The sequence below is a fragment of the Protomyctophum parallelum genome (assembly GCF_964188405.1).
Source record: "Protomyctophum parallelum genome assembly, chromosome: 11".
In the NCBI taxonomy this organism is placed as follows: Eukaryota; Metazoa; Chordata; class Actinopteri; order Myctophiformes; family Myctophidae; genus Protomyctophum; species Protomyctophum parallelum.
In genome coordinates, this window is record NC_139707.1 from 12709167 (window position 1) to 12853345 (window position 144179).

The window sequence follows — 144179 nt, forward strand, 5'->3', positions numbered from 1 at the left end:
AAATAACACCTGGACCTCTTTGGTGGGGACGTACTGTAACAACTACAAATAAAGAAAGCCTTCTAGCATGGAATTTTCCTTTAACTTGTAAACTGAGAATATTCATGTATAGGCTAATATTCAAACATGTATTCACCAAAACCGACTTACATTTAGTTGATTTAAAATGTATTTGTGTGTGCTCGTGCTCCGGACAAGAGACCTGCCGGGACAAGTAAATGGGAAATGTACTGTTATATTATACATGCGATACGCATTGTGGCAAACCAGGGGAAACAGCCAGGCCTATTCCCCACAGAATGAGGCTGGGGGAGGTGATAGAGGGAGTATATCACCCTGTACAGGTATTGCAGCCAATGGGAGCCTGAACATGGACGCACCTGCAGCCAGTAAGGCAATCACCAGAAGCTTTTAAAGAGCCGACGCCCAAGCTGTCTGGGGAGTCAGTTTGAGCTAATGGAGGAGTGAGGAAGGAGGAATCACTCTGTTCATGAGGAGGCTGGTATGAGGGAGATCTCTCAAGCCGACTGAACTCCACAAGGGAGAGCCTACAGCACTCTCCCCCAACTCAAGTAGTCACTTGCTCTCTCTTTGCTCTACCCACAGGACATGTGAATAGAAGCCCAAGCCCCTGACAGGAGGAACCCTACATTGATGTTTTGCCCCGTTTTCCCCTTTCCCTAACACTTTAAATAAAAGACAATTTAAGTTAATGTTGAATCTGACTCTGAGCCTCTTATTTTATTGTGAATCTGTACCTATTCTCCCCTGGGTTGCCACAGCATGTATAATATAACAGTACAGTATGTTTAATGTTTACTACATTTCACATTTTACCACATGTAAACATTTCTTTATTCTATTACAGGTGCATATATGGCTTAATTTGACAATGTTATTTCACAATCGCTTCGACTAGAGAGAGAGAGATAAAGAGAGAGGATTTCACTGATTTATTTTCCATGCATGGGGCAAACTATAGCAGATGGTGGGAGAGGATTGTGTGCGTGTGTGTGTGTGTGTGTGTGTGCGCGAGCGTGCACGTGTGTCACCCTACTGTAAAACCTTCACCATAACAACCACAGGTCTACCGTGACCTATGATTGTCCTCACGCATGCACACACACACACACACGCCCGCACGCACGCGTGCACGCACGCACAGTTTTAGGATTCAGTGCACGGGCAGGCAGGTCAGTGTGAAATCTCTCTCTCTCTCTCACTCACTGCTTATCTGGCTCTATATATCTTTCTCTCTCTCTCTCTCTCACTGCTTATCTTGCTTTCTCTCTCTCTCTTTCACACACACTGCTTATCTTCTCTGTTGTTATGTTGTCTGTCAAGGCTGAGTCATACATGATGTCGCGTATAGCAGACCTAGGCGTGTCTGTCCGGAGGGTCTGCCACGCTGTGAGCTTCTGACATGCTGTGAGCTTGTAGATCTGCCACACTGTGAGCTTGTAGATCTGACACGCTATGAGCTTGTAGATCTGCCACACTGTGAGCTTGTAGATCTGACACGCTGTGAGCTTGCAGATCTGCAACGCTACAGTGAGCTTGTATATCTGCCACGCTGTGAGCATGTAGATCTGCCACGCTACAGTGAGCTTGTAGATCTGCCACACTGTGAGCTTGTAGATCTACCACGCTGTGAGCTTGTAGATCTGATATGACAGCTACAGTGTGTAGATCTGCTGTTTTCAAATGGCCGTTGAAGTGGTCAACGTATGTCTTCTAATAATAATAATCACACTAAAGTTGTCTAATAATTGTAGTAGTGGAGTAAAAGTACAGGCAATATTTTGATCCAAGATGTATTGGGCAGTATAAGTAAAAGTATATTGGAAATACTACTCAGGTAAAAAAATTAAAACTAATACAAAAAAAAACTCAACTTTATACTTTCCATCACCAAGTCTCTCCATCCATTAAGGTCTGGCAGCTGCCCAGTGCAATACAACAGGATGTCACACACACACACACACACACACACACACACACACACACACACACACACACACACACACACACACACACACACACACACACACACACACACACACACACACACACACACACACACACACACACACACACACACACACACGCACACACAAACTTCCACCTGGCCGTCGGCAATAATGACAGCGCCACAACAAGGCATTATAATTATGAACTTTCAGGAAGTCCCGATTTCCTAGTGGCTTCACGAAATATCTGTCTGACTGCCCCCCTGGTTAGAACATTGGCCACATGATCGGGAGATGGTGAGTTCAAGCCCCACTAAAGTATTTACTTTCAAGACCGATTTCAGAAGAATAAAAGTTAAACAAACAATGAAGCAGTGTGAATTGTCTGGAACCAGTGGCTCAGTGTGTTAGAACACTGGCAACATGTTTGGGAGATGGTGAGTTCAAACCCCACTGAACTCTTTACTTTCAAGACCAATTTCAGAAGAATAAAATAAACAAAAAAGCACTGTGAATTGTCTGGAACAAGCGGCTCAGTGTGTTAGAATGCTGCCACATGATCAGGAGATGGTGGGTTCAAACCCCACTCAAGTTCAAACAAAAAGATAAAGGTTCCAATCCCACCCCAGTCTTTACTGACACTTTGCATTCCACACTAACATTAAGTAGCACAGAAAAGCTGTGTTGTAGTAACCAGCAGTTAGCTCAGTGTGATGAGTGTCTGTGCATGTGATCCACAGGTCCAGGGTTCAAATCCCACATTAGTAATGTGGCTTTGTGACACTTTGCTTTGCACAAATTTGAAAGCACTATATTTCTAAAACTATGACACATTTCAAAGACTCCTTTTCAGGCAAACATGTCCACCGTAAGATGAACCTAAGTAGTCTAGCATGGGGTTGCTAGGTTTAAGTATGTAGGACTATTAGCATGCCAGAGTTTGTGCTATTGCCATAGAGAATGCATTGGGCGTTTAAGTTAAATAACTCAGAAACTACAAAACATTTCAAAGTAAAACGTTCCAGCATGTGTCTCCACAGTAAGCTGAATAATAAAAAGTGTGAATGGAGTTTCTAGGTGAAAGTGATTTTTTTACGTGCAAAAATCTGGCATTGAGCCCCATGTTAAAAGTCTCAAATTTGAAAGCACTATGGCCCTCATTTATCAACCGTGCGTTGAGTAAATTAGGTGTTTTACAATAATTTAACTCTTGAGAGCGTGTGCGGGGCTTCCCTTTATTTTTTCTCATGTTCCCTTTGTGGCTCCAGCACCTCTCTTAAGTTTTTTCAGCAGATGAGCGGTGGTTCTTTTTCTATGTTTAACTCTTGAGAGCATTCCTCTCAAGAGTTAAAGATCTATAAGGGTCCACCGTGGACAAAATGGACCCTTTATTGTATAAACGAACACCAGACGACTGGCCCCTTTACCAACTCGCCCCCACGAAAAGTGTTAATGTAGTTAACAGTTAATTTTGTATTTCCCTCCCTCCGTGACATTTGAAATGATCTTGTATACAGATTTATTTGATTGTAGCCTACAGTAGTCGATCTCTGTACTCTGTAAAATCAATTAAAGAAGAACATGAGACAGAGACGGTGACTGCTTAATTAAGTTAATTTAGGACCTTATAGCAGTTGTAAAGATGATTTTAAAATGGCAATGGTAACAACTGAGGAGGTACTTAAAAAACTGAGTGCTCTCCAACCCCACAAGGCCACTGGCCATGACAATATTCCCTCCAAATTTCTCAGAGACTCAGCCATTTCCATAGCTCCCGTCATCACCCACATAGTAAACCTCTCCATCAAACAGGGACAGGTCCCCCAAGATTTTAAACTGGCCAAAGTACCCCCCTGTACAAAAAAGTGAGTAAATTAGAACCCGGCAACTACCGCCCTATTTCTATTCTAAGCTCCATCTCAAAAGTGATGGAAAAAATAGTCTATGAACAGGTTGAAAAGTATCTTGCCACTAATAAATTGCTGTACGAGTTCCAATCTGGTTTCAGAACATCCCACTCCACTGACACATGCCTCCTCTATTTGAGCGACCACATCAAACACGAGGTGGACGCTGGAAAATATTGCGGCATGGTCATGCTGGACCTCCAAAAGGCTTTTGACACCGTGAACCACTCCATACTGGTTAACAAGCTTAAAGCTATTGGTTTTGATAGCACATCAGTGAGCTGGATGCAATCCTACCTGGAGGGGAGAGAACAGATGGTGGAGGTGAACGGAACACTGTCCCCTCCCCTCCCAGTGAGCTGTGGCGTCCCACAAGGAAGCATACTAGGGCCTTTACTGTTCCTAATATATGTTAACGACATGACATCAGCTTGTGACTGCAACTTGTTCCTGTTCGCAGATGACTCGGCACTGCTGGTCTCGGACAGGAACAAACTGCAGGTTGAAAAGACCCTCAGCTCTGAACTCGGTAGAATCTGCACCTGGCTCGCTGATAACAAACTATCCTTACACCTGGGAAAAACGGAATCCATTCTCTTCGGATCAAATAGTAATCTCAGCAAGGGTGACAATATTATCACACGAAAAGATCAAATTACCTACCTAGGTTCCATCCTGGAGGCCAATCTTTCCGGTGATAAAATGGCCACCAACGTAATCAAAAAAGTCAATCAAAGAACAAGATTCCTTTACAGGATCTCCTCACTGGTCAGCAAAAACACCTTGAAGACCTTAACAGGAGCCATTGTACAAGGTTTCTTTGACTATGCATCCACCTCTTGGTACCACAGCACCTCAAAGGCCCTTAAAACAAGGCTCCAGACCTCCCAAAACAAACTGGTCAGGCTCCTACTTGGCCTCACCCCCCGAACCCACCTCACCCCTGCCCACTTTGACAGGCTGGGATGGCTTAGGGTCGACGACAGAGTACAGCATCTTGCAATGGGTCTGGTCCACAAGATTCGATACACCACCAAGATACCCATGTACCTGTCTAAATACTTCCTTAATGTAAACGAAGTCCACACCCACAACACCAGAGGGAGTGCAACAAACCATGTACAACCCAGATTCGGCACAAACAAGGGACTAAATTATTTTCGCTCCTATGCCACCAAAATGTGGAACGCCCTACCAACAGTCATTAAGACATGTGAATCCCTTGACTCCTTCAAAACCGCTCTCAAAGGGCACCTACGGATGCCTGCAATTCGAAACTGGCCTCTGTAAATCATGAATCCCCCCACCCCCCCCCCCCCATCTCCCCTCACTGTATATGTATCTTTTCCATTTTTGCTTCCTATATGATGAATTCCTGTTCTGTTCTTTAGCTACATAGAAATGTCTATTTGTATGTCTCTAAATGTTTTGATGAATTGAACAATGTGGACCCTGTTGTAAACAAGTGTAATGCTTAATTGGGTCGTCCACTCACAGTTAACAGTCTTTGTATTGAGTTTGTGCTTGAAATGTACTGTAATTCTACAAACTGTTAATAAATATTTCAATCAATCAATCAATCAAGTTACATTTTGTTTTATTAAACACATTTCTTCCATTATGTAGCCCATGTTTTGTAATGGCATCATGATGCTAGTATATATGCCCATGCAGGGCATACATGATACAGAGTAAACTTAACAATTATAAATGAATACAATACCTTTTATATAATCACCAACATGAATTTATGTTTGTTATTTACAGCTATAGGTAGAGTAGTGGGGCGAGGTGGAAAAGCTATAGGCCTACCGTTACCTTAAAACAAGTGTAGCTTTATGGCGTCGTCCAGTTAACAGTGTTTGTATTGAGTTGCGCTTGAAATGTACCTATTATGCATACTACATACTTCAATCAATCAATTAATGTTGTATACAAAATGAGTTAATAGCACATGGGCAGACTCTTCACATACTAGACTCAGAGCATGTCTGAAATAAATGTCAGAGCTGAAATCGACATGTAAATATCAAATAAATGCTTAAACAGAGTAGCTAGGTGTAATGTTAGAGACCACAGAAGTGAACCTTTTAAGCCTGTTTTTCTCTGCAAGACATTAGGCTACTCTATAAGCCATATCTCCAAAACTGGTGGGTTAAACTGAACAACCAATTTGTCAATTTGAAGATGATTCCTGAATTCATTCATATGGCATGAAAATAAATATCCAATGACTTACTGTGTGTCAAGTTTGGTCACAGCTGTCACATCCATTATCCATAATGTCATTATTATATTACGTCCATCAGTCCATGTGTTCATATCCATCCATGTGGGTCTGCAGCTATAGGTCCATGATCTTCACATGATCATCATCCTCTTCTGGTCCAATAAGTCCTCCATGACTTCATTCAAACTATGCTTTGTTAAAATTAAAAACGCCCAAACTTTAACTTAAATGAAGCATCCATGATGCATCCTCATAGATAGCAGCACGCACGTACCGTGCACGGCAGCAGGCCAGACACACACAGTCACACACACACACACACACACACACACACACACACACACACACACACACACACACACACACACACACACCTCGCCTTCCTCTCCGGCTGGGTCAGGGTGGGACGTGCGTGCATGCGTTCCGCGTGCGCGCCAGTCAGTCTACTATATATATACTTAATGATATCAATTCCGGTATTGTTTCTGTTCCAAACGACGCGTCGCATTTACATGCATGCAGAGGCTATGCTGAGAATGCTCCGTAAAATTACATTATATTATTTATTGTTTCAACATGATCTGATAGTCAGTCTCGACTCTCGACTGAATGGAACCGAGGAAAGGCGTTCTGTCTGCCAGCCGATCACACACACACACACACACACACACACACACACACACACACACACACACACACACACACACACACACACACACACACACACACACACACACACACACACACGCGCGCGCGCGCGCACGCACACAATATGCCTACACACTGCCCCGCCGTCCCGTGCGCGTCACACTGACTGACTGCTGTGCGCGTGCGTGACGTCACGCTGGACGATAATAATAGACGCGAACGGAGTTTTACCTTACACCGAGATTGATGACCTGTGGGATTGTGAGACGCGAGAGGGCGCTATAGTGCTACTGCTTTATTTATTTATTATTATTATTATTATTTACAAAATACTAGATCAGATGCCATATGTTAAAACATGAAGAATTAGAAAGTCCTGACTCCTGTCACCTTTTTTATGACCGGCACCTGCCCAAGTTTGGGTTGGATGTGCATGTCTTTGTACTTTTTTCGTGTCACCTGTTCACATGTACCCATTTCTCCAGAATAAATAAACGTTGAGCCATGCATGACAATAACCAGCCTCTGCCTGAGGCACATAATTCGGTAGGTCACTGCTTGTGGCGTAACAGCTGGTTCGCCTCACCGCCACACGCAGGCATGAACAAACAATAGCACCACCTGCTGTCCACAAACGGTACTCGAGGCCATTTGGACAGATTCAGAATCAGATGATTTTGTTTCAGTTGTATTTCTTTCTTTCTTTATTAGCACATGACAAAAAACATTAAAAGAAATGCATAAACATATTGTGCAGGATAATTAGAAAGAAGAAAAAGTGTTTTTTCTTCTTTCTAATTATTTGTTCTGCCCAAAAAGAATTGTTCTATGGAAAGATTAATGGGAAATTGTCTTCCGGTGCCCTCGAAGGGGGCGGGACTGCAACACTCTATTTTGGGCATTTCCAAAAATGCTTGATTCTTTAATTTTTATTAAATGTTAATGTGGATTAGCGGTCCAAGCACCTATAGGCCGCTAATCCAGCCGGACGGTGTGTCGCGGGTTCGAGTCCCATTACTGTACCCTATCGATAAAGGCAAAAAAAACACCCAATCCACAAGCTCACGTGTCGCACTGCGTGCACTTGTAGATCTGCTATTTTAGTTTTCTTTTTAAATGGATCTTAACTGGTCAACCTTGGAACATAGGTTTTATTTATTGATGAATTTGTCACTATATATTTAGTTTTTGTCACCGTAGCTTAGTTTTCATGTAGGTTCCATTTAGTTTTCATCAGTGTCGACGAACACTTTTTGTCATAGTTTTAGTCGACGAAATCAACACTGCTTCGTGTCTCTTAGTCTTCACACAGAGTGAGTAGACGGACATGGGGACCATCTTATGAGCATTTAGTGAGGGCGACGTGGTCCTTTTTAAATGTTCCTAAAATGTGTTGGACTGGCGGAACGGAGCCAGTACGTGGCTCGCTGGCGTGGATGAAGAGCTCCTGGTCTTAATTTGCATGGTTTCCTTGCTATGTGTATTATTTCTCAATCCAATAGTTCAGTGGTTTTCAACACGTTTCACATCAAGGCCCATTATTTATTCGACATTTGAGCCGAATAAATCAATATTTGATGATATTTAGCCTCTCGGACCCAAAACAGAATATTTCCACGCTGTATTGATGTCTGTATACCATTAGGAGAGATAACAGGCAAAAACAACAATTCTTCTACATTCTCTAATTGTGTAGACTTCTTGTAAAGTAAGTAAATGCAGATGTTTTTTAACAATAATGTAACTCTCGAGAGTGTAAAAGGGTCCATTTGGTTTCATTTTACACTCAAGAGTTAAAGATCTATAAGGGTCCATTTGGTTACCAACTCTCCATCATTTAGCTGGGGACCACCTGGAACCCCCTCCTGGACCACTGGTTGAGAACCACTGACCTAGACTAAAATGTTGGACTACTGGAACAGAGATCCAGTAATACAGTCATTTTACACTTGGTTGCATGCTGAAAATAGCAGATAGAAGCTCACTTGTAGATCTGCTATTTTCAGCAAGTGTAAAATCAGCCATTAGGACTGTTAATGCCCGCCAAAATAATTTCAGTTCGAAACATTTTGATGACTATTAAAATATGACTAAATAATGATTAAACTCAATTTTACTCAAAAGACTAAAACTAAATAAAAAACACCACCGTTATGAAGACAGGTTGAGAGCATGGTGGGCGACAACATGCTCCTTTCATCACGGCAAAAAAACTGACCCCAAACTCAATCCGTGAGTCAGTGTTGTTTTCGTCGACTAAAACTGTGACGAAAAATGTTCGTTGACTACCTTTTTTCACTGACGAAATCTACATGGAAACTAAATGAAAACTAAGCTACGATGACTAAGACTAAATATACTGTCGATTTTGTCAACAAAAACTAGACTGTTTAGGAAGGGACAAGAGATACTGTCGATTTTGTCAACAAAAACTAGACTGTTTAGGAAGGGACAAGAGATCCAGTATAAGTCAGTTTGCACTTGGTTGCATGCTGGAAATAGCAAGTGTAAAATGAGCCATTACGACGGTGTATAGTAAATACAATAGTCGACCTTGTTGGTACTAGTTGACTATATTGATTAAAAAAAAACTGATTCTGTTCCCCCCCCCCCCCCCCCGATTTTTTAGGCCTCAAGATCAGGTAGATTATAGTTATATATTGTTTACATAATAGGTAGTTAAACAACTAGTCGACTAGTAAACTAGGCAACTAGTCAACTAGTAAAAATGACTAGAAGTGAATGCCTATACTATAGGACGTCATAGATCCACAAACCCCCAAATTGACACTAATTAGCCCAGCGGACCCCCATTTTAAAAGACATGCCATGCAGGGACCACCATAAGAGAACATTTTTACGGCTCTAGCAGTGATATCAGGGGGGCTGATTCGGTTTAGCTTTAGTTTTTTTCTACGCTTGCGTTGTCGCACCCCTCTTGAGCAGACCTGGAGGAGACCTGTCGTTGATCCAGGCAACAACGCCTGCGTTCTACTCTCCCCGTTTGCAAGGCCCTTTTAAGCCCGAACCACACCAAAGGGACGAGCTTCGTCCCAGCGGTGTGACGCACGTCGTCCCTATAGTGATTCAACTGGTTGAATTCATTGGCCCAAAAACCACACCAAAGCGTCACCATACAACTCCTCGCAACTGCTTGGAGAACTTTGGACCCAAGGAGCAGTGTTGTTTTTGGCAGATACATTTTGATTTTAGTTTTAGTCAGTCTTTTGAATAGTTTACATTTAGTTTTAGTCACGTGGAATGTTTTTGTGTTGGTCTAGTTTTAGTCGACTGAATGTCATAAGATTTTAGTCGCTTAAATCTACAATTGATTTAGTCGACTAAAATGTATTTTGGCGGGCCTTAATGCCGTCGTAATGGCTGATTTTACACAAATTAGCCGATCTGCAAGCTTGCAGATGGGCTATTTTCAGCATGCAACCAAGTGTAAAATGATTTACTGGATCTCTTGTCCACTAGTCTCTCCCTAACATTTTGTATTTGTTGACGAAATTGTCAATATATTAAATCATATAGCTTAGTTTTCAATTAGTTTCCATTTAGTTTTCGTCAGTGAAAAAAGGTATAGTCGACGAACATTTTTCGTCTTAGTTTTAGTCGACGATAACAACACTGCCTGCATGGTGACCCTTTGGTGACGAACAGGAAAAAAAAAGAAAGAAAGAAAGAAAGAAAGAAAGAAAGGGACAACAAACAAAAACAAAACAACAAAAACTGTATTCGCAAAGAAATCCTTTTATGTAAGCTATATAATAAGCTAAAAATAACACGTTTTAAAACTTAAACATCAGCATCATCGGCCGCCCGACTTCGGCCCCAAACTCAGTCCTTGTGTCACGAGCAATGTGAGGAGGGACGAAAACCCCCCCCAAAAAAAACAAAAAATAACAACAACAAATAAAAGGTTACATCTGACCCCAGGCCAGCCTAGGGGGGGGGAGGGGGGGGGGGTTCTTTTTCAAACCAAAAAACGAACATCATTTAAATATTGACTGTTTTTTTTAAAGTTAGCAATGCATTATTATGGCATTCTCCTGTCAACGGCATCTCTGCATATACTTGTACATCCACAGCTGACAATAATTATCGCTAACAATTACATTTACACGCACTGTACAAAACGGCTTAGCGCACACACACACACACACACACACACACACACACACACACACACACACACACACACACACACACACACACACACACACACACACACACACACACACACACACCGAGTGATATCGTATGTCGTTCATGAATTGCCTATTTTTACACCGGTATTATCTGTACATTTCATGCAGTCTGATTAGTCCCCCATTTTTAACCACTATCAAAAAACAGCGTCACAATTTTGGACACGCAATTACAGGAGGACATCGTTCAATGGGGCTTAATGTATGGTTACACACTGCACTATGGGTACTTGTTTGTTTTCTTTTGCCGTGCATGATAATTATTAGTTATAAACTTGGTTGGTTGTCTCGGACTCTCTGACATCGGTCGGGGGGGCTATAGAGCGTCGCAGTCCCGCCCACTGCCATGGCCCAGGAAATGATTCCCCGTTCATTTTCCTCATAGACATTTCAAAAAGTATTTATTTATAGACCTTTTAAGCGTCGTACAAAGCCAACTGGAGTCGTGACAACAAACAAAACATTTTGGGCCGAACAAATAATTGGAAAGAAGAGAAAAATAACACTTACTTTGTTGTTTTTCTTCTTTGTGATTATTTGTCTGGTTTGTTGTCATGATTTGTCACGACTCGAGTTGGCTTCGTATGACGCTTAAAAGGTCTTTAAATAAATACTTTTTGTCTATGGGAAAAATGCATTTGGAATTATTTCCTGGGCCTGGCGTCGTCATGAAAAGGCGGGACTGCGACGCTCTATATCTTGCCACCCCTTATCCCTTATCCCTAAACTAATTTGCCATTTTTTTTTACTACTATGAAAAAACATTTTAAAATAGATCAAATAGCCGATCTACAAGCTCACAATGTAGATCGGCTAGTTGAACTATTTTAAAATGTTTTTTAAAATAGTAAAAAAATGGCAAAATTAGTTTAGGGATGGAGGGACGGGTGACAAGATGGAGCCCTGAGTCTTCTTACTCAGTGCACGCACGCACGCACACACACACACACACACACACACACACACACACACACACACACACACACACACACACACACACACACACACACACACACACACACACACACACACACACACACACACACACACACACACACACACATTACCGTGGCACAGGATACAGAAAGCATGGTCACATCGTGTTAAATTGGCTAAATTGGCTAACCCCTGTGTAAAAAAATAAGGTCTCAAGTAATGTAGAGAATACATGATGGAACAGGTGCACGGTGCGTCCTTCATTATGAGACTCAAATTGTGGAGACTTGTTCCTAAATTAAGTAATGCAGATGTTTAACAATAATGTGACTCTTGAGAGCGTAAAATGAAACGACAGAATAGCCTCACACTATAGGGTTTATAGCAGTAGCGGTGCGGTTAAACCAACGTCCACATGGGGGTGCTGTTGGCTCAGCTTTTGCACCAGTGGAATGGGTAACTATTTGTACACTATGTTGTAAATATAGAAATATGAATAGACCTATTTTTACACTATGTTGTATCAATGTAGAAATATTAGACCTTAATTGTCGAATATTAAAGCGTGTTCTCATCATGTATTGTTTACATCAGTGGTTCCCAAAGTGCAGGGGTCCGGGGACCCCCAGGGGTCCTTGAGGGAGTTCCAGGGGGTCCCCAGCTAAATGATAGTTTGGAACGAAGTCGACCCTTATGGGTCTGTAAATGTACAGTGTAGAAATGGAACCATTTGTACACACTCAGAGTTCAATTAACATTGATTTTACAATATAAATTGAGGGTCCCAGAGATGGAAATGCCATTAAATGGGGGTCTGTAGACTAATGCATGTCAAACTGGGGGTCCTTGAAATTAAACGGGTTGAGAATCACTGCTAGAGCCGTAAAGATCTTCTCTTATGGCGGTCCCCATGGCATATATTTTCAAATGGGGGTCTGCGGGCTAATTAGTGTCAATTTGGGGGTCCTTGAAGTGAAAAAGTTTGGGAACCACAGCTTTACATTACCTAAGACCATTTTCTGTCTATCTGTCTGTCTGTCTGTATACATACATATATTTTACACTTTGGAACTAAATAGCCAAATAGTCAATTTCCCACCCATCCTCCCAGCGTCGTTCCTCGGTGCCCCACGCAGCCTCTTGGGGGTTGTTTTAATACTTGTTGATGCCAAAGATCCGCACCCGGTGCAGCTGGGGCAGCTTGGGGATGAGGACGCTGAGCAGGGACGCCGTGTTGATCACGAAGTGCGTCGTGTCGTATTTGGTGTAGAAGCTGGCCAGGAAGTATCTGAGGAGGAGACGAAGGAGACGAAACAATCACCTCAGTACTTTGGGGACTATAACTATAATCTACCTGATCTTGAGGCCTACAAAATCGACCCCCCCCTTTCTTTTTTTTCTTATCAACTAGTCAACTAGTACCAACAAGGTCGACTAATTGAATAGTCGACTAGTTGCTTAATGCCCTACCTCAGACGCCACATTCTAAATCCTACATGCAGGGACGTGCAGAGAGTATTAGAGGGCCAGGGGCTGAAATCCCGTAAGAGGGCACTTTTGGACAAAAATAGTGAAAATAGCAGATCTACAAGCTCACAACGCGTTGCGCTGCGACGCGTTGAGAGCTTGTAGATCAGCTATTTTCGGGGCACTACCCAGCACTCTTTTAGCTAGTGGAGATGCAGTTGTACGACATGGATTTAGAAACAAATTCGCTCAAGTTCAGGAGACTTCGGAGGAAAAAAAAGCAATTATCCTGAAATGCTCCCTTCTAAATGGCATGGAAAGGAGTGGCATTTGCATTTCTTTCACCGTAGTGAATGCTGCATTCTACAACGGTTCATGGAAACCACACTTTGCAATTTTTCTAAATTGCAACCTTTCTAGTTATTACTGTACGTACAGGATGATGGGGGAGATGGTGAAGAACTTCCTGGACGAGGTGAACTGAACTCCGTAGTCCAGCTGTTCCCAGTGAGTCAGCAGTCTGGCTTTACCCTGGTCCGGAGTCTGGAAGGGAGTCCCTTTAACCGCATGCATGAACACATACATACCCTACGCACACGCGCACACGCACACACGCACACACACACACACACACACACACACACACACACACACACACACACACACACACACACACAGTGAATCTTCTCTTAGTTGTAGGTAAAAAAAATACCATCAATACTCTACTGTGAGCCAGGACATGGAACAACATTGTCCTCAAAATATCAATTTTTTAAAATTCTACTAGACTTGTGGACACGTTTCGCACGCACACACACACACACACACGCACACGCACACGCACACACACGCACGCACGCACGCACGCAAACAAACACATGCCCGCGGCTTGCCTCTGACAGAGCCACGTGTCACAAACCGCATTCTTGTTCGAATGCAATTAAATGCAAAATCCCGTGAATGTGTAGAAGTGATAAATTGCTCACGCCGATGCTAAAGCGAGCACACAGACGTTGCATTGTGTGTGTGTGTGTGTGTGTGTGTGTGTGTGTGTGTGTGTGGAGGAAAATAAATGAAACAATGGGACTGTTTTCATGCAGGCGTGAGACGTGAGCAGCCTTTTGTCAACAACAACGCTCTCACACCGCGCTAGTAAATCATGTCACGTGTGCAGATTTCTCTATTTAACCCTTTTAGGACTAAGGCCCGTAGCGGATCTACAAGCGTTGTACACGCGTTGTGAGCTTGTAGATCTGCTATTTTCAGCACGCAGCCACGTATAAAATCAGCCATTACGAAGCCACCATGATAGATAGTTCAGTCGGTGATGAAAGCATGACATTGATTTGGCACAGATGACCTTCATTATGATCCTATTTGACAATCAACCTCGGGCAACACAGAACTGCAACATTTTCAAGATGGCCGCCAGTTTTAATTACTTACAGTCTAAATTAGTAGCTTGCTGAGTAGTATTACAAATAATGTTATTGTCTTTTTTTATGTCCAATCTATTTGTATTTAGTTAAAATGAGTTTTCAGGATCCCAATTAAAAATAGCAAAAGAATATTCTGGGTTTCAATTAGAGTATGGCAAAAATAGCCGATCTACAAGCTCAAAACGCGTCGCAGTGCGGCGCGTTTTGAGCTTGTGGATCGGCTATTTTTGCTACGACAGTAATACATGGCCCTAGGGAGTGAGTTATGGAAATATAGTGTCCCTCTCCGTCATCCAAGTTTCGCACCCCTGATCTATATACTACGTACCAGGTTGTGAATTGTGTTGGTTGAGCGTCCATAGCATCTATACTCTACGTACCAGGTTGTGTATTGTGTTGGTTGAGCGTCCATAGCATCTATATACTACGTACCAGGTTGTGTATTGTGTTGGTTGAGCGTCCATAGCATCTATATACTACGTACCAGGTAGTGTATGACGTTGGTGAGCGTCCATAGCATCTATATACTACGTACCAGGTTGTGGATGACGTTGGTGAGCGTCCATAGCATCTATATACTACGTACCAGGTAGTGTATGACGTTGGTGAGCGTCCATAGCATCTATACGCTACGTACCAGGTTGTGTATTGTGTTGGTTGAGCGTCCATAGCATCTATACTCTACGTACCAGGTTGTGGATGACGTTGGTGAGCGTCCAGACGAGCGGCACGCTGCAGAAGGGGATGCTGAGCAGCACCACGTGAAGCACGGCCACGCCCAGGGTGTACGTCAGCCAGATGCCGCGGCCGTTCATCACGCGCGTGTTGGGGTTGACCTCGCTGTGAGCCACGCCCACGTTCATGATGCCGCCCTGCACGCATGCATACGCGCACACACACACACACACACACACACACACACAAATGCTTTTTGAGAATTCAAAGCGTGCCTGTGCACACTGTTAACTAGGGGTGTAACGATACATTTTAACAGCGATAAGATACGTACCACGATACATGGTTGACGATACGATACATGGACGATATTGGTTCATTATGGCGATACGATACAATGATTTGAAATCGATACAGTAACTATTTAAAATACATATTTTAAGCTAAGTAATTAAACCCCTCTCTTTATTTTTTCTTCAAAAAATTGCTAAATACCACGCACAGAAATGTAGTATTGCTACAATCGATTAATTGCATAGCAAAACAACACGATTCAATATAGTCCCATTCTTGGGGCGGGAACCCCTTTTGTTTTTTTAGAGCATTATGTTATGCTTTAGCTATTGAAAAATAGCAGATCTACAAGCTCATAGCGCGGCACCGAGTGCTGCACTATGAACCTTTTGAAAAGTCGTGAAAATGTGGTGCAAATCTTGTGAATATATATTCTTTCGGAGCGTTTTTAACTCATATCTTTTCTTTTCTGGGGGGATCCCTGGAACAACATATTTAGGCGTTTAGCTTATTCCAGAGCGACTTAAGAGTAAGCAAGAACAATACATGGCATCATGAATACATACTCCGCTCCCTCCACTGGCTCCCGGTCGCTGCCCGCACAGAATACAAAACTCTGATGCTGGCATTCAAAGCAACCAAAGGTATGGCTCCCCCATATCTTGCAAGTATGATCGAACCCTACAAACCCTCGCGCGCACTCAGATCAGCCAACGCAGGGAAGCTGGAAGTACCCTCACTAAAAACGGCGGGACAACGCTCCACACGTCCCAAACTCTTCTCCCTTCTGGCTCCAAAACTGTGGAATGCACTTCCCATTGCAGTCAGAATGTCTGAAAACCCACCTTTTCAGACTCCATCATGGCCCATAGCACTTACCCCACCCCCTTAGATAGCATTTCTGTAGACTTAGATAGCATTTGATACAGACTTATAGCATGTTATGTAGACAGCACTATAATTGCATTGTATGTAGTCATAGCACGTCATAGTACATATGTATAGCATAGTAGTATAGATGTATAGTTTATATGTATAGCTTCATTATATAGATATTCCACTGTTACTTTCTTAGCTTACGCATGTTTCTTGATAAATGTTTTTATGTGATCTATTCCCATGCTTTTTTTGTTCTTGCTTAATGTAAGTCGCTCTGGATTAAGAGCGTCTGCTAAATGCCTAAATTGTAAATTGTAATACTTACACATACAATACTTATGTATATACATCACATAAAAATAGCTATCATGAATGATGGGTAAGCTAATCACGTAACAGTGGAATATTTATATAATGAAACTATGCACATATACTACATTATATAGTGCCATGTCTACATAAAATGCTATCCAAGTTACATAAGTTGAGCCTTTGCATATATATATATATATATATATACGCCATAAGGTCGTCGAAGGCTAGGGCAAGTGCTACGGGTTAAGATGGAGTCATGAAGAGGTGGGTTTTCAGACTCCGGTGGAAGATTGGGAGTGAGTCTGCAGTTCTGACTGCAATGGAGAAGTGCATTCCATAGTTTTGGAGCCAGAAGGGAGAAGAGTTTGGGACGTGTGGAGTGTTGTCCCGTGAAGCTACTTCCAGCTTCCCTGCGTTGACTGATCTGAGCTAGTGCACGGGAGGTCTTGTAGGGTCTTGCAAGATATGGGGGAGGCACACCTTTGGTTGCTTTGAATGCCAGCATCAGAGTTTTGTACTCTGTGCGGGCAGCGACCGGGAGCCAATGGAGGGAGCGGAGAAGGGGAGAGACGTGTGAACATTTTGGCTGGTTGAAGACCAAGCGAGCTGCGGCATTTTGGATCAATTTGGTGGTGTAGTGCGGTTGCACCTTAACCCTTACCGCGCCACTCCAGGAATGATAAGCTCAAACACGGCTCCTCTGCTGGGCTGTCCTGTGGTTGACCTTTGCCCTCTGGCACGCCACGCTGTGTGGACACAAAGACACGTTTATAGGCCAGCTCAGGACACTCAGGACAGAAACAGTGTTGTTTTTGGCATCAAATTTTGATTTTAGTTTTAGTCTCTTCAATAGTTTATATTTAGCTTCAGTCACATTTTAGTCACCTGGAATGTTTTAGTATTGTTAGTGTATGCCGTCGTAATTTTGCACTTGCTGAAAATAGCCGATCTACAAGCTCACATGTTGCAGCGTGACGCGTTGTGAGCTTTAGTACTGCGACAATGGCCCCCAGAAGTCGGCATACCCCTCCCGGAGTTAGGACCAAACACAACATAGTTTTTCCTCATCTCTAAGGCCTCCCATACATGAAATGGATTCTTGTATAAAAATATTTTACTGCAAAAGTGGTGAAATTGTTATTTAAAGTTATACACCTCAAACTAAAAATAAAGCCTGTCCGTCTGGTGGTTGAGGCACTTAAAGGCATGTAGATTCACAATGGAAGCTCTGAGAGGTTCAAAACTTGGCATACTTGAAGCCAGAACATACCTCTACATTCTAGAAAAGACTGAATGTCAATATCTGAATGTCAATATGAGATATAGTCATTTGAACACATACTTACAGTAGGCGGAATTGTACATCTATGTAGATGTCTTCTCTACTTTGTAGTGACTCTGGAATGGATTGTCATAGCAACACATATGATGGCTTGTAGGAAAGGTGAGGTTCTACTGAATCCAGCAATACCAATTGTGTAAATGTAGCTTGCATAATCGTGGAGTTATGGCACAAAACATATATGGTGTCCCAAACGGGGGGAAATAAAACTAATGAAATCTACAGTATCACATTAGTTTTATTTTTACTTCACTTATCAAGGGTGGGAAAACATAAACAAATCACTTGAGTAGAAGTCCCTAAAATGTATGAAATGTCTCAAACTTGAGAAATGAGAAATTGTGAACAAATAGATGCCGCTTCAATAGAGAAATATGCAAGCCTAGATTGGAACTACTAACTATTATTATGTTGCAGCACATGACCTGGATGTTCCCTCATCAAGCTCAAATCTCAATATTATCCTCATAAATATAAATAATCAAGTTATTCATTTCTGTTATTTGAGTTTTTTGGTTACAGTCAATTTATACTACAGTATTTGGCTCCACCTATGTGCATCTTATGTGATCTTATAATGTGAAGTGTATCGGAAATCGGGGCCGATCATGACATTTTTAAATGATCAGATCAGGAGCACAAAAATGTGATTGGGACATCCCTAGTATCAATATGATAGCCATATCATGATATTGGACTGTATATTGTCCGTGATTTGGGATATTGTACTATTGTGATATTGGAGGAGTTGCATAAAAATATAATTTTCAGATGGGGAAAAATCGGTATCGGCAGATACTCAAAATTAAAATGATCTTACTAAATGTTGCTCAACAGAGAGATGATGATGTTCATAACACCGTGGCTCTATATACAGACAATATGCTGCAGTAATGAGCAAGTTGCAAATGTTGAGTGAGAGCATGCCTGCACCAGTCTCATCAAGAAGACTGAATAGGGTTGATACATTGTTTAACATACAAAGATATTTTTCATTTGTGTGAAGGCCAGTACAAGACCAGAACATCTGACAGCCATTATGGCTGGTACTGGTATGTGTACCAGAGACTTATGGTCCTTCATGCAGCATCAGAAAGGTTGATGAAGTTGTACATCATCTGCTCCTCTCGTACCCAGATCTCTTTGTGTATGATGACAAATATACAATAATACTGGTAATATGCCGAGGCGGCAGTGCCTCAGGGATAGATTGGCCAATAGAGCGGCTGGATGGAGAACCGTGAGGTTCGCAAGACAAATTTCAGTGTGAACTAACAATATACCGTTAGTACTATATCATACCATATTCTCAGTTCGATCCAGGGCTCCCCCAGAGTTAGACTCTGAACCCCTAATTGATCCCGATGTGCAGGTCGGTGCCTTGTATGGTTTCCTCTGCCATCGGTGTGTGACTGAATGTGTGAATGTAATGCACAATCTATGTAAAGTGCTTTGGATAAAAGCTCTATATACTGTAAATGCACCAATTTCCATTTACGGTATATAAACTCCTTGACTGTTATGATGACATACTGAAGACACTGACTCTGAGGAAGAAGATGATATTGTCTAAATACAAACCCTGGAAACATACAGCATTATAATTTGTAGAACATGGAAAGTCTGATGTTGCATGCTCTAAAAGTGTGCCCATGGGAAATGGGCACAATGAGAGAAGATGCAAATATCCAAGAAAATCCAGAACTACTACATAGACCTGCAGATATATCGATGAAGAAAACCATGGACCAGTGTCTTCAGTATGTCATAACTCTTATTTATTGAAAGTGATGACTTGTCATCACTTTCATTTATTTAAAGAAAGATGTTAACTATTTCAGTGATATTAATAAAAGCTTTGACATAGATACTGGTCTGCTGTTCTAATTCTTTGTTTTATAGCTGCTATATTTCGTTTAGATATTTAGTGTTTTAGGTAGCATTTATGATATTTGTCATTTGAGATCTGGGTACGAGAGCAGCCGATGTACAACTTCATCAATCTTTCTGATGCTGCATGTGAAGGCCCTGTCTCTGGTACTCTGACCAGTGACCATGTGAAGGCCCTGTCTCTGGTACTCTGACCAGTGACCATGTGAAGGCCCTGTCTCTGGTACTCTGACCAGTGACCATGTGAAGGCCCTGTCTCTGGTACTCTGACCAGTGACCATGTGAAGGCCCTGTCTCTGGTACTCTGACCAGTGACCATGTGAAGGCCCTGTCTCTGGTACTCTGACCAGTAGTCCTGGTTTTGTCTATGAACTGATTGCAACAAGACCGCGAGGACTTTTTTGTGCTATCCCTTTTGGACTAATTGTATGACTGTACTCTGTTGCTGTTTTTACATTTATGTCTAATAAACTATTAAATCCATCAATCAATCAATCAATTGTGCTGGCCTTCCCACAAATGAAACAATATATTTGTATGTTAAACAGTGTTGTATCCTATTCAACAATGTTGTACCCTGTTCAGTCTTCTTGACGAGACGGCATGCTCTCACTCTGGTCTTACTGGAGTAGTTTTCTCAACATGATACAGTATATGATGAGGAGAGGAGAGTATATTGAATTTGGGTTTGCCAGGGTTTTATGAACATCATCTCTCTGTTGAACAACAGTTAGTGTTGAAGGTCTTCTGCCGTGGGCTTTATACATTATGGGTCTTGTTTCGTGCCTTTTTCCAACTGTTTAGCAAAGATGATACAAAGATTTGGATCCAATATTCCATTTTGGTAAAAGTTTAAAGATACACTTCAGAATTTGTACAGTATCTATGTTGTGCATTGCGCGCACTATTTTTAGGCTATAGTATGTGCAGTAACCATATTACAAGTGATACTAATTAAGTCTATTTTCCATTCTGGTGAAATAGTGTCAGGGCAGGGTTCTGCTATTGTCAGTGTAGACTACTGGACAGGCAGTAGGCTCTGTTACATTAAAGATAACTAAATACTAGGTCACTCTCCACTCCAGTCAGCTAAATAGCTACTTGATTTGACAAGGTTCATCTCATCTTTTCACATTCCAAAATATGTGAAATGATTTTACCTGTCATTTTATGAAGAAAGCCACATACTGTAGGCAATAAGATGCAGGTGGAGCCAAATACTGTAGTGTAGTATAACTTGACTGTAACCAAATAACTCAAATAACAGAAATGAATAACTTGATTATTTATATTTATGAGGATAATATTGAGATTTGAGCTTGATGAGGGAACATCCAGGTCATGTGCTGCAACATAATAATAGTTAGTAGTTCCAATCTAGGCTTGCATATTTCTCTATTGAAGCGGCATCTATTTGTTCACAATTTCTCATTTCTCAAGTTTGAGACATTTCATACATTTTAGGGACTTCTACTCAAGTGATTTGTTTATGTTTTCCCACCCTTGATAAGTGAAGTAAAAATAAAACTAATGTGATACTGTAGATTTCATTAGTTTTATTTCCCCCCGTTTGGGACACCATATATGTTTTGTGCCATAACTCCACGATTATGCAAGCTACATTTACACAATTGGTATTGCTGGATTCAGTAGAACCTCACCTTTCCTACAAGCCATCATATGTGTTGCTATGACAATCCATTCCAGAGTCACTACAAAGTAGAGAAGACATCTACATAGATGTACAATTCCGCCTACTGTAAGTATGTGTTCAAATGACTATATCTCATATTGACATTCAGATATTGACATTCAGTCTTTTCTAGAATGTAGAGGTATGTTCTGGCTTCAAGTATGCCAAGTTTTGAACCTCTCAGAGCTTCCATTGTGAATCTACATGCCTTTAAGTGCCTCAACCACCAGACGGACAGGCTTTATTTTTAGTTTGAGGTGTATAACTTTAAATAACAATTTCACCACTTTTGCAGTAAAATATTTTTATACAAGAATCCATTTCATGTATGGGAGGCCTTAGAGATGAGGAAAAACTATGTTGTGTTTGGTCCTAACTCCGGGAGGGGTATCTCGAAAACTAAAGCACTTTTTGACTGTTTGTTGCAGGACTACTTGTAGATTGGCTATTTTCAGCATGCAACCAAGTGTAAAATGACTTATAGTGGACCTCTACCTCTTGTCCACTAGTCCCTTCCTAACATTTAGTCTAGTTTTTATTTGTTGACAAATTCGTCAGTGAAAAAAGGTAGTCGACAAACATTTTTCGTCTTGGTTCATCTGAGAATGATTCTGGCAATTAAATAGGAAGAATGATCAACACACACACACACACACACACACACACACACACACACACACACACACACACACACACACACACACACACACACACACACACACACACACACACACACACACACACACACACACACACACACACACACACACACACACACACACACACACACACACACACACACACAGGCTGGAGCATTCCCTACATGTCTGAGCAGATTGTCTGTACGACAATCTGTCCAGATAACAGCTGGCTGCGTGCCAAAGAGTCTGACGACCCACTAAGACCTGAGAGTCCAGATTCTACTGAAATATCTTCTAAATAATCCATGACAAAAAAGCACATCAATGTGGTGGTCAGAACTGTTTCATGTCAAGGACCCCCAAAATTATTTGAAATTGGCCGCCGACCCCCCATATCTGAAAATATGTTCTTCCAGGGACCCCTCCCAGAAGCAAAGATATGAGTTAAAAACGTCCACTGTGAAAGAATACACATTCAAAGATTTATACACATGTGCACACATATACATCAAAGGGGGATTCAAGATTCTCTCAAGACCACGAATGCAGCATTTCCTGCATGGTGAAAAATAAATGCAAAATGCCACTCCTCTCCTTTCCATGCCATGCCGGAAGGCAGCATTCAGGAGAATAGCTTTTTTTCCCCGAAGTCTCCTGAACTTGGAACATTTTGTGTTGAACTTATTTGGGCGCCGATCTAATCTCGTGCACATATAGTTTAGCTGCCGCTGCTCGTATGTATATGTGCACCACCAACCACAGTGCCAACACCGTCTTTGTGTTGAAACCTTTCAGGCCTGACGTTGAAATTTTAAAAATGTCTTCTAAATCATGACAGTTTTCTGAAATACCCATGTTTCTATATCAGTGGTGCTCAATATTTCATGTCAAGGACATCCGAAAAATATATGTAATAGGCTGCCAACCCTAGCCTGGTTAATAAACCAGACCGAATCAGCCGTTGGCAAAAATAAATTGCCTGCCGGCGGATTACGGTCTGGAGAGGCTCAATTGTACGCCCATTTCCTACACCAGAGAAATGGGGCGGCCAATCGGGACACGGTATGCAATATGGGCGGGCTTTGGTACAGTGACTTTCAATGCTTGAGACCTTTGACTGACAGTAGCTCTGACCAATTGCGTCAAAGAGAATATGTTTCAACCCGCCCCCCTGGAAATGAAATCCAAACTGAGCCTCCCCAGACTAATATCCCGCGGTCCGTGCGATATTAGTCTGGTTTATTAACCAGGCTATGCCAACACCCCATCTGAACGAAAATTGTTCCACACGCGCACGCGCACACGCACGCACACGCACACACACACACACACACACACACACACACACACACACACACACACACACACACACACACACACACACACACACACACACACACACACACACACACACACACACACACACACACACACACACGCACACACACACACACACACACACACACACACTTACATAGATTGTGCATTACATTCACCCATTCACACACACATGCACTGATTCACACACAACGATGGCAGAGAATACCATGCAAGGCACCAACCTGTCTTGCACATGGGGAGCAATTAGGGGTTCGGAGTCTTGGACACTAACTCTGGGGAAGCCCGCAGGGATCGAACTTGGAACCTCACACGGTTCCCATCCAGCTGCTCTACCGGCCACCACAGGCATATTTAACATTGGGCTAGGGTGGGCTGCAGCCCGGGGGCCCTTTTTAATATTTTGAAATGGTAACGTATTGCAATCCAATTCAAGTGAGATTTATGTTTAGTTATTGCATATTTAGTATTATGGTTAAAACATTGAGAGCTTCTGCTCTGCTGTCTGCACTGCAGACAGTGACGCTGTGTTGTGGGGTAGCTGTGGAAACCCCTGCCAATGTCGACTAGTTGTCTGTCTGCCTTTCTCTTTTGGGGGGGCTGGGTACCCTGAAATTAAAACAAAATTCAACATTTGTTTTCCGGCCGTGCGGCTTAGGAAAATGCACCGCGCAGCCCAGGGGGGCCCTGACATTTTGTCTAGCCCGGGGGCCCTTGGGAGGGAAAATCCGGCCCTGCCGGCCACCCTACTGCTGCCCCCCCCCCCCCCCACCACCCACCAACTTGAAAATGGCCAGTCGACAAGCTCCACACAACCCTGACTGTGAAATAAGATTGTAATTATTTAAAAGCTTAATAGCACCTAAGCACATTTGCTGCCCGTTCTGTGAACGTGACTATTTGGGATTCAAAGTTCACTGTTGTGTCATCGTGACTTTTGCTGTAAGTCTGTCAGAGATAGACCAGTGGTTTTACTGTAACTCTGTCAGATAGAGTTCATTGGTTCCCAAAACCTTTTCATACTGAAGTACCACCTCAGAAAATGTTTGGCTCTCGACCACAACAATAACGTCATGATGTTAAAATACAGGCATGTATACCTGCCCTTTTTGCCAATAATGACAAAACTCTAAATCAGCACAACATGATTAATCCGTTCTCAAATATCATACACTATTTAACAATAGGCATATCAGCTGTTCTGTGTTCTGCGTGCGTGCATGTGGCGTCATTAACCCATTTTGGGCGGGAAGTAACCCCTTTTGGTGTTAGCACTATGTTATGCTTTAGCTATTGAAAAATAGAAGATCTACAAGCTCATAGCGCGCCACTGAGTGGCGCGCTACGAGCTCGACTGACATAGAAACATAGTTTTTCAGAAAACTGTCAGGATGTAGAAGACATTTTTTTAATCTGATCTCAGGTCAGAATGGGTTAAAACGCTGTGGTACCCGTAAAAAAAACACCATTATTGTCACCATAGTGTCATTGGAGTGTAATGCATTTGTCTGGCTAAATACTCCTCCAGCACAGTTTCTTCTGAAAGAACGCCAGGGTCATTACATTCAGCATTTGTCTACAATGGAGAGCTGTAGATAGCTGCCATAGCTTGGCTCCAGGGGGAAAAAAATACTAACATAAATTATCATCATTTTTTGACCGCGGTCGAGATCATGGATTTCACAATGCCACGCCAGACTTCCTGGCTGATTTTTCAAAAAAAGTCTTGTTTAAAAAAAAAATCTGTCTAACAATGATGTCACTGGTGGACGGGTTTCTGAACTGCCCACAGCCCTCCTATGAGACACAGACCGAGTAGGAAAAATAAATATTGGCATTTTATCATGAACAATAGTGAGGACCAATTATATGAAGATAGGTTGAAAAGCGGTGAAGTAGTCCTTTGAATTCACACTGACAATAAATGGAGAATTTCACGTCACCGTGTCTATTTTACGCCATGATGATGTACGATGATAAGTGCGCCCCTCACTTCACACAGGTGTGATTTCACTCGCTGTCACTGCTCGCTGTCACTGCATCACCCTGTTCCAGGAACACATTATTTTATCTGGCTGAAAGCTTTCTCAAAACAAAAACAAAAAGGTTTAATTACTATGAAAGTATGAAAACCTGCACAATCTGTCAGTCAGTCAGTCAGTCAGTCAGTCCGTCACACCTCCATATATGGTCGTCAGTCCTTCACGCCTAGTGACACGCTCCATATAATGGCCTTCTCTATGAAGATCAAGACACTGACCTCATCAAACCCTATAGCCATACATGGAGAAGACTGGATCATAACCTAGATATCCATCTCTCTCTCTCTCTCTCTCTCTCCAGTCTAGCCCCTTAGATAGCACTTTTGTAGACATAGATAGCATTTTATACAGACTTGTGTGTGTAGTGCTGTCTACATCTATGTGATGTAGACTGCACTAGAATTGCATTTGTATGTAGTCATAGCACATAAGTATAGTATAGTATATATGTATAGTTTATATGTATAGTGCGAGTGTCATTATAGAGATTCCACTGGTACGTTCTTAGCTTACGCATGTTTCTTGAATATTACTTTTTATGTATGTGATGTATTGCCATGATTTTTGTTCTTGCCTAATGTAAGTAAATCACTCTGGATTAAGAGTGTCTGCTAAATGCCTAAATTGTAAATTGTCTCTCTCTCTGGAATTGGAGGACCACCATGAGTTCAATTATTGTTTAACATCTGCATTACTTAATTTGCAAGAAAGTCATTTTGTTGAACGTTTGCCTGTTATCTCTCCTGATTGGGTACCAACATCAATACAGCGTGGAAATGTGGACAAAATATTATACGACAAAACAACACTATTCTAAAAGACAAGTTTTGGATCTGAGAGGCTAAATGTCATCAAACGGTGGTCTGTGGATCAAATGTAGAATAAATAATGGACCTCAATATGAAATGTGTTGTCCACTGAAGTACAACAGACAGCAGATTATTGATTGATTGGAAATGTGTATTCAGAGTTTGATTGTAGAATGGGTATAAGTTCACAGGAAAGCTCAGGTCAATACAAAAACTTCTAGAAGACAAAACCATATGATAAAGCACTAAGACTTGTTTACATCAGGGTCCTCCATGTTCAATTCATCAGAACATTTTAAAGACGTACAAATATACACTTCTATGAACATTAGTTAGAATGCAAGCTGCACCAGTGGTCCTCTGGGGTTCCCAGTGCAGCTAAATGATGGAGAGTTGGTAACCAAACCAAATGGACCCCGGATAGATCTTTTAACTCTCAAGAGTGTAAAATGAAACCATGCAAATGGACGCTCACAGGTCCATTTGGTTTCCTTTTACACTCTCAAAGAGTTCAATTATTGTTAAACATCATGCTTTCTTCTTCTTATTCTTAAGTAATGCAAAGTGTTATGCTAGTTTTCCCCCCTGCTAGATCTCTCCTTAATGGCACCAACTATACCAACATCAATACAGCATGGAATCGTGGACAGAATCCTATATTCAATGACAACAAAATGTTCTTTAGTTGTGTGTCTGAGAGGCTAAAATGTCATCACATGGTGGTCCGTGGCTCAAATGGTCTGAGGCTAAAAGTCATCAAATGGTGTTCCGTGGCTCAAATGGTCTGAGGCTAAATGTCATCAAATGGTGTTCCGTGGCTCAAATGGGTCTGAGAGGCTAAAATGTCATCAAATGGTGGTCCGTACGTGGCTCAAATGGGTCTGAGAGGCTAAATGTTATCATGGTCCGTACGTGCTCAAAATTATGAATAAATAATGGACCTTAATATGAAAAGGGTTGAAAACCACTGATATTTCAAGTATTATAACATTGCTATAGCTGCACAACAGTCAACATATAGTGTGTCAGTGTCATGGAATGTTTGGACTGTGTGTGTGTGTGCGTGTGTGTGTGTGTGTGTGTGTGTGTGTGTGTGTGTGTGTGTGTGTGCGCGCGCGCGTGCGCCCGTGCGTGCGTGTGAAATCAAACGTTATTAGAGCGTACACTTACCTGTTCTGTTATTATTATCGCCTGGACAAAAATAACACACGTCTGTCTGTCTACTCCTCACGGAATCCTTGTTGATGTTGATGATGATGATGTGTGTGTGCGCGCGTGTACGCGTGCGCACGCGCAGGCGCAGCAGATCGAGGAGGAGGAGCATCTCGCAAAAAACCGGAACTAGACGTTTGACATTATTATGTAGTAAAAACATAAAAGCTCGGCTCAATATTTTATTATAATCAATTTCAATTACATTTGTTCTAAATTTATATTAATTTAATTCCCAAGTATTATTATTAACGTTTTTAATTATTATAAATAACTTCCTGGTTGTAGTCATGCAAGGACTGGTTGTAGTTTCTTATTTATTTTGAAGTCCCTGGGCAGACTTCCTGTAGTTCCTCCTATTGGCGGGGACTACACACATGGGGTTTGTTTATAATGTGTTGCTGGATTAGTGGATGAGTGCATGCGTTCTGCTGCTGATAGGAAGCTTTGATCAGGTCAGTATCATCATTAATAAATGGATTGGTTCATTAGTTATTGGTGTTGATCATTCAATGATTACATTACGGTAATAATCATAACGTGCAGACTGCATTGTAAACTCGTATTCAATGCTCTTTGATTGCTTGCAAGCCTGATGTAGAACTTCTATTAAACACAGCAATTTTCATATTAAGGTGCATTATTTATTCATCATTTGAGCCACGGACCACCATTTGATGACATGTAGCCTCTCGGACCCACAACTAAAGAATATCTGTTGTTGGATAAGATTTTGTCCACAATTCCATGACATGCTGTATTGATGTTGGTGCCATTAGGAGACAACAGGCACACGTTGATCAAATTAACAAATCTTCTACATTCTCTAATTATGTAGACTTCTTGTAAATGAAGTAATGCCAGATGTTTAACAATAATGTAACTCTTGAGAGCAATAACATGAAACCAAATGGACCCTTTTTGGGTCCATTTGGTTTCATTTTACAATCTCGAGAGCTAAAGATCTAATAAAGGGTTAGCAACTCTCCGTTTTTTTGATTGATTGAAATATTTATTAACAGTTTGTAGAATTTACAGTACATTTTAAGCACAAACTCAATACAAAGACTGTCAACTGTGAGTGGACGACCCAATTAAGCATTACACTTGTTTACAACAGGGTCCACATTGTTCAATTCATCAAAACATTTAAAGACATACAGACATTTAGAGACATACAAATAGACATTTCTATGTAGCTAAAGTACAGAACAGGAATTCATCATATGGGAAGCAAAAAAGGGAAAAGATACAATATACAGTGAGGGAAAATGGGGGGGGGATTCAGATTTTACAGAGGCCAGTTTCGAATTGCAGCCATCCGTAGGTGCCCTTTGAGAGCGGTTTTGAAGGAGTCAAGGGATTCACATGTCTTAATGACTGTTGGTAGGGCGTTCCACATTTTGGTGGCATAGGAGCGAAAAGAATTTAGTCCCTTGTTTGTGCCGAATCTGGGTTGTACATGGTTTGTTGCACTCCCTCTGGTGTTGTGGGTGTGGACTTCGTTTACATTAAGGAAGTATTTAGACAGGTACATGGGTATCTTGGTGGTGTATCGAATCTTGTGGACCAGACCCATTGCAAGATGCTGTACTCTGTCGTCGACCCTAAGCCATCCCAGCCTGTCAAAGTGGGCAGGGGTGAGGTGGGTTCGGGGGGTGAGGCCAAGTAGGAGCCTGACCAGTTTGTTTTGGGAGGTCTGGAGCCTTGTTTTAAGGGCCTTTGAGGTGCTGTGGTACCAAGAGGTGGATGCATAGTCAAAGAAACCTTGTACGAGGGCTCCTGTTAAGGTCTTCAAGGTGTTTTTGCTGACCAGTGAGGAGATCCTGTAAAGGAATCTTGTTCTTTGATTGACTTTTTTGATTACGTTGGTGGCCATTTTATCACCGGAAAGATTGGCCTCCAGGATGGAACCTAGGTAGGTAATTTCATCTTTTCGTGTGATAATATTGTCACCCACTCTAACCAAGAAGCCATCTGCCTTGCTGAGTTTACTATTTGATCCGAAGAGGATGGATTCAGTTTTTCCCAGGTGTAAGGATAGTTTGTTATCAGCGAGCCAGGTGCAGATTCTACCGAGTTCAGAGCTGAGGGTCTTTTCAACCTGCAGTTTGTTCCTGTCCGAGACCAGCAGTGCTGAGTCATCTGCGAACAGGAACAAGTTGCAGTCACAAGCTGAAGTCATGTCGTTAACATAAATTAGGAACAGTAAAGGCCCTAGTATGCTTCCTTGTGGGACGCCACAGCTCACTGGGAGGGGAGGGGACAGTGTTCCGTTCACCTCCACCATCTGTTCTCTCCCCTCCAGGTAGGATTGCATCCAGCTCACTGATGTGCTATCAAAACCAATAGCTTTAAGCTTGTTAACCAGTATGGAGTGGTTCACGGTGTCAAAAGCCTTTTGGAGGTCCAGCATGACCATGCCGCAGTATTTTCCAGCATCCACCTCGTGTTTGATGTGATCGCTCAACTAGAGGAGGCATGTGTCAGTGGAGTGGGATGTTCTGAAACCAGATTGGAACTCGTACAGCAATTTATTAGAGGCAAGATACTTTTCAACCTGTTCATAGACTATTTTTTCCATCACTATTTATATAGCTATGGGGACCACCATGCAGGGACCCCCTCCTCACCTCTGTTCTAAGCAGACTTTGAGCTTCGTTTGAAAACAGAGTCAGACGAGACGAATCATGGTCAATGATGACCCTGTGTACTATCATGTTTTATATAAAGAAACATTATTTATATTGATTGAAACTGCTAAACAACAGATAAACAAGCCCAAAGTAACAGCTTGAACAGAGCTAAATCTGACTTGCCTAAGCCTGCAGGTCCAGTTACATGTCTTTTTCAGAATGAACAAAATTATTATAATTCCGTAAAATACAGAATGAGATCATATCGACATTGGTAATATATCGGTTATCGGCCACAACGGTAATGAATTATTCCGGATATCGATATTGGCCAAAATGTCTCATCGGCACATCCCTGCTATACATTGGGGTCCTTCATATTCAATTCATCAGAACATTTAATGACGTACAAATGTGCGTTACTATGTAATGTACTGTGACATGGTACAGTGGTTGTCAACCTGTGGTCCCACTCCCAGGGACCCCCAGGGGCCCTTGAGGGGCTTCCAGGAGTTCCCCACCCAGATGCATGGTTAAATGTCACCATTTCACCCATAGATATTTAAAAAAGAATCAGACCAGTCTGAAGCGAGAGGTGCAACAGCACCCCCTATTGGTAGCCTACTCTAAACATAGTAACACAGTCACATAGTCCCATAGGGACAAAGCTGTTCCTTGGAGTGGTTGCACCACTCAATAGATGCTGCAGTTCGTTGGAGTCATGTGTGTTGAAGGGAGGGCGGAAGAATTTACACCGGCACGCCGGAAAGAGTGGACGGCACACTACGTCACGCTGCCACTCAAGTGACTACTGGCCAATCACAGCGCATTTTTCCGGGACCCGAACATGCGCTCTGTGACGCACGCTCATGCCTCCGCGGGGCATCACAAGGGATCTCTGGAATGTTTTGCCCTCCCTTCAGCACATTCGCTCCAGAGCCGTCTACCTTTATATGTCTACGATTACACCGTCCATTACCATTGTACATGTACAAGCAAATACAGTGTGTGTGTGTGTGTGTGTGTGTGTGTGTGTGTGTGTGCATGTGTGCATGTGTGCGTGCGTGCGTGTGTGAGTGTGTGTGTGTGTACACGTGTGTGTGTGTGTGTACACGTGTGTCTGTGTGTGTGTGTGTGTGTGTGTGTGCGTGTGTGCGTGTGTGTGTGTGTACACATGTGTGTGTGTGTGTGTGTGCTCCCTAGAAGGCGCCAGGATGCAGCAGCTCCCCGCGGATACGGTGCGTCTCCTGTCCAGCTCCCAGGTATGCATGACCTCTGACCTTTGACTAGGGATGGAGATCCATACCCGATACCCCAAAACCCCTATAACAAGCTTATCGAGTACCCGGTATCAATAAGCTTTGGGCTCATCGAGTACCCGGTATCAATACGCTTTAATTGGGCTTATCGAGTACACGTTATCAATAAGCTTTGGGCTTATCAAGCCTGTTATCGATGACGTCATGTTAAAACAATCAAGACAAGAGGCGATCAATAAATAAATGTAATCATCCATGCTGGGACAAACATGTCGGTCCAAAAGTGTATTGATACCTGCCAATTAACCAGTGCTGCCCTGGTAAACAAATGTACACTTTTAAAGTGACGGTACACATATTAAGTTGAACAGTTTCTTTAATATTATTGTATTGGTAAAAAAGGTAAATTGCCTTCCGTCTGTTAGAAAAAGTACTGTATTTTATTTGAAGGCCCTATAGTAAAAGGGTTTTAGTTATGTTTAGAATTTGTCGTCTCCCGTCTTTCCACAAAATAATAGAACATCCTCGATAAGAACCCGGCTCGCTAAGCCTGATCAATAAGATGCTCGTTATCAATAAAGGTTAATGAGCTCCACCCCTCCTCCCAGGTCATCACCTCGGTGCTCAACGTGGTCAAGGAGCTGATGGAGAACTCCCTGGACGCTGGAGCCACATGCGTCGACGTTACACTGGTAAGAAGAAGAAGAATGATTGTTATTATAATAACCCATTAACACAATCTGTGCTGAGATCTCATAAATAGCTAATGTACCCCACTGTGCCAAAATGAGCATTGATCCATAATTTACGTAGACCTGAGGCCGATTCTAAAACAAATGTAAATAGGTACTCGACGAACACATTGTCTGTCATCATTTTAGTCGACAAAAATCAACCGTACTGCAGCATGTTCTAAATGTTGTGTCCATATATGGTGTTTCAGGAGAACTACGGATTGGACCGAGTGGAGGTCAGAGACAACGGGAGGGGAATCCAGGTAGGAGGGGCATCTATATTTTGCTCTAATTTCGTCCATGCTATCCCTAAACTATACTTTGCCTGCTTTTTTACTATTTTGATTATACTATTTTTTTTAGTACAAAATAAAAGGCAAAATAGAGCCCAAAGTCTGCAATGAGACCACAATAGACTCAGTACAGAAGTCCTGACGTCACTCGTTGACCCATCCTCTGGGTCACCCTGTCTGTCTCACTGTCTGTCTCACATCCTCTGGGTCACCCCGTCTGTCTCACTGTCTGTCTCACATCCTCTGGGTCACCCTGTCTGTCTCACTGTCTGTCTCACATCCTCTGGGTCACCCTGTCTGTCTCACATCCTCTGGGTCACCCTGGCTCACTCTGCGCAGGTGTCTGTCTCACTGTCTCCTCCACCTGTCTCACCCCCTGCAGGTGGAGGACACCTGTCTGTCTCCTGTCTGTCTCACTGTCTCCTCTACCTGTCTCACACCCGGCAGGTGCAGGACACTGTCTGTCTCACTGTCTCCTCCACCTGTCTCACCCCCTGCAGGTGGAGGACACCTGTCTGTCCCCTGTCTGTCTCACTGTCTCCTCCACCTGTCTCACCCCCTGCAGGTGGAGGACACCTGTCTGTCTCCTGTCTGTCTCACTGTCTCCTCTACCTGTCTCACACCCGGCAGGTGCAGGACACTGTCTGTCTCACTGTCTCCTCCACCTGTCTCACCCCCTGCAGGTGGAGGACACCTGTCTGTCTCCTGTCTGTCCCACTGGCTCCTGCACCTGTCTCACCCCCTGCAGGTGGAGGACACCTGTCTGTCTCCTGTCTGTCTCACTGTCTCCCTCCACCTGTCTCCTACATTGTGCAGGTGCAAGACACCTGTCTGTCTCCTTTCTGTCTCACTGTCTCCTCCGCCCGTCTCACGGTCTCCTCCGCCTGTCTCACCCCCTGCAGGTGCAGGACACTGCGGTGATGGCCGTCAGACACTACACGTCCAAGATCTGTTGCCACGACGACCTGGAGCGCCTGGACACCTACGGCTTCCGCGGAGAGGCCCTGGGCTCCATCTGCGCCGTGGCCGAGGTCAGGGGTCACTGTGTGTGTGTGTGTGTGTGTGTGTGTGTGTGTCTCTTTCTGTCTGTCTGTCTGTCTGTCTGTCTTCCACGGAGAGGCCCTGGGCTCTATATGCGCCATGGCCCGAGGTCAGGGGTCATTTAACACGTTACCTCCCGTTACAGTAGGCGTGATAGGTGAGGCTAGTGCCAGCCAAATGCAGCGAAATACCACAGTAGAAGAAGAAGATCCCAGGGCAACCCTAAGGTTAATTAAATAAGGTTAGGAAGCGAAGACCGTGCGGTGGACTCCATGTTGCTCCCTGGAAGGAAAGAAACATGCGCAGTTGAGACCAAGGAAGTTGTACATGACAAATCATAGATATGGCACAAATGTGACTAAATTTGACTGATGGGGCTGCCATTGGATTGTTTTTGATGCCAACAACAGCATGCCAACACATTGCACAGCATAAGAGAGATGATGGAGCAACAATCAGTGTAAATGTATGACGGCTATAATTTCAATAAACATGGTTATGACATGGTGTTGTAGACAATACGTGTAAGTGTAGGTTCTGCCGTAGTAGAAAGGGCTGTGACTCAGAGCAGGTTTATGTATCGAGCACTGATCCATTTCCGGTTGCCGTAGCCGACTGCCGTAGCCGTCGTTGCTTAAAGTCCTATTTCATAGGAGAGACTGGCGATGAGTTGTTTTCGTCCGTGCGATGTAAGGAGAGGGAATAAAAACCTTCCAAACACTGGATTTTGGCTCATTTGGAGCCGAAAAAAGGACATATAAGCACATGTGCACGTCAAATCTGTATGTAGGCTGTCTAACATGTTAGTAAAAGCAAAAACAAATAGAGAATCGAACCGTCGTCTAACCTTTTAGGCCAAGCTAAAATGCAGTGATCATCTGACGTGATGTGTTGCAGGTGTGCGTCACCACAAAGACCCAGGACGATGACATTAGCACCCAGTATTTCCTGGACCTCGCTGGGAAGGTGTTTTCCCAGAAGCCATCTCACCTGGGCCAAGGCAAGTCCTCTCTGGTGCACTGTTTCTGAAGGCAAGTCTCTGATGCACTGTTTCTGAAGGCAAGTCTCGGTTGCACTATTTCTGAAGGCAAGTCTCTGGTGCACTATTTCTGAAGGCAAGGTTCTGATGCACTATTTCTGAAGGCAAGTCTCTGATGCACTGTTTCTGAAGGCAAGTATCTGGTGCACTGGTGAGGGGTGGGGGGGGGGGGGGGGTGGACGGCTTTTTTAAATAAACCATAAACAAGCATCAATTGTTGAAAAAATAAAGTTTTTGATCATCCATCCAGACAGACTGTATTTCCCTCTCATGCGGTCCTGTTTCTGTCTCTTCCAGGCACGTCGGTGTGTGTTCTGAAGCTGTTTCTGTCTCTTCCAGGCACGTCGGTGTGTGTTCTGAAGCTGTTTCTGTCTCTTCCAGGCACGTCGGTGTGTGTTCTGAAGCTGTTTCTGTCTCTTCCAGGCACGTCGGTGTGTGTTCTGAAGCTGTTTCTGTCTCTTCCAGGCACGTCGGTGACGTGTGTGTTCTGAAGCTGTTTCTGTCTCTTCCAGGCACGTCGGTGTGTGTTCTGAAGCTGTTTCTGTCTCTTCCAGGCACATCGGTGTGTGTTCTGAAGCTGTTTCTGTCTCTTCCAGGCACATCGGTGTGTGTTCTGAAGCTGTTTCTGTCTCTTCCAGGCACATCGGTGTGTGTTCTGAAGCTGTTTCTGTCTCTTCCAGGCACATCGGTGTGTGTTCTGAAGCTGTTTCTGTCTCTTCCAGGCACATCGGTGTGTGTTCTGAAGCTGTTTCTGTCTCCTCCAGGCACGTCGGTGTGTGTTCTGAAGCTGTTCCAGAGGCTGCCGGTGAGGAGGCAGTACTATGCCAACGCCAAGAAGTGCCGAGAAGAGCTGAAGAAGGTCCAGGACCTGCTCATGGCCTACGGCATCATGAGACCTGAGCTGAGACTCACGCTGACTCACAACAAGGTGCAGTAACTGACTCACAACAACTGACTCACAACAAGGTGCAGTAACTGACTCACAACAACTGACTCACAACAAGGTGCAGTAACTGACTCACAACAACTGACTCACAACAAGGTGCAGTAACTGACTCACAACAACTGACTCACAACAAGGTGCAGTAACTGACTCACAACAACTGACTCAAAACAATTGACTCACAACAAGGTGCAGTAACTGACTCACAACAAGGTGCAGCAACTGACTCACAACAAGGTGCAGTAACTGACTCACAACAAGGTGCAGTAACTGACTCACAACAACTGACTCACAACAAGGTGCAGTAACTGACTCACAACAACTGACTCACAACAAGGTGCAGTAACTGACTCACAACAAGGTGCAGCAACTGACTCACAACAAGGTACAGTAACTGACTCACAACAAGGTGCAGCAACTGACTCACAACAAGGTACAGTAACTGACTCACAACAAGGTGCAGTAACTGACTCACAACAAGGTACAGTAACTGACTCACAACAAGGTGCAGCAACTGACTCACAACAAGGTACAGTAACTGACTCACAACAAGGTGCAGTAACTGACTCACAACAAGGTGCAGCAACTGACTCACAACAAGGTGCAGTAACTGACTCACAACAAGGTGCAGTAACTGACTCACAACAACTGACTCACAACAAGGTGCAGCAACTGACTCACAACAAGGTGCAGTAACTGACTCACAACAACTGACTCACAACAAGGTGCAGTAACTGACTCACAACAACTGACTCACAACAAGGTACAGTAACTGACTCACAACAAGGTGCAGTAACTGACTCACAACAAGGTGCAGCAACTGACTCACAACAAGGTGCAGTAACTGACTCACAACAAGGTGCAGTAACTGACTCACAACAACTGACTCACAACAAGGTGCAGTAACTGACTCACAACAACTGACTCACAACAAGGTGCAGTAACTGACTCACAACAAGGTGCAGCAACTGACTCACAACAAGGTACAGTAACTGACTCACAACAAGGTGCAGCAACTGACTCACAACAAGGTACAGTAACTGACTCACAACAAGGTGCAGTAACTGACTCACAACAAGGTACAGTAACTGACTCACAACAAGGTGCAGCAACTGACTCACAACAAGGTACAGTAACTGACTCACAACAAGGTGCAGTAACTGACTCACAACAAGGTGCAGCAACTGACTCACAACAAGGTGCAGTAACTGACTCACAACAAGGTGCAGTAACTGACTCACAACAACTGACTCACAACAAGGTGCAGCAACTGACTCACAACAAGGTGCAGTAACTGACTCACAACAACTGACTCACAACAAGGTGCAGCAACTGACTCACAACAAGGTGCAGTAACTGACTCACAACAACTGACTCACAACAAGGTGCAGCAACTGACTCACAACAAGGTGCAGTAACTGACTCACAACAACTGACTCACAACAAGGTGCAGTAACTGACTCACAACAAGGTGCAGCAACTGACTCACAACAAGGTGCAGTAACTGACTCACAACAAGGTGCAGTAACTGACTCACAACAACTGACTCACAACAAGGTGCAGTAACTGACTCACAACAAGGTGCAGCAACTGACTCACAACAAGGTGCAGCAACTGACTCACAACAAGGTGCAGTAACTGACTCACAACAACTGACTCACAACAAGGTGCAGTAACTGACTCACAACAACTGACTCACAACAAGGTGCAGTAACTGACTTACAACAACTGACTCACAACAAGGTGCAGTAACTGACTCACAACAAGGTGCAGCAACTGACTCACAACAAGGTGCAGTAACTGACTCACAACAACTGACTCACAACAAGGTGCAGTAACTGACTTACAACAACTGACTCACAACAAGGTGCAGTAACTGACTCACAACAACTGACTCACAACAAGGTGCAGCAACTGACTCACAACAAGGTGCAGTAACTGACTCACAACAAGGTGCAGCAACTGACTCACAACAAGGTGCAGTAACTGACTCACAACAAGGTGCAGCAACTGACTCACAACAAGGTGCAGTAACTGACTCACAACAACTGACTCACAACAAGGTGCAGTAACTGACTCACAACAACTGACTCACAACAAGGTGCAGTAACTGACTCACAACAACTGACTCACAACAAGGTGCAGTAACTGACTCACAGCAACTGACTCACAACAAGGTGCAGTAACTGACTCACAACAACTGACTCACAACAAGGTGCAGTAACTGACTCACAACAACTGACTCACAACAAGGTGCAGTAACTGACTCACAACAACTGACTCACAACAAGGTGCAGTAACTGACTCACAACAACTGACTCACAACAAGGTGCAGTAACTGACTCACAACAACTGACTCACAACAAGGTACAGTAACTGACTCACAACAACTGACTCAAAACAATTGACTCACAACAAGGTACAGTAACTGACACACATCAAGGTACAGTAACTGACTCACAACAAGGTACAGTAACCGACTCACAACAAGGTACAGTAACTGACTCACAACAAGGTACAGTAACTGACTCACAACAAGGTACAGTAACTGACTCACAACAAGGTACAGTAACTGACTCACAACAAGGTACAGTAACTGACTCACAACAAGGTACAGTAACTGACTCACAACAAGGTACAGTAACTGACTCACAACAAGGTACAGTACACTAAAACACAACACAAAATAAAGCAATGCTGGAAAAACAGGAAACCACAAACCGGAATAATAAAAAAATGTATAATAAAATACCATCCGGTCTGGACCGGATCACACAGCGTTTTAGAAACAGAGCAGGCTTTCCTCCTGGAAAGCATGTTGACGCGAGGCCAACTTGAACTGGCAAGGTACCACGCACTGATTCGTTTTCATACCACAATCCCATATTAACCCATTTTGGCCTGACAAAAAAGTCTTCTAAACAGTTTTCTGAAATACCCATGTTTCTGTATCAGTGGTGCTCAATATTTCAAGGACCCAGAAAATGATACTGTATATGTAATCCAAGGCCACCGACCCCAATCTGAAAATATGTTATTCCAGGAACCCCTCAGAAGCAGTTGAGTTGAGTTGAGTTGAGTTGAAAACGTTCGCTCTAAAATAATATATATTCAAAGATTTCCGCCGCATTTTCACGATTTTTCAAAAATAGCAGATCTACAAGCTCGTAGCGCGGCACTCAATAGCTAAAGTATAACATAAGGCTTAAAACACCAAAAGGGTTCCCTGCACGTCTTGGCCGTTGGTGCGTGATACATGCATGTTACAATGGTAATATGTTGTATAAGAAAATACAATGGGTAATGGTAATACTTGGTAATGTTTTCACTTTTACAAATTAATTAATTAATTCTTCCTAACAACTTGCACCACAGCAAACCTATTCTGGCGGAACAATCACCAAAAGTAGCTGATCTACAAGCTCACAAGCTGTCATGGTGAGGTTGTGCAGCCTATATATTTTGGTTTTGTATATAGGGCTTAAATTAGTCCTTAAACTAGAAAAAGTGCCCTTCCGGGCACAGGTCTCCACCAGGTTATCCACAGATCCGTGCAGTTAGAGGTAAAAACACTTTTCGGCCAGTTATAGCGCCACCTTGAGGCTGAGTTGAAATTGTTCATGTGGCATTTCGTCCTCGGCCTAGTGGGAATGTGGGTGCACAATTTCACGGAAATCACGCGATGTGTTCATGATTTGCAGCATTTTGTTTGAAACTGAGCACTCCTGTGAACTGTGGAAGCCAATCTTAACCAATCAGGATGGAGTCTGATAAATCTGAAAGACCCGTTTCGTTGAATGGCTCTAGAGAGACTGTGTACCAATTTGCGTGATGTTTGGACAAAATCTGTAGGTGTACTGTGCAAAAACTTGTTTTGCACAAAGCGGCCTCCTGGTGGCGCTATAACAGGCCGTTCTGGAAAGTTTGGGGCAGAGGTTCATGGTTGGCATCCAGGGAGTGTGTGTGCAAAATATGGCATCGACCGGGTTAACGGTGGCCGAGATTAGCTGTTCACGGACACACGGACACACGTACGGACGGACGGACACGCGGACGGACGGAGTGCAAAACATACTCTCCCCACATGCCTTCGGCCTGGTGGAGACAATTAATGGCAATGTGTACCAATATGATGTTTTAATGCAGACCGATTACAAATAAGGCAACATGGCCTGGGCCGTGGCTCAGCGGTTCACCTTGGCTGGTAATCCAGTCTGGCAGTGTGCCGCGGGTTCGACTCCCGATCCCGACGGCCTTCACTGCATGTCACCCCCCCCATCTCTCTCCCCAACTCCTGTCAGCCTACTGTCTGTCCCTCTATAAAAAATATAAAATAAAGGCGAAAGCCACAACAAAACATTTAAAAAAAAATAAGGCAACATAAACCCATAATAATTGGTTTGTGATCAGATTGACTGCTTAATAAACACATCAGGATTAGGTTAAACCTGGCTGTTAGCATGGTCCGGAGCAGGCTAAGTCCACAGCATTAGTTTCCATGGTAACCAGTGTGGCATTGCTTTCATGAAACCGAATCAAGCCTCAACATATCCAGGTTAACTGCCTAAAATAATCTGGCAAGATTAACCAGTTTTCATGAAACTGGTTAATCGCTTATCCAGGATATATTAAACCTCTGTTAATCTGTTAAATCCCGGTTTAATCTCTACGTTTTGTGAAACAGGCCCCAGATCGGTTAAAATAACATCCTTGAAGCACATACATTGTTTTGGTTTTGGACTTTCCTGCAGGCCCTAAAAACCCTCCTCTGCACTTCCACACGACGGCCACAAGGTGTCTCTATCGGCCTTCATAATGCTAGCCTGCTCCTCCTTCTCCTACACTGCGAAATGCTCTCGTTAAATAAACTCTCAGAGGGTGTTAAATTAACTCTGAGGGTGTTAAATCAACTCTTTGAGGATGTGACCCAATTCAATCCACTTCATTTATGAAGTACGTTTAACACAACAGAGTTGAAACAAAGTGCTGCACACAAAACAATAATACAATTCCAAGGGCGAAAACAACAATACATACATAATAACAATACATAATAACAGGGCATTATAATTATTATTATTATTATAATCAGCATGTTGGAACGCCACAGAGTGTCGCGCTATGAGCTTGTAGATCTGCTATTTTTCAATAGCTAAAGTATGACATCCATCCATCTTCAACCGCTTATCCGTAGTCGGGTCGCGGGGGGCCGGGGGCAACAGCTCCACCAGAGTGCTCCAGACTTCCCTCTCCAGAGCAACATTAGTGACTTCCTCCTGGGGGATTCCGAGACGTTCCAAGGCCAGTGATTCGATGTGTTTCCTCCAACTGCGCCTTGGTCTGCCCCGGGGTCTCCTCCCAGTGGGACGTGCGTCGAGGACCTTCCTAGGGAGACGCCCGAGAGGCATCCTAACCAGATGCCCGAACCACCTCAGCTGGCTCCTTTCCAGGCGAAGGAGTTCTACTCCGAGTCTCTCTGGTGTGACTGAACTTCTCACCCTATCTCTAAGGGAGATGCCAGCCACCCGTCGAAGTATGACATAATTGCTTTAATCCACAACAATAGAATTAGAACTAGAGTATGATTTCAATATACCTAGATCATACATGGGCAACCGGGGGCCACATGCCTCGGGTTAATATTGGAATATTGGAATCCTGCAAACATGACCAGCTTTAATTACTTCAGTTTAGTATAGCTTAACTCGTTTAGATTACAGTATGTAATTGGCCGTCGACCCCCATCTGAAAACATGTTGTTCCAGCCCCCCCCCCCCCCCCCCCACAGAAGCAAAGATTTGAGTTAAAAACGTTCACTCTGAAAGAATATCTATTCCAAATTCGCGCCACAATTAAAATTAAATTAATATATGCAATGTGGCCCTCTGGAGTCAACTATAGTGGCCCTCTCCATTGTCAACGTTGCCCACCCCTGACCCAGATAGAACAAATCAAGCCCTATATCGTATATCCATATAATCACATATAATCACAAACAGCTGATCTACATCCTCAGCCAGATAAATGACATGCACATATAAGATCTACGCACTTGTAGATCAGCGATTTTAGAAAGTTTGATGCCAAATACTTTGGTATCTTTACTTGTAATGCGGTACTTCTCTTCCCACTGAAATAATAACCACGCTGGTTCCGTGGGGAACACTTTGGGGTTATTTTAACACTCTGTTTTCCTTTCCTGAAAAGTAGCTTTTCATGTTCGGAGCTCCAGCTGCGAGGGAGAGGAGAGGGGTCAAGGGGGGGGCGAGGAGAGGAGAGGAGAGGAGAGGAGAGGAGAGGAGAGGAGAGGGGAGAGGAGAGGAGAGGAGAGGAGAGGAGAGGAGAGGAGAGGAGAGGAGAGGAGAGGAGAGGAGAGGAGAGGAGAGGAGAGGAGAGGAGAGGAGAGGAGAGGAGAGGAGAGGAGAGGGGGGCGCACACAACCGCCATATACCTTTCCTTGAAATTAAACTTGAACTTGTCAGGGGGGTGGGGGTGAGCGCGGGGGGAGGGTCATTTATTTTGTGCCGTCAGCACTCCACGACGACGCCTGTATCCCGTGTCTCGAACTCTGCTCTTCCCTTCCAGGCCGTGTGTGTGTGTGTGTCGTTTCGTGTTTCACAGCTTTAGCTCCAGGAACTGTTAACGGTAGCAGCGATCCGTTTTCCACGCCACGCCAAGACGTGTGTGTGTGTTAGAGGAGCGGACGTACGGACGCGCGTGCTCCGGGCCGCGCTGCGCGAGCTGCACATGCTTTCAGAATTCAACACCCGGGCAGGGAGTTATGTATACTGTATACTCAGCCCCCCCCCCCACACCCCCGCACGCACACACACACACACACACACACACACACACACACGCACACACACACACACACACACACACTGTTTTAAAAAAAATGATCCACATTTTTCTCATTCTTTTCTTGGAAGATATACGATCTACACAGATCGGCTACATGTACGTACGTATGTAATATAGGCTCAAAGTGGTTAAGTGATTTGCTTAGGGGACCCCCTGGGACCCGTCACCCCCTCAACAATGTACAATGTAGTCATTTAGCAGACGCTCTTAATCCAGAGCGATTTACTGTACAGAACAACACATGGTAATACATCAAATACATAGAAAAGTCATACGTAAGCTAATAATGTAACAGTGGAATATCTATATAATGAAAATCTCCGTATACGCTAAAGAGTGCTATGTCTACATAAAATGCTATCTGAGTTAGATAAGTACAGCCTTCGCATATATATACGCCATAAGGTCATCGAGGCTAGGGCAAGTACTACAGGCTAAAATTGAGTCTGAAGAGGTGGGTTTTCAGACTACGGCAGGAGATTGGGAGTGAATTTGCAGTTCTGATTTGCATTCCATAGTGTTGGAGCCAGAAGGGAGAAAAAGTTTGGGGACGTGTGGAGCGTTGCCCCAGCATTTTCTTTAGTGAATGTTCTTCCAGCTTCCCTGCGTTGGCTGATCCCCGGGGCCGGGGGGCTCCCCAGACTCCCCACTAGGTGACTATCACTAGGTGATAGATCACCGATCCGCAGGCCTAGAGTTCAGGGTGACATGCTGGGTGACACTCAGCACAAAGGACACACTCCTGGCTCTGAAAATAATGCGTCCTGGTTGTGTTGTCTCCACCAGCCGAAGGCATCCAGGGGAGAGTATGTTTTGCATCTCCGGCACACACACTCCCTGGATGCCAACGATGAACCTGTTCCCCACATTTTCCAGAACGGGCTGTCCACTAGGAGGACAACTTTTGTAACCCTTTTTTGTTAAACCTTTTTGTAACTACTCTAGATTTTGTCCAGCAAATCGTTACACAGTATCTCTATAGTCATGTGCTCAAGACGGATCTCTCCGATATTTCATATTCCATCCTAATTGGCTAAATCTTTCACGCACTTTCCTACTAGGCTGAAGGAATATATCCCACCCTTTACACATTGGCCTGTTATATCAGATCATCCAATTGCCATCCAACCTGTATAATATAGCGCCACCAGGAGGCCACAACCTGACCTGGCCTGGTGGAGACCTTTGCCCCGATGGGCACTTTTCCTAGTTTGGTATCACGTTTGTCTGTTATTTCAGACAATCTTGCATACTTAACCTTGTCTTACATACTTACCTTTGCTTACCTACTTACCTTGTCTAGCATACTTAACTTTGTCTTGTATATAAACAGTATATAAACAAGAACAAAACAAAAAACTACATGATTAGAATACTTGGTTATCTACAGTACATGATTAGAGAAAAGAAGATATGCATACTTACCTTGTCTTGCATACTTGCCTTGTCTTACATACTTATCTTGTCTTACATACTTAACCTTGTCTTGCATACTTAACTTCCAGGTGGTGGCTTGGCAGAAAGCCAGAGTGCCCGATCACAGAAGTGCCCTCCTGGTCACGCTGGGTTCCAGCGCCGTGGCCAACCTTGTGCCCTGTCACCACCAGCAACTACACCCACAGGTACGTAACACCATCAGGAACTACACCCACAGGTATGTAACACCATCAGGAACTACACCCACAGGTATGTAACACCATCAGGAACTACACCCACAGGTACGTAACACCATCAGGAACTACACCCACAGGTATGTAACACCATCAGGAACTACACCCACCACAGGTACGTAACACCATCAGGAACTACACCCACCACAGGTACGTAACACCATCAGGAACTACACCCACCACAGGTACGTAACACCATCAGGAACTACACCCACAGGTATGTAACACCATCAGGAACTACACCCACAGGTATGTAACACCATCAGGAACTACACCCACAGGTATGTAACACCATCAGGAACTACACCCACCACAGGTACGTAACACCATCAGGAACTACACCCACCACAGGTACGTAACACCATCAGGAACTACACCCACCACAGGTACGTAACACCATCAGGAACTACACCCACAGGTATGTAACACCATCAGGAACTACACCCACAGGTATGTAACACCATCAGGAACTACACCCACAGGTAAGTAACACCATCAGGAACTACACCCACAGGTACGTAACACCTTCAGGAACTACACCCACCACAGGTACGTAACACCTTCAAGAACTACACCCACCACAGGTACGTAACACCTTCAAGAACTACACCCACCACAGGTACGTAACACCATCAGGAACTACACCCACCACAGGTACGTAACACCATCAGGAACTACACCCACAGGTAGGTAACACCATCAGGAACTACACCCACAGGTAGGTAACACCATCAGGAACTACACCCACAGGTACGTAACACCTTCAAGAACTACACCCACAGGTACGTAACACCATCAGGAACTACACCCACAGGTAGGTAACACCATCAGGAACTACACCCACAGGTAGGTAACACCATCAGGAACTACACCCACAGGTACGTAACACCATCAGGAACTACACCCACAGGTAGGTAACACCATCAGGAACTACACCCACAGGTAGGTAACACCATCAGGAACTACACCCACAGGTATGTAACACCATCAGGAACTACACCCACAGGTACGTAACACCAGTGTTGATTTTGTTGACTAACACGTCGACTACCGAAGAATGTGACACTCGGTTTCTTTCTTTTTTTCTTTTGTTGCAACAAGACAACGCACATCCATCCCGTGGCCTATAGGGCATACAGTACATGGGCAACTGGTGGCCCGGGGGCCATATTTAAATGTTATTGTCTTTTTGTGTCCAATGTAGTTATGTTTAATAACAGTTCATAAAGTTAACTATAATTATAACTAAATGCATTTTAAATTCAATAAAAAACTAGGTTACTTTTCAGGTTTCCAATTCAAATATAGCCCTCTGGAGTGAGTGTGGAAATATATTGGCCCTCGCCATCGTCAAAGTTGCCCACCCCTGCTCCAGGCTATGGGGTCTGAAAGTCTGTGACTTTCTGCACGTGCATTTCGTTTGTAAACAAACTGGCAGGGAGACATGTGGAAAATCCAGTGGATTATTTCTAACCTATACACAACATACAGTATATCCATATTTTAGCGTGATGATTAAGTTTAAAACAAGTAATACACTGTCTGGATGTCATCTTGAATTTGATTAAAACGGATTAGTTCTTTAATCAAAACCAGCTGTGGAGGAGGTCAAATGAAGCATGGGAATCAAACTGGTGAGCTTCATTACTTGCGATGTTATCAGTCAGGTGCTACGATGCGTATGTCCGGGGCCAGCATATGTTATGACGTCATATGCTGGTTCGAAGCTAATAATTGACTTTTGATTTAAAAACACACATAAATGAGAATTTGACCATGTTTTGGCATCCATTGTTAGGTATGCCCATATGATGACCACGGATATGGTCTAAACGTGTGAATTAATATCAGAATTTGGGTACATTATTGATTACTTAATTTAATTACTTCAGTCTATTCGTAGCTTAAAGACTATTAACATTTCATTGTCTTTTCTTATTTCCAATGTTTGTAGGTTAAGATAAACATTGGTTAAGATAGGTTAAGATATGGTTATGGTTAAGTATAACTAAATGCATTTGAAATTGAATAAAAATGTTACTTTTCAGGATTCCAATAAAAAAAATATTGCAATTTAAATAATAGCAAAAATAGCCGATCTACAAGCTCAAAACGTGTCCCACTGCGATGCATTTTGAGCTTGCAGATCGGCTATTCTTTTGCTAAAATAGAAGTAGGGCATTAGAAGAAAAACTAAAGTTAAAATACGGAGATAAGTGGTTTTGGACCCTCTGGAGTTAGTGTGTAAATATAGTGGCCCTCTCTCCACCATTAAAGTGGCCCACCCCTGCCCTGTAGGGGGCCAAAGGTGCCCTCTGTGTGCCGTGTGCCTCTCGTAAAAGTGACCCTAATGAGCTTTAAATGCACATGTTGCTCCCGAACCTCAAAACGGCAACGCTTCTATTAACTTCATTGGCTTGATTGCGTCTCGCTGTTAATAACGAGGTCTGCGAGGGGGGGGGGGGGGGGGGGGGGGGTCTCTTTAACTATGAGTCTGAAGAATCATAGTTTTCCATAATTTCAGACTATAGCCGTCCGTCGTTCGTCTGCTGTTTTTTTGTTCTTATTTTTTAACAAGTAGTTGACATCATAACAGTTTAACGGTTTAATTTTCTGTTGAGTCATCTTACTTACTGGCCTGGGAGTCAACTCTCTCTCTCTCTCTCTCTCTCTCTCTCTCTCCCCGTCATCTTGTTACTGGCCTGGGAGTCAACTCTCTCTCTCTCTCTCTCTCTCTCTCTCTCTCTCTCTCTCTCCCCGTCATCTTGTTACTGGCCCGGTAGTCAACTCTCTCCCCCTCTCTCTCTCTTTCTCTCTCTCCCCGAGCCCTTTGCTTCTCGAGCCCCAAGGCAAGTCATGCCGAGACGAGGCAAATGTAATGACAGCGGTGGCTTTTTGCCCCATCGTGCTGCGTACGTGCGGGGCAGCGGGAGTCCTCCTCGTGTGCTAAATGTCACCGTGTGGAAATCAGCGTGCCTTCTCAAAAGGTCCATAAAGATTACACACTTTATTGCTCCGTGGTGCGCACGAGAAGCCAAGTGTGTGTTTCAGTGACCTCACAGACATGAACTCAGGACATAAAGCTAGACCGCTAATGGTCCCATTGGGGGGGGGGGGGGGGGGGGGGGGGGGGGTTCAGCTTCAACCAGATGATGGCATGGCTGCTCAGATGGTCATGGTTTTTTTCCTGAAGGGCCAAGACTATGTTTTGTAAGCCTGTCATCTTTGTATGAGAAATACAATTAAATGTAAAAGTGCACTTCTATTGTCTGTCACAGCACATGTGGCTACCGGGGGAAGGGGGGGGGGACTTTTTTCCAGTGACCCACATGTGCGTTCCTCGGCCACGTGCACACGCAGACAGCATTAACGCAGAATGAATTTCTTCACCTCAATTACTTCCAAAAAACCTGAACTTTGTACATTCATTGGATCTTCTGTAGTCTGGAGTTTTCTCTAGGGTTTGGAAGTCTTTCTTGAGCTGCAATAAAAACAGGCAAAACAGTGAAAACAGTGACATCTGCTGGCAAATCCCATTGACATATATGGGATTTTCACAAACCGCAGGAAACTCAGAGCACCTGTTTGAGCCAGAAAACCCCACACCACAGAAAATCTACTGAATGTTAAAAGTTGTTAACTTTTAAGTTAACAACTAGTTAACTAAAAACTTTTATGTATATATTTATTATTTTCCTTCCTTCTAGATTTCTTTGGAGGGGTTTTTCCCCAAGCCCGGGGCAGACTACATCTCTAGCAGCTCCACCAGCCCCGACAGAACCTTCCTGTTCATCAACGCCAGACCGGTGCACAACAAAGATATCATGAAGGTACTGGTACATAGATCATCCACTCAAAGATATCATGAAGGTACAGAGATCATCCCCTCAAAGATATCATGAGAGTACAGAGATCATCCACTCAAAGATATCATGAAGGTACAGAGATCATCCACTCAAAGATATCACGAGGGTACAGAGATCATCCACTCAAAGAGATCATGAAGGTACAGATATCATCCACTCAAAGATATCATGAAGGTACAGAGATCATCCATTCAAAGATATCATGAAAGTACAGAGATCATCCACTCAAAGTTATCATGTAGGTACAAAGATCAGTCGGGCGAGCCCAAACCCAATCTGCCTGGGTGACGGCAGATTGCTGGGCGAGCGCTGGAACTTTGGCATGGGGGGGGGGGGTCACATCAACATAATATGGAATGAATTATATACTGGCCATATATGGAGCGTGTACATGGTGAGTGTACAGGGTTTGATGAGGTCAGATCAACAATTGAGGTGCTGGCCAACTCCATATTTGCAGATCTGGGTGATTATCCAGTCTTCTCTATGTATGGTCCTCCAGGGTTAGATGAGGTCAGTGTCGTGATCTTCATAAATGGAGATGCCCATATGTGGAGGTGTTAAGGGTCTCCATGATGTCACGTGATGTCACAAGGTCAGATCCATATATGGAGATCTAAGGGTCTCCATGATTGCAAGAGATGTCACGGGGCATGATGGATTGGCAACCATATATGTGACCAGATTTGACTGAGAGCCTGCCATCGTGCAAACTCCAGCTTTTCACCAAACTTATAGTTTTTTTCCCCAAAATGAGTTAATAGCACAGGCAGACTCTTCACATACTAGAGCATGTCTAAACTAAGTGTCAGAGCTAAAATCGACATATAAATATGAAATACATGCTTAAACATGTAGCTAGGTGTAATGTTACTCTATAATCTCCAAAACTGGTGGGTCAAACTGAACAACCAATTTGAAGCTATGATTCCCTGCTTTCATGTGAAATGAAAAAATCCAATGGCAGTCCCTCAGTCAAATTTAGTCGCATATGGAGATGTGACGGACATACGTGATTTGCAGGATGTCATAGTCCTTTGGTCGCAATCAGAACATTAAATACAACATACTTTTACATTAAAAGATCGTGAAAATGTGGTGCAAATATATATTATTTCACAGCAAACGTCTTTAACTCATATCTTTGCTTCTGGGGGGGGGTGGGGGGGAGGGTCCCTGGAGCAACATATTTTCAGATGGGGGTCGGCGGCCAAATACATATAATGTTTGCGGTCCTTCACATGAAATAGTTTGAGAACCACTGACCCAGAAACATCATTTTTCAAAAGAAAAAAAATGTGATTTGGGGAAGACATTTTGTAGAGTCTGTTCTCTGGTCTAAATGTTGTTCTGTTTCCTCCTCATGTGGTGAACGCACCGCGCTGCCACCTGGTGGACACTGCGTCCATCAGCTGGTGCGCCAGCTCTACCTGGCCCAGTACGCCCAGCAGGGGGCGACGTCGTCGTCGTCCGGCCGTTACCCCGCCCCCCTGGTGCTGATGGTGACCGTCCCGCCCTGCTCCCTGGACGTCAATCTGACCCCCGACAAGACCCAGGTCCTTCTACATGACAAGGTACTGACCCTTGACCCTGGAGGTCAATCTGACCCCCGACAAGACCCAGGTCCTTCTACACAACAAGGTACTGACCTTTGACCCTGGAGGTCAACCTGACCCCCGACAAGACCCAGGTCCTTCTACACAACAAGGTACTGACCTTTGACCCTGGAGGTCAACCTGACCCCCGACAAGACCCAGGTGCTTCTACACAACAAGGTACTGACCTTTGACCCTGGAGGTCAACCTGACCCCCGACAAGACCCAGGTCCTTCTACACAACAAGGTACTGACCTTTGACCCTGGAGGTCAACCTGACCCCCGACAAGACCCAGGTGCTTCTACACAACAAGGTACTGACCTTTGACCCTGGAGGTCAACCTGACCCCTGACAAGACCCAGGTCCTTCTACACAACAAGGTACTGACCTTTGACCCTGGAGGTCAACCTGACCCCTGACAAGACCCAGGTCCTTCTACACAACAAGGTACTGACCTTTGACCCTGGAGGTCAACCTGACCCCCGACAAGACCCAGGTGCTTCTACACAACAAGGTACTGACCTTTTGACCCTGGAGGTCAACCTGACCCCCGGCAAGTCCTGGGTCCTTCTAGGGCAGGGTTCCCCAATAGGCGGCCCGCGGGCCATTTGCGGCCCCTGGAAGATTTTTTTTTGTTTGCATGTCAAACTGGGCATCCTTTTCAAATGGGTCTTGCCCTGAAAATGAATTTTCAGGCAAATTGACCAATGACAAAGCTTCTGGGAAAATCTTTGAATGCAGATTGTGGCCCCTAGATGTGCCACAGAGACTAAATGTTTTTGTGGAGTGTTTTACCCATTGCTGGCTGTCTGAATACCAACGAATATATAAATAAAAAGGTCATTAAAATTTGTATATATTATTGCGTATAGCAGCTTTAAGTTGTGTAGCACTGGTCTACAGCAATGAGCGGAACACAGATCTGTCCTCTTATCTCTTAGTTGCACCGTTTTAGCGGAGCTTCACTTCAACAACTGTGCGTGTGTGTCCTTCAGGAAGCCGTGCTGACAGCAGTGGAGGCCATGCTGGTTTCTCTGTACGGCTACCGATCTGCCGAAGCCGAACCCCCCGACGCCTCGTCCTCCGCAGAACACAACAGATCTCCCGAAACCGAAGCCGCCGACGCCTCCTCCGCAGACCACAACAGGAGGAGCTCGGAGGACGGAGAGCCTTTCAGCCACGACGCCCCCCACCACCTGCCCCTGTCCACAGACAACAGCGTCCCGCGCGGGGGGGCACGGAGTGGACAGAGGGACGGCGTCCCGCGCGGGGAGGACAGTGTCCCGTCCCCTCGCTCGGACAGCGTCCGGGGGGAATTTGGGGGGCCACTGAGTGGACAGAGGGACAGCATCCCGTCTGCGGCAACACATACCTCTGCTAATAGCAGCTCCTCCTCGTCCGTATCGGAGGACTGGGTCGTCAACTCGTTCGATGCTTCTCTCCTGAACGTAAGTATAAGGCCGTCATCGCGTCACACTTACTTTCAAGTGTAGCGATATTGAATGGAAAAGTATCGTATTGATACAATCGATTTTTTGCATTGCAAAACCATACGACACACACAGTCAGTGTTGCCGTTTACATTTCGATATACTTTGATTCTTGAAATTAAAATCGATTACACCCCTATGTTGGATGTATTACCGTGTGTTGTTGTTGCTTACTATGTGGCTCTGGGTTGAGACGCAAGGGGCTCTAATTTCGTCCATGCTAAACGCCTTATCCCTAAACTTCTTTGCCTCTTTTTCTTTCTCGTGTCAATGTTAGGGCATTCACTTCTAGTAATTTTTACTTTAACTACCTAAAAAATAAATACAAAATAAATATTTGTACATTTAAAAACTGTGTACATTGGTGTAACTATAATCTACCTGATCTTAAGGCCTACAATTTTTGTCTCATCAACTAGTCAACTAGTACCAACAAGGTTGACTAGTGGATTTACTAGTCGACTAGTAATAGGCTATGGACCCCCATTTAATGACATTTCTATCTAGAACTCCCAATTTATATCGTAAAATCAATGTTAATTTAACTCTGAGTCTGAGAGTGCACAAATGGAACTTTGGGAACCACTCGTTTAGGGGTTTAGCATGGACTGGAAATAGAGCCCGTTATGCTAAACGCTTGCGCTGTAAATTGTAACCGTGACGACAGCCCTGCTCGAACGACGGTGCCGACACTGCGGCCACCGACCACCCAGAATGCAGTTGGGCGGCGAACAGACTGGCAGACGACGACCCCAACGAGTGGGTACAGAACCACCCGGGCCCAGAAGAAGTGCCCGGAGAGCGCCAGCCCTCTGCCGAGACGTGGAGTGCGGGCACTGCCTTGTCGGACCCTGCGTCTGGGAAGCCCCTCCAACCCGTCAGAGTCCACCGACCCGTCTCCGCAAGCCACTGCCACGACACGACTGTTACCACAACGGAGCTTGCAGCATCACGTAAGTCCTGTCGCAGTTATCACGCCATCGCCTGGTCGCGATTAGCTCTTCGCTAAGTCCCTCCCCAGCCCGTCCTTGTCCAATAGGCTCGTTAGCAACGTTTTCTAAGTCCCTCCCTAACCCGTCCTTGTCCAATAGGCTTGTTAGCAACGTTTACTAAGTCCCTCCCCAACCCGTCCTTGTCCAATAGGCTCGTTAGCAACGTTTACTAAGTCCCTCCCCAACCCGTCCTTGTCCAATAGGCTCGTTAGCAACGGTTACTAAGTCCCTCCCCAACCCGTCCTTGTCCAATAGGCTCTTTAGCAACTGTTACTAAGAGAGTAGACATTGGCAAGCTTTTCCTTCTCTGTTGAGATGCGTGTTAACTCACTCCATGCCACATGACGCCTTATGATGCCTATCCCTTAAATGACAGGGATTCTCCATATAAATAATCGATCAATTCAGTAGCAAAAGCTTCAAAATGTCTAGTCAATGTCTAGATCTAGTCAACCAAGCCTACAGTAGACTATGCACTGGACAAATGTGCATGACATTTTTTCAAAAAACTAGAAATACGAGGCAATGTTAGAGAAACAGTATCCAACTCAATCAACTTCAACTACCGTCCAATCTGAGTTTTCATGTCATTTTCAACGGTTTAAACTATATTGAAACTGTTCCGATTGGCCCGCTGTCGCATTCATTCGATCATCATGTTCTTAATCATCCTACAGATTTTGTCCGAACATCACGCAAAGCAGTTTGGTACACAATATCTGTGTCTTGAAGACGGATCTGTTAAATTTTTGAGGGAGCCCTAGTCCCTCCTATATTCAGCTATTCACCCCTCACTTCACACGGGTGTAAAAAGGCTAAACTAAAAAAAGGACATTTTCATTTTAGTTTCTATTGATTTGATTTGATTTGATTTGTTCTCTCTATCTCTCTCTCTCTCTCACGCTCTCTCTCTCAGCGGAGGTCGGAGGTCAGAGGCTGGAGGACAGAAAGACCCCCAACATGGTGACGGAGAAGCGGGGCTCCCTGACGGCGTACCACCTGATCAGCCAGCGCGCCACCAGGGCGGCGCTGTCCCCACAGGGGCTGTTCGACAGGGAGGCGCGGGCGAGCGTCCTCGCCGACGCGCCCTCCGCCAGCCCGCATGAGGTCGGCGCCGAGGTCAGCCGCCGGTGGGAGAGCCTCGGCGACGCCGAGCGCCACAAGTGAGTAATGCTGGTGGAAAGTAGCTAAGTAATTTTACATAAGTCCAATTTTGAGGTATTTGTACTCTTTACTTGAGCATTTCCAATACTTCACTATATCTCGTATCCGAATATTGTACTTTTACTCCACGTAACATACATTAACCACTTCACGGCCCTGAGTAGAGCCCTATATGCACCCATAGGGGCCTCAGAGGAGCCTGAGCACTAGGGGTAGACAATAAAATTGATTCTGCGATTAAATATTCACGATTATTAATCGATTCACGGATGTCAAAAATCGGTTATTTAATTGTTTTGTTTTTTTAATAACACTTGTGCTGCGAAGTGAGAGGTGCTCTTATCTTCATATTTGCATGCTCAATCATTTCCGTGGTGTGTGCGCACACACACACACACACACACACACACATGCACACGCACAAAATAATTGAGAACCGATGGGCGTAAGTGTGTTTCCAGACCATCGACTCCCGAACATTAACCCATTTAGGACTGAGACCAGATTCCACAAAACGTCTTCTAAATCATGGCAGTTTTCTGAAAAAACCTGTTTCTATATCGGTGGTTCTCAAACATTTTCATGTCAAGGACCGCCAGAAATGATATGTAATGCCACTGACCCCCCCATCTGTTTGTTTCAGGGGACCACGACAAGAAGCAAAGATTTGAGTTAAAACGTTCACTATGAAGGAATATACATTCACAGATTTGCGCACACATTATCAGGATTTTTTTCTTCCAATTTTTTTCCTAGAAGCTTTGTCATTGGTCAATTTGCCTGTCTACTTCCTGATTGACATGACAAAGCTTCTAGGAACATCTTTGAATGCGGATTGTGGCCCCTAGATGTGTCACAGAGACTAAATTTTTTGGGGGGAGCGTTTTAATCATTGCTTATTATTATTATTATTATTATTATTGTTTATAGCAGCTTTAAAGCACCAAAATGGGTTCCCGTCCTGAACGTGTTAACCCATTCTGGGCGGGAACCCCCTTTTGGTGTTTTCAAGCATTATTTATACTTCAGCTATTGAAAAATAGCAGACCTACAAGCTCATAAGAGCTTGTAGGTCTGCTATTTTTTTTAAATCGTGAAAAAATATATATGTTTCAGAGCAAACGTTTTTAACTCAAATCTTTGCGTCTGGGAGGGTCCCCTGGAACAACACATTTTCAGATGGAGCTCCGTGGCCAAATTAAGATCATTCTGGGGGTCCTTGACATGAAAAAGGTTGAGAACCACTGACGTAGAAACATGAGATTCTTCAGGATTTAGAAGACATTTTGTAGAATCGTCCTCAGGTCAAAATGGGTTAATGTTTCCACTTTGTGTTATTCACATGGTAGAGAGATTGAGAGGACGTGGGGACGAGGGGGGGGGGGGGGCTGTCATTTGCATGTGTAAAACACAGCCTGGTAATGTAGTTGATGTGAGCTATTTTCCACAGACGACTGACTCCTAAATATGAGACGAAGGTAGTCAATAATTTTTCCACCATTAAACAAAAAAATAAACATCAGCTCCTCATGAAGCTCAGTGAAATATCTCCCATGTTTCCAAAGTGTCAGTGGTGAAAAGTAACGAAGTATGTTTTACTTAAGTACTGCACTTTTAGGTACTTTTACTTAATTGAGTATTGTCCATCTAGAACAACAGGGCTGCATGGCCACATAATAATAATGAGAAGAAGAAGAAGAAGATCTAGAAAGGTCGCAATTTTGAAGTGTGGTTGCCGCAGTCGCGTACATAGGCCCCTCCCACTAATAGTGTCAGCCAATTACAATATCACGTTTTGTTATGGACGCCATTAAAATTACATTTTGGTGTATTTAATACCTTTTCATAAGCCACTGAATGCATTGTATGGTGTAGTCCGACCTACAGTCACCAATAACATTGTATGGTGTAGTCCTACAGGAGTCACCAATAACATTGTATGGTGTAGTCCTACAGGAGTCACCAATAACATTGTATGGTGTAGTCCTACAGGAGTCACCAATAACATTGTATAGTGTAGTCCTACAGGAGTCACCAATAACATTGTATGGTGTAGTCCTACAGTCACCAATAACATTGTATGGTGTAGTCCTACAGGAGTCACCAATAACATTGTATGGTGTAGTCCTACAGTCACCAATAACATTGTATGGTGTAGTCCTACAGGAGTCACCAATAACATTGTATGGTGTAGTCCTACAGTCACCAATAACATTGTATGGTGTAGTCCTACAGGAGTCACCAATAACATTGTATGGTGTAGTCCTACAGTCACCAATAACATTGTATGGTGTAGTCCTACAGGAGTCACCAATAACATGGTATGGTGTAGTCCGACCTACAGTCACCAATAATATTGTATGGTGTAGTCCTACAGGAGTCACCAATAACATTGTATGGTGTAGTCCTACAGGAGTCACCAATAACATTGTATGGTGTAGTCCTACAGTCACCAATAACATTGTATGGTGTAGTCCTACAGTCACCAATAACATTGTATGGTGTAGTCCTACAGGAGTCACCAATAACATTGTATGGTGTAGCCCTACAGGAGTCACCAATAATATTGTATGGTGTAGTCCTACAGGAGTCACCAATAACATTGTATGGTGTAGTCCTACAGTCACCAATAACATTGTATGGTGTAGTCCTACAGGAGTCACCAATAACATTGTATGGTGTAGTCCTACAGGAGTCACCAATAACATTGTATGGTGTAGTCCTACAGTCACCAATAACATTGTATGGTGTAGTCCTACAGGAGTCACCAATAACATTGTATGGTGTAGTCCTACAGGAGTCACCAATAACATTGTATGGTGTAGTCCTACAGGAGTCACCAATAACATTGTATGGTGTAGTCCTACAGGAGTCACCAATAACATTGTATGGTGTAGTCCTACAGTCACCAATAACATTGTATGGTGTAGTCCTACAGGAGTCACCAATAACATTGTATGGTGTAGCCCTACAGGAGTCACCAATAACATTGTATGGTGTAGTCCTACAGGAGTCACCAATAATATTGTATGGTGTAGTCCTACAGTCACCAATAACATTGTATGGTGTAGTCCTACAGGAGTCACCAATAACATTGTATGGTGTAGCCCTACAGGAGTCACCAATAACATTGTATGGTGTAGTCCTACAGTCACCAATAACATTGTATGGTGTAGTCCTACAGGAGTCACCAATAATATTGTATGGTGTAGTCCTACAGGAGTCACCAATAACATTGTATGGTGTAGTCCTACAGGAGTCACCAATAACATTGTATGGTGTAGTCCTACAGTCACCAATAACATGGTATGGTGTAGTCCGACCTACAGTCACCAATAATATTGTATGGTGTAGTCCTACAGGAGTCACCAATAACATTGTATAGTGTAGTCCTACAGGAGTCACCAATAATATTGTATGGTGTAGTCCTACAGTCACCAATAACATTGTATGGTGTAGTCCGACCTACAGTCACCAATAACATTGTATGGTGTAGTCCTACAGGAGTCACCAATAACATTGTATGGTGTAGTCCTACAGGAGTCACCAATAACATTGTATGGTGTAGTCCTACAGGAGTCACCAATAACATTGTATGGTGTAGTCCTACAGGAGTCACCAATAATATTGTATGGTGTAGTCCTACAGGAGTCACCAATAACATTGTATGGTGTAGTCCTACAGTCACCAATAACATTGTATGGTGTAGTCCTACAGGAGTCACCAATAACATTGTATGGTGTAGTCCTACAGGAGTCACCAATAACATTGTATGGTGTAGTCCGACCTACAGTCACCAATAATATTGTATGGTGTAGTCCTACAGGAGTCACCAATAACATTGTATAGTGTAGTCCTACAGGAGTCACCAATAATATTGTATGGTGTAGTCCTACAGGAGTCACCAATAACATTGTATGGTGTAGTCCTACAGGAGTCACCAATAACATTGTATGGTGTAGTCCTACAGTCACCAATAACATGGTATGGTGTAGTCCTACAGGAGTCACCAATAACATTGTATGGTGTAGTCCTACAGTCACCAATAACATGGTATGGTGTAGTCCGACCTACAGTCACCAATAATATTGTATGGTGTAGTCCTACAGGAGTCACCAATAACATTGTATGGTGTAGTCCTACAGGAGTCACCAATAACATTGTATGGTGTAGTCCTACAGTCACCAATAACATTGTATGGTGTAGTCCTACAGTCACCAATAACATTGTATGGTGTAGTCCTACAGGAGTCACCAATAACATTGTATGGTGTAGCCCTACAGGAGTCACCAATAATATTGTATGGTGTAGTCCTACAGGAGTCACCAATAACATTGTATGGTGTAGTCCTACAGTCACCAATAACATTGTATGGTGTAGTCCTACAGGAGTCACCAATAACATTGTATGGTGTAGTCCTACAGGAGTCACCAATAACATTGTATGGTGTAGTCCTACAGTCACCAATAACATTGTATGGTGTAGTCCTACAGGAGTCACCAATAACATTGTATGGTGTAGTCCTACAGGAGTCACCAATAACATTGTATGGTGTAGTCCTACAGTCACCAATAACATTGTATGGTGTAGTCCTACAGGAGTCACCAATAACATTGTATGGTGTAGCCCTACAGGAGTCACCAATAACATTGTATGGTGTAGTCCTACAGGAGTCACCAATAATATTGTATGGTGTAGTCCTACAGTCACCAATAACATTGTATGGTGTAGTCCTACAGGAGTCACCAATAACATTGTATGGTGTAGCCCTACAGGAGTCACCAATAACATTGTATGGTGTAGTCCTACAGTCACCAATAACATTGTATGGTGTAGTCCTACAGGAGTCACCAATAATATTGTATGGTGTAGTCCTACAGGAGTCACCAATAACATTGTATGGTGTAGTCCTACAGGAGTCACCAATAACATTGTATGGTGTAGTCCTACAGGAGTCACCAATAACATTGTATGGTGTAGTCCGACCTACAGTCACCAATAATATTGTATGGTGTAGTCCTACAGGAGTCACCAATAACATTGTATAGTGTAGTCCTACAGGAGTCACCAATAACATTGTATGGTGTAGTCCTACAGGAGTCACCAATAACATTGTATAGTGTAGTCCTACAGGAGTCACCAATAATATTGTATGGTGTAGTCCTACAGTCACCAATAACATTGTATGGTGTAGTCCGACCTACAGTCACCAATAACATTGTATGGTGTAGTCCTACAGGAGTCACCAATAACATTGTATGGTGTATTCCTACAGGAGTCACCAATAACATTGTATGGTGTAGTCCTACAGGAGTCACCAATAACATTGTATGGTGTAGTCCTACAGGAGTCACCAATAATATTGTATGGTGTAGTCCTACAGGAGTCACCAATAACATTGTATAGTGTAGTCCTACAGGAGTCACCAATAATATTGTATGGTGTAGTCCTACAGTCACCAATAACATTGTATGGTGTAGTCCGACCTACAGTCACCAATAACATTGTATGGTGTAGTCCTACAGGAGTCACCAATAACATTGTATGGTGTATTCCTACAGGAGTCACCAATAACATTGTATGGTGTAGTCCTACAGGAGTCACCAATAACATTGTATGGTGTAGTCCTACAGGAGTCACCAATAACATTGTATGGTGTAGTCCTACAGGAGTCACCAATAACATTGTATGGTGTAGTCCTACAGTCACCAATAACATTGTATGGTGTAGTCCTACAGGAGTCACCAATAACATTGTATGGTGTAGTCCTACAGTCACCAATAACATTGTATGGTGTAGTCCTACAGGAGTCACCAATAACATTGTATGGTGTAGTCCTACAGTCACCAATAACATTGTATGGTGTAGTCCTACAGGAGTCACCAATAACATTGTATGGTGTAGTCCTACAGGAGTCACCAATAACATTGTATGGTGTAGTCCGACCTACAGTCACCAATAATATTGTATGGTGTAGTCCTACAGGAGTCACCAATAACATTGTATGGTGTAGTCCTACAGGAGTCACCAATAACATTGTATGGTGTAGTCCTACAGGAGTCACCAATAACATTGTATGGTGTAGTCCTACAGGAGTCACCAATAACATTGTATGGTGTAGTCCTACAGGAGTCACCAATAACATTGTATGGTGTAGTCCTACAGTCACCAATAACATTGTATGGTGTAGTCCTACAGGAGTCACCAATAACATTGTATGGTGTAGTCCTACAGTCACCAATAACATTGTATGGTGTAGTCCTACAGGAGTCACCAATAACATTGTATGGTGTAGTCCTACAGTCACCAATAACATTGTATGGTGTAGTCCTACAGTCACCAATAACATGGTATGGTGTAGTCCTACAGGAGTCACCAATAACATTGTATGGTGTAGTCCTACAGTCACCAATAACATGGTATGGTGTAGTCCGACCTACAGTCACCAATAATATTGTATGGTGTAGTCCTACAGGAGTCACCAATAACATTGTATAGTGTAGTCCTACAGGAGTCACCAATAATATTGTATGGTGTAGTCCTACAGGAGTCACCAATAACATTGTATGGTGTAGTCCTACAGGAGTCACCAATAACATTGTATGGTGTAGTCCTACAGGAGTCACCAATAACATGGTATGGTGTAGTCCTACAGTCACCAATAACATTGTATGGTGTAGCCCTACAGGAGTCACCAATAACATTGTATGGTGTAGTCCTACAGTCACCAATAACATTGTATGGTGTAGTCCTACAGGAGTCACCAATAACATTGTATGGTGTAGTCCTACAGGAGTCACCAATAACATTGTATGGTGTAGTCCTACAGGAGTCACCAATAACATTGTATGGTGTAGTCCTACAGTCACCAATAACATTGTATGGTGTAGTCTTACAGTCACCAATAACATTGTATGGTGTAGTCCTAGCCATTGAGTTATAAGTATACTTCCGGCAGTCCTCCGGGTGCTTCAAAACGCCACTGAGCAACTTCCACTGAAACTTCTTCCACTTCTTCCACTTCTTCCACTGAAATGAAATGGCTCCGGTTCGGTCTCTATCCTTGTATTACTCTATGGCATACACTGCACGGGGCAACATTATTTTCGTAGATCAAATAGATCAAAAGTGACCGAATGAGCGCGAGTGGCCGAGATTTGGAGTATCGGGCTTTGGTCAGAGAATCGTATCTTTAAAATACGGTATGCGGTCGTTACACTAAAAAAAACACAAACCCAATTATCATAATTAGCTTCATCATGGAATAAGGTCATATACACTGAAACGCTTCAAGCCAATTATCTTAGATTGCTGCCGTACCAATTTAAAGTAATTTAGCCCGTTTAGACCTTTACGTCAAAATTAAAAAAGAATCTTCTTGACCGTTTTCAGAAATAATATGTTTCTATATCAGTGGTGCTCAATATTTCATGTCAAGGATCCCCAGAATTATCTGTAATTGTCAACCGACCCCCATCTGAAAATTTGTTGTTCCAGGGACGCCCCCCAGAAACAACGATTTGAGTAAAAAACGTTCGCTCTAAAATAATATAATATATATATTCAAAGATTTGCGCCGTACACATTTTCCTGATTAAAAAGAAATAGCAGATCACCGAGCACCGAGTGCAGCACTATGAGCTTGTAGATCTGCTGTTTTTCAATAGCTAAAGTAGAACAGAATGCTTTAACCCATTCTGAACGGGCACCCATTTTGGTGTTGGCATCATGTTATGCTTTAGCTATTGAAAAATAGCAGATCTACAAGCTCATATCGCGCCACCGAGTGGCGCGATACGAGCTTGTAGGTCTGCTATTTTTGAAAAAAATCGAAGAACGACTGACATTTTTTGAATCTGATCTCAGGTCAGAATGGGTTAATCAGACCAGTGTGTGTCCAGTGGAAACCTCGTGTGAATCTGATCTCAGGTCAGAATGGGTTAAAACACCAAAAAGGGGGTTTTCCGCCCGAAATGGGTTAAGGGTGGAAAATGCTGTATCAGCAGCAGCAGAACTCACTCATCAGGGGGCTTATATAAGGTATGGAGGGAGCGTATGGAAAGAACACATCTGTTGGGAATACACACACACACACACACACACACGTCCCTGCATGTGTCTTTAAAACGTGAAATAAGATGGGCCAAATATTTGGCTTCCTAGCTCTCAGTGCATGCTGTTAAGTGGCGTTGCACTCATGCACACACACGCACACACACACACGCACACACACACACACACACACACACACACACACCAGTTAACCCGACAGGTCAGTCGGAGGGCGGGGGGGAGGTCGGGGTGGGGGGGGGCAGGAGATCATTTTAAATGCTGGATATTCCAGTAATAGTGTGGAAAGAGAGCTGTAATTAATTATGTCATAATTTGGCATTTTCTCATAAACAATAAACATGTTTTATGCTTTCGACCTCTCCATCGTGTTGCTGTTGTCGTCGCAGTCGTTTATTCACTCTGTACATTCGGTGTGTGTGTGTGTGTGTGTGTGCGCGTACGTGCGTGCATGTGCGTGCGTGCAGGTATGAGGAGAAAGCCAAACAACAGCAGGAGCAGCAGCGCAACAAGATGCTCTCACCAGGTACAAATAATACCCTATATTTTTATACCCTACATTTCACAAGTTCAAACTGTGTACACAATATTTTGAAAATAGCCCATCTACAAGCTCACAATGCGTTGCAACGCGACAATTGTGAGCTGGTAGATCTGCTATTTTCAAAAGATTGTGTACACAGTTTGAACTTGTGAAATGGGACATTCTGCAATATGAATACTTTTACTTTTAGTACCTTAAGAACATTTTGATGCCGATACTTTTGTACTTTTACTCAAGTACATTTTCAATTCCGTACTTTTACTTGTAACGAAGTAGTTCTAAATTGCAGTATTGGTACTTTTACTTGAGTAAAACAATTGAGTACTTTTTCCACCACTGCCTATATCCCTGACAGGAGGCCTGGGTCAGGGTGACCCCCGGGGTCAGCGGAGGGGCGTGGCCTCTCAGGGAGCCAAGCGCAAAGCCCCGTCCAATCACCAGCAGCTACTGGACGAGCTCTTCAACCAGAGGTTGGTGTTCATTATAGATCGGTTTTACTGTTAGTTCTATTTTTTTATACTTTTTGTCAAGTGCACGATTTAAAAAAGGCCAATTTAAGTAGGCCTATTGTATAATAAAAATAAATAAATACATTAAAAAATAATTATATATATATATATATATATATATATATATATATATATACTGTATATGCATGGCTTGGTTGAATGCTTGATTCTGATTGGTTCAATCGCTGAATTCAGCTGTGTGTTATTTCTGGATAATGACCACTCCGCTCTATAACAGACCGTTGGCTAATCAACACCAGCTTTGACCAATGCCTGCCTCAGAGCATTGGTCAAATCTTTGAATATATATTCTTTCAAGCCAGTTACTAAAAACTAAAACTATGGGCATTTTGTCTATGATTTCAGTTAGTTTTAGTTAGTTTTGTTAACACCCAATACAGTTTCAGTTAGTTATCGTTATATTATTATTATTATTATTCTTTTTAATATATTTTTATTTTGTTCTGTTTTTTAGTTGTGGTTGTCATCTCATTAGTGTCCGTTCACCTCTTCAGCAGCGCACCGAAGAAGAGCAGGAAGCCTTCTGACGACGCCGCCGCCGCCAAGCCCTGCCGGCCCCTCCCCTTCAACATGGCCGACCTCAGGCTGAGGCACGGCCGCCTCTGGTCGTCCCAGAGTGCTGGGGCCTTCCCCGCTAACCCCCCGCCTCGGGGCGGCGGCATCCGCCTGGTGGAGCGCCTCTGCGCCGTGTCTCAGAGCGCCTGGCTGCTGCTGCGTGGCGGCCGCAGCCTTGCGCTGGTGAACCCGTGCCGCGTGGAAGAGGCCCTGCTCTTCCGGAGGCTCCTGGAGGAGAACGTGCTCCCCGCCGTGAGCCTGCCCCACCCCGTCACCCTGACAGACAGGTGAGCCTGCCCCACCCCGTCACCCTGACAGACAGGTGAGCCTGCCCCACCCCGTCACCCTGACAGACAGGTGAGCCTGCCCCACCCCGTCACCCTGACAGACAGGTGAGCCTGCCCCACCCCGTCACCCTGACAGACAGGTGAGGTACTGCAGTGTCCTCTGGGGGGTAGAGTTTACACATTGTGGGTGTGTTTCCTCCAGTGTCCTCTGGGGGGTAGAGTTTACACATTGTGGGTGTGTTTCCTCCAGTGTCTTCTTGGGGGGCAGAGTTTACACATTGTGGGTGTGTTTCCTCCAGTGTCCTCTGGGGGGTAGAGTTTACACATTGTGGGTGTGTTTCCTCCAGTGTCTTCTTGGGGGGCAGAGTTTACACATTGTGGGTGTGTTTCCTCCAGTGTCCTCTGGGAGGCAGAGTTTACACATTGTGAGTGTGTTTCCTCCAGTGTCCTCTTGGGGGGCAGAGTTCAGTCATTGTGGGTGTGTTTCCTCCAGTGTCCTCTGGGGCGTAGAGTTTACACATTGTGGGTGTGTTTCCTCCAGTGTCCTGGGGGGGGCAGAGTTGTGGCGGGCGCTGTGCACCATGCAGAAGTCGGATCGCTGCGACGCGGACGGACGACGTTCGTTCTGCGATCCCAGGCTGGTCGCCAACGGCTTCACCGTCATGGAATGTCCAGGTAGCTGCCTGCACTCACACGCACGCATGCACGCACACATACACTTGTTAACCCATTTTGACCTGGGAACGATTCTACAAATGTCTTCTAAATCGTGACAGTTTTCTGAAAAAGCTATGTTTCTATGTCAGTCGTTCTTTGATTTTTCAAAAATAGCAGACCTACAATAGGAGCTTTTAGATCTGCTATTTTTCAATAGCTAAAGTATAACATAATGCTAACACCATCAGGGGTTCCTGAACAAAATGGGTGTGTCCTTGATTGCCACCACTCTCCAACCAGGGGCCCGTTCCACAAAACTTGGATTAGAGATTAAGCCGGGATTTAACAGATATCCTGGCTTAATATATCCTGGATCAGCGATTAACCGGTTTCATGTAAACTGGTTAATCTTGCCAGATTAATTTAACCAGTTAACCTGGATATGTTGAGGCTTGATTCGGTTTCATGACAGTGATGCTACATTAGTTACCATGGAAACTAATGCTTTGGATTTAGCCTGCTCCGGACCAGGCTAACAGCCAGGTTTAACCTAATCATGATGTCTTTACTGTTCATTAAGCAGTCAAACTGATCACAAATCAATGATGTTTTCCACACTTATTTTTATCGGTCTGCATTACTAATGCAGACCTAATTTAAGCACTATATAATTTAAGCACTATATAAAATCAAAGAACCAAAATATATAGGCTGCACAACATCATGGCAGCTTGTGAGCTTGTAGATCAGCTGCTTTTGGTGAATGTTCCCCAGAATTGGTTTGCTGCCGTGCAAGTGCACGGTTAAGAAGAATTATTATATTATATTATATATATATTTTTTTTTTTGTAAAAGTGAAAACCACTAAATATTACCATTACTCATTGTTTTACAACAAAAAAAGCCAACCTTGCGGTCCAGCTAGGAGGACCGCCTGGGCCCCGCCGTTCACCACCAGATGCGTGGATACATGCGATAGATGGATAGATGCGATACATCCTAACAATTTCACCAGAAGAACACAAAATATTATGCTGCGGAAACATCCCAACAATTTCAGTCAATCTCTGGACTCTGGACCCCATCCACGAACTCACTCAGCTCAGTTAGTTTTCCAGAGTCATTTGTCAGAGCTGTGAGTTGTGTGCTGTGCTGCGCTGCGTGCATGCGTGTGTGCGCTGCGTGTGCGTGCGTGTGTGTGTGTGCGTGTGCATCCATTCGTCACGGACAGACAGAGGAGTTCCTCCGCTGCGGAGCAGAGCCATCATTCTCCGTCTCCCTGCGTGACAGCTTCCTCCCCGTCGAGGCCCCGTCGAGGCCCTTGTAACAGCCATTTAACACTCCATTTGGAACGCCACAGTGTTTGACTTGGGTCGCCCCGTCCGTCCGTCCGTACGGGCGCGAGCCTCGATGTTTATTCATTATGAGTTCCTGGAGTTAGTGATGGCGTCTGGAGTGTATTAACCCATTTAGACCGCTAATTTAGACCCTGAGGAAGCATCCGTGTCGCCACTAATAGCTTTTAACCACTTTAATTAACCATTATTTTAAACTGTAGCTATTGGAAAAATACAATATTTAAAAAAATCATGACTCGTGCAAATCTTTGAATATATGGTATTTCACAGCGAACGTTTATATTATTATAATTATAATTATACAGATAATTCCGGGGCTCCTTGACACCAATATTAGTTTGAGAACTACTGATTTTAGGATTTTCAGAAAACTGCCAGGATACAGAAGAATTGTGTGTAGAACTCCAGGTCTAAATGTGTTAATCGTGGTGGCGTGTGATTTCTTTGGCACCGTTTCTTTGGCCCGTGCAGCCGACGGCCATCTGGAGGTGACGGCCATGGCCGACTGCGTGCCGTTCGTGGGCCTGGAAGACCTGAGGGAGATCGTGAGCGTCGTCCAGCGCTCGGGGAGCGCCGCGCGGGGAGCGCTGCGTGACTGCAGGCCGCTCAAAGTCACCAACTACCTGCAGGTGCTTTTCTTCTTCTGGTACCACGTAATACTGTATGTACAGCACCTCTAAAAGCTCCACGACAATGCTCCAGACATGCCAAATCAAACTGGGTTCAGGCTACTATACTTGGCCTAAACTCCCAGAACCCCAACCTTAAAAGGAGAATGCCATGCTAAGGCTTTCTTAGCCTGACCCAGAGCGAGACATTTCTCGTCTAGAGGGGCGGGTCGCGCCTCAGAAATGCGCGCACCCTGATTGGATCTCATCGATCTGTCCGTCACCCCCGGCCCCTCCTCTCCCCCCTAGTGCAGCGCTACGTCACATCATTTAGAGCGACGCCCACCCGGAAGGGTTGACTCCCACTTTTAGACTTGTTCAGCCCACGGCTTTTTCCAGGCTTTCATCTTTCGCGCAGACGAAATGAAAGCCTGGCTATCGAGGCTAAGGCTTTCTTACCTTTATTTGTAGTAGTTACGTCCCGTTTTCTTGGGTGGTGAAAAGAGGACTATCTGCAAGTGTCCACCTGTAATGACATTCTAAATGCCACGTTGGAAGTGGGTTTTGGGCGGGAACCCCTTTTGGTGTTTTAAACATTATGTTATAATGTAGCTTTATAAGCTCGCGCTACGAGCTTGTAGGTCTGCTATTTTTGAAAAATGGTGAAAATCTGGCACAAATCTTTGAATATATATTCTTTCAGAGCGAACGTTTTTAACTCAAATCTTTGCTTCTGGGAGGGATCCCTGGAAGAACATATTTTCAGATGGGGGTCGGTACATATCATTTTTGGGGGTCCTTGACATGAAATATTGAGCACCACTGATAAAGAAAAAATTGGTATTTCATAAAACTGTAAAAAATTGGTTAATAGATTAACGGTTGCCCCCTCCTCCTCCCCCGCAGAGCGAGGCCGTCCGATTGGCCCGTCAGCTGCCCGCCCGCCCCAGCCGGGACGACGTGAAGGCCATCGTGCTGCGCATGGAGCGCCAGCTGGGCGTCGATGACGCGACAACGTGCATCCACGGGAGGCCGCTGCTGCAGCCGCTCTGTGACGTCCCCGAGGACGAGAGCCAGGCCCTCGCCCTGCTGCGTCACCTCACACCTCTGTCTCTGTGACGTCCGTCCGTCCGTCCATCCCCACACCCTGCTGCGTCACCTCACACCTCTGTCTCTGTGACGTCCGTCCGTCCGTCCATCCCCACACCCTGCTGCGTCACCTCACACCTCTGTCTCTGTGACGTCCGTCCGTCCGTCCGTCCGTCCATCCCCACACCCTGCTGCGTCACCTCACACCTCTGTCTCTGTGACGTCCGTCCGTCCGTCCGTCCATCCCCACACCCTGCTGCGTCACCTCACACCTCTGTCTCTGTGACGTCCGTCCATCCCCACACCCTGCTGCGTCACCTCACACCTCTGTCTCTGTGACGTCCGTCCCCTCGCCCTCCTGCGTCGCCTCAAGGCCCCATTCATAGTCTGGATTTTTGGTGATGACGTGTGACCACCGCTTCACCCAAAAACTACAACATGACGTCACAGAGCCGCCGTGAAGAGCAAACCGCTGCTCTCCACCAAGCCCTTCTCTCGGTTACCTCACCACCGGAGCGGTGGTCACCTCACCACCGGAGCGGTGGTCACCTCACCACCGGAGCGGTGGTCACCTCACCACCGGGAGCGGTGGTCACCTCACCACCGGGAGCAGTGGTCACCTCAACACTGGAGCGGTGGTCACCTCACCACCGAGAGCAGCGGTGGTCACCTCACCACCGAGAGCAGCGGTGGTCACCTCACCACCGGAGCGGTGGTCACCTCACCACCGGAGCGGTGGTCACCTCACCACCGAGAGCAGCGGTGGTCACCTCACCACCGGGAGCGGTGGTCACCTCAACACTGGAGCGGTGGTCACCTCACCACCGGAGCGGTGGTCACCTCACCACCGAGAGCAGCGGTGGTCACCTCACCACCCGAGCGGTGGTCACCTCACCACCGGAGCAGTGGTCACCTCACCACCGAAAATCCAAACTATGAATAGGCCTTCACACCTCTGTCTCTGTGACGTCTTAAGGCCTATTCATAGTCTGGATTTTCGGTGGTGAGGTGACCACCGCTCCGGTGGTGAGCTGACCATCGGAGCTGAAATAACATTGAGCGGTGGTGAGTAAAAACAGAGAGAAGGGCTGGAGCGGTGGCGGTGGTTTGCTCTTCACCACGGCTTGTGACATCATGTTGTAGTTCGGTGGTCACCTAACCACCGAAAATCCAGACTATGTATGAGACTTTAGAGGGATGGGGCTCGTTAATGTTTTATTGATAATGAGCTCCTTATCGATCAGGCTTATCGAGCTCGGCTCGGGTTTCTGGGAGAATTTGAGAACTCTAGCGAGAATGTAGAATGACCACGGATGTTTTTCCCGGGGTTTTTGATCCGGAGTACCTCAGGGCTCTACGCTAGAGACATTTCTGTTTTCGCTCCACATTACAATGTTAACGTTACTACGTTGCTAATTTTATGCGAAGGTTGTTTTTTTTCTCCAGAAATGTGGATGTGGAATGGATGTGGTGTTATAGTAGTTAATGACACGTTTGAAACATGTCGTTAACTACTTTAACCACGCAAGTTGTTTGGAAATATTATGTTATCAAATGCAATTTCACAGCCATTAATTTGCATAATGTGTTCTGGTGAACTAATAAATGAGATAGTTTCCCAAGATCAGCTACTTTTGTTTTTTTTAGGGGTGGGGGGGGGTGGTGGTGGTGGGGGGGGGGGACTGTACAGCATTTTGAAGAGAATAAGATTAAGCGTGTGCGGCCGCGTCAGATCTGTGTGTAGGCGTGTGTCTAGCATGTGAGTAGGGAAAAAAAACATTTTTAATTAACGGATGAAATGACATTAATCATGTTAAAAAAAAACAAGAAAAGAAAGGAAAAAAGAAAGTTTGAATCATTTTTTAATCCTACACAAAATTTATCTTCTTTTACGGAGTTCCCTGGCCGGCGCACACAATATTTTCAAAAGATGCATGATGGGGGATTTCTGCCAAATATGCCTACTCGGCTGTGTGCCCATGCCACAAATAGCAGATCTACAAGCTCACAACATGTGGCAGTGCGACACGTTTGTGAGCTTGTGGATCTGCTATTTTCGGAGAGTGACACCTGCACATGAGCGAGCATAACACAACTTGTCTTTTGGTTCTACTGGATCTCTCCTCCACTAGTTTTTTTTTTTTAATCTGTTGACGAAATTGTCAGTATAGTGTGGCAGATTGATGAAATAATCGTATTTGGCACAGACACTCTTATAGAATAAGGTGCTGGCCACTAAAAATTCCAAGATGGTGAACATTTATTTTACTAGCCCTTACCTGTTGTGAGACGGGCGCAGTACCCCCTTGTGGCCGCAGGGGGTACTGCGCCCTGGGTGCGTTTTCGCTTTTTTAATTCACTAATAAATTCATTATTGAAACTTTATTGACAGCCGTAGCCAGTAGAAGACAAACAACAATTAAAAAACATACAAAACAGTTACAAATAAATACATTGGTTCATAAAACTCTAAAAACTCTCTTGTAAAAAAATAAGAAAATCTATAAGAGGCACTCGTACCAATGTTTCCACATCAGGGAGCGGTATCTAACAGTGCTAAACCTAGGATTAGTCAACACCTTAATCACATTATTAAGTGAGCCATCAAGTCTGCTTTTAAAGCTGAACATGAGGTTTCTTAAGAGAGCCTGGAAGGTGGTTAGACCAGAGTCGCAGAAGAGCTGACTAGCACTGCCACCCCTAGGCTTCTTCAGGAGAATCCTGAGAGCATCGTTATAAGCCACCTTTAGCTTGCGCAGACTCTCTTTTTTATAATTCACCCATAAGGGGGCTGTATACAGCGGGGTGCAGTAAGCTCTAAATAGGTTCACCTTGACCTCAACTGAACAGTAGTGAAATTTCCTGGCTAACATATTAGCTTGGACATAGAGCATTCTACGCTGTCTATACATGTCAGCATCATCTTCCATCTTATCTGTAATGATGTGCCCCAAATATTTACAGCTGCTACAAACAGAGAGGGTTTGATCCGACAAGTAGAACACAGGGAAATGCTGTTTCTGATACCCCTTGGTCCTGCAAATGACTACCACACTCTTTTTGGCATTGTATTTGATGTCATACGTGACCCCATACTCAGAGCAAATGTTCAGTTCAGTTTATTAATCATTAATGTGTCAAATCGAAAAAAGGGCTTTGTTAAGACCTCCATATTATTATGGTCAATGCCTGTGTGAAAAGCTACGGCAATCACAGTGACAGACACACACACACTCAGACATTGACTGAATTATAGTATGGTGATAATTATGATATGATGATGATGATATGATTTTTCCCCCAAATTATATGTGACCAATCGCAACCCATGTGAAATGTCATCATGCTTAGCATGTGACGTGTCAAACTAGGGGGTTTTCATTAGAGATGTCCCGATACTGTATCGGTATCAGAAAAGTATCGGATCTGCCCTTATTTGGGCATATCGGGTCATATCGGTATCGGCAAATATGCCAGTCTAACCAGCGATCCGACACAGGGGTAAGGGGTTGACACTATGGTAAATAAGTAAATAAAATGTTGGGGCATGTGGAGTTTGCTTTTGAGTTGCACCAAACTGCAATATGAATATTTGAGTGAGGAGTCTGCTATAAACACAACACGATATATATATACCGTAGCTAGATAGCTATAAACACTATTCCCGGTTGGTGGACTTCAAAATAGACTCTTTTTGTCTTTTTAAGACTTAACTCTTTAGACTTCAAAATGAGACATATATTTATTATAGTTTTGCACACACAAAAAACACGCTAAACACGGCCATAGTGCCACTTGCCCAACTATGTGCCCCAAATGTGCTGACCTCATCACAGGGAGGCGGGGGGATGTCAAAAGCATGGGCGACAGGTGTGCTGAGTGACAGCTGGGACAGATGGAGACCCCGGCAGCGCGCTAGCTGACCTTTTCAATGTGGTCAAAAGATGATCGTCACATTCGTCAGTTAATCCTCCCCGATCGCTCCGATACGCTCCCAGGGGGGGGGGGGGGGGGGGGGGGGGGGGTGTACGCTCGCTCGCTCTCCCTCCGCTGCATTCTGCTGCGGCACGCAACTTGTGGACACGAGGGGCGCGCGAGGGGGAAGAGGAGGAGGGGAGGAAGAGGAGGAGGCATGCAAAGAGTTTTTTGCTTAAGTAAAAGTATATCATTACTGCAATGTGGACATTTACTACGCTCGCAATGCATCACATGGCGACACATTGTGAGCTTGTAGATCCGCTGTTTTAAAATGGCCAAAACGTATAGGTGTGTATAGATAGGGCTGAAGTTGTTCATGTATATTGTGATAATAATCACAATCCAGAAAAGTAACTATCGTAACTAAAGTAAACTGAAGTTAAAGTACAATATTTGCCTCTGAGATGTAGTGGAGTAGAAGTAAACACTTCTACTGTAGGTCTGCTATTGTTGAAACATCGAAGAACGACTGACATAGAAACATAGCTTTTTCAGAAAACTGTCAGGATGTAGAAGACATTTTTTTAATCTGATCTCAGGTCAGAATCAGAATATCTTTATTGTCATTGTAAACGAAATTGATTTGCAATCCAGCTCAGTGCATTTAAAACAAAAGACATAATACTCTATATAAAATACAAGTTCTAAATGGGAAGTGGGAAATGGGAAAGTATAAAAACACGTCAAAATCGTACACGCACTCTGTTATACTTTCCCTGTCAACGGCATCCTCTCGCCCTGCAATGCTGGGGCCATCTGCGCGCTCAGAGCGCACGCCATGAAAAACTATCTGCGCTTCGCGGTGTGACCTTTTACTGTCCTAACGTTAATATTATCATAGCACCACCCGGGCTCTGGTTACTGCTCCTTAATATTATCATACCACCAGGGCTCTGGTTTCTGCTCGCTGCATGCGCTGGGATTCACTGTCCATGTGAAAGAGTGGGGGATCATATATACTCATGTACTTACTGTAGCTGTTAGCTCTGAAGTCCTTAACCCATTCAGGCCTGACGTCGAAATTAAAAAAAAAGTTTTCTAAATCCTGACGGTTTTCTGAAATCTTAAAACACCAAAAGGGGTTCCCGCCCAAAATGGGTTAAGGTTATATGGACCAGAGCTATGTAGCTGTATAGATAACTGCTACTCAGCCACATGTATACTCAATCACTTTATCTCCCCTCGGTTGCTTTGGAATGAGGAGCAACTCAGGGTACGAGGAGCACATGCAGTAAGAGCTGATAGTAGGTGTTGTTGTAAGTACTGGGAGCTGATAGTAGGTGTTGTTGTAAGTACTGGGAGCTGATAGTAGGTGTTGTTGTAAGTACTGGGAGCTGATGGTAGATGTTGTAAGTACTGGGAGCTGATGGTAGGTGTTGTAAGAACTGGGAGCTGATGGTAGGTGGTGTTGTAAGTACTGGGAGCTGATAGTAGGTGTTGTAAGTACTGGGAGCTGATGGTAGGTGTTGTTGTAATTACTGGGAGCTGATGGTAGGTGTTGTAAGTACTGGGAGCTGATGGTAGGTGTTGTTGTAAGTACTGGGAGCTGATAGTAGGTGTCGTTGTAAGTACTGGAAGCTGCTTTTAGGGTAGATCGAATGGTGCTCGCTCATGCGAGGCCTCGCGCTAGGCAGCGTTTTTCTTTTTTTTTTAAACACTTTCCATCTCAGAGTCATAGCTAAAATATAGGCAGTTACGTTCTCCCTGCAACGCAGTTCGCAGCCCGTTCCGTCGCAGTTGATTTTTCACCTATTTAAGCTGCGGTCGGTTGGGGGGCCTCCGACGGCCGCGCGTCGCCTCCTCCTTCCAACCGCCGTCACTTCTTCATCCTAGTTAAGCGACACCCGGCTGTCCCGTCGTGGGCCCCCCTGTTGTCCCCCTCTGCGCTGTGCCGTGCTGGCTTGCGCTGCAGAATTAGAGCAGATCTACAAGCTCACAATGCGTTGAAGCGCGACGCGTTGTGAGCGTGTAGATCGGCCGCACCACCGCGCAACGCATGCAGTCGAATTATACACACAAATACTTTGTCAGGCATGGACCGACGACCTCTCAGGCTCTCTCTCTCTCTCTCTCTCTCTCTCTCTCTCTCTCTCTCTCTCTCACTCTCTCTTTCAGTCTCTCTCTGTCAGTCCAGTCACTAGTCAGTGTCATGATTTCACAATTTTCGAATTGAATTTTGATCGATCACAAACTATCTGCAGGCAATCAAGCAAATGTGATAATATTTATAACAAATAACAGCAACACAAGCAGCTGTTCATTTTACTTTTATAACCAGTAATTTGAGCTGCACTGCAGGGCAGACTGGGGCCCGTTCCACGAAACTTGGATTAGAGATTAAGCTTAATTAATATGTTGAGGCTTGATTTGGTTTCATGAAAGTGATGCTACATTAGTTACCATGGAAACTAATGCTTTGGACTTAGCCTGCTCCGGACCAGGCTAACAGCCAGGTTTAACCTAATCCTGATGTCTTTACTGTTCATTAAGCAGTCAAACTGATCACAAACCAATGATGTTTTCCAGATTTATTCAATTATTATGGGTTTATGTTGCCTTATTTGTATCGGTCTGCATTAAAGGACTAATTTAAGCACTATATAAAATCAAATAACCAAAATATATAGGCTGCACAATATCATGACAGCTTGTGAGCTTGTAGATCAGCTGCTTTTGGTGAATGTTCCCCATGAATAGGTTTGCTGTCGTGCAAGTGCACGGTTAAGAAGAATTATTATATTATATTATTATTTTATTTTTTTGTAAAAGTGAAAACCACTAAATATTACCATTATTCATTGTTTTACAACATATTACCATTGTAACGTTTCACCCACTACTAGTCCTACATACTTACACCTAGAAACCCCATTCAAACCTATTTAGGTTCATCCTACGGTGGACATGTGTGCCTGAAAAGGAATCTTTGAAATGTTTCATAGTTTTAGAAATATAGTGCTTTCAAATTTGAGACATTTATAGGCAGATAGTGGCACTTCAAAAAAATCACTTTCACCTAGAAACTCCATTCACACTTTGTAAAATTCAGCTTACTGTGGAGACACATGCTGGAACTTCTTTTACTTTTTGTTTTGTAGTTTCTGAGTTATTTAACTTAAACGCCCAATGCATTCTCAATGGCAATAGCACAAATTTTGGCATGCTACATGAACCCATGACCCTCACCAGTCTGGCCCCTGTCTGGACAACAACCCCCTTCCCCAAAGGTAGCTCCCTCAGAGGAGGGAGTTATGGCCAAATATCACAATGCGACAATATCATTATGCTTACAATATTAAGAATTATGTTTTAAGTTAATAGTAGTGGTAAAATGTAAACTATATTTTTGGGGTAGTTAATCATTCAGTCTATCCACTATTGAGAGTATGTTCTCTCTTTAATTACAGCAGCAGTATTTATTTTAGAAGCTTAAATCCTTGTATCAGTAAGTCTTGAATAGATTAGTAAAGATAATGAGATATACAGAAGGGGGCTGTAATGCAACTATTGAGGATGCAAACTGCCTTAATACCCCATGAAGAAGAAGGATCAGTAAATCTGTGATCCACATAATGGGTCTAGAGACAAAAAGCCAGACTGTCTATTAAGCCAGGCTTGCTGATCCCGGCTCGCCAAATCCGCCAATTCTGAGCCTCGCTTGGCTTTAGTGGAACGGAATAAACCAGGCTGTAAAGATCAGGATTTAAAAAGCCTGGCTTTGGCCTAAATCCTGGATTAGTTAATCCAAGTTTCGTGAAACAGGCCCCTGGTTGGGTGGTGGTTTTATATCAGTTATGATCAGGGCAACAGGGTTGTGTTCCATTGGTATTCGTTGTATAGTAATACATAGACAAGTTAAATTGCTCATATAGATCATCAGACTGTCAGCCCCAGAGACCCCTCCTGTGACAGCTTGCTTGACATGACTCATGTCATGTTAACTATAGCTTCCTTACAACAAATAAAATATCATCGTGTGGAGGACCACAATCTCTGCATTCACACTGTTAAGCTGCTAAATTAGGCAGTGCATGTCAATTTCTTACTCATTGGAGATGAGAACCTGGCATAATATTTGCGCTAACGCGCGCGCACATTGTTCCCCGACATCTCGCACAGGGCCTCGCATTTCTCCCAGACGCCCCTGGGTGTTGTAAGTACTGGGAGCTGATAGTAGGTGTTGTTGTAAGTACTGGGAGCTGATGGTAGGTGTTGTAAGTACTGGGAGCTGATATTAGGTGTTGTTGTAAGTACTGGGAGCTGATGGTAGGTGTTGTTGTAAGTACTGGGAGCTGATAGTAGATGTTGTAAGTACAGGGAGATGATGGTAGGTGTTGTTGTAAGTACTGGGAGCTGATTGTAGGTGTTGTTGTAAGTACTGGGAGCTGATGGTAGGTGTTGTAAGTACTGGGAGCTGATAGTAGGTTTTGTTGTAAGTACTGGGAGCTGATGGCAGGTGTTGTAAGTACTGGGAGCTGATGGCAGGTGTTGTAAGTACTGGGAGCTGATGGTAGGTGTTGTAAGTACTGGGAGCTGATGGCAGGTGTTGTAAGAACTGGGAGCTGATGGCAGGTGTTGTAAGTACTGGGAGCTGGTGGCAGGTGTTGTAAGTACTGGGAGCTGATTGTAGGTGTTGTTGTAAGTACTGGGAAATGATGGTAGGTGTTGTAAGTACTGGGAGCTGATAGTAGGTTTTGTTGTAAGTACTGGGAGCTGGTGGCAGGTGTTGTAAGTACTGGGAGCTGATGGTAGGTGTTGTAAGTACTGGGAGCTGATAGTAGGTTTTGTTGTAAGTACTGGGAGCTGATGGCAGGTGTTGTAAGTACTGGGAGCTGATGGTAGGTGTTGTAAGTACTGGGAGCTGATGGCAGGTGTTGTAAGTACTGGGAGCTGATGGCAGGTGTTGTAAGTACTGGGAGCTGGTGGCAGGTGTTGTAAGTACTGGGAGCTGATGGTAGGTGTTGTAAGAACTGGGAGCTGATGGCAGGTGTTGTAAGTACTGGGAGCTGGTGGCAGGTGTTGTAAGTACTGGGAGCTGATGGTAGGTGTTGTAAGAACTGGGAGCTGATGGCAGGTGTTGTAAGAACTGGGAGCTGATGGCAGGTGTTGTAAGTACTGGGAGCTGATGGCAGGTGTTGTAAGAACTGGGAGCTGATGGCAGGTGTTGTAAGAACTGGGAGCTGATGGCAGGTGTTGTAAGAACTGGGAGCTGATGGTAGGTGTTGCGCTCCACCTTCCAGAGGTCTATAGTGCATTGTAACAGGGACAGACTCCATCTCCCAGAGGTCTAGTTCATTGTTACGGGGATAGGCTCCATCTCCCAGAGGTCTAGAGCATTGTTACGGGGATAGACTCCATCTCCCAGAGGTCTAGAGCATTGTTACAGGGACAGACTCCATCTCCCATAGGTCTAGTGCATTGTTATGGGGATATAGTCCATCTCTCAGAGGTCTACTGCATTGTTACGGGGATAGACTCCATCTCGCAGAGGTCTACTGCATTGTTACGGGGATCTCCCAGAGGTCTAGAGCATTGTTACGGGGATAGACTCCATCTCCCAGAGGTCTACTGCATTGTTACGGGGAAAGACTACATCCCCCAGAGGTCTAGAGCATTGTTACGGGGATCTCCCAGAGGTCTAGTGCATTGTTACGGGGATAGCTGGACTCCATCTCCCAGAGGTCTAGAGCATTGTTACGGGGATAGACTCACGCACACCCTGGCTGATACCGACAATAAGCCTCTCTGGCCTACTTTACTTGGTACGGTAAAGCATTTTGTGGCCGATACTCAAAATGTGAATATCAGAATACAGGCCCATCCCACCGCAGTGTGAGTGTACTTGGGGTAATGTAATGTCTCCAAGGAAGCTGGCAGCTACAAGTTAGCACATGTGTCGTCGAGGATTTGTTGGACTTTGTGGGTTTGGAAGGGATTACGGTGCAAATCTCCACAGCATTTAATGCAGCCACAGCCACGGGATTAAACACGACTATCTGTCAATGCCAAAGGGCCCCGGCAGCTGGCACTAATTGAGTGAAAGGAATTATGGGTAGCAGTGTCGTTGGCATGCGGTCCGTCTCGGCTCGCCAGCTATAACGAAGGTCCCACCGCGGCACGCAAGGCCCTGCGATGCCACCGGGAGGGGTGGCGAGATCCTGTATGTCTGTTGGACGCACGTCAAGCCACCGGCCGCTCTCACATGTCACTCTGAAAGCCAAAAGAGCAAACGGGCTATTCGTTGAGAGCTAATAAGTCTCCTTGTTTGAGTGATTATGAAACAAACATTTTGTCATTTTGTGTGTATTTACAATTTTCAATACTTTTACTTCTACTGCCATCTCAGAGGCAAAATATTGTAGCCTACCTTTTCTACACTACATTGTTTTCACAGCTTTAGTTACTTAGCAGATTTAGATTAATACATTAACCACCTCAGCCCTGTATACAGATCTACAAGCTCAACAACCCGTCTTGTGAGCTTGTAGATCTTTATACATTTTGAACTTGTGAAACGGGACATTCTGCACAACTTCTTTAGTATTGATACTTTTACTAAAGTTAAAACATGTGAGTACTAGACTAGTTCTTCCATCACTGCCTGAAAGTACACCAACAGACCAACATGTTTGTTTTTTTCAAAATCATTAAAGGGACACTTCACCCTTTTTGCAACCAGATCTTATTTTAATGATGTTTGGGAGACAAGAAACACTTTCCTGGGGGTTTTTATGTGGGTAATTTGTGTTTTTAGATATTTTAGTATTTCAAAGTGTCCATGATGTCATGGACACTCACTTACTTCCTGGACTACATGTTGTCGCAGTAAGACAACCACAAGGAGGAGTAGTGGCACCAAAGCATTATGGGAATTGTAGTCCAGGAAGGAAGTCAGCCCAGTGTGCATGACATCACAGACATTTTTAAATACTGAAATATCTAAAAAAAAAACACATATACCCACATAAAAAACCCAGGAGAGTTGTTTCTTGTGTAGGGAGGGAGTGTAGTGTGGAACAGCACTGTTGGGAATTAACCCATTCTGACCTGAGATCAGATTCATACAAGGTTTCCGCCGGACACACACTGGTCTGATGAACCCATTCTGACCCGAGATCAGATTCAAAAAATGTCAGTCGTTCTTCGATTTTTCAAAAATAGCAGACCTACAAGCTCGTAGCGCGCCACTCGGTGGCGCGCTATGAGCTTGTAGATCTGCTATTTTTCAATAGCTAAAGCACGACATGATGCCGACACCAAAATGGGTGCCCGTTCAGAATGGGTTAAGTTCAGGATTTGTCTTGGGTCCATTTCAATTAAATCTTCATGTGTGCGTGGACAGAGTAGTGGGCCATGGGTCACAAACAGACACACAAACAAACAGCGTCAGTGGCGTGCACAGACATTTAGAGGGGCAGGTGCTCAAGTGAAAAAAGGGGCACCTTGTGCAGCGCATGGAACAGGCCGGTTGCCTTAATAGTGTGAGATTTATAGATTTTGGGGCCTAAACAATATATTAGGAGCTTTTTATCAAGAATTGATCAATGTACACTGTACAAAAAAAAATCCAGAGGGAAAAGGGCAGGGGGTGCTCTAACACCCACTAGTGTCTATCTGTGCACGCCACTGAACAACGTTCTCCTTCTGGGAGTGAGAGAGAAAGAGAGAGAGTCATTATGTTACATGGAGAGCGTTCGACAGGTGCCATTTCATTTCCCTGCCATTTGGAGCCAAGTTGTGACCTTACACAGCATGTTTAAATGGCAACGACACGCTTAAGCAACGTTACACCGGAGGGTGGGTGTGCGTTACCGTCATTGTAGAAAAGAGTCATCCTAGTTCTCAACAGCAACCCTCCCCCTGACCTACTCATGGATTGGATCCACCCATTTCCTGCTGTCACTCCCGAGTCCCTACGAATCCCTAATCACACCTGTGCTCACTCACACCTCAATCAGTGGCCTGCTATACTGTTTGAGTGCCTGTCCCTTCAGTTGTTTGGCAGCAGCAGCATGAACTCCACCTTGGAACCTCTCTGACCTGGTCTGGAGTCTCAGGTGCTATTTACACGAGGATGGTGTTCATATAAAACGTCAAAATAAAGTATCGTTTGCTGCTGTCATTTAGACGAGAACCGTGTTCTCAGGAGGTGAAAACGCAACGAAGTGAAACCACCTCCCAGAGTGGAAATCTTTGAGAACACCGTTCCCTCTGGTCTCCATATAAACAGGCAAAACGGTGAATCCGCAAAACTTATGACATCATGGCTCACGTTGGCTCACAGCGCATATGTTTATTACATTGATGCAGAGCCATATCATTATGATATAATGGAGTTCCTGAACAAGCTTGCCTCCCTCCTCGCCTACAAAGTGATGCTCATCAGCGATGTTGAATGTAAAACCATGATGTAAATAAAAAGCCTTGTGATAGACGGCAGCCGTGGCAGCAGCGTTTATGTAGCCTAATGTATTATAAAATATATACCATCCCGTGGCGCGCCCAGAGCAGTGTTGCGCCGCTTTGAAGGGCTTCTTCTTCTTGTACGTGGGTGACCTGTCTATTTGGCAGCCCGTTATCGCCACCTAGCGACAGTATAGCATAATAGCACATCATATCATAACGTGTGCGTTCTCGTGTAAAGGGTAAGAAAAAATGAGAACCCAACGGGACTTTGACGTGTTATATGGAGATGGTCGCCGTCTAAAAGAGGCCTCAGAATCAGACCATTATTTGTCAATAAAGTGAGTTCAGTTCATACTTTGTATGCTATAATTTATTGGTTATTGTGATTATTAGATCGCAACTGTTTGCCTTGAAACTTTATAGAGAAGATGGTGTGTAATGCACAGTGCACATAATTGACTTGTTTAGTATTCATGGAAATGCAGTATTTAACCTATAGAGTTAATTGAAATGTTGTTTGTATTATAAGTTTGCTTGGTACTCTTTAATGTATTTAGTGATAGCTACCCACCCACACCTTGAGTACCAAGTTTGCATTAGGTCTAATTGTCTATTTGTCTGTATAAATGTGGCTTTCACCTGGGCCATGCAGGCTCTGCCAGTGGGCCTAATGAGGCCAACTCCTTTCACCTGGGCCAGGCTCTGCCAGTGGGCCTAATGAGGCCAACTCCTTTCACCTGGGCCAGGCTCTGCCAGTGGGCCTAATGAGGCCAACTCCTTTCACCTCAGTTGCATCATTCCCAAGTAGGCCGGTGGCCGACTGCGACCGGCACGTACAGTACAGGTCTAGTAATATAAAAACGGTGCACACAGGCCTGACGGCCGCTGAGAGACCCCCGGGTTCAGGTGGATCGTCACTGGCTCAGATATGTGTTCTCCTGTTACCGTCCTCCTAATGACCCCGGCCCCCCTCACACCGCAGAGTGAACCCAACACCGTTAACAAAGTCATCAAATCCAAAATAAAATGACACACACTATAATTGAGCCCCATTCCCTTCTGGAGCTCTATTCTGGGACCTGCATGCTCCGTTTAGAAATGGGACACTCACTGACGGTAGAGAGATAAAGAGAGAGAGAGATAATTACTTGATGATTTTAATTAGCTTTTGCAGAGCTAACTGGATGTAGCTTAAAGCCCCGCGATTAGCCTTAATCACTATAAAACATTAAAAGACGGAGATCTCCGTTCCATGGCACTCAATGTGGATAAGGATAAGGGACAGCTTCTGATTTTTAAATGGTTGCCTTTATATGGATAAAGGCACTTTAAGTGCCTTTATCCACACACACGGACCTAATCAAGCGTCTTAAAAACCACAAGCCGTGCTTCAATCCACAGGGGAACTGCTATAAATAGTTTTGTGTTTTTATTTTCTTCAGGCGGGTAATTACTGGCACACACACACACACACAACACACACACACAAAAGAGGGTGTGGCGTGCAGCCGCGTTTTTTGTTTTACGGGCGATGCAGGTCCGCAGGTTGTGGGAGAGTTTACAGCCGCGACCATTATTCAATCTCACGGGTCACCGCCGCCCCTCCGCCGCGGGGCACGGAGGCTCCTGGTTTTCCTTTCTAATCACTCGTCAACAACGTGTCCCACAGCACAACGTTTTTAACCCACTTTGGGGCAGGAACCCCTTTTGGTGTTTTAAGCATCATGTTACACTCATAGCGCGGCACTCCGCGCTACGAGCTTGTAGGTCTGCTATTTTTGAAAAGTTATGAAAATGTAGTGCAAATCATTGAATATATATATTCTTGCACAGTGAATGTTTTTAACTCAAATCTTTGCTTCAGGGGGTCCCTGGAACACATATTTTCAGATTGGGGTCCATGTTTGAGAAACAGGAGGTTTTGTCAACTGTCAATAGAAGGCATTTGTAGAATCGTCCTAAATGGATTAACGAAGTGAGGCTTGGAGGTGAGCTGAAATACCAGCAGAGCGAAGCAACGGGTCATTATTAGAGTGCATGGGCAACATGTGGGTCGGCTCTCCACCGGTGGGTCGCCAGGTATATAGACAAAACACTTTAACTAGGCTAGAAACAACATTTCTAAGAATTATTACTGTGTGCCTAGCAGCTCGCCATGAAGTCTGTGGTTGGAGTTTGCTTGGTTGGTTGCAGTTGGAGTTTGGAGTTGGAACGTTCAAACGCACACAGGCACACAGTTCAAACGTCGTTCAAACCTGCAGGCTCTGCCTGAGCCAATTGATTGCCATGGCAAACCCACAGCCGGGGACTGCCCATAGATCCGAAGTCCCGTTAGTCCGAACATGCATTAAGGTTGGCGAACATGCATTAAGGTTGGCAAGGTTGGCGGGGACCATGCATTAAGTTTGGTGAACATGCATTAAGGTTGGTGAAGATGCATTAAGGTTGCCGAACATGCATTAAGTTTGGCGAACATGCATTAAGGTTGCCGAACATGCATTAAGTTTGGCGAACATGCATTAAGGTTGGCGAACACACATTAAGGTTGGCGAACATGTATTAAGGTTGGCAAGGTTGGCGGGGACCATGCATTAAGTTTGGTGAACATGCATTAAGGTTGCCGAACATGCATTAAGGTTGCCGAACATGCATTAAGGTTGGTGAAGATGCATTAAGGTTGGCGAACATGCATTAAGTTTGGCGAACATGCATTAAGGTTGGCGAACATGCATTAAGGTTGGTGAAGATGCATTAAGGTTGGTGAAGATGCATTAAGGTTGGCGAAGATGCATTAAGGTTGGCGGGGACCCTGCATTAAGTTTGGTGAACATGCATTAAGGTTGGTGAAGATGCATTAAGATTGCCGAACATGCATTACGTTTGGCGAACATGCATTAAGGTTGCTGAACATGCATTAAGTTTGGCGAACATGCATTAAGGTTGGCGAACACGCATTAAGGTTGGCGAACATATATTAAGGTTGGCAAGGTTGGCGGGGACCATGCATTAAGTTTGGTGAACATGCATTAAGGTTGTTCAAACCTGCAGGCTCTGCCTGAGCCAATTGATTGCCATGGCAAACCCACAGCCGGGGACTGCCCATAGATCCGAAGTCCCGTTTGTCCGAACATGCATTAAGGTTGGCGAACATGCATTAAGGTTGGCAAGGTTGGCGGGGACCATGCATTAAGTTTGGTGAACATGCATTAAGGTTGGTGAAGATGCATTAAGGTTGCCGAACATGCATTAAGTTTGGCGAACATGCATTAAAGTTGCCAAACATGCATTAAGTTTGGCGAACATGCATTAAGGTTGGCGAACACGCATTAAGGTTGGCGAACATGTATTAAGGTTGGCAAGGTTGGCGGGGACCATGCATTCAGTTTGGTGAACATGCATTAAGGTTGGTGAAGATGCATTAAGGTTGCCGAACATGCATTAAGGTTGGTGAAGATGCATTAAGGTTGGCGAACATGCATTAAGTTTGGCGAACATGCATTAAGGTTGGCGAACATGCATTAAGTTTGGCGAACATGCATTAAGGTTGGTGAAGATGCATTAAGGTTGCCGAACATGCATTAAGTTTGGCGAACATGCATTAAGGTTGCCGAACATGCATTAAGTTTGGCGAACATGCATTAAGGTTGGCGAACACGCATTAAGGTTGGCGAACATGTATTAAGGTTGGCAAGGTTGGCGGGGACCATGCATTAAGTTTGGTGAACATGCATTAAGGTTGGTGAAGATGCATTAAGGTTGCCGAACATGCATTAAGGTTGGTGAAGATGCATTAAGGTTGGCGAACATGCATTAAGTTTGGCGAACATGCATTAAGGTTGGTGAAGATGCATTAAGGTTGGCGAACATGCATTAAGTTTGGCGAACATGCATTAAGGTTGGCGAACATGCATTAAGGTTGGTGAAGATGCATTAAGGTTGGTGAAGATGCATTAAGGTTGGCGAAGATGCATTAAGGTTGACGAAGATGCATTAAGGTTGGTGAAGATGCATTAAGGTTGGTGAAGATGCATTAAGGTTGGCGAACACGCATTAAGGTTGGCGAAGATGCATTAAGGTTGGCGAACATGCATTACGTTTGGCGAACATGCATTAAGGTTGCCGAACATGCATTAAGTTTGGCGAACATGCATTAAGGTTGGCGAACACGCATTAAGGTTGGCGAACATACATTAAGGTTGGCAAGGTTGGCGGGGACCATGCATTAAGTTTGGTGAACATGCATTAAGGTTGTTCAAACCTGCAGGCTCTGCCTGAGCCAATTGATTGCCATGGCAAACCCACAGCCGGGGACTGCCCATAGATCCGAAGTCCTGTTTGTCCGAACATGCATTAAGGTTGGCGAACATGCATTAAGGTTGGCAAGGTTGGCGGGGACCATGCATTAAGTTTGGTGAACATGCATTAAGGTTGGTGAAGATGCATTAAGGTTGCCGAACATGCATTAAGTTTGGCGAACATGCATTAAGGTTGCCAAACATGCATTAAGTTTGGCGAACATGCATTAAGGTTGGCGAACACGCATTAAGGTTGGCGAACATGTATTAAGGTTGGCAAGGTTGGCGGGGACCATGCATTAAGTTTGGTGAACATGCATTAAGGTTGGTGAAGATGCATTAAGGTTGCCGAACATGCATTAAGGTTGGTGAAGATGCATTAAGGTTGGCGAACATGCATTAAGTTTGGCGAACATGCATTAAGGTTGGCGAACATGCATTAAGTTTGGCGAACATGCATTAAGGTTGGCGAACACGCATTAAGGTTGGCGAACATGTATTAAGGTTGGCAAGGTTGGCGGGGACCATGCATTAAGTTTGGTGAACATGCATTAAGGTTGGTGAAGATGCATTAAGGTTGCCGAACATGCATTAAGGTTGGTGAAGATGCATTAAGGTTGGCGAACATGCATTAAGGTTGGTGAAGATGCATTAAGGTTGGCGAACATGCATTAAGTTTGGCGAACATGCATTAAGGTTGGCGAACATGCATTAAGGTTGGTGAAGATGCATTAAGGTTGGTGAAGATGCATTAAGGTTGGCGAAGATGCATTAAGGTTGACGAAGATGCATTAAGGTTGGTGAAGATGCATTAAGGTTGGTGAAGATGCATTAAGGTTGGCGAACACGCATTAAGGTTGGCGAAGATGCATTAAGGTTGGCGAACATGCATTACGTTTGGCGAACATGCATTAAGGTTGCCGAACATGCATTAAGTTTGGCGAACATGCATTAAGGTTGGCGAACACGCATTAAGGTTGGCGAACATACATTAAGGTTGGCAAGGTTGGCGGGGACCATGCATTAAGTTTGGTGAACATGCATTAAGGTTGTTCAAACCTGCAGGCTCTGCCTGAGCCAATTGATAGCCATGGCAAACCCACAGCCGGGGACTGCCCATAGATCCGAAGTCCTGTTTGTCCGAACATGCATTAAGGTTGGCGAACATGCATTAAGGTTGGCAAGGTTGGCGGGGACCATGCATTAAGTTTGGTGAACATGCATTAAGGTTGGTGAAGATGCATTAAGGTTGCCGAACATGCATTAAGTTTGGCGAACATGCATTAAGGTTGCCAAACATGCATTAAGTTTGGCGAACATGCATTAAGGTTGGCGAACACGCATTAAGGTTGGCGAACATGTATTAAGGTTGGCAAGGTTGGCAGGGACCATGCATTAAGTTTGGTGAACATGCATTAAGGTTGGTGAAGATGCATTAAGGTTGCCGAACATGCATTAAGGTTGGTGAAGATGCATTAAGGTTGGCGAACATGCATTAAGTTTGGCGAACATGCATTAAGGTTGGCGAACATGCATTAAGTTTGGCGAACATGCATTAAGGTTGGTGAAGATGCATTAAGGTTGCCGAACATGCATTAAGTTTGGCGAACATGCATTAAGGTTGCCGAACATGCATTAAGTTTGGCGAACATGCATTAAGGTTGGCGAACACGCATTAAGGTTGGCGAACATGTATTAAGGTTGGCAAGGTTGGCGGGGACCATGCATTAAGTTTGGTGAACATGCATTAAGGTTGGTGAAGATGCATTAAGGTTGCCGAACATGCATTAAGGTTGGTGAAGATGCATTAAGGTTGGCGAACATGCATTAAGTTTGGCGAACATGCATTAAGGTTGGTGAAGATGCATTAAGGTTGGCGAACATGCATTAAGTTTGGCGAACATGCATTAAGGTTGGCGAACATGCATTAAGGTTGGTGAAGATGCATTAAGGTTGGTGAAGATGCATTAAGGTTGGCGAAGATGCATTAAGGTTGGTGAAGATGCATTAAGGTTGGTGAAGATGCATTAAGGTTGGCGAACACGCATTAAGGTTGACGAAGATGCATTAAGGTTGGCGAACATGTATTAAGGTTGGCAAGGTTGGCGGGGACCATGCATTAAGTTTGGTGAACATGCATTAAGGTTGGTGAAGATGCATTAAGGTTGCCGAACATGCATTAAGGTTGGTGAAGATGCATTAAGGTTGGCGATCATGCATTAAGGTTGGTGAACATGCATTAAGGTTGGTGAAGATGCATTAAGGTTGGCGAAGATGCATTAAGGTTGGCGAAGATGCATTAAGGTTGGCGAAGATGCATTAAGGTTGGCGAAGATGCATTAAGGTTGGCGAAAATGCATTAAGGTTGGTGAAGATGCATTAAGGTTGGCGAAGATGCATTAAGGTTGCCGAACATGCATTAAGGTTGGTGAAGATGCATTAAGGTTGCCGAACATGCATTCAGGTTGCCAAACATGCATTAAGGTTGCCGAAGATGCATTAAGGTTGGCGAACATGCATTAAGGTTGGCGAAGATGCATTAAGGTTGGTGAAGATGCATTAAGGTTGGTGAAGATGCATTAAGGTTGGCGAACATGCATTAAGGTTGGCGAACATGCATTAAGGTTGGCGAACATGCATTAAGGTTGGCGAACATGCATTAAGGTTGGCGAAGATGCATTAAGGTTGGCGAAGATGCATTAAGGTTGGCGAAGATGCATTAAGGTTGGCGAAGATGCATTAAGGTTGCCGAACATGCACTAAGGTTGCCGAACATGCACTAAGGTTGCCGAACATGCATTCAGGTTGCCGAACATGCATTAAGGTTGCCGAAGATGCATTAAGGTTGGCGAACATGCATTAAGGTTGGCGAACATGCATTAAGGTTGGTGAACATGCATTAAGGTTGGCGAACATGCATTAAGGTTGGCGAACATGCATTAAGGTTGGTGAAGATGCATTAAGGTTGGTGAAGATGCATTAAGGTTGGTGAAGATGCATTAAGGTTGGCGAACATGCATTAAGGTTGGCGAACATGCATTGAGTTTGATGAAGATGCATTAAGGTTGGTGAAGATGCATTAAGGTTGGTGAAGATGCATTAAGGTTGGTGAAGATGCATTAAGGTTGGCGAAGATGCATTAAGGTTGGCGAAGATGCATTAAGGTTGATGAAGATGCATTAAGGTTGGTGAAGATGCATTAAGGTTGGCGAACATGCATTAAGGTTGGTGAAGATGCATTAAGGTTGGTGAAGATGCATTAAGGTTGGCGAAGATGCATTAAGGTTGGCGAAGATGCATTAAGGTTGATGAAGATGCATTACGGTTGGTGAAGATGCATTAAGGTTGGCGAACATGCATTAAGGTTGGTGAAGATGCATTAAGGTTGGTGAACATGCATTAAGGTTGCCGAACATGCATTCAGGTTGCCGAACATGCATTAAGGTTGCCGAAGATGCATTAAGGTTGGCGAACATGCATTAAGGTTGGCGAACATGCATTAAGGTTGGCGAACATGCATTAAGGTTGGCGAACATGCATTAAGGTTGGCGAACATGCATTAAGGTTGGCGAACATGCATTAAGGTTGCCGAAGATGCATTAAGGTTGGCGAAGATGCATTAAGGTTGCCGAACATGCACTAAGGTTGCCGAACATGCACTAAGGTTGCCGAACATGCATTCAGGTTGCCGAACATGCATTAAGGTTGCCGAAGATGCATTAAGTTGGCGAACATGCATTAAGGTTGGCGAACATGCATTAAGGTTGGCGAACATGCATTAAGGTTGGTGAAGATGCATTAAGGTTGGTGAAGATGCATTAAGGTTGGTGAAGATGCATTAAGGTTGGCGAACATGCATTAAGGTTGGCGAACATGCATTGAGGTTGATGAAGATGCATTAAGGTTGGTGAAGATGCATTAAGGTTGGTGAAGATGCATTAAGGTTGGTGAAGATGCATTAAGGTTGGCGAAGATGCATTAAGGTTGGCGAAGATGCATTAAGGTTGATGAAGATGCATTATGGTTGGTGAAGATGCATTAAGGTTGGCGAACATGCATTAAGGTTGGCGAACATGCATTAAGGTTGGCGAACATGCATTAAGGTTGGCGAACATGCATTAAGGTTGGCGAAGATGCATTAAGGTTGGCGAACATGCATTAAGGTTGGCGAAGATGCATTAAGGTTGGCGAAGATGCATTAAGGTTGGCGAAGATGCATTAAGGTTGGCGAAGATGCATTAAGGTTGCCGAACATGCACTAAGGTTGCCGAACATGCACTAAGGTTGCCGAACATGCATTCAGGTTGCCGAACATGCATTAAGGTTGCCGAAGATGCATTAAGGTTGGCGAACATGCATTAAGGTTGGCGAACATGCATTAAGGTTGGCGAACATGCATTAAGGTTGGCGAACATGCATTAAGGTTGGTGAAGATGCATTAAGGTTGGTGAAGATGCATTAAGGTTGGTGAAGATGCATTAAGGTTGGCGAACATGCATTAAGGTTGGCGAACATGCATTGAGGTTGATGAAGATGCATTGAGGTTGGTGAAGATGCATTAATGTTGGTGAAGATGCATTAAGGTTGGTGAAGATGCATTAAGGTTGGCGAAGATGCATTAAGGTTGGCGAAGATGCATTAAGGTTGATGAAGATGCATTAAGGTTGGTGAAGATGCATTAAGGTTGGCGAACATGCATTAAGGTTGGTGAAGATGCATTAAGGTTGGTGAAGATGCATTAAGGTTGGCGAAGATGCATTAAGGTTGGCGAAGATGCATTAAGGTTGGTGAAGATGCATTAAGGTTGATGAAGATGCATTAAGGTTGGCGAAGATGCATTAAGGTTGGCGAAGATGCATTAAGGTTGGTGAAGATGCATTAAGGTTGATGAAGATGCATTAAGGTTGGTGAAGATGCATTAAGGTTGGCGAACATGCATTAAGGTTGATGAAGATGCATTAAGGTTGGTGAAGATGCATTAAGGTTGGCGAACATGCATTAAGGTTGGTGAAGATGCATTAAGGTTGGTGAAGATGCATTAAGGTTGGTGAAGATGCATTAAGGTTGGCGAAGATGCATTAAGGTTGGCGAAGATGCATTAAGGTTGATGAAGATGCATTAAGGTTGGTGAAGATGCATTAAGGTTGGCGAACATGCATTAAGGTTGGTGAAGATGCATTAAGGTTGGTGAACATGCATTAAGGTTGCCGAACATGCATTAAGGTTGGTGAAGATGCGCTGCTCCCGTGCTTGCGGTTAGGGTTAGAGCCGGGGTTAGTAATTCAGTATTTTAGCTGTGACGTGAGCGCCCCCTCCTGAGATACTTCCGGGTCCTACTTTTGTGTCGCTTTTGTGTCCCCATGGAGTTATACTGTGACGCTCCGTCGGACTAAATCTGAGACGAAAACAACCACGAAAGTCTCATTTTACCGCTTTCCTCGCAACAACAAAGCTGCGCTGCTCTCCCAAATCTGGCTGTGACAGGCCGTCTGCCCCACATGGAATACTATCGCCATATTTTATTGTGTCAACTAAATCCTCATTAATGCAAACTAGATTCAACATACTCAAGCCTGCACACATTCTAAATATCCCCCGGAATATTTTACTGAGCAAATGGACTATTGCCACCTTCAATAATAATGATAATAAAAGTCTTTATTGTCTCCACATCATATATTTTTGTTGTCATGGACACTTGTACAAAACATTAATAATTCTACTCGAGTTGGAAGCATTAACCCTCTATTCACGCGTTTAGATATTCTATTTACAATGGGATGCGGACGGGAGCTGGTGCCACTTGGACCCGGACGTAACGTAGCACTACAAAATGACGTCGGACTTAAATACTGAATGGTCGAACTAACAGGAGGTCGAACCAATGCCACGCTACCAACCCAGCCTTGCCTTTTGGCTTTACTTAGTCGGTCCACTTTTCACAGTTAGTTTGCACTCTTCAGATATACTCTCCACAGTTTACCATTGCACAACGGAAATGACATACTAGGGTGTTGTGGAAGTTCAACCTGCCACTGGGACTGAATGGTTAAAATTTGAATTATTATTTATGATTGCAGAGTGATATTTGTTATTTTGACTATATATATATATATATATTGTGTGATGCTTTATTAAAGTTAATTGACTGTTGACTCCATTGAAGGGAGCAACTACCAACTACTAGCTGTGGGGTGTGGGGAACATGCCAACAGTGGGAGGGTTGTGTTTAGAGATCTCTTGACTTTGATTATATTATGGGAATCATTTATAGAGTAGTATACACTTTATACTTTAATATGTGTGTTATGACTTATGAATTATTTGTGATGTCTCTGGACATTGATGCACTGGTTCGATTGTGGAATCAATCCGGGGTTGGTTTGGTCTAAATGGGAGGGGCCTAGCCTTTATAAGGAGCACCTGCCACTGCCGCAATCAAGGTAGGATTGTAGGGAGCAGAGCAGACCTTGAAAGAGCCAACCTGGCCAGTGGGCTGTAAATATCTCGTTTGTGTTTGGCTGGTTTGTTTGAATGATGTGGACTCTGCAAAGGTGAAATAAAAACTGATTGTTTTTGTATAGAAAAGACTTTTTTAGCATTTTGGGAGTATTTCGAGAGCTGGTTCAGTGCCAATTTTGGCCTTCACTCAGACAAGAGTGTGACAGGTGGGGTATATTCCTGATTTTCCTGATTGTTCTCAACTCGCATCGTTCCCAAGTAAGCCGGTGACTGACGGGGCAAGGCAGTCGGGCACAGTCCGTGATTAATAATAGAACGTTTGTGTAACAAGAAACGTTTTCTTTCAAAAACACTGAGACATTGTCAATTTCATATTGCGATCGGGGGCAGCAGTGGCTGAGGAAGTATGAGCGGCCCGGAGCTATAGCTTCCAGCAGCGCCGATGCTTGCCTCCTAAAACAAACATGGACATCCATCTCTCTCTCTCTCTCTCACTCTCTCTCTCTCTCTCTCTCTCCACCAAGACCTGACTTCTTGGAAAACCCTGCCTGTCAGTCAGCCATGCAGCAGCAGCTTCTCGCATAATGAACCGGGGCGTACTAATCTGTAAAGATGTACCATAAATATCATCGCTGAGACGTCCAGATGTGTCCGGGGGTATACGTGACACATACCTGACACGGCGCTACATCCGTCTCTGGGAATTAAGTGCGCCGGCCGGCCAGACCCTTTCCATAACCCAGCGAGACCTGCTGAGTCTCCATGTAGATTATATATACAAGATGTCTTCTAAAATACTAAAACCATGTGTAGATTATACAAAATGTCTTCTAAAATACTAAAACCATGTGTATATTCTACAAGATCAGTGGTCTCAAACTGTTAAGGACCCCCAGAAATTGAATGTATTTGGCCGCCGACCCCCATTCTGAAATTAAGATTTTCCAGGAAGCAAAGATGAGTTAAAAACGTTTGCTGTGAAATATATATATATTCAAAGCTTTGCACACATTTTCACGATTTCTCTAAAAAATAGCAGATCTAACAAGCTCGTAGCCGCGCTATATGAGCTTAATTGTAGATCTGCTATGTTTCACCATTTAAATAATGGTTATAATTGTCAAAAGCTAAGGTGTCACAGATCTCGTCCTCGGGTCTAGATGGGATAACCTGGCGCTCTCCTCCCAGGAACATCTATTCCTCATCACTCGTCCCCCCCAGAGTCGTCGCCTTGGAGCGCGGCCCGTTTCGGGAGCCGGCGACCCCTCACCCTGCAAAACAAACACTGATATACTGAGGAGAAGAAGCGTTTGGTAAACAGGGGCTGGAAGCACTGTGGGGCGGCCGGGGCGCTAAACCGGCCGTCCCGCGGCTAGCCCCCAGACTTCCAGTAGCTTTACAAAGAACATTAATCATGCGGAGTTCCCCCCAGACGTCCATGTTTTTTTTGGGATGGGGAATACTTGATTCCTTCTCCTTAAGCCATTTAGACCCGAGGGCCCGATTCAGGAACAAAAAAGTCTTCTAAATCCTGACAGTTTTCGGGGGGAAATAAAAATAAAACTTATGATGCTCAAGCCTTTTCATGTCAAGGACCCCCAACACTTTGGGCTCTTTTTTCCTCCATGCTAAACCCCTTATCTCTAAACTACATTGCCTTCATTTTCTCTCTTTACTATTTTGAAAAACATTTCCGAATAGTTAAAATAGCCGATCTACAAGCTCACAATGTGTCGATGTAGATCGGCTGGTTGAACTATTCAAAAATGTTTAAAAAAATAGCACAAATAAATAAAGGCAAAGTAGTTTAAGGATAAGGGGTTTAGTATCTATTTGGCTACCGACTCCCATCCCGAAATTCTTTGTTCCATGGATGGACCCACGGAAGCAAAGCTTTGATTTAAAAAAATACACATATAAAGATTTGAACATGCAGAATAAATTAAATAAAACAGCAGAGATCTATAGTAGCTCATAGCGCGGCACAAAGTTCTACGCTACGATCTTGTAAATCTGGTATTTTTTTTTAACAGCCAAAGTAACAAATATAACGCTTGAAGTGGTTAAAACTGATCATCGACTCTGTTTTTTTTTAAACACTTTTGAAATCTAAATCTAAAAACGACTCGGACGCCTTGGCGGCCGTAAGGGGTTAAGTGGAAAAGCGCGCGCGGAGCAGACGAGAAGGATAAATCACGGCGAGTGAAGACAGCTGCCTTCCCGCTTATAGCTCTGCTGCACCAGGACGGGCGGCCCGGCCCCAGACGGATACCTTTATTGCTTTTCATTGCTTTTCCTTTTGGACCCACGAGAGTTTTTCACAAAACAAGCTGTCGTCTCAGCCCCGGGCCCATGACGCTCTGGTTGTTTAAGTGATTACGACCTGTGCACAGCTGTCTGGAACGAACGTACGTCGCCCTCTGATTGCATTAAGAGGTCTCCCCCGGGTGCGTTTGATTTCGCTCAGCGCGACATTCGCTAAGCAGGCGCTGCTGCTGCAGCTCCCGTCGCCACGATGGACGCTGCATGCACTTTGCAGTGCAGGCTTGGATCAGCTAGGGCAGGGGTGGGAAACTTTGATGATGGCGAGGGCCAATATATTTCCACACTCACTCCAGAGGGCCACAGTGCATATTACTGTCGTAGCAATATTTGCTATATTTGAATTGAAAACCTGTATTTATTTTTGCTATTTTTGAATTGGAATCCTGAAAAGTAACTCAAACGCGTCGCATTTTGAGCTTGTACATCAGCTATTTGAATTGAAAACCTGAATATTTCTTTGAGAAACCCTAGCTCAGGGGTGGGCAACTGGCGGCCCGGGGGCCACATGCGGTCTCTCCACAGACCATGTCAGACCTGGCCACTCCAACTTTCCCTTCCACTCACACAGTCAGTTCACTCACCTGTCTCCAACCCCCTCGTCATCCCACCTGTGAACACTTCAATCAGCCTGCCCCATATATAACTGGACTCACACTTTGTCAGTTCATACATTCATGTTATGTTGTCTACCCTGGAGCTCTTGCCTGTGCCTCTGTTCTTCTGGACCCTGCCGTGAATACCACTGGTAATTGCTCGTACCTATTTTTGTTTTGTGTTTTTGGGATTGCTTATCCTCTGCCCGATTTTGTTACCTTGCCTTTGTTCTGCCTTTACTTAATAAATTAGTGTTTGAACACTATTCCGCTGGTTGTGAGTCGTGACTCTGCATTTTGGGTTCAGCACATTTTGACACCGTAACACCTTCACTTAATGCGGCTCGCATTAATCGCGTTAAAATCAGAATACTGATAGTATTGATTTCAGTATACAATTCCAAACCCGCTTTAATTATTTCATGACTAGTATTAAATGACTAGTACTTAATGACTATAGTATTAAAATGTTATTGTCTTTTTGTGTCCAATGTAGTTATGTTAACATTTCATATAGTTAACATAACTATAACTAAATCAGGGGGGCAGTCAGCCAGATATTTCGTGAAGCCTCATTTGAAATCGGTAGTTCATATAATGGCCTGTTGTGGCGCTGGACCGGACCCAAAAAGCCCCATAGCTCCATAGAGGCCCATGTATTTTGGCCCAACTTCACCTAGACTGTATTACCTTAATAAACATGGTCATGAATACTTTCTTCTTCCAGTCACTAGTTTAAAGTCTCATTTCTAATGTCATAATATTCTTTTTGGAAAATTATGGTCCCATTAATTAAAACAATGACCATAAAGAAAAAAAACCATCGCGTATGTTCTGAGGGGCGTGGCTACCATTACAGTCTATGATCGGGATTCCCCTCCCACTCGAGTCAAAATAAAAACCAACGGAGAAGAAGGGGGGAAGTCCCGCCTCGTTGTCTGGGCAGCCAATGACCAGCTGGTATACAAAACGGAGCCAGCCAATGGCCAGCTGGTACCAAAGATGGCGACTTACATCAGGAATTAGCATATCATTACAGGCTTCATTTTACGTTCATGTTAGACCCGGGGAACGCTTTGTCCATATTTTTTACAGTCTATGAACTAAATGCATTTGAAATTCAATAAAAAGGTTACTTTTCAGGATACCAATTCAAAAATAGCAAAAAAATATTCAGGTTTTCAATTCAAATATAACAAAGCTGAGGCTAATTTGTGACCCGAGTCCCTGGTTAGGCCTTTCTATTCGATAAAAATATATATACCTAATAAAAACATTTTATGTATTACCATGTTTTGTTCTTGTTTACTGTAAATCGCCCTGAAGTGTCTGCTGTGCTAAATGCCTAAATTGTAAAAATCTGCAATCGGTTTGATACAGAGACAGTAATGGCAGCCAAACTGTTCAGGAGATTATTCATTTTTTAATGCAAAATAAGCATGACTCTTCACGAGCATGTCTGAAATAAATGCTGAAATCGACATGTAAAGATGAAATAAATACTTAAATATGTAGCTAGGTGTAATGTTAGAGTCCACAGAAGACATGTAAATATGAAATACATGCTTAAACATGTAGCTAGGTGTAATTGAGTCTACATAAGTGAACCTTTCAAGCCTGTTTTCTCAACTCGCTGTTTCTCTGCAAGACAAAACAAAATCAATGACTTATCCTCGGTCAGAAACGGTCACATATTATGTTTTTAATTTGTTTTGTTATATATGATCTATTGTGTTTTATGTTTCTTTGTACATGTGATATGGACCCCGAGTCTGAAATAAAGATTGAGTTGAATTGAGTCCCGTCTCTCCCCCAGTATATTAACGACACTCGTCATAACGGGGTGGAAACAGGTGTTAATGCTGTGCCTTTTGGAGCGTCCATGGGGAACTGTGTTGTGCTCCAGTGGCTTCCTGTTCAACCGTGTCATTTGGAGGAAGTGGCTTCTCCCGCTGAGAGGCCTGTCAGCAACATGCACTTATCCAGACGCACGCACGCACGCACGCACGCACGCACGCACGCACGCACGCACGCACGCACGTCCATGGTTCCTGCATCTGTCTGCACCGAGATCCAGATGTTCGGAGCACCTGGCTAACACATCCCACTCCCCCCCCCCTACCCCCCCCCCCCCCCCCAACACATGCACGCATGCACGCACACAGAGGACAGGGCTTTCCCCACTGCTCTCCAGATGTGCAGTGGGGCGAATTAAAGGATCCTCAGTGCTTATTTAACTCTTGAGAGTTACAGACCCGTGGGGGCCATTATGCACCCTCAGTGGTCCATTTTGCACCCTTAGTGGTCCATTATGCACCCTCAGTGGTCCATTTTGCACCCTTAGTGGTCCATTATGCACCCTCAGTGGTCCATTATGCACCCTCAGTAGTCCCTGAAGCAGATCTACAAGCTCATGTACCGGACCGCCAACGCCAAGAGTCATTTTTTCTACTACGGCATGTCCGGGTTTTGCCTGCGCCGATCTCGTTGGATTCATTTCATTTAATGACTAAAATAGTGCATTTTAGAGAGAAGCTGGGGACATGAGACGCTTCCCAGCTTCGAGAATAGACTTTTACTAAGGTCTAGCAGGCTTTGTGTCGGTGAGTAGCTACGTTGTTTTGTTTATTTGCTGGGAATTGTAAACCCTCGAAAATTGCTAGAGGGCTTCCACAGGGCGTCAGTGAGAGACTCGCTGTAAGGACCAGGGCTAGATCAGGAGGCCACGGGTTCAAGTCCCGGCACTGACAGTGTGTCCCTTGTGAGGACACGGCCCTCCCTGCGCCTGCACTGCTCACTGCTAGAGCCGTAAAAAGCAGCAGATGATATCGCTATACGTCATGTTGTAGTATTGTTTTGTAGTCATCAGTTATCCGGAACTTCCTTTCCCCTCAAACCAATTTTTCTCAATAAAAGCTGCAGGATACGAGAGCTTTTATTGTTATTCTTCCGGTTTGAAGAAAAAGGATGTTCCGGATGATTCTTCCTGCCTGATGACTACAAAACAATTCTACAACATGACGTAGCGATATCATCCGCTCCAAACCGGTTGACGCGGCAATTTTGTAACACAGACCAGGCTTTCCTGAAAGCCTGGTGAAAAGCCTAGGGTGACGTCTCTTATGGCATATATTTTCTAATGGGGGTCCACAGGCTAATGAGTGTCAATTTGCGGGTCCTTGACATGAAAAAGTTTGAGAACCACTGCAGTATTACACTACTTGGCATTTGTTTGCTTGTAGCTCGAGCAATAATGAAGAATCCAAGCCATCCTGACTGTTTGAGATTCTGCCGCATGGAGAACGGTTTCATCTGAGGTTGATGATTTCGAACAACTGTTTAACCTGGTGGTCTTGGAGCAGTTCAAGAACACTGTGCCATATAATGTTGCCACATACATCACAGAGAACAAAGTAAAGTCTCCAGGTGAGGCAGCAGTCTTGGCTGATGAATACATGTTGATTCATAAAGGCAATTTCAGTGGCCAGAGTACACACAAAGGTTACAGGGAAACATTTTCTCATGTAACGGTCAGTTCTGAGTTTCACAGCCACAAGGCTGACCATGTGGTGAAACCGAGCGGGCAGGACAGCTCAGTTGAGGTATGTCACTACTGCAAAGGTAATGGACACTGGAAACTTCAATGTCCGGAGTTCTCAGATCTAAAGATATGTCTTCCAGTTCACAGATAAGACCAGCTGCACTGGCCAATTCACTTAGGCCAGGTGCGTTGCCTCAGCAGGGTTCACTCTTGCAGCCACGGATGGATGGGTATCTACGGAGGGGTTCTTGGCGATCAAAGGAAGTAACAAAAGAGTGCCAGTAAAGGTAATGCGAGACTGTGGTACACTTGATTCATTTGTGCGAGCCTCTACATTACCTTTTTCATCTGAAACAGACACAGGGGATACTATTTTAATTCAGGGAATGGCCATGGGTGTTTTTCCTGTTCCAGTGCATAAAATGTCTCTCGTTTCAGATTTGGTGAGTGGAGAGGTTCACATGGGGGTGCGGTCAGAGTTGATGGTGTCGACATACTTCTCGGTAATGATCTCTGTGGAGAGCGAGTATGGGCAGATCAGGTACAAAATGTGATCACTCGAAAATGGCCGAGGTCAGTTCAGAGAAACTGTTCATCAAACCGACAAAACAAACATGGCAGATCAAGGCGACGTGTGACAAAACAATGTTACTCAAGTCAGACTGTGGTGAAAGCAGGAACAGTGAATCCTTCTCTTTGTACAGCCAGAGTGTGAGGGTGCAGTTCCAGAGTTCACCGTACAAGGTCGGTTGAACATTTCTCAATACTTGACAAATAACAATACACCGACGTCCCTTCCAAAGTCAAATCAGAGACGGATGGGATGGGCTTTGTCACACCCACAGTTTGGTCATTTTCCATATCAAAAGGTTTTGAAAATGTGATTGTAGATCACATGTTTTGTGTTGTATACTGTTGCTCACTCTGTGATTTTGTTTCCTTGTCACTATAGGCTGTCCTGTCTCTGGTTCTCTTAATTCGCTCCTGGTATACAAGGTTGCTGAGGCTGGGGGCAGGATGGCGTGGCAAAGTGGAGGAGGTAACATGTATTAATAGTTGAGCGTACAGGGGCACATTTTGTTGTTCTGGTAAGCCTGGTTTATGGTTTGCAGATTGATATGGTAGTTCTCCGGTCCCACCTGCCCCAAGCGTCCAGACGCCAGAGCTACCTCCGGGCGGATGCGAAGGGCAGTGGGGCCACAGCTGGACTATTATAGGAGAATGAGCATCCAGGGGCATTACAGTATTCGGTGGCTATTGGATTTGTTTAGTTTTGATGGTATTGGTTCTTGGTTGCTAATTTGTGTTTTGTTTTCCTTTTAGATAATGTGGTGGAACCTCATTTTTATGGAGGGGGGTGTGACGGCCCTGCCCCCTCTGCCTCACTGTAGGCTAGTCGGCAGCCTCTGTGATGGCAGAGTGGAGCAGGCCGTCAGCCCAATTGTGCTCACCTGAGGTGGGTGGAGCTTAGGGCACTATATAGGGAGCTCTCCTGGCTGCAGCTCACTCTCTCTCTGTCCTCCCTGCAAGCAGGACTTGCCACCCTTTTGTTTAAGTTATGTTTTGCACCAACTAATACAACACGCACCCACCACTCTCCACACATCCATACACTGCAGACATTACTGACAACTGATATCCTCACATCCCACACTTCATTATTTGATATTCTTTAATTACCTTACTATAATAAATATCATTACAAAACGTTTATGCTCTTGTGTGGACTCCCTGTTTTGCCATGCATCCCCTAATGACACAGTCTCAAGTGAAATAGACTGCAAAAAAAAGTTTCTTTCCACAAACCATCAGATGCATGAACAAACTGATAAGAACCAGATGGAATCAGGGAAAATGAAAACGCTATCCCCCCTGCCTTGCACATTTTACCCTCTTCTTGCACCATTAAGCTTGAATTCCACCTTTTATTTACTCGAATATGTACCTGTACACAGCTTACAGCTTAGGTGGTTCGGGCATCTGGTTAGGATGCCTCTTGAGCGTCTCCCTAGTACAAGATATTATCTTGTACGTACAAGATAATTATTATCTTGTACGGACAAGATAATATCTTGTACGGACGAGATATCATCTTGTACAGACAAGATAAAATATATTTTGAATGCATGGCCATTCAGGGGCTCCGTAGATTTTGATTATTATATTACAAAACATACATTAACCACTTCAGCCCTGCATGGATTTCAGCCATTTGAAAATAGCTGATCTACAAGCTCACAATGCCTCACAATGCAACACATTGTGAGCCTGTAGATCTGCTATTTTTAAGTTATTTGAATAGATTTTTAAACAAGGACTAAAAGGGTTTTAAATGTGTTAATGTATTGACACTGTGGGGGCACGGTGGCACAGTCGGTAGTGCTGTCGCCTCACAGCTAGAAGGTCCTGGGTTCGATTCCCGGACTCACACTGTGGAAATTGGGGGTGTGTTCCCTCCTCCCATCAGTGCCCATACCCGAGGCGGTGTTGGCAAAAGGGTCCTTTCTGTGTGGAGTTTGCATCTTCTCCCTGTGTCCCCTAGGGCAGGTATACCCCTCACAAAAAACATGCAGTAATCCTGGTCTCTAAAACTACCTCCCTCTGGCCAGCCGGGGTGCCTGATGGAGGGGAAAAGGAACTGGTTGGAATAATGTGTTCCTTTCACACGCTACGTCCAGCCGGAGCCGGGGAAACTCCCCCCTGTCAGGTGCAAAGAAGCAGCTTGGACTGATCATGCATAGAAGGAAGCATGGGGCTTGTCCGCTGCCCCCCCCCCATCCCCCAGGTTGGCAGAGGAAGCATAGCTCCCAGGATTACATTAGATAATTGACACTGGGTGAAAAAAAAGGGTTGCAAAATCGTGGGATAAAAACATTAAAAAAAAGTACATATTTTACTTTTCTGAAGTAGCTTGTAGTAGCTTGTGAGCTTGTAGATCAACATGGGGACCCCTGGGTCCCCATGTTGATTCTGGATTTCATTGGGCACGTGCAGACGCATGTATACGCACACACACACACACACACACACACACACACACACACACACACACACACACACACACACACACACACACACACACACACACACACACACACACACACACACACACACACACACACACACACACACACACACACACACGGGACTAGGCTAATTGACATCACCTACTATAAGTGACTGTTCAGTTGTGTTGCGTGTTTCCTTGTATAAAATATAGGCCATTTTTCCACGAGGACTAAGGGTTTTAAATGTGTTAATTTATTGACACTGTGGGGAAGTTAAATTATTTGTGGGTCACCGGCCTGTCTCATCTGCAGTGCTGTGCTGGTAATCCTGTTGATTGGGAAGGTGCCAAAGCACCGCAGAGGAGGGGTGTTCATGTTCATAATTATTTGTATGGTGTTTTGGTATTTTTATAATTCATTTCTGAATGACTTTGGAAATTCCTTTATGATTAACAGTAATTGTGTAGATCAGGGGTGGGCAACCTAATTACACACACACACGCGCACGCACGCACGCACGCACGCACGCACGCACGCACGCACACACACACACACACACACACACACACACACACACACACACACACACACACACACACACACACACACACACACACACACACACACACACACACACACACACACACACAATGTATTTGATTTATACCTCCCCAGTGTCCCCCATACTATAGTATGCCATTCATCATTTGAAAATCACGGAAAAGCCACAGGCTATAGTTGTAACGGTGAGCCGTTTATTATTATTGCTATTTCTAGTATTGTTATTTATTTCATGGTTATGGTTGGTTAAATATATATACAGTATGTAGGGGAGAGCCGCCATGGTTGTAACATTTTGCACGTTTCACTCTTTTACTCAGAGATCCATACATCAATATTTCCAGGCAACGGACCTACACATGACTGCTACCAAAAACCACTTCAAGTTTTTCAATTGATAAAACAGGTCGGGAGTTATTAAACCGAACATGGACAGTTGGACACTGTTCCAGTCTTACATTTGCTGCGCATTAATTGTAACGCCATGCGCGATAAATGTAACAACGCTAAAAAACACCATTAAACATATCGTTTTCAGCTTAAATCAATTATATGTCATTGAAGCAACTCTTTTAACATTTTTTCATACCATGGATGTGGTAAGAAAATGTATAAAACATAAGGGAAATATTAGTTTGAGTGAAAATACATTGATTACACAAAAAAGATAAAACGTTTGATTGATTGAGTTGTACAATGTTATACAACCCTAAATTAATTTAGAATACACTCTGTAATTGAAAGACAGCTGCCTGAACATAATATTGGCCAATATGTCAAATATGTAAATATGACCTTATATAATCGTATGAAATGGTATTGCGTGTGTTACAATTCTTTGGCGTTGCTTACATACCAGAATGAACGTGCATTTCGTTGAAACACGATGCAAACTAATGAAGAACATAAGCATGAAGACATCCATTTGGATTTTTACTCATCAACATCAAAGAAAGAAACTGTAGCCCACAGATACTCCAGGTGTAAAACTTTACGCCTTTTGAGAAAAGCCAGTTTTTCGCCAATAATTCCCAGTATAAAGGTAAACACTTGTACTTTCTGGGCATGTAGAGTACAATGCTGTAAACATACTGACACGATGATGTCATGATGGAGTTGACCAATCAAGATATAACGTGCAGGTTACAACCATAACGCGTTACAACCTTGAACCTCTCCCCTCAAGTCGCTATTTCCATACTAACAAATAGTGGAGGCCCTACAGGCAAAAAGCGTGCACTTTACAATAAATGTATGAAATTTGGCACACAGTTAGAGCATGCCATAAGGAACATTTTTGGCTATATACAGTATAGGGCCATCGCAGATTTGGCCCGTGGTGACCTTGGCAGCCATTTGGAAAATGGCCACCAAATGGTCGTTATTTTACAAATGCAGGTTCTAGACCACCTAGGATCTTGATTCTGGTGACTAATCCCACATTTTCAAGGATTAGGAATACAGTGGTACTGTTTAGGTTTGTCCTGTGACCATAGTTTTTTTCAAAATGGCCACCCACCCACTGTTATTTTACAATAACTCCAGTTATTAACCTTGGATCTTGATTCTGGTGGCTAATCATACATTTTCAAGGATGAGGAATACAGTGGTACTATTTACAACTTGTTAGATAATTGTCAAACCATTGAAATGTGTAATATCGATGTAGTTCTGTACTTGTTTTCAAACTGTGAGAGTCAAGTGAGCCCAGGTCATCAGCTGGCATACTCCATGTACTCCTCATCAGACCCCCTTCCAGGGGGCATCGGGGGTAGTTATGAAGGCAAAGTACCGCAAAAGAATCAAACCACTTTGGCAACACAACTACAACACAGATTTGTTCTGCGCGGGCGTGAGGGGAACATTGGTTACCGTAATGACTGGAAAATTACGCAGAGGAAAAATGGTAAATTAACTTCTGTGGCGCCGGTCGGGGCACCACGGCCACTTTGGCCGTATGGGCATATACTTTTTCGAGGGGCAGACGCCCAAAGAGAGGGGCAACGACGGCCATGGCCACCGTGAAATTCCTGCCCTGGTACATAAATAAATAAATGCTTAAACCTGTACCTGTAGTTGTAATGTTAGAGACCACAGAGACCAAGTGAACCTTTCAAGCCTGTTTTCTCAACTTGTTGTTTTCTGCAAGACATTACTATAAGCCATATCTCCAAAACTGGTGGGTCAAACTGAACAACCAATATGTCAATTTGAAGCTATGATTCCCTGCTTTCATATGATGTGAAAAAACGAAAATTCAAAAAAATCATCATTTATTTTAAGCCTATAGAATCCAGCCATCCAGGATGCTGCTGAATCATAACCATAAAACCTTTGATTCTGTGAAAAATGAAAACCGCTAAACAAAGGGTATTCATTAAAGGTATATCATATAATTAAATATTCCTTTTATCTTTGTTTTACTCCAATCTTTGCTAATGATGGATTTTGTTTTTGCAAATCTCTTTTAGTTATTACTTAACCATGTAATCAGGATAGGCATTAATAAGCTACTAGCTTCCGCCTATACCTTTTCGATCATGTCAAATGAGTTTAATACATGATTATTCTTGTAATGTTTCAATGGCATAAGATCGAAATAAACCATTCATTCATTCAAAGATAATCAATTTCAAGATCTAAAAAAATAGGTCAAAATGACCTCTCGGTCATGCGAGTGCTGAGGGCGTTCATGCACCACAAGGGGTGCACGCACCACAGTTTGGGAACCCCTGGGTAATAATAATAATAATAATAATAATAATAATAATAATAATAATAATAATAATAATAAATCAAACCCTCTAGTCAAATAAAGAGAACTTAAATAATCAAAAAACTTTATTTGACAGGTAAATAGTTGCTGTTGTACATGTGGTTTTCTTGCTAGATTGTGGTTCCATACACTTACAAACAGTGGTTCAGAAAAGGCAACTGCTAATGGAAAATAATATTAACATTAATAATAATGGCATTATACGTATACAATACAAATTAGCAAACATAATATCAAAAATCAGTTTTTACAACCTTTGTAGCAACCAATGCCTTCCTATATTGGTGTGCCATAGTGCAAACTGTTGTTTGTAAGACAGAGTTTTAGCGTGATTGCAAAATTCATACATCTCGATAATCATTAATTGTCTCTGTCTCTTAACACACACACACACACACACACACACACACACACACACGCACACCTTTTGTGTGTGTAAGACTGCATTCATTGTGCCTTCGCGTTCAAGTCCTTCTCTGACCAGAAAAGTGGCTTTACAATCGGGAGAGTTCAAGTGTGGCGGCAATGGGATCCGTTGACAACGCGACACGTTGCCGTTACTGTGTCGCCAGTATGGAGTATGGATTAATGGAGTTAATCATTCATTATGGGGAGTGTGTATGAGCACCGGTTCAGACTTAAAAAGCCCTAACCACACCAGAGGGTTTGCCATGCAACTCCTTGCAACATGCAACTACTTATTATCATTATTCCCAATGGCAGTTTGCAAGGAGTTGCATTGGCGTGGTTTGTTTTGTTGCAAGAAGTTGCGAGTAGTTGCAAGGAGTTGCAGCTGTTAAGTGGTTTGGGCCTAACCTCAGGTGGATGGTGCTAAGATGAAAACCAGGTATACTTAATGAACTGATGGCTGTGGCCACATAAAAAACATAATTTTTGGAACTTTCTGTTCACTTTTTTGAAGAAGAAAACAACAAAACAACAAAACAAAAACAAAACAAAAACGTCTTTCTCCTAGTATAATCATAATACAATCATGGCACTCTGTCTTTAAGTGTATCTGTGGGATTTCTAAATGTTAAACCAATTTAAAGTGATGTAAACAGCGTGTGACTGAATGAGAATAGCATATCTACAAGCTACAAGCTTGTAGATCTGCTAAAAGATATATTATCGTGAAAATGTGTCACAAATCTTTGAATATATATATAATTTCAGAGCGGACGTTTTTAACTCAAATCTTTGCTTCCTGGGGGGTCCCTGGGACAACATATTTTCAGATGGGGGTCGGCGGCCAAACACAGATGATTCTTGGGGTCCTTGACGTGAAAAAGGTTGAGCACCACTGACACAGAAACATATGGTATTTCTGAAAACGGAATCGGCCTCAGGTCTAAATGGGTTAATTAGCAGAAATAGCAGATCTACAAGCTTTATAGATCAGCTATTTCCGCTATTCTGTAATTTTTTTGGAAATAAATTCAATTTGTCACTGATTTCTTTAGTATATTTAAGTTATTTCTCACATCTGCCCTGTGCAATTTGTGATTATGAAGACTAAATATAAAATTAAAAAAAAGTTAAATTGATGCAAAAAACACAATTCAATTGTTATTCGCAAATATTTGGGTGACAATAATGAACCCATTCAGGGCGGGGAAACTACACTTCCCAGGATGCATTGCAAATTAACATCTTAATCATCAACAATGTGGGGCGACTGTGGCTCAGGAGGTAGAGCAGGTCGTCCAATGATCCATGGGTTGGCGGTTCAAATGTGTCCTTGGGCAACCCCAAATTCCTCCGCCGCAATCGGTGTATGAATGTGTGTGTGAATGGGTGAATGTAATGCACTATGTAAAGCGCTATATAAATGCACCATTTACCATTTTATTTAACAATTTTGTAATCGCGACACAGCCCTATCACAGTCACTGCTTGAATAAATGGACACTGGAGGCAGACGATACCGTTTTGGGGGATAATATTATGTTCCTGTCGTTCATCTCTAGGGTCTAGAGTCCAACGTTTGGCCGTTTGTGACGTTGACCTCTCTATCCTTCTGTCCTCAACCCGGGCTGTCTCTGCATGACCACACTGTCGACCAGAGGAAAAGACAAATACAACTACAGAAAGACAACAAAAAAAATAAGATCTGATATGTGGTTCGTATAAAGCGCTGCTGCTTGTTGCTTGTTGCGACGGGGTTCGGCTACGTGTCTCTACTCCGTTTTGGTTCTATTATTGCACCGCGATCTGCTGCAAAGCTGGACTGACTGATTTGGGGGGGGACCTACGTGTCAAAATGTTCTGGGGGTCCGGTCGGTCAGAAGAAGAAGAACCGGGACCCCCCCCCTGGGCCGGTCCTGCAGCCTCTCCCTCCCCTCCCTAGGGTGACCAGCTCCAAACTGTTCATTTGAGGGACAGAAGTATCACTTGTGTGGGACAAGCTGGACGGGAAGGGATGGGACGGGGTTAGCAACTTAATACTTGAGTTGCTATTTAAATGACTTGACGTCATATTCAACCATAGGCCTAATATTGCCTATCATTTTGTTAAAAAGCCCTCACATTTTGTTTTAAAATGCTAATTTTGGTCATGAGTGTTATGGCCGACTTGGTACTGTAGCCTAGGGGGATATTTCTCATGTTATTTTAACAGGCTTAAAAACACACCTTGAAGGAAGAGAGCTATACAACGGAAAGCCAACCACAAGGGGACTAAGTCTTAGGGCATTTGAACACTGATCATCCCTGCTAGCCACTCACAATGTGGGACAGCGGTTCTCATTTTGTGGGGACGCCTGAAAAGTCTTGGAAATGAGGGACTGTCCCACGCCCCAAGGGGGGACTTTCTTTCTGGTCACCCTAACCCCGTCCCCCTCCCCTCCCCCCCTCGGACCACCACCCCCGCCCGCGGCTTCTCACGAGCATCCGCAGCGGTCCACCACCATGGACGGGATCTTCCCGTAGACGATCTCCTCCTTGTCGTTGAAGTAGAGCATGTTGATGGGCGACACCTTCTTGGGCGTGCAGCACGGGCCGGCCGTGCCGCGCGGCGTGGCCCTGTTGACCAGGTGCGTGTGCGGGTACTTCTCCAGGTGCAGGTATTCACACTCGCCGATGCAGTAGTTGGCCTTGTAACGCTTGGGCGCGATGATCCAGTCCCAGCCAAAGTCCTCGAAGTCCACCATCAGCGGGTAGCGGCAGCAGCGTGACTCTGGCGAGTTCTCCTCGCAGTCGAGGCCCGAGTCACGCCGGGAGCGCCGCGGGCTGTCCGAAATCTTCACCTCCAGGAAGGGTTGCTGCAATGCGTGAAGGGGGAGGGGAGCGCAAAGAGTGTGACGAAGAGTTTCAATGAATACAGGATAAACAAGTGGAATTGGAAGTAGGAGCATTTCTATTCATAACGAGCACCTTATCGATCAGGCTTATCGAGCCGGGTTCTTATCGAGCCCACTATCGAGCATTTTCTATTATTTTGTGGAAAGACGGGAGACAATATATTCTGAACAGAACCGGTATCTTTTACTAGAGCCTTCAAATACATCTAACAGACGGAAGGCAATTATTGACCTTCTTACTTTTGGGAAAATAATATTGAAGAAACTGTTAACTGGTTAATGTGTGTATCATCATTTTAAAAGTGTAATTGTGTTTCCCCGGGTAGCGCTGCAGGTACACTTTTTGACCTACATGTTTGTGCCAGCGTGGATGATTATAAATTGTATTTCTTGATCGCCTCTTATTTTGATTGTTTAAACATGACGTCATGGGCCACTATGCTCCATGGCAGGCTTGATAAGCCCAAAGGTAATTGATAACGGGTACTCAATAAGCTTGTTATCAGGTTTTTTCGGGTATCAGTTATCAAGCCTTATCCCTAATTGGAAGTGACAAGGCAAAGGAATGAGCAGACGTACAGAACTGAAACTCAAACACTATAAAACTGAAGCTGATGAATCGGTATTCTGTCCTGATTGGAGGAAATCGGGGACCCACCTGAAAGACCTCTCTGTTACTGAACTCTGTGGTAACGACTAACAAAAAAAGCCTTTGTTTTGACCCCAAAATATAACTTTAATAGCTCATGGAATAGATTCATAGTAGCAGTGTGTTTGTTAGTCCGTGTTGTACAGTCAGTCACACGGGAGCCTGCCAGGAATTTGGGGTAGGTGAACTTTTATGTAATCGGCCAATAAGACGTGGGATTATTGCTGGGGCTGTCTGGGCACGCGTCCAATCCAAGCGCAGGTGTGCGGCTCCCTGGAGTCTGAGTTCATTAGCGACTTTTCAGAGCTCTGTCAAATCCTTGCTGGCGGGTGGAAACCTAGCATAATGTCCAAAACAGTTCCTTGTTTTTAGTTGTAAAAAAACTTTAAAAAAACTAAGTAGCCAACCTAGAAGCTCACAACGCCTCAAAATGCCACGCCTTATGTGACACTCTTGAATGTGATGAAGTAGGACATTACTTTACGAGATTAAAAAAAAATCTAAACAAAAAGTAGAAATATGGAGATTCAAGGTTTCTGCCCGACAGCAATAACGTGTGAATTCCTTGTGGCTCCAAACAAACCCATGCAGGCCTGCATTAACGATGGAACGTACTGGCGCTTAAGCCCCCAGGGCCCGCAGCTTGCAGGGACCTGTGTGAGAGACTACTTCATTACAGCTGTCGCTTCCGTCGAAACCGCATTCATAGGTCAACTGTCCGATTTCAATGTAACGCAACACAGGAACTAGTGTTTTTTCATCGTCTAACACAGGGGTTTTCAACTAATTATGAACCAGGGACCACCACCCTGACTAAGAATCAACCTGGGGACCACTGTTGTGTTGGGTGGCAGGATGTGAGCGTGGTGTGGGGGGAAAAACCTTGAAATTAAATATTGACTGTTATATTAAGGGCTTAATTTAATTTGTTAATTTGAGGTGAATTATTTAACTGACATGCTAGTGGTCCAGAGCTCAAAAGATATTGAGAACCACTATTCCTATTCTATTCCTTTCACATGGTTGCCCTTATTCTGTTCTCTAAAGCCCAAACCACACCAAATGGTCAGGTTGGGATATAACGGTTATTAAAGGTAGACGACAACAAAGCAACTGAGCAGCCTTATAACTCATGGGAGCAGCCTTATGGGAACAGCCTTATGACTCTATGGGAGCAGCCTTATAACTCTATGGGAGCAGCCTTATGACTCTATGGGAGCAGCCTTATAACTCTATAGGAGCAGCCTTATGACTCTATGGGAACAGCCTTATAACTCTATGGGAGCAGCCTTATAACTCTATGGGAGCAGCCTTATAACTCTATAGGAGCAGCCTTATAACTCTATGGGAACAGCCTTATGACTCTATGGGAACAGCCTTATAACTCTATGGGAGCAGCCTTATAACTCTATGGGAGCAGCCTTATAACTCTATAGGAGCAGCCTTATAACTCTATGGGAACAGCCTTATGACTCTATGGGAACAGCCTTATAACTCTATGGGAGCAGCCTTATAACTCTATGGGAGCAGCCTTATAACTCTATGGGAGCAGCCTTATAACTCTATAGGAGCAGCCTTATGACTCTATGGGAACAGCCTTATAACTCTATGGGAGCAGCCTTATAACTCTATAGGAGCAGCCTTATGACTCTATGGGAACAGCCTTATAACTCTATGGGAGCAGCCTTATAACACTATGGGAGCAGCCTTATAACTCTATGGGAGCAGCCTTATAACTCTATGGGAGCAGCCTTATAACTCTATGGGAGCAGCCTTATAACTCTATGGGAGCAGCCTTATAACTCTATGGGAGCAGCCTTATAACTCTATGGGAGCAGCCTTATAACTCTATGGGAGCAGCCTTATAACTCTATGGGAGCAGCCTTATAACTCTATAGGAGCAGCCTTATGACTCTATGGGAACAGCCTTATAACTCTATGGGAGCAGCCTTATGACTCTATGGGAACAGCCTTATAACTCTATGGGAGCAGCCTTATAACTCTATAGGAGCAGCCTTATGACTCTATGGGAACAGCCTTATAACACTATGGGAGCAGCCATATAACTCTATGGGAGCAGCCTTATAACTCTATGGGAGCAGCCTTATAACTCTATGGGAACAGCCTTATGACACTATGGGAGCAGCCATATAACTCTATGGGAGCAGCCTTATGACTCTATGGGAACAGCCTTATAACACTATGGGAGCAGCCTTATAACTCTATGGGAGCAGCCTTATAACTCTATGGGAGCAGCCTTATAACTCTATGGGAACAGCCTTATGACACTATGGGAGCAGCCATATAACTCTATGGGAGCAGCGGCGATAGTGCTGGCTGAACGCACGTACATTCACTGAGTGTGCTTTGTACTTTTACTCCACTACAATTATTTGAAATGTTTAGTTACTTGCAGTTAAGACGAATTACAGTCTTAACAGCCGATCTACAAGCTCACAGTGGAGTCGAGCGGAGCGGAGTGGGACTCACCAGGCCCTCCTCTCCCGGCAGCGTGGAGGACACGGCCAGGTCGGTGCCGCGCGCGTCGAAGGCGTTGATCTCGATGCCGTGGTTGGTGTCGGGCTGCCGCAGCCAGCCACTCAGCACATGCTTGACGTCGATGCTCTGCCAGGAGCCCACGCCCGCCGCCACCTCCATCTTCAGGAAGCGGATCCGTACGCGTCTCCTGCCATCCGCCGTCACCGGCATGAGCCTGGGGGGGAGGGGGGGGAGACGCATGCCTGTCTCGATTATTACTAGGGGAGTCTAGGGCGGCATTCCTATTCGGGGTTTATGATCCGGGTCAAGAGCGGATGATATCGTTACGTCACGTTGTAGTAGTCATTGTTTTGTAGTCATCAGGCCGGAACCATCAATCTGGAATTTCCTTTCCCTCAAACCGATTTTTCCCAATAAAAGCTGCAGGCTACGAGAGCTTTTATTGTTATTCTTCCGGTTTGAGGGAAAGGAAGTTCCAGATTGAGGGTTCCGGCCTGATGACTGCAAAACAATTACTATACATGGCGTAACGATGTCATCCTGATGACTGCAAAACAATGACTACAACATGACGTAACGATATCATCCTGATGACTACAAAACAATGACTACAACATGATGTAACAATATCATCCTCTCCTGAACGGATCATGCGGCAATTTTGTAACACAGACAAGGCTTTCCTCCGAGGTGTAAATATAAGCCTGGTGACGTGAGGTTATTACTAGGGTGACCAGATCCAAACTGTCCATTTGAGGGACAGAAGTATCACTTGTTTGGGACAAGTGGAACTGGACGGGGTTAGCAACTCATTACTAAGTTGCTATTAAATGCATTGATGTCATATTTGACCGTAGGCCTAATATTATTGCCTATCATAGTCATCATCATGTTTGTTTTGTGAACGCCATTGACAATGAAGGGAAAATTCACGTCATGATGTGTCATTTACGTTATATTGTCTCTTTATTGTTAATGGCGTTTCATTTTTGTTTGTTGTACATCACCATTACATCACCTAATCAACATGAGTTTGACTTGAATATATTAGCGCCCCTCGATCAGGAGTGATTTTTTGTTTTAAAATGCTAATTTTGGTCATGGGTGGTATTGCAGACTTGGTACTGTAGCCAAGAATATATTTAAACAGGCTTAAAAACACATCTTGCAGTAAAAGAGACAATGATAGAGCTTTACAACAGAAAGCCAACTATTAGGGGGCTAACTATTACGGAACACTGATGCCTGCCAGTCACAATGTGGGACAATTTGTGGGACACCTTAAACGTCTGGGACTGTCCCACGCAAAGGGTCACCCTAATTATTATGTAGGTGATCAGTTAATCATTGATTGATTGATTGAATACTTAATTCAGACAGAAATGTAAACAGAGTGCAGTCAGACAGTGGCCTTGCTGTCTTGTTTCCATTCGGGTCCTATATATTCATAAACATGACACGACATGAAAATTAACAACAAAATTCAATATCATCACAAAAAGTAAAACACTGTATAGAGTGGAAGAAGAAAAAAGAAGGTGGTTGTAAAGAGGGGGGGGGGTGGATCACCTGCCAAGTGATAAGTTCCTCCAAGGTGGAGTTTCGGGCCTGTTTTAAAGGAAGTCTGTGATCTGCATTTTTTTAAGGGAAGGGGTCAGGGCATTCCACGCTTTGTTGGCAGTGCTGTAGAAAGAGAATTGAGTCTTGACCAATATTTTTTTACAAGTGGGTGGTACCAGATCGCTTACTTTGTTTAGGTCAAATTAATCAGGTGGTACTGAGGGCATTGAGGGCAAAGATATGCAAGCAATATACAATTTTGAATGTCAATCCCATTTTCAATTGCTTAACTCTCTGCTACCCAAACCCAACCAAGGCTAGCAAAATGGGTTCGTAAGAGGTGGGTCATCGGCCACCTGCCAAAGAGTAGTCAAATTAGTTTGTTTTTGGGAGGTTTGAAGCTTATCTTAAAGTGACATTGGGATAGTTGGAGAACCAAGAGGTGGAAGCATGAAAGGAGGGCTGAATTAGCACTTCAGCAAGAGTCCTGAGAGGACTTTATAATTACAAAAGATGACATTCCAACTTCCAGTCCCAGGGCGGACACTCTAACCACAAGGCCACTGATCTCAGTCAACATAGCTCAGTTTTAAGTTACGTTTTCGCTTAGTTGGCCTGGGCCGTGGCTCAGCGGTCCAGGCACCTTGGCTGGTAATCCAGTCTGGCAGTGTGCTGCGGGTTCGACTCCCGATCCCGACGGCCTTTACTTGCTTGTCACTCCCCCATCTCTCTTTCCATTGCCTGTCAGTCTACTTACTGTCTATCCCTCCATACAAAATATAAAATAAAGGCAAAAGCCAAAAAAAACACACATAGAAAATAAAATAGTTTTTGTTAGTGGAAAATATAAAGGTAGTGGACAAACATTGTTCGCTATATAGTGTTTTAGTAGCGGTAGTCCCATACCTGGAGATCTGCAGCGAGACGGTGGTGTCCTGGTCAGAGGCTCGGAGGTGGACCCACAACTGGGCGCGGACCACCCGGCTCACCTGCAGCTTTTGCCTGAAGGAGAACAGGCAGCACTTTGGCACCTGGTCCACCTGCACCAGAGGGTCCGCTGCAGAGAGGACGAGAAGGTCACAGGTCAATGCTGCTGACCATCCCCACTGAGCATTTTTTGGTCTAATAGACGTCTAATATTCGTCTAAAGGGCTGTCTAAAAATGTGAGAAAAAACGGTTAAAATGAAAGTTTTTTAGACATCTATTCGTAGATTAGACGTTGATTAGCGGTTGTTCCAACGTCTATATATAGACGGTCTATATATAGACGTTTAAACAACCACAAATCAACGTCTAATCTAAGGATAGACATCTAAAAAACTTTAGACGCACATCTAATGGCTCAGTGGATCTGGTCCATGTAAATTTCCATACATGCCTCTTCTCGTCCTCTCTCTCTTATTCCTAAACGTAACCTCAGTAAAACTATGCCTAAACCTAACCTTATTCCAAAACCGTAACCTCAGTAAAACTATGCCTAAACCTAACCTTATTCCAAAACCGTAATCTCAGTAAAACTACGTCTAAACCTAACCTTATTCCTATACGTGACCTCAGTAAAACTATGTCTAAACCTAACCATAATCCTATACGTGATCTCAGTAAAACTACGCCTAAACCTAACCTTATTCCTATACGTGACCTCAGTAAAACTATGTCTAAACCTAACCATAATCCTATACGTGATCTCAGTAAAACTACGCCTAAACCTAACCTTATTCCTATACGTGACCTCAGTAAAACTATGTCTAAACCTAACCATAATCCTATACGTGATCTCAGTAAAACTATGCCTAAACCTAACCTTATTCCTATACATGACCTCAGGAAAACTATGTCTAAACCTAACCTTATTCCAAAACCGTAACCTCAGTAAAACTATGCCTAAACCTAACCTTATTCAAAAACGTAATCTCAGTAAAACTATAACTAAAACCTAACCATATTTCGGTTTGGTAGCGGTCTGCGGGTGTGTTCCTAAAACAGCAGATCTAGAAGCATCGTGCATACTGTATACTCATTCTGACTTACGTTGGGTTGCCATCATCATGATGGTCTCTGCGAAGGCGTGTTCCTCGTCCTCCTCGTCCATGCCCGCCGCTGCGTCCTGCATCCTCTCTCCTGGTAGTCTGTCGTGGCGGTACTGCTGCTCTCCCGTCCTCTCTCCTACTCCTGCGCCCCCCGGTGGCACGCGGCGGTACTGCATGTCCCCTAGCACGTCGTACTGATCGAGCAGCCGCTGCAGCGGCGGCGCACGCGGCAGCAGCTGCTGCACCACGTCGCGGCTGATGTTGGGAGCCGCCCGCAGCCGCAGCTTGCTCAGGATCTGCGACTTGATGGCGTTCAGGCGCATGGTCTTGATGTGCTGCCGTGCGCTGGCACACGTGGAGCACTGCGGCTCGCCGCCGTCCTGTAAGTCAACGGAACAAGTGACCTCAATTACACCCCAAAAAAACCTGAACTTTGAACATTCAGTGGATTTTCTGTGGCCTGGAGTTTTCTCTGGGATTTGGAGGACTTTTGAGCTGAAAACAGGCAAAACAGTGAAAACAGTGACATCTGCTGGAAAATTAATTTACATATATGGGATTTGCAGGCTGTGACATCACAAAAATCAGAGCACTTGTTTGAGCCAGAAAACCCCAGACCACAGAAAATCTACTTCATGTTAAAACTTCAGGTTTTTTGGTGCAATTGAGCACAGAAAACCTATATATAAAAATAGAAAATACAACAGAAAGCCATGTAACCTATACCGCTAATCAACTTACAAATTACATATACATAGAGGCAATATACATAGAGGCAATATTTCAAACTTTTTTTAAACCCATGTTTAAACCCATGTTCAATTAAATACATGTTTTAACGTTCTTTCACAGAGAAGCTGAGATTTGACAGTTTGTAGCGGTCGACAGTACTTGTGCGCTCTGCTTGCGCACTAGTAGGCCTACTTGTGTGCAACAAGCAAGTAGGCACTCGACAGAGTGCAGTTCTAGTTTCAATCTATGACCAACGGCAAACACAGCAGCAAGATTTGTGAACTTTTGCGACAAAAGAAGGTTAGCCGATGGAATACAACCACCCTAAGGACTACCATCTGTAGGCTACCAAGTAGACCACATGTAAACAGAGCTGCTACCTTTAACCTGAGCTTTGTATACTATTTAAATAGTATTGAGAGAATTTAAAAATAAATAAAAATCTGTATAAATTGTATAACGTGTATAACATGTAACGATGCAAGACATGTTTACAAAATGCTGTACTGTCAACTGTATATACTATTGTATTTTGACACTTGCTTTGGCAATGTAAACGTATGTTTTATCATGCCAATAAAGCTCCTTTGAAATTGCATGTTCTCCCCGTGTTCCTTGTACCCTCATGAAAAGAAAAAAAACATGCAGTAATCCTAGTCTCTAAACTGCCTCTTCCTGGGCCAGCTGGGGCGCCTGATGGAGTGGAAAGGAACTGGTGGTTGGGTGTTCCGACATGTTCAACCGGGGAAACTCTCCCCTTGTCAGGTGAAAAGAAGCGGCTTCTGAACAGGCTGATTCTAAAAATGCCTTCTAGTTTTGTATCTCCCCAGGTTGGCAGAGGGAGTGTGTACTAGTGCCCATTACATTAGACAATTGACACTGGATGAAAATAAATGTGTTGCAAAAAATGGTGGGATAAAAATATAGTAAAGAAAATAGTCATCTTTCAGATTTCAGATTGTATAAATTGGATTTACCGTACTTCATACATTCTGATTTATTGATTAAATAATCAGAACTGAATTGAAATGCCAAATATGAATTTAGAAACAAATAGTCACTGTGAGAGAATTTAACTAATAAAACATGTATTTAATTAAACATGGGTTTAAAAAAAGTAACTTTGAGTATTTGAAAAACTTTATATTCTATTTTGAAAATAGAATATAAAGGGACTTGTCTATGAAATGTGATGAATATAAATATATATATATATATATATATATATATATATATATATATATATATATATATATGGTTAATGTGTTTTGTAAGTAGTGTAGACCTGAGGCCGATATGTTTCTATGTCAGTGGTGCTCAACTTTTTCCATGTCAAGGACCCCCAGATTTATCTGAATTTGGCTGCTGAAAATAATGTAGTTTCAGGGACCCCACCATGAAGCAAGTTAAAACGCTCTTTGTGAAAGAATATATATTCAAAGATTTGCGGCACATTTTAACGATTTTTCAATAGATAAAGTTTAGAATAATGGTTAAAACACCAAAAGGGGTTCCCGTCCTGAATCGGTTAAACTAGTAAGTAACGTTTTTCAAATAAATATAGTGGAGTAAAAGTACAAATATGTGCCTCTGGGATAGCCTGGCTCCAGCCCTGAATCGCTAGCCACACATTAAAAGAGTGTCAGGCTATGCTCAGAGATGCAGTGGAGTAGACGTAAAAGTATGGGAAATTGAAGATTATCCAGTATAAGTAAAAATCCCTCCGTAGGCCTACCAGTGTTGAGTAGGCTAATTGTATTAGAAAATGTGGTCATTCCTAAATTATTCGGTGCCATTTGTGTCCCCAGGTCAGAATGCAGCATATTTTGTGTAAAATCAGCAAAAACACTAATTACAAAAAGCGTATCTTATACTATTAAAGGTTTTCCACCATAGAAAACAAAACATGATACCCCAGAGTGAAATCAATATAAAATAATCCCTTTGATTTGAGTAGAGTTTGCTAACATGCCATGCCCCCCCATATCATGTTTGTTCAGCTTCATTGTACAAATCTCTTCAAATTCACACAAAATCAAAACTTTTGAATTTGTATTGAATTTGTATAGGCCTACTATTGTTCTAATGCTTCTCACCAAATGTTATAAATTGTAATAATGTATTTTTAATGCTTATACATCTTGAAATCAATGTTTGTCCCTGACTTTACTGTCCCTCCTGTTACGCTGATGCAAATCCACCTGTAAATGTCCCCTGACAAAATATTTCTCTAGCCAAATTACTTCAGAAAGTAGCGTTACAGTATAAATAATGGATATGGAAGAATTGGAATATGAAGCTGGACTATACATTTTACTACTTTTGTTACTGGAAATTAGGGTTAGTTAGTTAACCTGACCAAGTTACTTGGAAACTCAGAGAGTGTACAAATGGAACCTAATGGGTCCATTTGGTTCCATTTGTACACTCTCAGAGTTAAATGAACATAGATTTTCCCAGAGATAGAAACGGTGGTCTGTGCATGGCCATATTAATTAAACGCACGTCAAACTGCATGGGGGGGTCCTTTGAAATTAAAATGGTTGAAAATGACTGCTAGAGCCGTAAACATCTTCTCTTATAGGGGTCCCTGCCTGGCAGACTGTTATATGGAGGGTCCCTGCCTGGCAGACTGTTATATGGAGGAGTCCCTGCCTGGCAGACTGTCATATGGAGGGTCCCTGCCTGGCAGACTGTTATATGGAGGGTCCCTGCCTGGCAGACTGTTATATGGAGGAGTCCCTGCCTGGCAGTCTGTTATATGGAGGGTCCCTGACTGGCAGACTGCATGTCACTAACCTCTGCCTGCTGAGACTGCGTGCTGGTCGCTGATGATGATGATGATGAGATCTGCTGAGATGAAGCAGAAGAAGTCGACGATGATGATGAAGAAGAAGCAGCAGAAGATGGTGAAGATGTCTTGTGGTGGTTGTTGTCCTCCTCACAGAAGGCATGGTGGTGGTTGAGTGGTCCCAGAGCCAGCAGCACGCCGCTCACACACACCACAAGGCCGGCCACACGCATGGCTGGCTGGCTGAGCCTTGGACGTCCCAACTAAGCTCCGATATGAGGCTCCGATCGAGACCCTAAGAATATTCCTCCTCCTCCTGAGTCCTGTGCGCGTGTGTGTGTGTGTAAGTGTGTGTGCGTGTGTGTGTGTGTGCGTGCGTGCGTGCGCATGTGCACGTGTGGAAGTGTGTGTGTGTGTTGAGTTGTGTCCAGTGCAGTCCAGAGTCCACCGTGCACTAACAGACAGACAGCATGTGCTCTATTCGCAGCTCAACCTTTTTATACTCACAACTTTAAGACCGTTATGTGTCGTCTGGCTCTACGATTGGCTGGACTGCTCTGGCAACAGCCAATTAATTAACCCCGACACACACACACACATGCACGCACGCAGTGTGGCGGAGCGAGCCCTGCTGAAGCATGACTGTCTGCCATAATCATCATGACAGTCATGGCGCAACTTGCATCCTGTTTTGGACACTTTGCAACGTTATAAACGTCTACATAAACGTTCAAATTTCAAATATAAAGTTAGGCGTAAATGGGGAGAACAGTGTGTAAAACAACTTAACAATTTAACCAACAGTTTACAGTAAGATTAAGTAAATATTATATACAGTATATGACAGTTGTTGGAATTTTCTTTTAAGTAAAAGTAGCAATATATAGCAATGTTTAATAGCCTTTTTTTATTAAGTTTTTAGTACCAAAACTATAGGCCTACCCATTATTATGAATGGCATAACAGATTCATTTTCAAACCATTTCTCAATTATTTCAACATTAAATTATTTATTTAAATCATCAACCATGACCGTATAAATTGACATTGAAAAGGATGACTATAGGCTAAAATAACACAATTAGTTTTTGTTTTTGCATTTTCTTTGCAAGTATAAGCTTGTCGACACCGGGTTGGTGAACAGTGTCATGCTGAGAGACTGACTTTAGTTTGTCATGACACTTAATTGGCACATACATTGAACTTAAACAACATCCTGTGCATTCAAAGATATTTAGCACCATCTTCTGGTCAACCACGGCATTTACTGCTTCTCAAAGAACAGCTGCTAGCAGGGTACACGCAGTGGTGTAGGCTACTAGTTAGTTAGACATGGGTTAAGGTTAGGTTTAGGTGTGCTGCCTCGTGGGAGGTTAGGTTTAGGGTGAGGGTTTGAGATAGGTTGTAGTTGTAGGACTAATGACTGGTCTAACCAATAACTAGTCTAAACCAAAAACTGTCTAAACTAAGTACTGCACTCCAACACTTGACAACAAAATAATCACCTGCACAAAATCTCTTGACATAAAGTATCTCATAACATGTCTACGGTGGATTTTTATGAAACAAACCCGCTGTGCTGTTTGAAAGAGGAACATTCAAGCTAGGTTTCCCTACTATACAGCTGCAATGTTGGTGTTAACATCGTTTAATACAAGCAGATCACCAAAAGCAATTTGGATGAATGGGATGTCAATGGAGGGTATTGCAAATTTGCAACTCTAGATTCATTTCATTATAAGAAAAAAATAGAGTTGCAAATTGCGGCTAAACTGTACCATGTGTGCTTGAATTCTTCTCACCAGATGGAACCCAGTCTGATCAATGGAAAACACTTTCATGTCAATTATGTGAATGGGATGAAAATACAGCTTCAAATACCTGATCAGTTAGCCGAAAGATAGCAGATCTACAAGGGACGACGCGTTGTGAGCTTGTAGATCTGCTATCTTTCGACAGCGTCAACATATATCGGGTACTTTTTCCTCTTCGTACAGTGATTGTTTTATCTCACTATTATTACTTTGACTTTAGCACTGACTTGTCCTTTAAATACAGTAAGTGCTACTTGTTGGGGTAGTTTTATTTGACCAGTGCACCTAACAAGAACTCAATCATGGCGGTCATAAAACAAGAAGGATCTGTGTAAACAAATCAAGATTACCTCTAATGGAGACATTGATGATCTTTAAATTCATAAGTGCTTCCCTTTGGGGTTATCTTGGTTCTGTGGTATCATCTACCATATTATCCTCTGTCACTATTATTACTTTGACTTTAGCACTGACTTGTCCTTTAAATACAGTAAGTGCTACTTGTTGGGGTAGTTTTATTTGACCAGTGCACCTAACAAGAACTCAATCATGATGGTTGGATACTCAATGTAACTATGATTGTTTTATGTCACTATTATTACTTTGACTTTAGCACTGACTTGTCCTTTAAATACAGTAAGTGCTACTTGTTGGGGTAGTTTTATTTGACCAGTGCACCTAACAAGAACTCAATCATGGCGGTCATAAAACAAGAAGGATCTGTGTAAACAAATCAAGATTACCTCTAATGGAGACATTGATGATCTTTAAATTCATAAGTGCTTCCCTTTGGGGTTATCTTGGTTCTGTGGTATCATCTCTTACATTTTGTCAATAATGTTACTGTGACATTTTGATGTTAAGAGACACATGTATCTTGTGGTAAAACAAACAAATGAAAGCACCAGTCAACTAATAACATGCAAATGGCTTGCATGTAATCTGGTGGTGAGCAATGTGTGAAGTACCATGAAACTACGACCCAGGACACCCCCTATATAAGGTTTTCTATTTCTGCCATTCATAGCATTCCTACAAGCTGGAGGAGGACACAAGGCATAGATCAGTAGGTAAGAGCCCATTATGGGGGAAACAGTGTTTTAACTTGTGTCACTATTATTACTTTAACTTTAGCACTGACTTGTCTTTTAAATTCAGTAAGTGCTACTTGTTGGGGTAGTTTTAATTGACTGGTGCACATACTCGATTGGTGGAAATAAACACTGATTAACTCATAGCATAGAAGAGTTGACTCATGCACACAAAAATAGCTCCACCTTGATGGAAGCAACAAACTCAGATGTGGTTGAAAGTTGGTGGGCGTAAGCAAACTCAGATTACCTCAAATGGAGGCATTGATGATGTTTAAATTCATAAGTGCATCTCTTTGGGGTTGTCTTGGTTCTGTATTCATCTACCATATTATCCTCTGTCACTATTATTACTTTGACTTTAGCACTGACTTGTCCTTTAAATACAGTAAGTGCTACTTGTTGGGGTAGTTTTATTTGACCAGTGCACCTAACAAGAACTCAATCATGATGGTTGGAAACTCAATTTAACTATGGTTGTTTTATGTCACTATTATTACTTTGACTTTAGCACTGACTTGTCCTTTAAATACAGTAAGTGCTACTTGTTGGGGTAGTTTTATTTGACCAGTGCACCTAACAAGAACTCAATCATGGCGGTCATAAAACAAGAAGGATCTGTGTAAACAAATCAAGATTACCTCTAATGGAGACATTGATGATCTTTAAATTCATAAGTGCTTCCCTTTGGGGTTATCTTGGTTCTGTGGTATCATCTACCATATTATCCTCTGTCACTATTATTACTTTGACTTTAGCACTGACTTGTCCTTTAAATACAGTAAGTGCTACTTGTTGGGGTAGTTTTATTTGACCAGTGCACCTAACAAGAACTCAATCATGGCGGTCATAAAACAAGAAGGATCTGTGTAAACAAATCAAGATTACCTCTAATGGAGACATTGATGATCTTTAAATTCATAAGTGCTTCCCTTTGGGGTTATCTTGGTTCTGTGGTATCATCTCTTACATTTTGTCAATAATGTTACTGTGACATTTTGATGTTAAGAGACACATGTATCTTGTGGTAAAACAAACAAATGAAAGCACCAGTCAACTAATAACATGCAAATAGTTTGCATGTAATCTGGTGGTGAGCAATGTGTGAAGTACCATGAAACTACGACCCAGGACACCCCCTATATAAGGTTTTCTATTTCTGCCATTCATAGCATTCCTACAAGCTGGAGGAGGACACAAGGCATAGAGCAGTAGGTAAGAGCCCATTATGGGGGAAACAGTGTTTTAACTTGTGTCACTATTATTACTTTAACTTTAGCACTGACTTGTCTTTTAAATTCAGTAAGTGCTACTTGTTGGGGTAGTTTTAATTGACTGGTGCACATACTCGATTGGTGGAAATAAACACTGATTAACTCATAGCATAGAAGAGTTGACTCATGCACACAAAAATAGCTCCACCTTGATGGAATCAACAAACTCAGATGTGGTTGAAAGTTGGTGGGCGTAAGCAAACTCAGATTACCTCAAATGGAGGCATTGATGATGTTTAAATTCATAAGTGCATCTCTTTGGGGTTGTCTTGGTTCTGTATATTCATCTACCATATTATCCTCTGACACTATTATTACTTTGACTTTAGCACTGACTTGTCCTTTAAATACAGTAAGTGCTACTTGTTGGGGTAGTTTTATTTGACCAGTGCACCTAACAAGAACTCAATCATGATGGTTGGAAACTCAATTTAACTATGGTTGTTTTATGTCACTATTATTACTTTGACTTTAGCACTGACTTGTCCTTTAAATACAGTAAGTGCTACTTGTTGGGGTAGTTTTATTTGACCAGTGCATCTAACAAGAACTCAATCATGGCGGTCATAAAACAAGAAGGATCTGTGTAAACAAATCAAGATTACCTCTAATGGAGACATTGATGATCTTTAAATTCATAAGTGCTTCCCTTTGGGGTTATCTTGGTTCTGTGGTATCATCTCTTACATTTTGTCAATAATGTTACTGTGACATTTTGATGTTAAGAGACACATGTATCTTGTGGTAAAACAAACAAATGAAAGCACCAGTCAACTAATAACATGCAAATAGTTTGCATGTAATCTGGTGGTGAGCAATGTGTGAAGTACCATGAAACTACGACCCAGGACACCCCCTATATAAGGTTTTCTATTTCTGCCATTCATAGCATTCCTACAAGCTGGAGGAGGACACAAGGCATAGAGCAGTAGGTAAGAGCCCATTATGGGGGAAACAGTGTTTTAACTTGTGTCACTATTATTACTTTAACTTTAGCACTGACTTGTCTTTTAAATTCAGTAAGTGCTACTTGTTGGGGTAGTTTTAATTGACTGGTGCACATACTCGATTGGTGGAAATAAACACTGATTAACTCATAGCATAGAAGAGTTGACTCATGCACACAAAAATAGCTCCACCTTGATGGAATCAACAAACTCAGATGTGGTTGAAAGTTGGTGGGCGTAAGCAAACTCAGATTACCTCAAATGGAGGCATTGATGATGTTTAAATTCATAAGTGCATCTCTTTGGGGTTGTCTTGGTTCTGTATATTCATCTACCATATTATCCTCTGACACTATTATTACTTTGACTTTAGCACTGACTTGTCCTTTAAATACAGTAAGTGCTACTTGTTGGGGTAGTTTTATTTGACCAGTGCACCTAACAAGAACTCAATCATGATGGTTGGAAACTCAATTTAACTATGGTTGTTTTATGTCACTATTATTACTTTGACTTTAGCACTGACTTGTCCTTTAAATACAGTAAGTGCTACTTGTTGGGGTAGTTTTATTTGACCAGTGCATCTAACAAGAACTCAATCATGGCGGTCATAAAACAAGAAGGATCTGTGTAAACAAATCAAGATTACCTCTAATGGAGACATTGATGATCTTTAAATTCATAAGTGCTTCCCTTTGGGGTTATCTTGGTTCTGTGGTATCATCTACCATATTATCCTCTGTCACTATTATTACTTTGACTTTAGCACTGACTTGTCCTTTAAATACAGTAAGTGCTACTTGTTGGGGTAGTTTTATTTGACCAGTGCACCTAACAAGAACTCAATCATGGCGGTCATAAAACAAGAAGGATCTGTGTAAACAAATCAAGATTACCTCTAATGGAGACATTGATGATCTTTAAATTCATAAGTGCTTCCCTTTGGGGTTATCTTGGTTCTGTGGTATCATCTACCATATTATCCTCTGTCACTATTATTACTTTGACTTTAGCACTGACTTGTCCTTTAAATACAGTAAGTGCTACTTGTTGGGGTAGTTTTATTTGACCAGTGCACCTAACAAGAACTCAATCATGATGGTTGGATACTCAATGTAACTATGATTGTTTTATGTCACTATTATTACTTTGACTTTAGCACTGACTTGTCCTTTAAATACAGTAAGTGCTACTTGTTGGGGTAGTTTTATTTGACCAGTGCACCTAACAAGAACTCAATCATGGCGGTCATAAAACAAGAAGGATCTGTGTAAACAAATCAAGATTACCTCTAATGGAGACATTGATGATCTTTAAATTCATAAGTGCTTCCCTTTGGGGTTATCTTGGTTCTGTGGTATCATCTACCATATTATCCTCTGTCACTATTATTACTTTGACTTTAGCACTGACTTGTCCTTTAAATACAGTAAGTGCTACTTGTTGGGGTAGTTTTATTTGACCAGTGCACCTAACAAGAACTCAATCATGGCGGTCATAAAACAAGAAGGATCTGTGTAAACAAATCAAGATTACCTCTAATGGAGACATTGATGATCTTTAAATTCATAAGTGCTTCCCTTTGGGGTTATCTTGGTTCTGTGGTATCATCTCTTACATTTTGTCAATAATGTTACTGTGACATTTTGATGTTAAGAGACACATGTATCTTGTGGTAAAACAAACAAATGAAAGCACCAGTCAACTAATAACATGCAAATGGCTTGCATGTAATCTGGTGGTGAGCAATGTGTGAAGTACCATGAAACTACGACCCAGGACACCCCCTATATAAGGTTTTCTATTTCTGCCATTCATAGCATTCCTACAAGCTGGAGGAGGACACAAGGCATAGATCAGTAGGTAAGAGCCCATTATGGGTGAAACAGTGTTTTAACTTGTGTCACTATTATTACTTTAACTTTAGCACTGACTTGTCTTTTAAATTCAGTAAGTGCTACTTGTTGGGGTAGTTTTAATTGACTGGTGCACATACTCGATTGGTGGAAATAAACACTGATGAACTCATAGCATAGAAGAGTTGACTCATGCACACAAAAATAGCTCCACCTTGATGGAAGCAACAAACTCAGATGTGGTTGAAAGTTGGTGGGCGTAAGCAAACTCAGATTACCTCAAATGGAGGCATTGATGATGTTTAAATTCATAAGTGCATCTCTTTGGGGTTGTCTTGGTTCTGTATTCATCTACCATATTATCATCTGTCACTATTATTACTTTGACTTTAGCACTGACTTGTCCTTTAAATACAGTAAGTGCTACTTGTTGGGGTAGTTTTATTTGACCAGTGCACCTAACAAGAACTCAATCATGATGGTTGGAAACTCAATTTAACTATGGTTGTTTTATGTCACTATTATTACTTTGACTTTAGCACTGACTTGTCCTTTAAATACAGTAAGTGCTACTTGTTGGGGTAGTTTTATTTGACCAGTGCACCTAACAAGAACTCAATCATGGCGGTCATAAAACAAGAAGGATCTGTGTAAACAAATCAAGATTACCTCTAATGGAGACATTGATGATCTTTAAATTCATAAGTGCTTCCCTTTGGGGTTATCTTGGTTCTGTGGTATCATCTACCATATTATCCTCTGTCACTATTATTACTTTGACTTTAGCACTGACTTGTCCTTTAAATACAGTAAGTGCTACTTGTTGGGGTAGTTTTATTTGACCAGTGCACCTAACAAGAACTCAATCATGGCGGTCATAAAACAAGAAGGATCTGTGTAAACAAATCAAGATTACCTCTAATGGAGACATTGATGATCTTTAAATTCATAAGTGCTTCCCTTTGGGGTTATCTTGGTTCTGTGGTATCATCTCTTACATTTTGTCAATAATGTTACTGTGACATTTTGATGTTAAGAGACACATGTATCTTGTGGTAAAACAAACAAATGAAAGCACCAGTCAACTAATAACATGCAAATAGTTTGCATGTAATCTGGTGGTGAGCAATGTGTGAAGTACCATGAAACTACGACCCAGGACACCCCCTATATAAGGTTTTCTATTTCTGCCATTCATAGCATTCCTACAAGCTGGAGGAGGACACAAGGCATAGAGCAGTAGGTAAGAGCCCATTATGGGGGAAACAGTGTTTTAACTTGTGTCACTATTATTACTTTAACTTTAGCACTGACTTGTCTTTTAAATTCAGTAAGTGCTACTTGTTGGGGTAGTTTTAATTGACTGGTGCACATACTCGATTGGTGGAAATAAACACTGATTAACTCATAGCATAGAAGAGTTGACTCATGCACACAAAAATAGCTCCACCTTGATGGAATCAACAAACTCAGATGTGGTTGAAAGTTGGTGGGCGTAAGCAAACTCAGATTACCTCAAATGGAGGCATTGATGATGTTTAAATTCATAAGTGCATCTCTTTGGGGTTGTCTTGGTTCTGTATATTCATCTACCATATTATCCTCTGTCACTATTATTACTTTGACTTTAGCACTGACTTGTCCTTTAAATACAGTAAGTGCTACTTGTTGGGGTAGTTTTATTTGACCAGTGCACCTAACAAGAACTCAATCATGATGGTTGGAAACTCAATTTAACTATGGTTGTTTTATGTCACTATTATTACTTTGACTTTAGCACTGACTTGTCCTTTAAATACAGTAAGTGCTACTTGTTGGGGTAGTTTTATTTGACCAGTGCACCTAACAAGAACTCAATCATGGCGGTCATAAAACAAGAAGGATCTGTGTAAACAAATCAAGATGACCTCTAATGGAGACATTGATGATCTTTAAATTCATAAGTGCTTCCCTTTGGGGTTATCTTGGTTCTGTGGTATCATCTACCATATTATCCTCTGTCACTATTATTACTTTGACTTTAGCACTGACTTGTCCTTTAAATACAGTAAGTGCTACTTGTTGGGGTAGTTTTATTTGACCAGTGCATCTAACAAGAACTCAATCATGGCGGTCATAAAACAAGAAGGATCTGTGTAAACAAATCAAGATTACCTCTAATGGAGACATTGATGATCTTTAAATTCATAAGTGCTTCCCTTTGGGGTTATCTTGGTTCTGTGGTATCATCTACCATATTATCCTCTGTCACTATTATTACTTTGACTTTAGCACTGACTTGTCCTTTAAATACAGTAAGTGCTACTTGTTGGGGTAGTTTTATTTGACCAGTGCACCTAACAAGAACTCAATCATGGCGGTCATAAAACAAGAAGGATCTGTGTAAACAAATCAAGATTACCTCTAATGGAGACATTGATGATCTTTAAATGCATAAGTGCTTCCCTTTGGGGTTATCTTGGTTCTGTGGTATCATCTACCATATTATCCTCTGTCACTATTATTACTTTGACTTTAGCACTGACTTGTCCTTTAAATACAGTAAGTGCTACTTGTTGGGGTAGTTTTATTTGACCAGTGCACCTAACAAGAACTCAATCATGATGGTTGGATACTCAATGTAACTATGATTGTTTTATGTCACTATTATTACTTTGACTTTAGCACTGACTTGTCCTTTAAATACAGTAAGTGCTACTTGTTGGGGTAGTTTTATTTGACCAGTGCACCTAACAAGAACTCAATCATGGCGGTCATAAAACAAGAAGGATCTGTGTAAACAAATCAAGATTACCTCTAATGGAGACATTGATGATCTTTAAATTCATAAGTGCTTCCCTTTGGGGTTATCTTGGTTCTGTGGTATCATCTCTTACATTTTGTCAATAATGTTACTGTGACATTTTGATGTTAAGAGACACATGTATCTTGTGGTAAAACAAACAAATGAAAGCACCAGTCAACTAATAACATGCAAATGGCTTGCATGTAATCTGGTGGTGAGCAATGTGTGAAGTACCATGAAACTACGACCCAGGACACCCCCTATATAAGGTTTTCTATTTCTGCCATTCATAGCATTCCTACAAGCTGGAGGAGGACACAAGGCATAGAGCTGTAGGTAAGAGCCCATTATGGGGGAAACAGTGTTTTAACTTGTGTCACTATTATTACTTTAACTTTAGCACTGACTTGTCTTTTAAATTCAGTAAGTGCTACTTGTTGGGGTAGTTTTAATTGACTGGTGCACATACTCGATTGGTGGAAATAAACACTGATTAACTCATAGCATAGAAGAGTTGACTCATGCACACAAAAATAGCTCCACCTTGATGGAAGCAACAAACTCAGATGTGGTTGAAAGTTGATGGGCGTAAGCAAACTCAGATTACCTCAAATGGAGGCATTGATGATGTTTAAATTCATAAGTGCATCTCTTTGGGGTTGTCTTGGTTCTGTATATTCATCTACCATATTATCCTCTGTCACTATTATTACTTTGACTTTAGCACTGACTTGTCCTTTAAATACAGTAAGTGCTACTTGTTGGGGTAGTTTTATTTGACCAGTGCACCTAACAAGAACTAAATCATGATGGTTGGAAACTCAATTTAACTATGGTTGTTTTATGTCACTATTATTACTTTGACTTTAGCACTGACTTGTCCTTTAAATACAGTAAGTGCTACTTGTTGGGGTAGTTTTATTTGACCAGTGCACCTAACAAGAACTCAATCATGGCGGTCATAAAACAAGAAGGATCTGTGTAAACAAATCAAGATTACCTCTAATGGAGACATTGATGATCTTTAAATTCATAAGTGCTTCCCTTTGGGGTTATCTTGGTTCTGTGGTATCATCTACCATATTATCCTCTGTCACTATTATTACTTTGACTTTAGCACTGACTTGTCCTTTAAATACAGTAAGTGCTACTTGTTGGGGTAGTTTTATTTGACCAGTGCACCTAACAAGAACTCAATCATGGCGGTCATAAAACAAGAAGGATCTGTGTAAACAAATCAAGATTACCTCTAATGGAGACATTGATGATCTTTAAATTCATAAGTGCTTCCCTTTGGGGTTATCTTGGTTCTGTGGTATCATCTCTTACATTTTGTCAATAATGTTACTGTGACATTTTGATGTTAAGAGACACATGTATCTTGTGGTAAAACAAACAAATGAAAGCACCAGTCAACTAATAACATGCAAATGGCTTGCATGTAATCTGGTGGTGAGCAATGTGTGAAGTACCATGAAACTACGACCCAGGACACCCCCTATATAAGGTTTTCTATTTCTGCCATTCATAGCATTCCTACAAGCTGGAGGAGGACACAAGGCATAGATCAGTAGGTAAGAGCCCATTATGGGTGAAACAGTGTTTTAACTTGTGTCACTATTATTACTTTAACTTTAGCACTGACTTGTCTTTTAAATTCAGTAAGTGCTACTTGTTGGGGTAGTTTTAATTGACTGGTGCACATACTCGATTGGTGGAAATAAACACTGATGAACTCATAGCATAGAAGAGTTGACTCATGCACACAAAAATAGCTCCACCTTGATGGAAGCAACAAACTCAGATGTGGTTGAAAGTTGGTGGGCGTAAGCAAACTCAGATTACCTCAAATGGAGGCATTGATGATGTTTAAATTCATAAGTGCATCTCTTTGGGGTTGTCTTGGTTCTGTATATTCATCTACCATATTATTCTCTGTCACTATTATTACTTTGACTTTAGCACTGACTTGTCCTTTCAATACAGTAAGTGCTACTTGTTGGGGTAGTTTTATTTGACCAGTGCACCTAACAAGAACTCAATCATGATGGTTGGAAACTCAATTTAACTATGGTTGTTTTATGTCACTATTATTACTTTGACTTTAGCACTGACTTGTCCTTTAAATACAGTAAGTGCTACTTGTTGGGGTAGTTTTATTTGACCAGTGCACCTAACAAGAACTCAATCATGGCGGTCATAAAACAAGAAGGATCTGTGTAAACAAATCAAGATTACCTCTAATGGAGACATTGATGATCTTTAAATTCATAAGTGCTTCCCTTTGGGGTTATCTTGGTTCTGTGGTATCATCTACCATATTATCCTCTGTCACTATTATTACTTTGACTTTAGCACTGACTTGTCCTTTAAATACAGTAAGTGCTACTTGTTGGGGTAGTTTTATTTGACCAGTGCACCTAACAAGAACTCAATCATGATGGTTGGATACGCAATGTAACTATGATTGTTTTATGTCACTATTATTACTTTGACTTTAGCACTGACTTGTCCTTTAAATACAGTAAGTGCTACTTGTTGGGGTAGTTTTATTTGACCAGTGCACCTAACAAGAACTCAATCATGGCGGTCATAAAACAAGAAGGATCTGTGTAAACAAATCAATATTACCTCTAATGGAGACATTGATGATCTTTAAATTCATAAGTGCTTCCCTTTGGGGTTATCTTGGTTCTGTGGTATCATCTCTTACATTTTGTCAATAATGTTACTGTGACATTTTGATGTTAAGAGACACATGTATCTTGTGGTAAAACAAACAAATGAAAGCACCAGTCAACTAATAACATGCAAATAGTTTGCATGTAATCTGGTGGTGAGCAATGTGTGAAGTACCATGAAACTACGACCCAGGACACCCCCTATATAAGGTTTTCTATTTCTGCCATTCATAGCATTCCTACAAGCTGGAGGAGGACACAAGGCATAGAGCAGTAGGTAAGAGCCCATTATGGGGGAAACAGTGTTTTAACTTGTGTCACTATTATTACTTTAACTTTAGCACTGACTTGTCTTTTAAATTCAGTAAGTGCTACTTGTTGGGGTAGTTTTAATTGACTGGTGCACATACTCGATTGGTGGAAATAAACACTGATTAACTCATAGCATAGAAGAGTTGACTCATGCACACAAAAATAGCTCCACCTTGATGGAAGCAACAAACTCAGATGTGGTTGAAAGTTGGTGGGCGTAAGCAAACTCAGATTACCTCAAATGGAGGCATTGATGATGTTTAAATTCATAAGTGCATCTCTTTGGGGTTGTCTTGGTTCTGTATATTCATCTACCATATTATCCTCTGTCACTATTATTACTTTGACTTTAGCACTGACTTGTCCTTTAAATACAGTAAGTGCTACTTGTTGGGGTAGTTTTATTTGACCAGTGCACCTAACAAGAACTCAATCATGGCGGTCATAAAACAAGAAGGATCTGTGTAAACAAATCAAGATTACCTCTAATGGAGACATTGATGATCTTTAAATTCATAAGTGCTTCCCTTTGGGGTTATCTTGGTTCTGTGGTATCATCTACCATATTATCCTCTGTCACTATTATTACTTTGACTTTAGCACTGACTTGTCCTTTAAATACAGTAAGTGCTACTTGTTGGGGTAGTTTTATTTGACCAGTGCACCTAACAAGAACTCAATCATGGCGGTCATAAAACAAGAAGGATCTGTGTAAACAAATCAAGATTACCTCTAATGGAGACATTGATGATCTTTAAATTCATAAGTGCTTCCCTTTGGGGTTATCTTGGTTCTGTGGTATCATCTCTTACATTTTGTCAATAATGTTACTGTGACATTTTGATGTTAAGAGACACATGTATCTTGTGGTAAAACAAACAAATGAAAGCACCAGTCAACTAATAACATGCAAATAGTTTGCATGTAATCTGGTGGTGAGCAATGTGTGAAGTACCATGAAACTACGACCCAGGACACCCCCTATATAAGGTTTTCTATTTCTGCCATTCATAGCATTCCTACAAGCTGGAGGAGGACACAAGGCATAGAGCAGTAGGTAAGAGCCCATTATGGGGGAAACAGTGTTTTAACTTGTGTCACTATTATTACTTTAACTTTAGCACTGACTTGTCTTTTAAATTCAGTAAGTGCTACTTGTTGGGGTAGTTTTAATTGACTGGTGCACATACTCGATTGGTGGAAATAAACACTGATTAACTCATAGCATAGAAGAGTTGACTCATGCACACAAAAATAGCTCCACCTTGATGGAAGCAACAAACTCAGATGTGGTTGAAAGTTGGTGGGCGTAAGCAAACTCAGATTACCTCAAATGGAGGCATTGATGATGTTTAAATTCATAAGTGCATCTCTTTGGGGTTGTCTTGGTTCTGTATATTCATCTACCATATTATCCTCTGTCACTATTATTACTTTGACTTTAGCACTGACTTGTCCTTTAAATACAGTAAGTGCTACTTGTTGGGGTAGTTTTATTTGACCAGTGCACCTAACAAGAACTCAATCATGGCGGTCATAAAACAAGAAGGATCTGTGTAAACAAATCAAGATTACCTCTAATGGAGACATTGATGATCTTTAAATTCATAAGTGCTTCCCTTTGGGGTTATCTTGGTTCTGTGGTATCATCTCTTACATTTTGTCAATAATGTTACTGTGACATTTTGATGTTAAGAGACACATGTATCTTGTGGTAAAACAAACAAATGAAAGCACCAGTCAACTAATAACATGCAAATAGTTTGCATGTAATCTGGTGGTGAGCAATGTGTGAAGTACCATGAAACTACGACCCAGGACACCCCCTATATAAGGTTTTCTATTTCTGCCATTCATAGCATTCCTACAAGCTGGAGGAGGACACAAGGCATAGAGCAGTAGGTAAGAGCCCATTATGGGGGAAACAGTGTTTTAACTTGTGTCACTATTATTACTTTAACTTTAGCACTGACTTGTCTTTTAAATTCAGTAAGTGCTACTTGTTGGGGTAGTTTTAATTGACTGGTGCACATACTCGATTGGTGGAAATAAACACTGATTAACTCATAGCATAGAAGAGTTGACTCATGCACACAAAAATAGCTCCACCTTGATGGAATCAACAAACTCAGATGTGGTTGAAAGTTGGTGGGCGTAAGCAAACTCAGATTACCTCAAATGGAGGCATTGATGATGTTTAAATTCATAAGTGCATCTCTTTGGGGTTGTCTTGGTTCTGTATATTCATCTACCATATTATCCTCTGTCACTATTATTACTTTGACTTTAGCACTGACTTGTCCTTTAAATACAGTAAGTGCTACTTGTTGGGGTAGTTTTATTTGACCAGTGCACCTAACAAGAACTCAATCATGATGGTTGGAAACTCAATTTAACTATGGTTGTTTTATGTCACTATTATTACTTTGACTTTAGCACTGACTTGTCCTTTAAATACAGTAAGTGCTACTTGTTGGGGTAGTTTTATTTGACCAGTGCACCTAACAAGAACTCAATCATGGCAGTCATAAAACAAGAAGGATCTGTGTAAACAAATCAAGATGACCTCTAATGGAGACATTGATGATCTTTAAATTCATAAGTGCTTCCCTTTGGGGTTATCTTGGTTCTGTGGTATCATCTACCATATTATCCTCTGTCACTATTATTACTTTGACTTTAGCACTGACTTGTCCTTTAAATACAGTAAGTGCTACTTGTTGGGGTAGTTTTATTTGACCAGTGCATCTAACAAGAACTCAATCATGGCGGTCATAAAACAAGAAGGATCTGTGTAAACAAATCAAGATTACCTCTAATGGAGACATTGATGATCTTTAAATTCATAAGTGCTTCCCTTTGGGGTTATCTTGGTTCTGTGGTATCATCTACCATATTATCCTCTGTCACTATTATTACTTTGACTTTAGCACTGACTTGTCCTTTACATACAGTAAGTGCTACTTGTTGGGGTAGTTTTATTTGACCAGTGCACCTAACAAGAACTCAATCATGGCGGTCATAAAACAAGAAGGATCTGTGTAAACAAATCAAGATTACCTCTAATGGAGACATTGATGATCTTTAAATTCATAAGTGCTTCCCTTTGGGGTTATCTTGGTTCTGTGGTATCATCTACCATATTATCCTCTGTCACTATTATTACTTTGACTTTAGCACTGACTTGTCCTTTAAATACAGTAAGTGCTACTTGTTGGGGTAGTTTTATTTGACCAGTGCACCTAACAAGAACTCAATCATGATGGTTGGATACTCAATGTAACTATGATTGTTTTATGTCACTATTATTACTTTGACTTTAGCACTGACTTGTCCTTTAAATACAGTAAGTGCTACTTGTTGGGGTAGTTTTATTTGACCAGTGCACCTAACAAGAACTCAATCATGGCGGTCATAAAACAAGAAGGATCTGTGTAAACAAATCAATATTACCTCTAATGGAGACATTGATGATCTTTAAATTCATAAGTGCTTCCCTTTGGGGTTATCTTGGTTCTGTGGTATCATCTCTTACATTTTGTCAATAATGTTACTGTGACATTTTGATGTTAAGAGACACATGTATCTTGTGGTAAAACAAACAAATGAAAGCACCAGTCAACTAATAACATGCAAATAGTTTGCATGTAATCTGGTGGTGAGCAATGTGTGAAGTACCATGAAACTACGACCCAGGACACCCCCTATATAAGGTTTTCTATTTCTGCCATTCATAGCATTCCTACAAGCTGGAGGAGGACACAAGGCATAGAGCAGTAGGTAAGAGCCCATTATGGGGGAAACAGTGTTTTAACTTGTGTCACTATTATTACTTTAACTTTAGCACTGACTTGTCTTTTAAATTCAGTAAGTGCTACTTGTTGGGGTAGTTTTAATTGACTGGTGCACATACTCGATTGGTGGAAATAAACACTGATTAACTCATAGCATAGAAGAGTTGACTCATGCACACAAAAATAGCTCCACCTTGATGGAAGCAACAAACTCAGATGTGGTTGAAAGTTGGTGGGCGTAAGCAAACTCAGATTACCTCAAATGGAGGCATTGATGATGTTTAAATTCATAAGTGCATCTCTTTGGGGTTGTCTTGGTTCTGTATATTCATCTACCATATTATCCTCTGTCACTATTATTACTTTGACTTTAGCACTGACTTGTCCTTTAAATACAGTAAGTGCTACTTGTTGGGGTAGTTTTATTTGACCAGTGCACCTAACAAGAACTCAATCATGGCGGTCATAAAACAAGAAGGATCTGTGTAAACAAATCAAGATTACCTCTAATGGAGACATTGATGATCTTTAAATTCATAAGTGCTTCCCTTTGGGGTTATCTTGGTTCTGTGGTATCATCTACCATATTATCCTCTGTCACTATTATTACTTTGACTTTAGCACTGACTTGTCCTTTAAATACAGTAAGTGCTACTTGTTGGGGTAGTTTTATTTGACCAGTGCACCTAACAAGAACTCAATCATGGCGGTCATAAAACAAGAAGGATCTGTGTAAACAAATCAAGATTACCTCTAATGGAGACATTGATGATCTTTAAATTCATAAGTGCTTCCCTTTGGGGTTATCTTGGTTCTGTGGTATCATCTCTTACATTTTGTCAATAATGTTACTGTGACATTTTGATGTTAAGAGACACATGTATCTTGTGGTAAAACAAACAAATGAAAGCACCAGTCAACTAATAACATGCAAATAGTTTGCATGTAATCTGGTGGTGAGCAATGTGTGAAGTACCATGAAACTACGACCCAGGACACCCCCTATATAAGGTTTTCTATTTCTGCCATTCATAGCATTCCTACAAGCTGGAGGAGGACACAAGGCATAGAGCAGTAGGTAAGAGCCCATTATGGGGGAAACAGTGTTTTAACTTGTGTCACTATTATTACTTTAACTTTAGCACTGACTTGTCTTTTAAATTCAGTAAGTGCTACTTGTTGGGGTAGTTTTAATTGACTGGTGCACATACTCGATTGGTGGAAATAAACACTGATTAACTCATAGCATAGAAGAGTTGACTCATGCACACAAAAATAGCTCCACCTTGATGGAAGCAACAAACTCAGATGTGGTTGAAAGTTGGTGGGCGTAAGCAAACTCAGATTACCTCAAATGGAGGCATTGATGATGTTTAAATTCATAAGTGCATCTCTTTGGGGTTGTCTTGGTTCTGTATATTCATCTACCATATTATCCTCTGTCACTATTATTACTTTGACTTTAGCACTGACTTGTCCTTTAAATACAGTAAGTGCTACTTGTTGGGGTAGTTTTATTTGACCAGTGCACCTAACAAGAACTCAATCATGGCGGTCATAAAACAAGAAGGATCTGTGTAAACAAATCAAGATTACCTCTAATGGAGACATTGATGATCTTTAAATTCATAAGTGCTTCCCTTTGGGGTTATCTTGGTTCTGTGGTATCATCTACCATATTATCCTCTGTCACTATTATTACTTTGACTTTAGCACTGACTTGTCCTTTAAATACAGTAAGTGCTACTTGTTGGGGTAGTTTTATTTGACCAGTGCACCTAACAAGAACTCAATCATGGCGGTCATAAAACAAGAAGGATCTGTGTAAACAAATCAAGATTACCTCTAATGGAGACATTGATGATCTTTAAATTCATAAGTGCTTCCCTTTGGGGTTATCTTGGTTCTGTGGTATCATCTCTTACATTTTGTCAATAATGTTACTGTGACATTTTGATGTTAAGAGACACATGTATCTTGTGGTAAAACAAACAAATGAAAGCACCAGTCAACTAATAACATGCAAATAGTTTGCATGTAATCTGGTGGTGAGCAATGTGTGAAGTACCATGAAACTACGACCCAGGACACCCCCTATATAAGGTTTTCTATTTCTGCCATTCATAGCATTCCTACAAGCTGGAGGAGGACACAAGGCATAGAGCAGTAGGTAAGAGCCCATTATGGGGGAAACAGTGTTTTAACTTGTGTCACTATTATTACTTTAACTTTAGCACTGACTTGTCTTTTAAATTCAGTAAGTGCTACTTGTTGGGGTAGTTTTAATTGACTGGTGCACATACTCGATTGGTGGAAATAAACACTGATTAACTCATAGCATAGAAGAGTTGACTCATGCACACAAAAATAGCTCCACCTTGATGGAATCAACAAACTCAGATGTGGTTGAAAGTTGGTGGGCGTAAGCAAACTCAGATTACCTCAAATGGAGGCATTGATGATGTTTAAATTCATAAGTGCATCTCTTTGGGGTTGTCTTGGTTCTGTATATTCATCTACCATATTATCCTCTGTCACTATTATTACTTTGACTTTAGCACTGACTTGTCCTTTAAATACAGTAAGTGCTACTTGTTGGGGTAGTTTTATTTGACCAGTGCACCTAACAAGAACTCAATCATGATGGTTGGAAACTCAATTTAACTATGGTTGTTTTATGTCACTATTATTACTTTGACTTTAGCACTGACTTGTCCTTTAAATACAGTAAGTGCTACTTGTTGGGGTAGTTTTATTTGACCAGTGCACCTAACAAGAACTCAATCATGGCGGTCATAAAACAAGAAGGATCTGTGTAAACAAATCAAGATGACCTCTAATGGAGACATTGATGATCTTTAAATTCATAAGTGCTTCCCTTTGGGGTTATCTTGGTTCTGTGGTATCATCTACCATATTATCCTCTGTCACTATTATTACTTTGACTTTAGCACTGACTTGTCCTTTAAATACAGTAAGTGCTACTTGTTGGGGTAGTTTTATTTGACCAGTGCATCTAACAAGAACTCAATCATGGCGGTCATAAAACAAGAAGGATCTGTGTAAACAAATCAAGATTACCTCTAATGGAGACATTGATGATCTTTAAATTCATAAGTGCTTCCCTTTGGGGTTATCTTGGTTCTGTGGTATCATCTACCATATTATCCTCTGTCACTATTATTACTTTGACTTTAGCACTGACTTGTCCTTTACATACAGTAAGTGCTACTTGTTGGGGTAGTTTTATTTGACCAGTGCACCTAACAAAAACTCAATCATGGCGGTCATAAAACAAGAAGGATCTGTGTAAACAAATCAAGATTACCTCTAATGGAGACATTGATGATCTTTAAATTCATAAGTGCTTCCCTTTGGGGTTATCTTGGTTCTGTGGTATCATCTACCATATTATCCTCTGTCACTATTATTACTTTGACTTTAGCACTGACTTGTCCTTTAAATACAGTAAGTGCTACTTGTTGGGGTAGTTTTATTTGACCAGTGCACCTAACAAGAACTCAATCATGATGGTTGGATACTCAATGTAACTATGATTGTTTTATGTCACTATTATTACTTTGACTTTAGCACTGACTTGTCCTTTAAATACAGTAAGTGCTACTTGTTGGGGTAGTTTTATTTGACCAGTGCACCTAACAAGAACTCAATCATGGCGGTCATAAAACAAGAAGGATCTGTGTAAACAAATCAAGATTACCTCTAATGGAGACATTGATGATCTTTAAATTCATAAGTGCTTCCCTTTGGGGTTATCTTGGTTCTGTGGTATCATCTCTTACATTTTGTCAATAATGTTACTGTGACATTTTGATGTTAAGAGACACATGTATCTTGTGGTAAAACAAACAAATGAAAGCACCAGTCAACTAATAACATGCAAATGGATTGCATGTAATCTGGTGGTGAGCAATGTGTGAAGTACCATGAAACTACGACCCAGGACACCCCCTATATAAGGTTTTCTATTTCTGCCATTCATAGCATTCCTACAAGCTGGAGGAGGACACAAGGCATAGAGCTGTAGGTAAGAGCCCATTATGGGGGAAACAGTGTTTTAACTTGTGTCACTATTATTTCTTTAACTTTAGCACTGACTTGTCTTTTAAATTCAGTAAGTGCTACTTGTTGGGGTAGTTTTAATTGACTGGTGCACATACTCGATTGGTGGAAATAAACACTGATTAACTCATAGCATAGAAGAGTTGACTCATGCACACAAAAATAGCTCCACCTTGATGGAAGCAACAAACTCAGATGTGGTTGAAAGTTGATGGGCGTAAGCAAACTCAGATTACCTCAAATGGAGGCATTGATGATGTTTAAATTCATAAGTGCATCTCTTTGGGGTTGTCTTGGTTCTGTATATTCATCTACCATATTATCCTCTGTCACTATTATTACTTTGACTTTAGCACTGACTTGTCCTTTAAATACAGTAAGTGCTACTTGTTGGGGTAGTTTTATTTGACCAGTGCACCTAACAAGAACTAAATCATGATGGTTGGAAACTCAATTTAACTATGGTTGTTTTATGTCACTATTATTACTTTGACTTTAGCACTGACTTGTCCTTTAAATACAGTAAGTGCTACTTGTTGGGGTAGTTTTATTTGACCAGTGCACCTAACAAGAACTCAATCATGGCGGTCATAAAACAAGAAGGATCTGTGTAAACAAATCAAGATTACCTCTAATGGAGACATTGATGATCTTTAAATTCATAAGTGCTTCCCTTTGGGGTTATCTTGGTTCTGTGGTATCATCTACCATATTATCCTCTGTCACTATTATTACTTTGACTTTAGCACTGACTTGTCCTTTAAATACAGTAAGTGCTACTTGTTGGGGTAGTTTTATTTGACCAGTGCACCTAACAATAACTCAATCATGGCGGTCATAAAACAAGAAGGATCTGTGTAAACAAATCAAGATTACCTCTAATGGAGACATTGATGATCTTTAAATTCATAAGTGCTTCCCTTTGGGGTTATCTTGGTTCTGTGGTATCATCTCTTACATTTTGTCAATAATGTTACTGTGACATTTTGATGTTAAGAGACACATGTATCTTGTGGTAAAACAAACAAATGAAAGCACCAGTCAACTAATAACATGCAAATGGCTTGCATGTAATCTGGTGGTGAGCAATGTGTGAAGTACCATGAAACTACGACCCAGGACACCCCCTATATAAGGTTTTCTATTTCTGCCATTCATAGCATTCCTACAAGCTGGAGGAGGACACAAGGCATAGATCAGTAGGTAAGAGCCCATTATGGGTGAAACAGTGTTTTAACTTGTGTCACTATTATTACTTTAACTTTAGCACTGACTTGTCTTTTAAATTCAGTAAGTGCTACTTGTTGGGGTAGTTTTAATTGACTGGTGCACATACTCGATTGGTGGAAATAAACACTGATGAACTCATAGCATAGAAGAGTTGACTCATGCACACAAAAATAGCTCCACCTTGATGGAAGCAACAAACTCAGATGTGGTTGAAAGTTGGTGGGCGTAAGCAAACTCAGATTACCTCAAATGGAGGCATTGATGATGTTTAAATTCATAAGTGCATCTCTTTGGGGTTGTCTTGGTTCTGTATATTCATCTACCATATTATCCTCTGTCACTATTATTACTTTGACTTTAGCACTGACTTGTCCTTTAAATACAGTAAGTGCTACTTGTTGGGGTAGTTTTATTTGACCAGTGCACCTAACAAGAACTCAATCATGATGGTTGGAAACTCAATTTAACTATGGTTGTTTTATGTCACTATTATTACTTTGACTTTAGCACTGACTTGTCCTTTAAATACAGTAAGTGCTACTTGTTGGGGTAGTTTTATTTGACCAGTGCACCTAACAAGAACTCAATCATGGCGGTCATAAAACAAGAAGGATCTGTGTAAACAAATCAAGATTACCTCTAATGGAGACATTGATGATCTTTAAATTCATAAGTGCTTCCCTTTGGGGTTATCTTGGTTCTGTGGTATCATCTACCATATTATCCTCTGTCACTATTATTACTTTGACTTTAGCACTGACTTGTCCTTTAAATACAGTAAGTGCTACTTGTTGGGGTAGTTTTATTTGACCAGTGCACCTAACAAGAACTCAATCATGATGGTTGGATACGCAATGTAACTATGATTGTTTTATGTCACTATTATTACTTTGACTTTAGCACTGACTTGTCCTTTAAATACAGTAAGTGCTACTTGTTGGGGTAGTTTTATTTGACCAGTGCACCTAACAAGAACTCAATCATGGCGGTCATAAAACAAGAAGGATCTGTGTAAACAAATCAAGATTACCTCTAATGGAGACATTGATGATCTTTAAATTCATAAGTGCTTCCCTTTGGGGTTATCTTGGTTCTGTGGTATCATCTCTTACATTTTGTCAATAATGTTACTGTGACATTTTGATGTTAAGAGACACATGTATCTTGTGGTAAAACAAACAAATGAAAGCACCAGTCAACTAATAACATGCAAATAGTTTGCATGTAATCTGGTGGTGAGCAATGTGTGAAGTACCATGAAACTACGACCCAGGACACCCCCTATATAAGGTTTTCTATTTCTGCCATTCATAGCATTCCTACAAGCTGGAGGAGGACACAAGGCATAGAGCAGTAGGTAAGAGCCCATTATGGGGGAAACAGTGTTTTAACTTGTGTCACTATTATTACTTTAACTTTAGCACTGACTTGTCTTTTAAATTCAGTAAGTGCTACTTGTTGGGGTAGTTTTAATTGACTGGTGCACATACTCGATTGGTGGAAATAAACACTGATGAACTCATAGCATAGAAGAGTTGACTCATGCACACAAAAATAGCTCCACCTTGATGGAAGCAACAAACTCAGATGTGGTTGAAAGTTGGTGGGCGTAAGCAAACTCAGATTACCTCAAATGGAGGCATTGATGATGTTTAAATGCATAAGTGCATCTCTTTGGGGTTGTCTTGGTTCTGTATATTCATCTACCATATTATCCTCTGTCACTATTATTACTTTGACTTTAGCACTGACTTGTCCTTTAAATACAGTAAGTGCTACTTGTTGGGGTAGTTTTATTTGACCAGTGCACCTAACAAGAACTCAATCATGATGGTTGGAAACTCAATTTAACTATGGTTGTTTTATGTCACTATTATTACTTTGACTTTAGCACTGACTTGTCCTTTAAATACAGTAAGTGCTACTTGTTGGGGTAGTTTTATTTGACCAGTGCACCTAACAAGAACTCAATCATGGCGGTCATAAAACAAGAAGGATCTGTGTAAACAAATCAAGATTACCTCTAATGGAGACATTGATGATCTTTAAATTCATAAGTGCTTCCCTTTGGGGTTATCTTGGTTCTGTGGTATCATCTACCATATTATCCTCTGTCACTATTATTACTTTGACTTTAGCACTGACTTGTCCTTTAAATACAGTAAGTGCTACTTGTTGGGGTAGTTTTATTTGACCAGTGCACCTAACAAGAACTCAATCATGATGGTTGGATACTCAATGTAACTATGATTGTTTTATGTCACTATTATTACTTTGACTTTAGCACTGACTTGTCCTTTAAATACAGTAAGTGCTACTTGTTGGGGTAGTTTTATTTGACCAGTGCACCTAACAAGAACTCAATCATGGCGGTCATAAAACAAGAAGGATCTGTGTAAACAAATCAAGATTACCTCTAATGGAGACATTGATGATCTTTAAATTCATAAGTGCTTCCCTTTGGGGTTATCTTGGTTCTGTGGTATCATCTCTTACATTTTGTCAATAATGTTACTGTGACATTTTGATGTTAAGAGACACATGTATCTTGTGGTAAAACAAACAAATGAAAGCACCAGTCAACTAATAACATGCAAATGGATTGCATGTAATCTGGTGGTGAGCAATGTGTGAAGTACCATGAAACTACGACCCAGGACACCCCCTATATAAGGTTTTCTATTTCTGCCATTCATAGCATTCCTACAAGCTGGAGGAGGACACAAGGCATAGAGCTGTAGGTAAGAGCCCATTATGGGGGAAACAGTGTTTTAACTTGTGTCACTATTATTTCTTTAACTTTAGCACTGACTTGTCTTTTAAATTCAGTAAGTGCTACTTGTTGGGGTAGTTTTAATTGACTGGTGCACATACTCGATTGGTGGAAATAAACACTGATTAACTCATAGCATAGAAGAGTTGACTCATGCACACAAAAATAGCTCCACCTTGATGGAAGCAACAAACTCAGATGTGGTTGAAAGTTGATGGGCGTAAGCAAACTCAGATTACCTCAAATGGAGGCATTGATGATGTTTAAATTCATAAGTGCATCTCTTTGGGGTTGTCTTGGTTCTGTATATTCATCTACCATATTATCCTCTGTCACTATTATTACTTTGACTTTAGCACTGACTTGTCCTTTAAATACAGTAAGTGCTACTTGTTGGGGTAGTTTTATTTGACCAGTGCACCTAACAAGAACTAAATCATGATGGTTGGAAACTCAATTTAACTATGGTTGTTTTATGTCACTATTATTACTTTGACTTTAGCACTGACTTGTCCTTTAAATACAGTAAGTGCTACTTGTTGGGGTAGTTTTATTTGACCAGTGCACCTAACAAGAACTCAATCATGGCGGTCATAAAACAAGAAGGATCTGTGTAAACAAATCAAGATTACCTCTAATGGAGACATTGATGATCTTTAAATTCATAAGTGCTTCCCTTTGGGGTTATCTTGGTTCTGTGGTATCATCTACCATATTATCCTCTGTCACTATTATTACTTTGACTTTAGCACTGACTTGTCCTTTAAATACAGTAAGTGCTACTTGTTGGGGTAGTTTTATTTGACCAGTGCACCTAACAATAACTCAATCATGATGGTTGGATACGCAATGTAACTATGATTGTTTTATGTCACTATTATTACTTTGACTTTAGCACTGACTTGTCCTTTAAATACAGTAAGTGCTACTTGTTGGGGTAGTTTTATTTGACCAGTGCACCTAACAAGAACTCAATCATGGCGGTCATAAAACAAGAAGGATCTGTGTAAACAAATCAAGATTACCTCTAATGGAGACATTGATGATCTTTAAATTCATAAGTGCTTCCCTTTGGGGTTATCTTGGTTCTGTGGTATCATCTCTTACATTTTGTCAATAATGTTACTGTGACATTTTGATGTTAAGAGACACATGTATCTTGTGGTAAAACAAACAAATGAAAGCACCAGTCAACTAATAACATGCAAATAGTTTGCATGTAATCTGGTGGTGAGCAATGTGTGAAGTACCATGAAACTACGACCCAGGACACCCCCTATATAAGGTTTTCTATTTCTGCCATTCATAGCATTCCTACAAGCTGGAGGAGGACACAAGGCATAGAGCAGTAGGTAAGAGCCCATTATGGGGGAAACAGTGTTTTAACTTGTGTCACTATTATTACTTTAACTTTAGCACTGACTTGTCTTTTAAATTCAGTAAGTGCTACTTGTTGGGGTAGTTTTAATTGACTGGTGCACATACTCGATTGGTGGAAATAAACACTGATTAACCCATAGCATAGAAGAGTTGACTCATGCACACAAAAATAGCTCCACCTTGATGGAAGCAACAAACTCAGATGTGGTTGAAAGTTGGTGGGCGTAAGCAAACTCAGATTACCTCAAATGGAGGCATTGATGATGTTTAAATTCATAAGTGCATCTCTTTGGGGTTGTCTTGGTTCTGTATATTCATCTACCATATTATCCTCTGTCACTATTATTACTTTGACTTTAGCACTGACTTGTCCTTTAAATACAGTAAGTGCTACTTGTTGGGGTAGTTTTATTTGACCAGTGCACCTAACAAGAACTCAATCATGGCGGTCATAAAACAAGAAGGATCTGTGTAAACAAATCAAGATTACCTCTAATGGAGACATTGATGATCTTTAAATTCATAAGTGCTTCCCTTTGGGGTTATCTTGGTTCTGTGGTATCATCTACCATATTATCCTCTGTCACTATTATTACTTTGACTTTAGCACTGACTTGTCCTTTAAATACAGTAAGTGCTACTTGTTGGGGTAGTTTTATTTGACCAGTGCACCTAACAAGAACTCAATCATGGCGGTCATAAAACAAGAAGGATCTGTGTAAACAAATCAAGATTACCTCTAATGGAGACATTGATGATCTTTAAATTCATAAGTGCTTCCCTTTGGGGTTATCTTGGTTCTGTGGTATCATCTCTTACATTTTGTCAATAATGTTACTGTGACATTTTGATGTTAAGAGACACATGTATCTTGTGGTAAAACAAACAAATGAAAGCACCAGTCAACTAATAACATGCAAATAGTTTGCATGTAATCTGGTGGTGAGCAATGTGTGAAGTACCATGAAACTACGACCCAGGACACCCCCTATATAAGGTTTTCTATTTCTGCCATTCATAGCATTCCTACAAGCTGGAGGAGGACACAAGGCATAGAGCAGTAGGTAAGAGCCCATTATGGGGGAAACAGTGTTTTAACTTGTGTCACTATTATTACTTTAACTTTAGCACTGACTTGTCTTTTAAATTCAGTAAGTGCTACTTGTTGGGGTAGTTTTAATTGACTGGTGCACATACTCGATTGGTGGAAATAAACACTGATTAACTCATAGCATAGAAGAGTTGACTCATGCACACAAAAATAGCTCCACCTTGATGGAATCAACAAACTCAGATGTGGTTGAAAGTTGGTGGGCGTAAGCAAACTCAGATTACCTCAAATGGAGGCATTGATGATGTTTAAATTCATAAGTGCATCTCTTTGGGGTTGTCTTGGTTCTGTATATTCATCTACCATATTATCC

The 144179-nt window shown here is 42.7% G+C and overlaps 3 protein-coding genes across 3 annotated transcripts; 1 reads left to right on the forward strand and 2 right to left on the reverse strand.

Moving 5' to 3' along the window:
* Positions 1-10495: 10495 nt before the first annotated feature.
* Positions 10496-27988, reverse strand: ormdl1 (ORMDL sphingolipid biosynthesis regulator 1). The gene is made up of 5 exons (XM_083776137.1): positions 27900-27988; positions 17636-17720; positions 15501-15683; positions 13809-13960; positions 10496-13193 (listed from the first exon to the last, which is right to left on the reverse strand). Exons 3-5 carry the CDS (start codon positions 15672-15674, stop codon positions 13058-13060), a joined length of 462 nt encoding a protein of 153 aa, XP_083632263.1. The 5' UTR covers positions 15675-15683; positions 17636-17720; positions 27900-27988; the 3' UTR covers positions 10496-13057.
* A 314-nt stretch (positions 27989-28302) lies between these two features.
* pms1 (PMS1 homolog 1, mismatch repair system component) lies at positions 28303-67328 on the forward strand. Its single transcript, XM_083777306.1, has 19 exons — positions 28303-28396; positions 31784-31839; positions 32445-32528; positions 32780-32833; positions 33766-33894; positions 34802-34904; positions 35708-35871; positions 44256-44372; positions 48128-48250; positions 49699-49860; positions 50878-51330; positions 52040-52325; positions 53281-53527; positions 62066-62124; positions 62498-62612; positions 63167-63514; positions 64056-64189; positions 66001-66158; positions 67044-67328. The coding sequence occupies exons 2-19, from the start codon at positions 31792-31794 to the stop codon at positions 67254-67256; spliced, it is 2997 nt and encodes a 998-aa protein (XP_083633432.1). The 5' UTR covers positions 28303-28396; positions 31784-31791; the 3' UTR covers positions 67257-67328.
* Positions 67329-103223: 35895 nt separating this feature from the next.
* On the reverse strand, positions 103224-117183 carry LOC310867246 (growth/differentiation factor 8-like). Its single transcript, XM_083777144.1, has 5 exons — positions 116744-117183; positions 113214-113592; positions 112088-112238; positions 109613-109835; positions 103224-106434 (listed from the first exon to the last, which is right to left on the reverse strand). The coding sequence occupies exons 1-5, from the start codon at positions 116966-116968 to the stop codon at positions 106054-106056; spliced, it is 1359 nt and encodes a 452-aa protein (XP_083633270.1). The 5' UTR covers positions 116969-117183; the 3' UTR covers positions 103224-106053.
* Between the last annotated feature and the right edge of the window lie 26996 nt (positions 117184-144179).

Excerpts from the sequence above, each read along its gene's own strand:
- ormdl1 (XM_083776137.1), bottom strand. The coding sequence starts at position 15,674 with ATGAACGTGGGCGTGGCTCACAGCGAGGTCAACCCCAACACGCGCGTG. Across the intron at positions 13,961-15,500 it reads CCAACGTCATCCACAACCTG|GGTATGTATGTGTTCATGCA; the intron begins GTACGTAGAGTA and ends GCGTGTGCGTAG. Across the intron at positions 13,194-13,808 it reads ACCATCTCCCCCATCATCCT|ATACTTCCTGGCCAGCTTCT; the intron begins GTACGTACAGTA and ends TCTCCTCCTCAG.
- pms1 (XM_083777306.1), top strand. The coding sequence starts at position 31,792 with ATGCAGCAGCTCCCCGCGGATACGGTGCGTCTCCTGTCCAGCTCCCAG. Across the intron at positions 33,895-34,801 it reads CCATCTGCGCCGTGGCCGAG|GTGTGCGTCACCACAAAGAC; the intron begins GTCAGGGGTCAC and ends GATGTGTTGCAG. Across the intron at positions 44,373-48,127 it reads ACCAGCAACTACACCCACAG|ATTTCTTTGGAGGGGTTTTT; the intron begins GTACGTAACACC and ends CCTTCCTTCTAG.
- LOC310867246 (XM_083777144.1), bottom strand. The coding sequence starts at position 116,968 with ATGCGTGTGGCCGGCCTTGTGGTGTGTGTGAGCGGCGTGCTGCTGGCT. Across the intron at positions 109,836-112,087 it reads GTCTCGCTGCAGATCTCCAG|GCTCATGCCGGTGACGGCGG; the intron begins GTATGGGACTAC and ends CCTCCCCCCCAG. Across the intron at positions 106,435-109,612 it reads TGCCGGGAGAGGAGGGCCTG|CAACCCTTCCTGGAGGTGAA; the intron begins GTGAGTCCCACT and ends CACGCATTGCAG.